At 38.2% G+C, this 121,896-nt stretch overlaps 7 protein-coding genes, 1 long non-coding RNA gene, 1 other non-coding gene and 3 pseudogenes across 11 annotated transcripts; 6 read left to right on the top strand and 6 right to left on the bottom strand.

The window, feature by feature from the left end:
• Window positions 1-40,777: 40,777 nt before the first annotated feature.
• LOC126795100 (serpin-ZX-like) lies at window positions 40,778-42,604 on the top strand (annotated as a pseudogene).
• An 816-nt stretch (window positions 42,605-43,420) lies between these two features.
• LOC126796253 (serine/threonine-protein kinase BSK2) lies at window positions 43,421-48,736 on the bottom strand. The gene is made up of 10 exons (XM_050523035.1): window positions 48,465-48,736; window positions 48,143-48,366; window positions 47,663-47,798; window positions 47,088-47,221; window positions 46,489-46,594; window positions 46,076-46,161; window positions 45,112-45,297; window positions 44,829-44,993; window positions 44,304-44,417; window positions 43,421-43,954 (listed from the first exon to the last, which is right to left on the bottom strand). The coding sequence occupies exons 1-10, from the start codon at window positions 48,547-48,549 to the stop codon at window positions 43,703-43,705; spliced, it is 1,488 nt and encodes a 495-aa protein (XP_050378992.1). The 5' UTR covers window positions 48,550-48,736; the 3' UTR covers window positions 43,421-43,702.
• A 5,750-nt stretch (window positions 48,737-54,486) lies between these two features.
• LOC126795527 (histone deacetylase 6-like) lies at window positions 54,487-56,450 on the bottom strand (annotated as a pseudogene).
• A 1,330-nt stretch (window positions 56,451-57,780) lies between these two features.
• Window positions 57,781-63,697, bottom strand: LOC126794467 (DExH-box ATP-dependent RNA helicase DExH7, chloroplastic). The gene is made up of 6 exons (XM_050521196.1): window positions 63,690-63,697; window positions 63,248-63,657; window positions 63,024-63,129; window positions 59,019-62,875; window positions 58,468-58,560; window positions 57,781-58,372 (listed from the first exon to the last, which is right to left on the bottom strand). The coding sequence occupies exons 2-5, from the start codon at window positions 63,566-63,568 to the stop codon at window positions 58,483-58,485; spliced, it is 4,362 nt and encodes a 1,453-aa protein (XP_050377153.1). The 5' UTR covers window positions 63,569-63,657; window positions 63,690-63,697; the 3' UTR covers window positions 57,781-58,372; window positions 58,468-58,482.
• A 7,128-nt stretch (window positions 63,698-70,825) lies between these two features.
• Window positions 70,826-72,258, top strand: LOC126795258 (uncharacterized). The gene is made up of 2 exons (XR_007672252.1): window positions 70,826-70,927; window positions 71,823-72,258. It is a non-coding gene; the product is annotated as an uncharacterized LOC126795258 (long non-coding RNA).
• A 599-nt stretch (window positions 72,259-72,857) lies between these two features.
• On the top strand, window positions 72,858-76,433 carry LOC126795528 (ent-kaurenoic acid oxidase 2-like; annotated as a pseudogene).
• An 86-nt stretch (window positions 76,434-76,519) lies between these two features.
• On the bottom strand, window positions 76,520-77,924 carry LOC126794197 (glycine cleavage system H protein, mitochondrial). The gene is made up of 4 exons (XM_050520855.1): window positions 77,740-77,924; window positions 77,343-77,431; window positions 77,013-77,183; window positions 76,520-76,813 (listed from the first exon to the last, which is right to left on the bottom strand). Exons 1-4 carry the CDS (start codon window positions 77,846-77,848, stop codon window positions 76,685-76,687), a joined length of 498 nt encoding a protein of 165 aa, XP_050376812.1. The 5' UTR covers window positions 77,849-77,924; the 3' UTR covers window positions 76,520-76,684.
• Window positions 77,925-80,319: 2,395 nt separating this feature from the next.
• LOC126794735 (uncharacterized) lies at window positions 80,320-86,890 on the top strand. Of its 2 annotated transcripts, XM_050521507.1 has the most exons (8): window positions 80,388-80,535; window positions 81,488-81,637; window positions 82,204-82,336; window positions 85,602-85,687; window positions 85,787-85,865; window positions 85,957-86,066; window positions 86,223-86,287; window positions 86,506-86,890. In XM_050521507.1, the coding sequence occupies exons 3-8, from the start codon at window positions 82,270-82,272 to the stop codon at window positions 86,597-86,599; spliced, it is 501 nt and encodes a 166-aa protein (XP_050377464.1). In that variant the 5' UTR covers window positions 80,388-80,535; window positions 81,488-81,637; window positions 82,204-82,269; the 3' UTR covers window positions 86,600-86,890. The 2 variants fall into 2 exon arrangements, with proteins under 2 accessions (XP_050377463.1, XP_050377464.1); XM_050521506.1 differs by lacking the exon at window positions 81,488-81,637 and having other exon boundaries at window positions 80,320-80,535.
• A 13,052-nt stretch (window positions 86,891-99,942) lies between these two features.
• LOC126793362 (protein phosphatase 2C 29) lies at window positions 99,943-105,512 on the top strand. The gene is made up of 4 exons (XM_050519859.1): window positions 99,943-101,911; window positions 103,052-103,165; window positions 103,409-103,673; window positions 104,823-105,512. The coding sequence occupies exons 1-4, from the start codon at window positions 100,040-100,042 to the stop codon at window positions 104,945-104,947; spliced, it is 2,376 nt and encodes a 791-aa protein (XP_050375816.1). The 5' UTR covers window positions 99,943-100,039; the 3' UTR covers window positions 104,948-105,512.
• A 152-nt stretch (window positions 105,513-105,664) lies between these two features.
• LOC126793363 (pentatricopeptide repeat-containing protein At5g46580, chloroplastic) lies at window positions 105,665-108,219 on the bottom strand. The gene has a single exon (XM_050519860.1). The coding sequence runs from the start codon at window positions 107,952-107,954 to the stop codon at window positions 105,813-105,815; it is 2,142 nt and encodes a 713-aa protein (XP_050375817.1). The 5' UTR covers window positions 107,955-108,219; the 3' UTR covers window positions 105,665-105,812.
• LOC126796571 (U6atac minor spliceosomal RNA) lies at window positions 108,091-108,215 on the bottom strand. Its single transcript, XR_007672411.1, has one exon. It is a non-coding gene; the product is annotated as a U6atac minor spliceosomal RNA (small nuclear RNA).
• A 7,295-nt stretch (window positions 108,220-115,514) lies between the features above and the next one.
• On the top strand, window positions 115,515-121,161 carry LOC126793357 (ribosome biogenesis protein BOP1 homolog). Of its 2 annotated transcripts, none has more exons than XM_050519853.1 (18): window positions 115,515-115,655; window positions 115,866-116,059; window positions 116,920-117,051; window positions 117,230-117,346; window positions 117,438-117,592; window positions 117,744-117,861; window positions 118,030-118,131; window positions 118,321-118,486; window positions 118,602-118,710; window positions 118,799-118,901; window positions 119,039-119,189; window positions 119,277-119,409; window positions 119,507-119,613; window positions 119,696-119,757; window positions 119,857-119,917; window positions 120,015-120,242; window positions 120,379-120,466; window positions 120,718-121,161. In XM_050519853.1, exons 2-18 carry the CDS (start codon window positions 115,874-115,876, stop codon window positions 120,980-120,982), a joined length of 2,283 nt encoding a protein of 760 aa, XP_050375810.1. In that variant the 5' UTR covers window positions 115,515-115,655; window positions 115,866-115,873; the 3' UTR covers window positions 120,983-121,161. The 2 variants fall into 2 exon arrangements, with proteins under 2 accessions (XP_050375810.1, XP_050375809.1); XM_050519852.1 differs by having other exon boundaries at window positions 115,567-115,655; window positions 115,873-116,059.
• Window positions 121,162-121,896: the final 735 nt, after the last annotated feature.

The following is a 121,896-nucleotide window of genomic DNA, read 5'->3' on the forward strand; positions in this document are numbered from 1 at the left end:
ATACGGGAGCATCACATTCATTCATTGCTAGTTCGGTAGTAGAGATGCTAGGATTGATTCCTACACCTCTTGGGGACGCCTTATGTGTCACTTCACCCCTTGGAGTGTCCCTTGAGTTAGAGACAATCTGCAAAGCTTGTCCGATTTTGATTGGAAGTAGAGAGTTCTCTGCTTCGTGATTCCGGACCACACTTATGATGTGATCTTGGGATTGATTGGTTGAGACCACAGCATGCTGTGATTGATTGTTTTGACATGGTGGTGTCATTTCATAGACCTGGGGAGCCTGCGTTTCGTTATCGTTGCCTCAAGTCTGATAACGCCATGAGATCAGGAGTTTTGGCACATGTGGAGTCGGTGGATCAGAAAGTAACTATCGCAGACATTGTGGTAGTATCTGAGTTTGGTGAAGTGTTCCAAGAGATACCGGGGCTACCTCCTCGAAGAGTGGTAGATTTCTGCATTGATGTAGTACCTGGTACAGCACCTGTGTCAAAGACGCCCTATAGAATGGGGCAGAATGAACTTAAGGAGTTGAATGTGCAGATCGATGAGATATTAGACCAAGGGTTCATTAGACCTAGTGTTTCACCTTGGGGAGCACCGGTTTTGTTCGTGAAGAAGAAAGATGGTTCTCTGCGGTTATGTGTGGACTACAGAGCGGAACAAGGTGACCATCAAGAATAGGTACCCCTTACCTAGGATTGATGACTTGTTCGATCAGCTTAAAGGTGCTACGGTGTTCTCTAAGATTGACTTGAGATCCGGTTATCATCAGCTCAGAGTGAAGGAAGAAGATATATCGAAGACAGCCTTCAGGACCCGGTATGGACATTATGAGTTCGTTGTCATGCCATTTGGTCTAGCGAATGCACCAGCTGTCTTTATGAGCTTGATGAACCAAGTATTTAGCCCGTACTTGGATGAGTTTGTGGTGGTGTTTGTGGATGACATTCTGATATACTCCAAGACACAAGAAGAACATGTGGTGCATCTGAGAACAGTGTTGCAGACCTTGAAGGAGGCGAGACTGTATGCCAAGCTAGAGAAGTGTGAGTTCTGGAAAGAAGAGGTCAAATTCCTTGGTCATGTTGTCTCAAAAGATGGAGTACTAGTGGACCCGTCAAAGGTAGAGGCAGTAAAGAATTGGTGTCGTCCAAAGAACCCTACAGAGATTCGTAGTTTCCTCGGTTTGGCAGGTTACTACCGGAGGTTTATCGAGGGGTTTTCTAGTATTGCATCTTCATTGACCAAGTTGACCAAGAAAGATACTCCGTTCGTGTGGACGGATGCATGTGAGGAAGCATTCAGCAAACTAAAGACCAGATTGACCACAGCCCTAGTGTTGACGATTCCTTCAAGTGGTGGTGGTTATGTCATTTACAGTGATGCTTCGCTCCAAGGTTTGGGTTGTGTGTTGATGCAACATGGAGGAGTTGTTGCTTATGGCTCGAGACAGTTGAAGATTCATGAGAAGAATTACCCGACGCACGACCTAGAGCTTGCGACAGTTGTGTTTGCCCTGAAGATTTGGAGACATTAATTGTATGGAGAGAAGTTTCAACTCTTTTCAGATCATAAGAGTTTGAAGTACTTGTTCTCTCAGAAAGAGCTGAATATGAGGCAGAGAAGATGGATGGAACTCCTCAAGGACTATGACTTCACATTAGAGTACCACCCGGGGAAGGCAAATGTGGTGGCCGATGCCTTGAGCAGGAAACTGAGAGGTGTGGTGGCCTCACTTATGGTACATGAATGGTTCATGCTCGAAACGGCATCAGAGTTTGATTTGGTACCATCGGGAGGAGAACCAAGGGTTTTTCTTGGTAGTGTCACGGTGCAACCCACATTGATCACGAGGATCATACAGGACCAGGCGCGGGATAGACTCTCTCAAGCTAAGTTGGCAGATCTTGTAGTTGATACACTTGAGGAGTGCCCTTCTGAGTGGAGAGTTGGACCCGATGGGGGGTTGAGGTTTGGGGCAAGATTGTGTGCCCCAGATTGTGATGATCTTCGGGAGGAGGTCCTTCGTACGGCACATCGATCACGTTATACCGTTCATCCAGGGAACACCAAGATGTACAAGGACTTATGCAGGCAATTCTGGTGGAACGGTATGAAGAAAGATGTAGCAGAGTTTGTATCGAAGTGCCTTACATGTCAGCAAGTGAAAGCAGAACATCAATGACCAGCTGGCATGTTGAAACCACTGACTATCCCTCTTTGGAAGTGGGAGCAGATATCTATGGATTTTGTGACCGGATTGCCTAGATCGAAGAAGGGTCACGATGCCATATGGGTGATTGTCGATCGGTTGACGAAGTCGGCTCACTTTCTTCCAGTGTCGATGAAGTACTCCGTGGACGTGCTTGGGAAACTATATGTGGATGAGGTAGTGAGACTTCATGGTGCTCCAGTTTCTATTGTTTCTGATCGAGATGCACGTTTCACTTCGAAGTTCTGGGGTGGTTTGCAGAAGGCGATGGGCACTACCCTGGATATGAGTACAGCTTTTCACCCTCAGACGGATGGGCAGACGGAAAGGGTGAATCAGGTGATGGAAGACATGTTGAGAGCATGTGTGCTGAGATTGATTGAGTTTGCCTACAACAACAGTTACCATTCTAGCATTGGCATGGCACCTTATGAGGCACTTTATGGTAGACCATGTCGATCTCCGATCTGTTGGGCCGAAGTTGGTGATAAGGCACTGATGGGTCCAGAGGTGGTTAAGGAAACCATGGAGAAGATCTCGATCATTCGGGATAGAATCCAGACAGCTCAGAGCAGACAGAAGAGCTATGCGGACTTGAAGAGGAGACATGTGGAATTTGAGATCGGTGATCATGTGTTCTTGAAAGTTTCACCTATGAGGGGTGTAGTGAGATTCGGCAAGAAGGGAAAGTTGACACCGAGGTACGTTGGGCCCTTTGAGATACTTGAGAAGGTGGGCGAACTAGCATATCGACTAGCCTTGCCTACTAGCATGTCGGGCGTTCACAACGTCTTCCACATTTCCATGCTGAGGAAGTATGTACCAGATGAGTCACATGTGATCGATCATAGCACCATTGAAGTGAAGGAAAATGCCACATTTGTTGCCGAGCCAGTTCGTATTCTGGATAGATCCACAAAGAAGCTTCGGAGTAGAGAAGTTGAGCTAGTCAAGGTGCTGTGGAGTCACCATGATGAGGGTGATGCATCTTGGGAGCTGGAGTCGGACATGATGACCAGATATCCACAGTTGTTTGTTGAGTGAGTTTGAATTTTGGGACGAAATTCCTTTAAGGGGGGTAGATTGTAATAACCCTAAAAATTTCGAACAATATTAGTTTGTTTTCAATTCTATAAAATTTACGAATTTTTATTAGAATGAATGTGATTGGTTGCGACGTTATGAAACGAGTAACGGATACGTTCTCGGAACGTTTAATTAGAAAAACGTTACGTTTCCGCAATTTATATATCAACTTTTATTCCGTCGCTCGGTTGTGACAACTTTCTTCACGAAAGTTGTAGAGCTCGTCGATACGAGTTCGTGAGTATGTGACACGTTCGAATCGGACGTTGGAGGTAAAAGTTATTAATGTCGGAAGTTCGTTTCCGATTTTGGAAACAAGTATAAATAGTAAATTTTAGGGATTAGGGTTTCCATTTCTGGAAACCCTTCACCCCGCCTCCCCTCTTCCATTTTCGTTTCTCTCTCCCCGAAACCTCACCCTCTCCCTTCAGAAATTTCTTCGATTCGATCCGGCAAACTCCGGCCTTCGTGTCTCTCACCGCCGGTCCAAGGAGCTTCGCATGGACGTTCGCAGCTACCCTCGAGCTCGCCGCATCGCGCCTCGCCGCCGTTAGCTTCCTCGAGACAACCCGAGGCTTGGAAGGAAGCTCCGTCGTTCCACGCGACGTCGCCGTCAGGGCTAGGGTTCAGTGACCTGCTTGTAGAGCAATCGAAGCTCAGACAAACGTTTGTTGCTCGCCCAACTCGATCCGACTCCGCCGCACCTACGCTCGTCTCCGGTGGTTTTCGAGCACAAATCGAGGTGAGGATAGCCTAGGTTGGTTGTTGTGATGTTGTTGTTGAATTATTGTGTGGATTTGTGATGTTTTGGTGGAGATCGGAGGTTGGAGATGATGGGGAGGTACTGCCGCCTTAGGCGGTGCGTGTGAAGGCGTGGGAGGGTCTAGGGGCGGTGTGAGGCCGTGGGGAGGAAGAGGAGGAAGAAAAGGAGAGAAATGGGGTGGCGGTGGCGTGATACGCGCTGTTGGGGGTGTCGGCGCGTGGGCCCCACGTGCAGCCTGCCGGAGATGGCGCGTGTACCGCACGCGCCGCCACGTGCGGCAGCGCGTGAACAGTGTTTCCGGAAGGGTAATTTTGTAATTTATTTACGTATGGTAAATGTAAATTTTATTTACGTACGGTAAATGTAAATTTTATTTACGTACGGTAATTGTAAATATAAATTACTTTTAGTAAAGGTAAAAAGTAAATTCAGAAGGGTAAATCAGTAATTATTATTTACTGAGACAGCACGTACATTTGAATAGTATTTATACGTACAGAAATACGCAAACAGTATGTACTCGTACAGAGATATGTATTGGATGTGTATTTGTACATTAACACATAAAAAGTAATTACGTGAACAATAACAGTGAACAGTAAATTCGTAAAACCGAAAATTGCTGAACAGTAACCAATTATTACTGTTTCGGCATCTAAAGGTTTGCGAAACGTTTCTAAATTCTTTTCTTATCTTTTCAAGGTGATCGATAAATCAAGGAAATGAATTATCTTCGGAAATTGTGGATTTACGCTCGAGTCGATAAGGTGAGTAAAATCTCACATATTTACGAATCTACCCTTGCGGTGATTCCAAGATTTTTGCAAGTGTTTTAAATATTGAAATACGACATGTATACAATATAGTGGATTATATATATATTGTATAAATGGTAATAAGTACATATATATATAGTTTGCTATAATATATACTGTTATGAATTCATTTGAAATAGGTCATTTCGATGACGAGCATGTCATTTTAATATGTATTCATTTGTTAAACGTTTTGTCTTCGGACGTGTTTATAAATTATGACATGTATATGATATAGTGGATTATATATATGTATTGTATAAATGGTATATAAATACATATATATATATATAGTTTGCTATATAATATACTGTTATGATTTTATTGTGATGATGTCATTTTGATGACAAAATTTTATCAAGCATGTGATTTTTGGTACAATATGATGTGTGATTATTGTACGTGATTTTAACATGGAGATTGTTGAAATGTGATTTGTCTTCGGACTTGATTTTTGGTACAATATGATGTGAGATTATTGTACGTGTTGGCAAGTCGGAACCTAGCTTTTGGCCGGGCGAAAGTTACGATACAGTTAGAGCTCTAGTCTGTCTGCCAGAGTCCTGCATGTGAGGTAACGGGTGGTTATCTGCTCATGAGTACTTATATTTTTGGATATTGGGTAGCGGGTGGTTGCCCTATATTGGCGGTGTATTACGAGAGGGGTAACATATGTGTACCAGCGTTCTTGGTACCCGTATTATAAATGCATTTGGGTAACCAGAAGGGTTACTTAATTTCTCATGAGCGTTTCATTTCATATTTCTTTGGGATAACCAGATGGGCCGTCCATTGACTCATGAGTGCATTTATATTTGTTTGATTTTTGGATTTTCGTATATATTTATATGCGAGTTATATTTTCGTTTTACTCATACGAGCTGTAAAGCTTACCGGGTTTGTGTTTACAATCCCGGTGCACCAATTCAATGGTGTAGGGGATACTTCCGCAGGTGTTGACTAGTGGGAATTGAGAGACGATTCCGGTGACTCGAATTTGTTCGTTACCCTGCTTGTGGTGAGATTTCTAGAGTGGATTGGTGAGTGAGAATTTGTGAGCATTTATTTGTGAGTTTGTGAGAGATTATGAGAATTATTACATTTCCATTTTTATGTATGGATTACAAATTTGGGTTGTAATAATTGGTTTGTCTGAGTTGTATTGATAACTCAGTAATGATCCGCTGTGACATTTTAAATGATTTCGATTTCATTGAGATTATTTTGTGTTTAACGACTTTAAAATTTTCAGTTTTTAAGCTCGAAATTTTGGGATCGTTACATTAATAGTCGGATACATGCTTCGTCTTCGTCTTCCTGCTTTCACCACTACCGACAGTTGAGTTTTATAGGTGCAGTACTCTCGTAAAGTCTCAATATTCGAATTCGAATTCGCTTATCAATTCAACCAACTTAAATATAAGCCATGCAATGTACTCGATCTATTTCGACAAGAGGCCACCTAAATTTGATCGGATGACTTGTTTCTAGTGATAGGTCGTGTCTTATGTGCTGTAACATCGATGAGATCATAAAGTACTCAATCATTAAGATCATGACCTGGGTAAATTAGGACGGAGCTTTGGTTTGCCACTAACAACAGTCCAACCTAAAAATTCTATCTTTTTTCGACAAGTAGCTAGCATCGTATTCGCATACGTGATTGATGAGGGTAATCTAACTTGAATACTTGATCCCTAGCTAGCTTGTGAAGATTTAGATATCGGAAAACTTAATTCTACGGATAATGAGATGGGGCAAATGCTAATTTCGCTCGTATTACATGGTCGCCATATTAATGAATTAGAAACTAATTAACTTGATCGATCCTGATTGAGCAATTTTGGCCTTACTCACCTCATTGTGTTTCATATCCTAATTGTATCCAAATTCATTTGATTGACACATGTAGCCACCAGTTTAACATCAAATCTCCTCGATCAATAGATAGTTGATTTCTAGCATGGTCCGGACCATATATAACTTAGGGGAATTCTAGCATGAATTGATCCGTACTCAACATATTCTACTCTCTAGTTTGCAATCCATTCTCTAACTATAATGAAAAAAAAAAATTAAGTTCTAAATTACTAAAATAGATATTAAATTATTAAATAACCTTAAAATGTAGAATGTAATATTAGGAGTGCGATCAAACCTTACTTTATTTAAATAAGTTGTAAAATGAATTGCTCGATCAATGTCTTGAAAATACAAAGAAATGAAAAGTGTTTTTTTTCCCAACTGGGTGATCTAACACGTCTGGGAAGCAGAAGTTGGGATAATTGGTTAACTATTTGCGCATGCTTAGACTAGATTAAGGAGATCCGGCTTTGATCGATACAGCTTTAAACAATCTGTAGAAGTAGACATGCATGTTGGCTATGTATAGACCTCACAGAATCACATAATACGCGTACGTACTCTGGTTGATTAAGATTCGCATAACCCTATCTTGAACCGCCGCCACCAGCACCTCAACATTTTCATCTTTAATTTAATTAACATGGTCAAGAATGATAGATGGATTTGCTTGGCATGAGTTTTCATCTATTTTATTGATGTAATGGATGATAGTGTGAGTCTAGTGGTCGACACAGACCTGTCTTAACCAAATGAAGGTGGATGAAGTTGAAAAATTATTAGCCAATTCATGAGCAATCATTTCAATTAGGTTATCCCACGAAGGAGAGGTCGAAATTCACATGTCTTGCTGTTTCCTTAATATTTGGCTTTTACTTTGTGCTACAGATACTGGTGGATTCCTGGCTTCTGTTGCAGCTACGATCTGAAATGACAAATACGAAACCAATTATTTGAAATATAATGGTGTATAAGCTTATATGAATTATGAAAAAGACTTGCATGTTTTAAATCTGATTTATATTCATCGTGGTGAAAGTTTGAGGGGGACATCTAGCAATTTTAACTGTTCCCCGGCCCTCTTTTGGTATCTATTCATATAAGCTTACGTTTCGTTGATAGTTGATAGTTCGTATGTATCTCGAAGCACCAATAAATCGGATAATTATGGCTTTAGGTTTTTGCATGAATCACATTCCACCGCCAACTCATTTACAATCTTAGGTCAGGAGTTGACAGTAAATGAAATTTGAAAGTAGCAGGGTTTTCCCTTGATATAGCAACCCCCAGCCCAGCCCATCTCTCTCTCTCTCTCTGGCATGTAGCTTTTCAACGAGTAGCATGCAACTCTCGGGAGAATTTACCCAGTTTGGAACGTTGAAAGTTGGAAACCATGCATGAATTGATCCGTACTCAACGTACATATTCTACTCTCTAGTTTGCAATCCATTCTCTAACTAATGAAAAAATTAAGTTCTAAATTACTATAATAGAATTTAAATTCTTAATAACCTTAAAATGTAGATTGTAAATTAGGAGTGTGATCAAACCTCACTTTATTTACATAAGTTTTAGAAAGAACTGCTCAAGGTCATGAAAATACAAAGAAATGAAATGTTTTTTTTTCCAACTGTGTGATCTAATACGTCTGGGAAGCTGAAGTTGGGAATAATTGGTTAACTATATGCGCATGCTTAGACTAGATTAAGGAGATCCGGCTTTGATCGATACAGCTTTAAAGCATCTGTAGAAGTAGACATGCATGTTGGCTATGTATAGACCTCACAGAATCACATAATACGCGTACGTACTCTGGTTGATTAAGATTCGCATAACCCTATCTTGAACCGCCGCCACCAGCACCTCAACATTTTCATCTTTAATTTAATTAACATGGTCAAGAATGATAGATGGATTTGCTTGGCATGAGTTTTCATCTATTTTATTGATGTAATAGATGATAGTGTGAGTCTAGTGGTCGACACAGACCTGTCTTAACCAAATGAAGGTGGATGAAGTTGAAAAATTATTAGCCAATTCATGAGCAATCATTTCAATTAGGTTATCCCACAAAGGAGAGGTCGAAACGTACATGTCTTGCTGTATCCTTAATATTTGGCTTTTACTTTGTGCTACAGCTACTGGTGGATTCCTGGCTTCTGTTGCTGCTATCTGGAATGACAATTACGAAACCAAGTATTTGAAATATAATGGTGTATAAGCTTATATGAATCATCAAAAAGACTTGCATGTTTTGCTTCTGTTGCAGCTACGATCTGGAATGACAAATACGAAACCAATTATTTGAAATATAATGGTGTATAAGCTTATATGAATTATGAAAAAGACTTGCATGTTTTAAATCTGATTTATATTCATCGTGGGGAAAGTTTGAGGGGGACATCTAGCAATTTTAACTGTTCCCCGGCCCTCTTTTGGTATCTATTCATATAAGCTTACGTTTCGTTGATAGTTGATAGTTCGTATGTATCCCGAAGCACCAATAAATCGGATAATTATGGCTTTAGGTTTTTGCATGAATCACATTCCACCGCCAACTCATTTACAATCTCAGGTTAGGAGTTGACAGTAAATGAAATTTGAAAGTAGCAGGGTTTTCCCTTGATATAGCAACCCCCAGCCCACTCCACCCCATCTCTCTCTCTCTCTCTGGAGAATTTACCCAGTTTGGATCGTTGAAAGTTGAAAACCATGCATGTCTGTTATGATCAGATCTTTAATTTTTATGGTAATTAATTAATTAAGTACGTTTTAGGTAATAAGTTATCCGTGTCCGGGTCATTGTTAACTGATTAAGATAAAATCCAATTAAGTTTATTTGTCTACGCTTGTCTAATAAACAATAAAGGCAACACGTACTTTATATATGGCACTATATATGGCACGAAAAATATTTTAATGTCATAATATGGCGCCAAATTCGGCGCCAAATTCGGCGCCACAATCCCACTGTAACGATCACAAAATTTCGAGCATAAAAACTCAAAATTTCAAAATCGTGAAACACCAAAACAATCTTAATGAGTCGAAATCATTTTAAATGTCACAGCAGATCATTACTGAGTTCACAATACAACTCAGACAAACCAATTATTACAAACCAAATTTATAATCCAACATTACATAAAAATGGAAATGTAATAATCCTCACAATCTCTCACAAAACCCACAAATAAATCCTCACAAGTTCTCACGCACAAATCCACAATAAAAACCTCACCACAAGTAGGATAATGAACAACTTCGAGTCTTCAGAGTTGTCCATCGATCTCCACTAATCAACACATGCGGAATTATTCCCTACACCATTGAATTGGTGCACCGGGATTGTAAACTTTACAGCTCGTATGAGTAAAATGAAAATATAAATCGCATATCAATATATACGAAAATTCACCAATCAACAAATATAAATGCACTCATGAGTCAATGGACGGCCCATCTGGTTGTCCCAAAAATATGAAATGAAGTGCTCATGAGAAATTGGGCAACCCTTCTGGTTACCCAAATGCATTTATAATACGGGTACTAATGAACGCTAGTACACATCTGTTACCCCTCACGTAGTACACCGCCGATATTGGGCAGCCTCCCGCTACCCAACGTCCAAAAATTATGAGTACTCATGAGCCGATAACCCATATGTTACCTCTCATGTAGTACTCCGGCAGACAGACTAGAGCTCTAACTGTATCGTAACTTTCGCCCGGCCAAAGGCTAGGTTTCCGACTTGCCAAACACGTCCGAAGACTGGTCCGAAGACATAAACACGTTTTAACAAACTCCATGTTAAAACCACATACAATAATCATCACCTCATATTGTACAGATCAAATCACATGCTCGACATATAAATCTCGTCATCAAAATGACATAATAAAGATAAAATCATAACAGTATATTATACAGCAAACTATATATATATGTACCTATTTACCATTTATACAATATATATATAATCCACTATATCATATACATGTCATATTTCATAACCACGTCAGAAGACAAAACGTTTTAACAAACTCCATGTTAAAACCACATACAATCATCACCCCATATTGTACGAATCAAATCACATGCTCGATATATAAATCTCGTCATCAAAATCATATTCACAATGAAATAATAACAGTATATAATATAGAAAACTATATATATATATGTACATATTTACCATTTATACAATTATATATATATATTCCACTATATCATATACGTGTAGTATTTCAATCTTTAACATTCTGCAAAATCTCGAATCTCCTCAAGGGTAGATTCGTAAATATGTGAGATTTTACTCACCTTATCAACTCGAGCGTAATTCCACAATTGCCGAAGGTAATTCATTTCCTTAATTTATAGATCACCTTGAAAAGATAAGAAAAGAATTTAGAATCGTTACGTAAACCTTTAAATGCCGAAACAGTAATAATCGGTTACTGTTCAACAATTTCTGGTTTTACGAATTTACTGTTCACTGAGTACTATTCACGTAATTACTATTCATGTATTACTGTACAAATACACATCCATTAGGTATTCTTGTACGAGTACATACTATTTACGTATTTTTGTACGTATAAATATTATTCAATGTAAATATTGTCTCAGTAAATATCAATTACTGATTTACCCTTCCGAAATTACTTTTTACATTTACTGAAAATAATTTACATTTATATTTACCGTACGTAAAATAAAATTTACATTTACCGTACGTAAATCACTTTTTACATTCACCGTACGTAAAAATAAATTACAAATTTACCCTTCGGAAACACTGTTCACGCGCCGCCGCACGTGGCGGCGCGTGGGGTACACGCCACCTCCGGCAGGCCGCGCCACTCACTGTGGCCGCGTGGGGCCCACGCGCCAAGCCCAAAACCGGCGTGTAGCACGCCACCGCCGCCTTATTTCTCTCATTTTCTTCCTCCTCTTCCTCTCCACGGCCTCACGCCGCCCCTAGACCCCTCCACGCTCGCACACACGCCGCCTAAGGCGGCGGTGTTCATAATCCTCTAATCCCCCTCCAATCTTCTTCAAACCAACCAAAAATCACAACAATCATATGAAACTAACCCTCACCTCAATCGATGTTTTGGACCGTCAGATTCACCGAAGGAATTCAGAAAATCATCGTGAAGGCTCGGGTTCGAGGGGAGATGATCGCTGGCGTCGCTGCTCGAGGTGAGTCTCACCGTGGGTCGATTCGTGTCGTGGAGGAGGAAGGTGAGCTCATGGTGGTGGCGCCGAGCTCCTGCGATGCCAGCCACGTCGAAATCAACGAACCCGAGGTCGAGCTCCGTCAGCGCTTCTCGATCCCCGCTCGGGGTGCGTCGCCGCTATCACTGGTCGCTGCGTCGTGGTCGCGCGGTCTCAATGACACCGGCGGTGTCAAGCACGGAGGCCGGTGGAGGGAGATCGCCGGCGTGGAAGGAGAGGGTCGGGGAGAGAGAGTCACGAGGGGGAGAGAGAAAGGAGGGAGGCGCGGGTGAAGGGTTTCCAGAAATGGAAACCCTAATCCCTAAATTTTTCTATTTATACTAGTTTCCAAAATCGGAAACGAACTTCCGACGTTAATAACTTTCACGTCCGATGTCCGATTCGAACGCGTCACGCATCCACGCACTCGTATCGACGAGCTCTACGACTTTCCTGAAGAAAGTTTTCACAAACGATCGACGGAGTAAAAGTCGATATATTCGTTGCGGAAACGTAACGTTTTTTCTAATCAAACGTTCCGAGAACGTTTCCGTTTTTGTTTCGTAAATTCGCAAACCACTAAATTCATTTTAATTGAATTTCACAACTTTATAGAATTCAAATCAAAACCAAATATTGTTCAGAAAAAATTAGGGTTATTACACCCACGTTACATGCTAAGTCATATTGTTATGTTAGCAATTACAATAATCACAAAATATCATTTTTAAATGAAAATACAATTTTATCCTTGTTAATCCAACGGTTCTAAATTATTATAAAAAATTATAATTCCTTTTTATATTATTTATTTTTTCAAAATAGTTTCAAAATATAATATAAAAAATACGATATATACAAAGTATGCTTGAAATATATAGATATATATATATATATATATATATCTCCGTGTGTGTGCGCGCGCGGGGGGGGGGCGATATATATACATATATATATATATATATGTGTGTGGTGCCTATATGGTAATTATATTATTTAATTATAAAAATAATTAATCATAAATATAAATTAATTAAATAAAAAAGTCATGAATCTTAACATATTTGTCACTAGACAGATTCTAATCGACATAATTGTATTAAATATGGTTTTAATTAAGATATGTATACTCTAGGAAAAATAATATTTGTTAACTTACATATCCTCTTAAATCGATTATGCACTAACAAAAGAATATTTCATTTCAGCAAAAAAAACCAAAATAATTTTATCAAAAGTTTTCATCTAAATATAAATATTGTAGTTAACTTACATCGTCTGAAATTTGAAAATAAACATATTTTGTGCATATATATATTTCACGCGTGCACACACATATTTCAAGTATATTTTCATAAATATCATTTTTTAAAATTATATTTTATTGTGATGAAAAATAAAAAATAATAAAAAGAAAAAATGTTTTTATAATAATTTAAAACCGTTAAATTAACAAATATATAATTGTCTTTTCATTTAAAATGATATTTTTATATAAGTTTAATTGTTAATGTGACAATGTAATGTGACATGCCACGTAGGATTTATATTATGCTCCTCATATGACACTTGTAACTGGCAGTACATTCTCCCAAGCAATAACTCCCATGTTTTATGTAAAGAAATTATCAAATTAGTATGAAAATTAGTTTCCCCTTAGCAGTGTATTATATATGTATATCAATCTTGGTGGGTCAGTCTGTCGCATTTGTTAGTGAATAGTATTTATCTCATAATTCGGATAAGAGTATAGTAGTTGCCACATGCAAAGACGGTTAATGACTATGTAAATTACCACCACATGGGATCCCTTTTGCCATTTTTGCTGACGAAACCCTAGGTTTGTGTCGATCTGCCTAAGAGCATATATAATAACCCTTAGTGGGAGTGCCGGCGCTTGTAATTCAAGTTGTCAAATTTGAACATATGAATACTTCAGCACAGAATTGAAACATCAAAAGCAATTCATCAAGACCCACCAGAAGCTATAAAATTAAAAACCTAACTAATATCATAAAATATAAAAGAACTTCTAGCTCCTCTTGTATAAAATCCTCCATTTTTCTCCTCCTTGCAAGTACCTTTCACCTTTGCAAGATTATATATATATATATATATATATATATATATATATATATATATATTGGCTGCGAAGGTCCGCACCAATACTTTTAGTACGAATTTCTATTTTTACCCTATTTTTCGATCGAATGTCCTCATCTATACCATCTAGTAGTTAAATAATATTGTGTAGATTATCTATCCAAAATTTCAGTTAATTTGGTGATCGTTAAGGTCCTCAAAATCGAAAACAAATGGACGGACTGAATTCTATCAAACATGAATCATTCATGTTTTTAACAGAAAAACTCAATTTTGAGAGACTTAACAATTACCAAATTGACATTTTATAGAGATGATCTACACAATATTATCTAGATACTAGACGGTGAAAATGAGAAAATTCGATTAAAAAAGTTGTGTAAAAATAAAAATCTGCACCAAAATCATTAATGCGGACCTCCGCACCTGAGAAAATATGTATATATATATATATGCCCCTATAATATTTGATGATTAGGAAGCCACAAAGAGAATCCGAACAAATAAGCATGTATTTTTGGCCAATCCAAAAGCTGGCCGGCCGGAAACCAAAGTGAGAAAAGTTGTTCAAGCTTTGTTAATGGATTACAGTTCCTTGAATTAATGTATTGCAAGTTCGGAAAGTACAGTACTATTATAGTATATATGAAAAGAAACTCGACTTTAGACTAAAATTCTTTTTAATTGGAAATTATCATCTAAAGATCTTCGTTAAAACTAAATGATTACAAATTGGTGTTATAAATAGGATTTTCTGTAATCTACAGTTGATACTTTACGTAGATTTCCAAGTTGCAACGACCCAGGCCTGTGTGTAAAAGAAGATTATATATAAGAATTGTCTATAAAATTAACGAGGGTTTGGTCTTATTTCTATCGGAAAATTAAAGATAATGAAAGTGCACATACGACTTTGTAGCTTTTTCAGGGACAATTCAAGATAGCAAGTATTACTGTATTAGGGTATTAACTTAAGAAAAAGAAGTTAGAAGTGGGATCATGAGCTTTGGAAAATGGCCATATATGTACCTCCACTACGTAGTACGTACTAATCTGGAACTATATATTTGCACATAAACATACAATATAAGATACTGTAATTTATAGTTTTATACAGTTATACCAGCAGAGCTAGCTAGGATGGGGCTTATGTGCAGGAACCTTGAGGACCGGCCGTCTAGAGCTCCCAACTCAAGTATGCCCCTGAAAAAAAATATGCCACGTATATTTTTTTAGTTAAAAATAATATTATTTATATATATAAAATTAAAGTTAAAGTGAAATAGAGAGTTTCATGTTTTTTAAATTTTCCTTTGCGGTTATGACTATACAAGTTCTAGTTAATTTTGATTAGTTTTATATAATCATATATTTGATCTTATTATTTCGTCAGTTATATTTTTAATTATTTTTATCTTATAGTAATTGTTCGTCATTTGCTCTTTCATAAAAGATCAATTTTTTTTCTTTTTTAGTTTCGAACATATTTGAGAATTGGGCAATAGAGAAAGAACATTTCTAATTCAACTATTCAACTTGATTTATCCCGTAACGAGGTCGTGTTATGGGGGTTCCTTTGTATTTCTTTTAAAAAAAAACTATTGAATTCAACTTGTGGGTAGTCTTGTATGCAAATTTCAATTTACAAACTATCTTGCGTTCGTAGAAAAATAATAATTTGTGACTAAATTAAAATGTAAGGAGCCCCCTCTTTTCATTTCGCCTATAGCTCCGAAAATCTCAAGACCGGCCCTAACCCTGAATGCACCGCTGCTTGGGACACAAGGAAGGCAAAGATCAGTCAAAGAGAAAACGAAGAGCAAAATATATATTTTGAAGAAAGAACACAAGCAGACGGAACAAAGGTCAGATATACAGATCTGTACGTGTGGGAACGAATGGAACTTGAGGTCAAATTTCCAATGAACAGCTTAATATTTTGTGATTTTTGTCCGAATAAACATTTGATCTGCAGGTAATTTCTAAAGATACTGAAAGGGACAACAATCTTACGTACGTACCTAGTACCTTTGAACTAAAATTCATATATACCTCTCTGGAAGCATACCTTGATGCAAGATTTTACTGATTTTTTAGCTGATTTCTCCTTAATAGTCCTTATCGTATAAGGTGGTTGTACGTCTATAATATTAGGCCACACATAGGCCTCATCATTTATTTCGCACATCTGATAAGTTTAAGGAGACCCGCAAGCCCGATAGGCTTTTACCCGGCACAGCCTGCGAGAAAGTATGCTTCCATGTGTAGAGGGCCGGACTTAGTTTAGAGGAGTGAAACCCAGTCTGCCCGTCAAAAACTTGCAAGGCCCCCCCCCCCCCCCCCCGCGTAAAAGTCCGCCAAGTAAGAAAATGTTATACATACATATTATATTCGGTTTAGAATAAAACTACCGTATTATGAAGCGACTATATAATGGAAACTTATTGGGATCGATCGACACAGCCGATATGATCGGTATATATATTTAGTAACCCGGTAAAAATTCATCAAATTCGGACCTCGTCTGAACGTTAGAATAAAACACCACTAATATGCCCTAAGGGAAAACCCATTACCAAGATGCGAACACCGAAAGCAGTTTGCATATATGAAATCACCTAATTTTTATCACCGATCGTGCATGGTCGCACCGAGGAAACACATTTGGCAAAGCTCTGGCCAATGAAAGTTTTAATATGTCAAAACGTCTCTTTTTTTATTAACCGTAAGTACGGACGGTCAAACCATGTCCAAAACAAACGAAATTTTAACGGGATCCCTAAAATATATACCGATCACATCAACTGGTGTCGATCGACCATATTTCGAATTAGGGTTGTTGATCGCCGAAGTGCCCACTAATGTATCATAACTTTAATATTAGGTTTAGAATACTATATGGAAGAAACTTATCGGGATCGATCGACACAGCCAATGTGATCGGTATATATATTTAGTGACCTTGTAAAAAATTTTCATCCAATTCGACCTCGTTTAACCGTCAAAAGTTTCGGTAAACCAAAAACACCACTAATATGTCCTAAGAGAATACTTATTACCAAGATGCGAACACCAAAAACCGTTTGCATATATCACCTAATTTTTGTCACCGATCTTGTGCGTTTGCACTGAGGAAACCCACTTAACAAAGTCCCGGTCAATGTGGTTTTAATATGTTAAAACACAACTTTTTTGGTTAACCGTAGGTATGGACAGTTAAACCATGTCCAAATGGACAAAATTTTTGCGGGATCCCTAAATATATATACCGATCATATCTGCTGGTGATCGACCATATTTCAAATTGAAATTGTCAATCGTCAAATTGTCCAATAATGTATTGTAACCTTTATATTAGGTTTAGAATAAACTATCACATTATGAAAAAACTATATGCAGAAAACTTCTCGGGATCAATTGACACCAGCCGATGTGATCGGTATATATATTTAGTGACCATGTAAAAAATTTCATCCAATTCGGACCTCGTTTGACCGTTGGAATTTCCGGTAAACCAAAAAACCACTAATATAACATAAGGGAAGACTCATTACCAAAATGCGAACATCGAAAACCGTTTGCATATCTTAAATCATCTAATTTTTTTCACTGGACGTGTGTGGTCGCACTAAGGAAACTCATTTGGCAAAACCCCGGTCAATGGGAGTTTTGATATATCAAAACACCTTTTTTTGGTTGACCGTAGGTACGAACGGTCAAACTATGTCCAAAAAGGGCGAAATTTTTACGGGGTCCCTATATATATATATATATCGGTCACATCTACTGGTGTCGATCGATAATATTTCGAAACTAGAATTTATTTGTGACTTATTTTTTAGAATGTTTTCCAAGAATTCGTTTATTGTTCCAACCTTTAAATAAGAGTATTTTGTTTTTTTTTCTAATACAACCCTGCAAAGCCCGCTTTAGATGGGCGAGCATGAATTTTCATATTTGTGAAAAATACCTGGTTCGTTACTTATCTAAATGTACTAAGGCCTGGCTCCTTGACGAGCCCTAGCCACACTATAGTTTCTACAGTCTCGTTCAAACTGTCAGTAGCTGACCATGAAATTCATGCTCAACTACCATTGTATTTAAATCTAAGGGTTGAAAACAAAATAACTTAATTTTAAAAAGATTATCCTCACCGTTGGATTTACATCTAAGGGTGGTTGAACATGAATTTCATAATCAACTACTGATCATGTGAACGGAATTTATAGTTTCTAAATAATAACCCAAGTACTCCATAAACCCCGATCCATATTCATTAGGAATTATCTATCCTTTTTTTTTAATATCCTTCTTTCTTTCTCTCTTTAATTTCGTAAGTTTTAAGGGTTTTTTTTTAAATAAAAAGTCGCGTTCTGCAAACTTAATTATAAAACAGTACGTCAACAACTGTTTCAAAATTATAAAAACAGTCAGTTTTAAGTTAGTCTTATACCGTTGCCCAGAAAGTTGGTGAAATTTACAAATCGTGCCAGCAAATTGAAACGCATCTACACCACCACCTCCTCTCTTTCACCACTCCTCTCTCCTCCTTCAAATCCCAACTATGCTCCTTCTCTTCTTTCTCCACTCCCCACCGCCATTTCCAAACCCAACCGACTCGCGGAGAAGGAAGAGATCATTAGCGTCGGAGTCATGGTGGTTGTGGTGGCGGCCATTGTAGAACGTTCTGTTGGAAAAATGGTTGGAAAAACCATTTAAAACCAAATTTTAATTGATTAATTAAATTAAGTTAAACTTATAATTAATCAAAGATGAACATAGATTTGAGTTCTCCATAATGAGGGCTACAAGATCATATGTTTCTTTGTGTAATTTGGTTTGTGGGTGAATAAGAAATTGTCACTCAAAGATGGCTACTTAGAATGAGGGAAAGGTATTTGTCCCACATTGGAAAAGAGAAGTGTTGAAAAGACTTTATATAGAATCCATTGTGTATGGATTGTAAAGTGTGTAAGCCCCCTTATACCCTCTCGCGCACGCGCAGGGGGGGTGCAAATCCTAGGTCGCAAGGGAAACTCGTGTATGCCCGTGCGACCTGCGGACACGAATGCAACACCGAATTGAGGGTCGGAACGCAAATTCTTTTTGCATTTCCGAAAATTCGGTTTTGACTTTTCAAATTCTCTTGACTGTTCAAATTCTTCTTTTGTAACAACTGAGTTATTGTGTGTTATGGAGAATTATAACAGAATTGAAATCAATGTTTGTAACATATGTAACTCATATATGTTATGATCTTTTGATTTCTATAACCGCCATCTTATTTATTGCTGATTGCAAATCCTCACAGTATAAATAGCCACCATCCTTTCATTGTAAAATAATCCCATTCGAAACACATTTCTCTCCCACTCTCAAAGTTCTTAGTTCTTCTCTAGTGATAGATAGAGGTACCTTTCGAGTTCGTTGAGGGTTATAGTTAGTAGTGCAACTTTCTAGAATTGTTTAGTCGTTATATCCTGGGAGACAAGCGCCAAGCATCCTTGCACCGGTAGAGGAGGCGTAAATGTCTTAAGGACAGTGTGGTATCACACACGTCTCGACTAGTTCTTCCATAACAAATCGTTCGGTATTTTGGTTGAATCTTTTTTCCTGTTCTTCATTTCTGATTTATAATTATTGATAATTCAGCTTATTAAATTATATATGCAATATATCACTGTTTCTTACAACAATCTGAAGACGTTTAATTTTGATATTGCTTATATAATTTGTATTCGATATTTATCTAAATTTTTCAAGTAAACTTACACCTTGTGTGTGTGTTTCAGTTTCTAAAAATGACTAAACGGAGAAAATTCTGGAAATGGCAAGGGACCTTTGGTGCCAACTGTGCCTACTGCTCCCGTTGTACCTGTCTCAGTATCCCATGGGGAAAAACCTGAGAAGTTCAACGGTTTGCATTTCAAGAGGTGGCAACAAAAGATGATGTTTTATCTGACCACTCTGAATCTTGTAAGATTTTTGACGGAGAATGCTCCTGAATTAAAGGAAGATGACCATGGCGATCAAGCAAAGATTGCTGCTGTGAATGCATGGAATAATTCTGACTACTTATGTAGGAATTATATCATGAATGGTCTAGCCGACTCATTGTACAATGTGTACATTAGCATGGGAACGGCAAAGGAGTTATGGGAATCCATGGAGAACAAATATAAAACCGAGGATGCTGCCGCCAAGAAGTTTATCGTGGGCCGCTTCCTTGATTATAAAATGGTGGATTCCAAAACTATAATGAGTCAATTCTCTGAGATTCAGCTAATCCTGCATGAGATTCACGCTGAAGGAATGCAACTAGGTGAAAGTTTTCAAGTGGCATGTGCTATTGAAAAGTTACCACATGCTTGGAAGGACTTCAAGAATTATTTGAAGCACAAGCGAAAGGAAATAACCATGGAGGATCTAGAGGTTAGACTTCGCATTGAGGAAGACAACCGAGGATCCGAAAAGAAATCATGGATCAATGATGTCTCTGCCAAGGCAAACATGATAGAACATGGTCAAGGTTCCAAAAACAAGAAAGGCAAGTATCATGGGTCCAAACTGGGGCCGAAAGGAGGCATCTCCAAGAAGCCAAGGTTTGAAGGCAAGTGCTACAACTGTGACAAGACTGGTCACAAGTCTGTGGACCGCAACAAACCAAAGAGGAACAAAAAGAGAGAGGCAAACCTGATTGAAGCCGTCACTCAGGAGGTTGCAGACATGAACCTCTGTTGTATGATATCAGATGATAGCATGGAAAAAGTCAGTGATTATGACTGGGGACTAAATGACTTAGAGCTATGGTATGACCAAGCCAAGGTTTTGGATTGATCTGTAGAACAGAACTGAAATTATCGAATAAATTGATGTATGTTCTTAAGGGTTTTATGAGTATAAAACTCCGTGTTGACAAATGTGTTTTGTCTGAAATTGACATAGAGCCATAAGTGGTGGATTGTTTATTGTCAAAAACTAGTTATTACACCTATATGAGTCTTCCTAATTAATGGTAGTGAATAATATAATATATGTCAATTAACATGCACAAGTGTGAACTTGTGTAGAGACAAAACTGATTAGATCATCTTCCAAAGTGTTGAAAGAAACAATGAACCCCTTGATCTGATTCATACATATGTGTGTGATTTAAAATCAACGGTATCTAGAGGGAATAATAAATACTTTATTACCTTCATAGATGATAACACGAAATATTGCTATGTGTATTTGCTAAAATGCAAAAGTGAGGCCATAAAATAAGGTTGAGAACCAACTCAACAAGAAAATTAAGGCACTAAGAAGTGACCGAGGGGTGAGTATAAATCGCCATTTGCTGAGACTTGTGCTCAGAATGGGATTATACATCAAAGGACTGCTCCATACTCACCACAATCAAATGGTGTAGCAAAACACAAAAATCATACTCTAAAGGATATGATGAATGTTATGCTACTCAGTTTTGGGATGCCACCCAACATGTGGGGAGACGCGATTCTCACGGCAAATTACCTTTTAAATAAGGTGCCCAAAAAGAAAGAAGAGAAAACTCCATATGAGTTATGGAAATGGAGAAAATCATCCTACAAATACTTAAAAGTATGGGGATGTTTGGCAAAAGTGAAAATTCCTAAACCTAAAAGGTGAAGAATTGGCCTAAAACAGTGATTGCATCTTTATTGGATATGCACATAACAGTTCGGCTTATCGATTCCTAGCTCACGATTCGAATATTCCTGAAATTTATAAGGATACGATAATTGAATCGAGAAATGCATCTTTCTTTGAAAATGTATTTCCACGGAAGTCTAGAGAGGAATTTAATTCTTCTAAACGGGCACGTGAAGACAACTGAGCCGAAACTGATGATGCTCAGGATCAAGAATCTGAGTCGAAGTCCGAATCTGAGTCTGAGGTTGAACCTAGACGAAGTAAAAGGGTAAGGACCGCAAAGTCCTATGGACCTGACTTCTTGTTATATATGGTTGAAGGTGATCCCCGTACCTTCAAAGAGACAGTTAGCTCTATTGATGGTCCTCTATGGAAAGAAGCAATCAAAAGTGAGGTTGACTCCATCATGCAAACTTGGGAATTAGTGGATTTGCCACCTGGATGTAAGCCTTTGACTTCCAAGTGGATTTTCAAAACGAAATTAAAAGTTGATGGGTCAATAGACAAGTACAAGGCTAGACTTGTTATTAAAGGCTATAGGCAAAATGAGGGTTTGGTTTATTTTGACATTTATTCTCCTGTGACAAGAATAACATCCATACGGATGGTACTTGCAAGTGCAGCGTTGCACAAACTTGAAGTACACCAACTGGATGTAAAGACGGCTTTCCTAAATGGAGATGTAGAATAAGAAATCTACATGGAACAGCCAGAAGGTTTTTCTGCTCCTTCTCAGAGTAAGAAGGTGTGCAGATTTGTTAAGTCATTATATGGCTTAAAACAAGCACAAAAACAATGGCATGAGAAATTTGATAATGCCATGATCACCAGTGGATTTAGAATAAATGAAGGTGATAAGTGTGTATATATCAAAGACACTGAAAATGGATACATCATTTTATGTCTATATGTGGATGATATGCTTATCGGTGGGAGCAACGATAAGATGATCAAGTCTACTAAAGACATGTTGAATTCTAAGTTTGACATGAAAGACTTGGGACTTGCTGATGTCATTTTAGGAATTAAAATTACGAGAACATCAGAAGGGCTAGTGTTGAGTCAAACACACTATGTGGACAATATTCTTGGGAATTTTGACAAGGAAGGTTCTGGAATTGTCAGAACTCCTGTAGATTTGAATCTACATTTGTCCAAGAATAAAGGTGAAAGTGTTTCTCAATTAGAGTATTCAAGAATAATTGGGATCTAATGTACTTAACAAGTTGTACAAGATCTAGCTTATGCGGTTCATAAGCTAAGTAGGTACACGAGTAATCCTGGAGCTATGCATTGGCAAGCGATTTGAAGAGTACTCAAATACCTAAGGTATACTCGTACCTACGGGTTGCACTACACATCATACCCAGCTGTTATAGAAGGGTTCACTGATGCAAACTGGATATCTGACATGAAAGACTCAAAGTCTACTAGCGAATATGTATTTACGCTAGGGGGTGCAGCCGTGTCCTAGAAGTCCTCAAAACAAACAGTTATAACTAGATCCACAATGGAGTCTGAGTTTGTTGCACTAGACAAATGTGGGGAGGAAGCAGAATGGCTACGCCAGTTCATAGAAGACATTCCTAGATGGACAAAACTTGTGCCTGCGATTAGTATACATTGTGATAGTCAATCTGCAATTAGCAGGGCACAGAGTAAGATGTATAATGGTAAGTCTAGACACATTCGTCGAAGACATAATACCATTGGACAACTACTCTCAACTGGAGTTATCTCTATAGACTATGTAAAGTCTAAGGATAATATTGCTGATCCTTTAACTAAAGGGTTAAACAGAGAGTTAGTTGAAAAATCATCGAAGGGAATGGGACTAAAGCCCATTGGAAATTAAAAATCACTACAGTGGATACCCAACCTAGCTGACTGGAGATCCCAAGATCTAGGTTCAAAAGGGAAAACCAAACTGTAGAGATTAGTTCGGATCACTGTGGGGAGTTCCCCAAGTCCATTCCTATGATAAAAACCAGTGATACCCGTAAAGGATGAGGTTAAGTTAAAACTTTTAATGATTCTTATGCGTCGAGAAATCGAGCAGAGTAATGCGGGTTACTCTTAAATAAGAGATCACCTATGCAAGAGAGAAGTGGGACCGCTTCTAGGGGAGTTAATGAGGGCATAACTCTTATCAAACTACTTGTAGAACCAGGCGTGTGTTCCATGGCCAAAATGGGCACAAAAATGAGAACCGAAGTGTACCAGGGAGACTCCTGTGTAAAGTATGTTATCATTTACACAAATGACGAATAGTTCAAAGACATCGCGTCTACTATTTAGTTAGTAAAGTAAGCATACTTTTATAAGGGAAGGTTCAAAGGGTCAAACCTACCTATCCTATGCAGGTTTCAACCGTAGAAATCTATCACCAAATTCTATCGAGTCTTTGGTGGCCAATTTCATTCAAGTGGGGAATTGTTGGAAAAATGGTTGGAAAAACCATTTAAAACCAAATTTTAATTGATTAATTAAATTAAGTTAAACTTATAATTAATCAAAGATGAACATAGATTTGAGTTCTCCATAATGAGGGCTACAAGATCATATGTTTCTTTGTGTAATTTGGTTTGTGGGTGAATAAGAAATTGTCACTCAAAGATGGCTACTTAGAATGAGAGAAAGGTATTTGTCCCACATTGGAAAAGAGAAGTGTTGAAAAGACTTTATATAGAATCCATTGTGTATGGATTGTAAAGTGTGTAAGCCCCCTTATACCCTCTCGCGCACGCGCAGGGGGGGTGCAAATCCTAGGTCGCAAGGGAAACTCGTGTATGCCCGTGCGACCTGCGGACACGAATGCAACACCGAATTGAGGGTCGGAACGCAAATTCTTTTTGCATTTCCGAAAATTCGGTTTTGACTTTTCAAATTCTCTTGACTGTTCAAATTCTTCTTTTGTAACAATTGAGTTATTGTGTGTTATGGAGAATTATAACAGAATTGAAATCAATGTTTGTAACATATGTAACTCATATATGTTATGATCTTTTGATTTCTATAACCGCCATCTTATTTATTGCTGATTGCAAATCCTCACAGTATAAATAACCACCATCCTTTCATTGTAAAATAATCTCATTCGAAACACATTTCTCTCCCACTCTCAAAGTTCTTAGTTCTTCTCTGGTGATAGATAGAGGTACCTTTCGAGTTCGTTGAGGGTTCTAGTTAGTAGTGCAACTTTCTAGAATTGTTTAGTCGTTATATCCTGGGAGACAAGCGCCAAGCATCCTTGCACCGGTAGAGGAGGCGTAAACGTCTTAAGGACAGTGTGGTATCACACACGTCTCGACTAGTTCTTCCATAACAAATCGTTCGGTATTTTGGTTGAATCTTTTTTCGTGTTTTTCATTTCTGATTTATAATTATTGATAATTCAGCTTATTAAATTATATATGCAATATATCACTGTTTCTTACAACACGTTCAAGGGCAGAGGGAGTCGAAATCGAGATCGTTATGGGTGGCTCGGCTCGGCTGTTGATAGGGTGCATCACGATACATGCAGCATAGGACTCTCATATTACAAACCATACAAGCATAAATGAAATGGAGATGGTGAACAGATCAGTGGAGTATGTTTTGCCTACGCCATTGGCTGCATCTACTGAAAATGTTTGACTGGCATTATCATTTTCTAATGTTCCAAATTTACTACCTCTTCTTCTATGATTGTTTGTGACTTGTCAGCTGCTTGAGTTCAGTTTTGGGTTGAACTTGTGCTTGATTTGTAACAGAATAGGACCTCTAACAGTAACATTTACTTAAAATATTTGATAGTTAGGAGTTTAATCCCATTACCACATATATGGTTATCTGTGTGGAAGTTTTCCAGTAAAATCTTAGGGAGTTTGTCTGTAATAACCCTAAATTTCAAACAACATTTGAGTGGATTTGAATTCTTTAAAATTGTGGAATTTAATTAGAATTGATGTGTTTGGTTACGACGATAGGAAACGAGTAACGGATATGTTATCGGAACGTTTAATTCGAAAAACATTACGTTTCCGAACGTTTATATCGACTTTTAATCCGTTGCTCGATTTCGAAAACTTCCTTCACGAAAGTTGTAGAGCTCGTCGATACGAGTGCGTGGACATGTGACGCGTCCTAATCGGACGACGTACGTGAAAGTTGTTAACGACGGAAGTTAGTTTCCGATTTTGGGAGGGGGTATAAAAGGGAATGTTATCAATTAGGGTTCCCATAAGTGGAAACCCCTTCATCCCTCTCTCTCACCCACCCCGCCGCACGCTCTCTCTCTCTCCCTCGGATCTCTCTCTTCTCTCTCTTTCTCCTTCTTTCCCGAGCATCCTTCTCTCTTCTCTTCCCTTTCTCTCTCGGTTCTCTCTTCTCTTCCCTCTCCCTCTCGACCCGAGTTCCTCCCTTTCCTCTTCTCTCTCCCTCTCTCGAGGTCCCCTCTCTTCATCTCAAACCCGAGTTCCTTCGTCGACGAGCTCGGGCGAGCACGCCACCGCCCACCTCACCCTCGCACTCGCGCCAAAGGGATGAGCCGCTAGCCTCCACTGCTGCTCGATCTCCTCCACCTTCATCGTCGATTCAAGAGCTCTACCGTGAGATTCAAGGTAAGGATTGATGATATTGATGTTGTGTGTGGATTTTGGATGATTTTGGGATGGTTGTGTGGAGATCGGAGGGGGTTGGAGGAGGTTTAGAGGAGATTGGGTACCGCCGCCTAAAGGCGGCGCGTGGGATGGTGTAGGGTAGCGTAGGAGGGAATTGAAGCCGTGGGAAGGTAGAGGAGGAGGAGGGGGAGAGTTTGGAGGCGACGGTGGCATCACACGCGCCTTGGTTGGCGTCGGCGCGTGGGCCCCACGCGCGGCCGGCCGGAGGTGGCGCGTGTGCCACACGCGCCGCCGGGTGAGGCGGTGTAGTAAGTTTTGACAGAAGGGTATTTTTGTAATTTACTGTGTACGGTAAAAGTAAATGTAATTTTTATTTACTGCGGTAAATGTAATTAAATTTTACCTTCGGTAAATGTAATTATAAATTACTTTCGGTAAATGTAAAAAGTAATTTGTAAAAGGTAATTAGTAAATTTTATTTACTGAGATTGTATTTACCATTAAACAGAAATACGTATATAATATTTATACGTACAGAAATACGTATTAATATTTATACGTACAGAAATATGTATTATTATTTATACGTACAGAAATACGTATTTAATATTTATACGTACAGAAATACGTATATAATATTTATACGTACAGAAATACGTATTAATAATTATACGTACAGAAATACGTACTAATATATATATACGTACAGAAATACGTATTAATATTTATACGTACAGGAATACGTATTAATATTTATACGTACAGAAATACGTATAAATCGTATATTTGTACAGTAACCGTGAATAGTGAACCGTGAACAGTAACTTCGTATAAACCAAAATTGCTGAACAGTAACCGTATATTACTGTTTTGGCATTTAAAGGTTTACGAAACGATTCTAAATGCTGGTTTTTATCTTTTTAAGGTGATCGCTAAATCGAGGAAAGGGAGTATTATCGGAAATTGAGGATTTACGCTCAAGTCAATAAGGTGAGTAAAATCTCACTGAATTACGAATCTACCCTCGCGGTGATTCAACATTTTTGCAAGTGTGTTTATTTAATGAATTACAACATGTATATAACTTAGTGGACTACGTATATATATAGTATAATGGTAATAAATACATATATATATATAGTTCATTAAATTACATACTGTTATTAATTCATTAAAAATAGTCATTTCGGTGACAGAAAAATTGTGCATGTGTGATTTTAATGGTACGATATGATGTGAGATTATCGTACGTAATTTTTCAGGTGTTTATGAAATATGACATGTATATGATATAGTGGACTATGTATATATTGTATAAATGGTAAATAAATACAAATATATATAGTTTGCTATATAATATACTGTTATGATTTTTATTATGATATATTGTGAAAGTTTTAAAACGTACAATATGATGAGTGATTATTGTACATGATTTTATCTCGGAAAATGTGAAATATTGTGATTTGTCTTCGGACGTGATGTGTGGTACAATATGATGTGAGATTATTGTACATGTGAGGCAAGTCGGAACCTAGCCTTTGGCCGGGCGAAAGTTACGATACAGTTAGAGCTCTAGTCTGTCTGCCATAGTACTGCATGAGGTAACGGGTGGTTATCTGATCATGGGTACTCAGCTTGTTTTGGATGTTGGGTGGCGGGTGGTTACCCAACATCAGCGGTATACTAAGTGAGGGGTAACAGATGTGTACCAGCGCTCATTAGTTACCATTTTGTGAAAGTATTAGAGTAACCAGATGGGTTGCTCGTTTTCTCATGATTTTCATTATACTGTGTTGATGTGGAGTTGTGTCTTTTATGAGACGAGAGTTATTTTCATATTTTACTCATACGAGCTGTAAAGCTTACCGGGTTTGTGTTGCAATCCCGGTGCACCAATTTCAATGGTGTAGGGGATACTTCCGCAGGTGCTGAGTAGTAGTGATTGAGTGACGACTCCGAAGACTCGAAGTCGATCGCATCCAGTCGTGGTGAGGTTCCAGCGTGGATTTTGTGTGAGAGTTGGTGTGATTTTATTTGTGAGGTTGTTGTGAGGATTATACAATTCCATTTGTTATATGTTGAATTATCATTTGGGTTTGTAATAATCGGCTTGACTGAGTTATATTTTAAACTCAGATGTGAACCGCTGCGACATTAAAATGATTTCGATTTCATTGAGATTATTTTTGTGTTTAACGATTTTAAGATTTTGAGTTTTGAAGCTCGAAATTTTAGGGTCGTTACAGTTGGTATCAGAGCCTAAGTGCGTATTTGGCGATTATCAATACCATCCAGGAGCGATGATCCGACTGCAGGCGGGCTCCCATCACATGCTCCTCGGTATAGATATGTTGTCGGGTACGCGAGAGTGTTAGGAGCCATACCTTATGGTTTGGTCCTGTAGAGAGTATTGTGACGATACTCCGATGATTCACCTTCTTCAGAAATTTCATGATTGATATTGGTTGGATCTATTTTGTCGAATTCGAGACTTCACATGTATGACTGAGCGTTAATTGTTAAATGGTGATGAATTTGGAAAATGGCCGTGGACAGGGCCGAGGACGGACAAGAGGTCGAGGCCGAGTTAGGGCTGCAGGCCGAGTCCGCAATGTGGAGAACCTTTATGAGGAGGCTGCTCCACTGGAAAGACAAGTTGATCTTGTTGCTATCGTTAGAGACGATAGTCATGTGTTGAGGTTGGTCAAGGACATGAGTGACCTGCTAGTGCTATCATTTCATGACGCTTGGATCATATGGTAGCGGACCATTGGATCAGAGTATTGGGACTTACTTGGTGATGATTGAGTACTATGAGTTAGAAAGAGGATGATAGCCATATTCATTATTGATAGTTGGCAGTGGAGGGGTTAGGATTGATTCCTACGCCTATGGGAACTCTTTATGTGTCACTTCACTTTTGGAGTGTTCCTCGAAATTGGAGACAATGAAAGGCTTATCCTCTTATGATTGGAAGTAAAGAGTCCTCTGCTTATTTGATAGTGATTCCGGACCACACTATGATGTGGTCTGAGGAATCGATTGGTTGAGGCCGCAGTACACAGTGATTGATTGTTTTGACATGGTGGGTTCTTTCGTAGACCCAGGAAACCAGAGTGTCGTATCTCTGACTCGAGTCGGATAATGCCATGAGAGCTTGAGTCATAGCATATGTTGAGTATGTGGATCTGAAGTAACTATCACAGATCGTTGTGATGTCTGAGTAAAGTGAGACGTTCCGGAGACACTGTGTTCTAGCACCTATAACGAAGACGCCGTATGGATGGGACAAATGAATTCCAAGACTAAATGACTGGTGCAATCAGTTTAGAGAGGCTACAATACTCTCTGAGTTGGACAAGCGATCCAGATACTGGAATGCTAACAGGTTTAAATATATAGTTTCCTATCAGGGCAGAGAACTGTCAAGGAGACTCGATGGAGAACGTTGACCCTATGTTGAGGGAGGTTCAGTGTTTAAATGTTGAGGACTAGATTTTAGTTATGCAACTAATCTAGAGATGTGTAGACCATAGGTTGGAGGTGGTTAACGAAAATTTTCGTGACTAGCATCTCTAACGCTGTTGGTAACAGAGTGGTAGGGCGTATGATACGTCCATAAAGTGGTAATACAATTATTGAATTGAGATCCACTTTTTGTCGACGTGACATTCCAAACTTGTTTTGGTTCGGCTATAGACAATTGATGTTACACATTGTTCTTGGCTGAGCAAGAAATATAAGGTGATGGAGAAATCTCAATGTGGTGATATGAATTAATTATTTGCTAGATGAGCATTTAAATAAGAACGCTGATCTTTCAGGATTAAATTATTTTGGTGTTGGGGATTGGAACTTCACAATGCCACAGGTCCAAATGAGACGCAATGGCGGTGAAGTGACTCTATTGAAGGTAAGGTATGAAATGACCTTAGCTTAGTGGTGTTTTAATGAATTTTTCGTGACAAGCACCTTCCAACCGGTAAAGAAATGGTTGAGAATCAGATTTTCTTTTCAAGTACAAGTGGCGTTAATGTTGGAGACTTAGAGGTTCTTTTCCTCTATGCATCAGATTGTTTATTGTTGGATAAGGAGAAGTTGACTGAAGTGTTCAACAAGGGATAAATTTTACAATAAAGAGTACCCAATTATATTACTGCTTGCAGAGAAATTATTTTGGCCGAATGCGTTGGCCAGGAGAGTTCTTAAGGAAAGTAAAGAAACAACTGTTTAGAGTGGTGGTATAGCGATCATTTTGGATTAGTTTTGAGGGGATGGTGTACCTAATATCGGGTTCTGTTGAAGTAATTTCTAAATTTATTAGTACTGCAACGGTGGGAGGAACCAATATCTTAGATGATGCACGGGGGCATTTGTGTGGACCATATGTCTTGCATTTGAGGCATGTATGAACCAGGGGGTAAAGTATGTCTCAGTTGTGGTCGTGTTGGATTTCGCGCTGTAAAGTTCGCTTGATTTTCATGTTCCACCGATGTGAGATAATCACCTTCTTGTCTGAACCCCAAATTGTGGCATACCACTCATGGAAGCAAGAAGTTGTAATTAATTTTCGACGGTAAGTTTGGTGAGTATGATGGGATGCGTGATGTGTCGCTCTTGTGGTGGCGGTAGAGGTTCTCTACTGCCTTGTGCGTATATTAGTCGATTCTCTGGTGAAACTTTTGGAGAGTAATTCTTAATCCAAGGTGGTGTGCTGTGGTGGTTGTGAACTCGATGAGCTAAGATTTCCTTATCGTGTTGCCGATACAAATATGGTACTTGAGTGGGTATCATGCACGACAACTTTTTATGGTTATAATAAGATGATCATGAAAGGGGATTATTTTGTTGATTGGAAGGAATGGTAGGTTCGTTATTCTAACGATGATTTGTGGTGAAGTCATGAAGGTATTGTCTTGATAAAGCACGTTTATTTGAAAACCACTATGTGTGATGTAAGTAGTAGGCATGTGTTAATCATTGATTTGACTCATGTTAGATGTTGAGAGTTTTGACCATGCTTAGTGGTATGAGCTAACTCATGACGTGAGGATAGTCTGTCAAATCGCAAGAGAGTGGTGAACTAGACAAAAGAGGGCGTAGACGCCTCCATGTTGAAAAACATCATTATGTTTCGGGAGGATGATTATATTTTGAGTAGCTCACATGCGACTATTATTGTTAGGAGATGTGACAGATTGTCTGATGGGGGAAGTTTGAGGTAACGGAAGATAGGTTGAGAGTTTGTATGCTGGATTTTAAGGTAGATGTGAAATCATTTGAGATTGATTGAGTTCGCCTACAACGACAGTTACCATTCCAGCATCGGCATGGTACCCTATGAGGCACTTAAGGTAGACCATGTCGATCACCTATCTGTTGGGCCAAAGTTGGGTGTAGTGAGATTTGACAAGAAAGAAAAGTTGGCAGAGGTATGTTGGGCCTTTTGAGATACTTGAGAAAGTGGGCGAACTAGCATATCGACTAGCCTTGCCTACTAGCATGTCGGGCGTTCACAACGTCTTCCACATTTCCATGCTGAGGAAGTATGTACCAGATGAGTCACATGTGATCGATCATAGCACCATTGAAGTGAAGGAAAATGCCACTTTTGTTGTCGAGCCAGTTCGTATCCTGGATAGATCCACTAAGAAGCTACGGAGGAGAGAAGTTGGGCTAGTCAAGGTGTTGTGGAGTCACCATGTTGAGGGTGATGCATCTTGGGAGCTAGAGTCAGACATGATGACTAGATATCCACAGTTGTTTGTTGAGTGAGCTTGAATTTCGGGGCGAAATTCCTTTAAGGGGGGTAGATTGTAATAACCCTAAATTTCAAACAACATTTGAGTGGATTTGAATTCTTTAAAATTGAGGAATTTAATTAGAATTGATGTGTTTGGTTACGACGATAGGAAACGAGTAACGGATATGTTATCGGAACGTTTAATTCGAAAAACATTACGTTTCCGAACGTTTATATCGACTTTTAATCCGTTGCTCGATTTCGAAAACTTCCTTCACGAAAGTTGTAGAGCTCGTCGATACGAGTGCGTGGACATGTGACGCGTCCTAATCGGACGACGTACGTGAAAGTTGTTAACGACGGAAGTTAGTTTCCGATTTTGGGAGGGGGTATAAAAGGGAATGTTATCAATTAGGGTTCCCATAAGTGGAAACCCCTTCATCCCTCTCTCTCACCCACCCCGCCGCACGCTCTCTCTCTCTCCCTCGGATCTCTCTCTTCTCTCTCTTTCTCCTTCTTTCCCGAGCATCCTTCTCTCTTCTCTTCCCTTTCTCTCTCGGTTCTCTCTTCTCTTCCCTCTCCCTCTCGACCCGAGTTCCTCCCTTTCCTCTTCTCTCTCCCTCTCTCGAGGTCCCCTCTCTTCATCTCAAACCCGAGTTCCTTCGTCGACGAGCTCGGGCGAGCACGCCACCGCCCACCTCACCCTCGCACTCGCGCCAAAGGGATGAGCCGCTAGCCTCCACTGCTGCTCGATCTCCTCCACCTTCATCGTCGATTCAAGAGCTCTACCGTGAGATTCAAGGTAAGGATTGATGATATTGATGTTGTGTGTGGATTTTGGATGATTTTGGGATGGTTGTGTGGAGATCGGAGGGGGTTGGAGGAGGTTTAGAGGAGATTGGGTACCGCCGCCTAAAGGCGGCGCGTGGGATGGTGTAGGGTAGCGTAGGAGGGAATTGAAGCCGTGGGAAGGTAGAGGAGGAGGAGGGGGAGAGTTTGGAGGCGACGGTGGCATCACACGCGCCTTGGTTGGCGTCGGCGCGTGGGCCCCACGCGCGGCCGGCCGGAGGTGGCGCGTGTGCCACACGCGCCGCCGGGTGAGGCGGTGTAGTAAGTTTTGACAGAAGGGTATTTTTGTAATTTACTGTGTACGGTAAAAGTAAATGTAATTTTTATTTACTGCGGTAAATGTAATTAAATTTTACCTTCGGTAAATGTAATTATAAATTACTTTCGGTAAATGTAAAAAGTAATTTGTAAAAGGTAATTAGTAAATTTTATTTACTGAGATTGTATTTACCATTAAACAGAAATACGTATATAATATTTATACGTACAGAAATACGTATTAATATTTATACGTACAGAAATATGTATTATTATTTATACGTACAGAAATACGTATTTAATATTTATACGTACAGAAATACGTATATAATATTTATACGTACAGAAATACGTATTAATAATTATACGTACAGAAATACGTACTAATATATATATACGTACAGAAATACGTATTAATATTTATACGTACAGGAATACGTATTAATATTTATACGTACAGAAATACGTATAAATCGTATATTTGTACAGTAACCGTGAATAGTGAACCGTGAACAGTAACTTCGTATAAACCAAAATTGCTGAACAGTAACCGTATATTACTGTTTTGGCATTTAAAGGTTTACGAAACGATTCTAAATGCTGGTTTTTATCTTTTTAAGGTGATCGCTAAATCGAGGAAAGGGAGTATTATCGGAAATTGAGGATTTACGCTCAAGTCAATAAGGTGAGTAAAATCTCACTGAATTACGAATCTACCCTCGCGGTGATTCAACATTTTTGCAAGTGTGTTTATTTAATGAATTACAACATGTATATAACTTAGTGGACTACGTATATATATAGTATAATGGTAATAAATACATATATATATATAGTTCATTAAATTACATACTGTTATTAATTCATTAAAAATAGTCATTTCGGTGACAGAAAAATTGTGCATGTGTGATTTTAATGGTACGATATGATGTGAGATTATCGTACGTAATTTTTCAGGTGTTTATGAAATATGACATGTATATGATATAGTGGACTATGTATATATTGTATAAATGGTAAATAAATACAAATATATATAGTTTGCTATATAATATACTGTTATGATTTTTATTATGATATATTGTGAAAGTTTTAAAACGTACAATATGATGAGTGATTATTGTACATGATTTTATCTCGGAAAATGTGAAATATTGTGATTTGTCTTCGGACGTGATGTGTGGTACAATATGATGTGAGATTATTGTACATGTGAGGCAAGTCGGAACCTAGCCTTTGGCCGGGCGAAAGTTACGATACAGTTAGAGCTCTAGTCTGTCTGCCATAGTACTGCATGAGGTAACGGGTGGTTATCTGATCATGGGTACTCAGCTTGTTTTGGATGTTGGGTGGCGGGTGGTTACCCAACATCAGCGGTATACTAAGTGAGGGGTAACAGATGTGTACCAGCGCTCATTAGTTACCATTTTGTGAAAGTATTAGAGTAACCAGATGGGTTGCTCGTTTTCTCATGATTTTCATTATACTGTGTTGATGTGGAGTTGTGTCTTTTATGAGACGAGAGTTATTTTCATATTTTACTCATACGAGCTGTAAAGCTTACCGGGTTTGTGTTGCAATCCCGGTGCACCAATTTCAATGGTGTAGGGGATACTTCCGCAGGTGCTGAGTAGTAGTGATTGAGTGACGACTCCGAAGACTCGAAGTCGATCGCATCCAGTCGTGGTGAGGTTCCAGCGTGGATTTTGTGTGAGAGTTGGTGTGATTTTATTTGTGAGGTTGTTGTGAGGATTATACAATTCCATTTGTTATATGTTGAATTATCATTTGGGTTTGTAATAATCGGCTTGACTGAGTTATATTTTAAACTCAGATGTGAACCGCTGCGACATTAAAATGATTTCGATTTCATTGAGATTATTTTTGTGTTTAACGATTTTAAGATTTTAAGTTTTGAAGCTCGAAATTTTAGGGTCGTTACATTGTCAATGTCTGGTGAAGTTAATGTTTTTATTTTAATGAATTTAAATGGTTGTGTTTCAATATGATGATTTCATCATGCTTCCAGCTCTTTACATAACCAAATTTCATAGCCGAATGAGCTTATAGGATGTTGTTGGCTTGAAATTTTGCATTATTCTTATATTGGAGATATGAACATATCAATAAAAGAGGCATCAGCAGTGCTCCTAACTTGCATGACTGTCTTGTTTTTTTTGTGTTGAGTTGACTCTCTTTTACTCTTATATATGATTAGGTAGTTTTGGAGTAGCAAATGATAGAAAGGTGCCTACATTAGATGATCCTCCGGTTGCATTTAGTTTCTTAAATTTGGATTTCGTACAAGTGATACAACATGTATTGTTTTTTTTTTTATAAAAGTTTGTTTTTATAGTTTTATAACAATCATTTTTAATTTACAGGGTTTTGGTTTTATGTCCATTCCCTATTGTATTTTTGAATTTTAATAGTAAATGCATGAGGATGAGCCTCCCATTGTGTTCCAAACCTCAAACAAATTTTTTTATGCATGTGAAAAATAGCTATACCCATCTTGAATTACTGGTTCCGCCACTGGTAATTGATAGTGTAACTGATAGTGTGGCTGGTACTGCTTAACTTAATTTGCGGAGGAGAAGATGATAGAGATCCAGAACTAGATTACTTTCTTTGAGCAAGCCGGTAGTTCTAGTTACACCTGTGCCAGGAGTGCACCTGCCGGTAAGTTTGGGTGAATAAGAAATTGTCACTGTAAACGTGAAAACTATTTGAATTTCAGAATGTATGACGACTTAACCATTTTGATTTTGTAACGTCAGATTCAATACAATTAATTTTTTTAATGACAGATTTAATGAGATTGAATTCTTTAACTGTCAAATTCATTGTGTAACAGTCGTAACAGATGAAATGAAATTCATTGAGGTAACAGTCGTAACGTTTGAGAATTCATTACGTAACGTCTGTAACGATCGTAACGTATAGAAATTCATTTCGTAACTGTTGTAACTTATGATAAGAAATTCATTAAGTGATCCAAGTTTCCCTCTATAAATAGTGATCCATTATTCCATTCTTTTAAGACTGATTCAAAACTTGATTCGGAAACACATTCAGATTGAGAAACTTGTTTCTTCCCTCTCTAAAGTTTCATTCTTAGCTCTCTTGTTCTGGTGATAGAAATGGTTCATTCCAGTTCGCTAGTATTCTTGTAGTAGTGTAGTTTGAAGGATTTGTAAGTCCTTGTATCCTGGGAGACTAGCGCCATTGAGTCCTTGCACCGGTAGAGGGGGCGTAATTGTCTTAAGGACAATGTGATATCACACACGACTCAACTTTTCCTTCTATTCATTCGATATTGGTTGAGTTATCGTTTCCAGTTTTCTTAATCCTGAATTTTTTGTTTCCGCATAGTTATTTTCTTATTTATCTTTATTTCAATATTTCATTTATTATTTATATATTTACAATATCACCCTATTTTTGTATTTAGAATCTTAAGACAGTTAATGATATTGCTTATATAATGCGAGGAACCTCGAGCAGGATATCGATTGGCCTAAAGGATTGACGTTTCTATCGAAATTTGTTGACGTACAGAATATTTACGAGATGGAATTGGTTGCCTACACGGATATTGCTTCCTACACGGATATTGATGCTTACGATATTAAATTGTTGCCGATGCATATATTGCATTCGGAAAATAAGTGGTTATAGTAATTAACACTTGTGAGTTATTTTTCAGAATTAATAACCGAAAGTGGTTATGTGAAAAATTGTTGAAATAAACAAAGAATCGACTTGAGTGTCGACCATGCATAAACATGCTATTGTACCTATCTCAATCTCAAACAGAGAAAAATATGAGAAGTTCAATGAGCGCTTAGCTGGTGACTTCTCTTCCAAAATGAAAAATCTTTCTTCTGTTCTCTCTATTTGGAACAAAGATGTTTTTTTGGCATATTTTTCACAGGAAAAAGGAAATCCTTGCTAGAATTAGGGGCATTCAGAGAGCTTGTGATATATTCAGTAATCATTTTTCCATTAAGCTGGAAACAGAAGTCTAGGGACAAATGGCTTGTTGATTGTGACAGAAATACTAGATTCTTTCACATGACCACCTTGGTTAGAAGGAGGAGGAACAAAATTGAGGCTTGTTTGATGCTAATGAAAATTGGTGCACTGATACTATTTCTATGAAACGAATTGTTGTTGACTTTTGTCAATCTTTTTTCTGTGCATGAGTTTATTGATCACATGTTTATTATACCTTGGCCTTTTCCTCCAATTGATTCTAAAACAATGGATCGTCTCTGTAGACCGATATATCTGGAGGATTAATAAGGCTCTTTTTGGGATTGGCGGACTTAAAGCTCTTGGTTGTGATGGATTTCTAGCTATTTTTTTCCAACATCATTGGAGCACTTACTGTAATGACATTTTCAAGGTGGTGAATGATGCTTTTAGCTCTAAATCAGTCCCTCCTGGTTTGAATCACACCATTATTATCCTCATTCCTAAAGTTGATGGTCCTCATCACATGGCTAACTTCAGACCTATCAGCCTATGCACCGCTATGTACAAAATCATTTCCAAGCTGATTGTGGTTAAAATCAGGCCTTTGATGCGGAAGCTCATCAGTCCTAATCAGGTTAGTTATGTCCCTGATAGGCATATCTCTGATAATGCTATTGTTGCTCAGGAAATGCTTTTTAAGTTTAAGAAATCTAGTGGTAAACTTGGCTTCTTTGCTTGGAAAGTTGACTTGTCTAAAGTTTATGATAGACTTAGCTGGTCTTTTATTGAACAAGTTCTCTATGAAACTAAAATTCATGTTGGCTTGGTTAAATTGATTATGAGTTGCATCACCTCTACTAGCTTTCAAATTTATTTTAAAGGTGAGCTTACAGATTCCTTCAATGCTCAAAGGGGTATTAGACAAGGGGACCATATTTCTCCTTATATATTTGTTTTATGCATGGAAAAGCTCTCCCAACTGATTAATTCTACGGTGGATATGGGGGATTGGAAATCTGTTAGAGCATCTCAGTCTGGCCCTAAGTCTCTCACCTTTTCTTTGCTGATGACCTAATGCTTTTTGCTGAAGCCTCTTCTCAGCAAGCTAAGATGCTTAAGGTATCAATGCCTTTTGTTCTTTATCTGGCCAAGCTATTAGTTTTGAGAAGTCTCTATTACTTTGCTCTCCTAATACTAGCAAGAGGCTTGCTATTGAGATTAGTAAAATTTGTGATTCCCCTCTCACTGATGATCTCGGGTTCTACCTAGGTATGCCTTTGATTCACACTAGGGTCAATAAACATACTTATGATGCGATTTTTGATAGAATTCAAAGCAGGCTTTCTAGTTGGAAGAGTAATATGCTGAGTATGGCAGGCAGATTAACTCTTGTGCAATCAGTGACTTCTTCAATTCCAATCTATGCTATGAAAACTGCCAAGTTTCCAGTCAGCTTATGTGATAAAATTGATCAGCTCAACAAAAACTTCATTTGAGGTGAGAAAAAAAAAAGGTGCATCTTGTTAATTGGGAAACTGTTTGTCAGCCTAAATGTCTTGGAGGCTTGGGAATTAAGAAAACTGCAGTCATGAACCAAGCTATATTAGCTAAGGCTAGTTGGAGGCTGTTTCAACATGATTTTGGTCTTTGGGCTTCTATTTATGCCAAAAAAAAATACATGAATCATTGTTCTCTTATTAATAAAGCTTATGTGCCTCCCTCTGATTGTTCCAATACCTGGAGAGGAATTGTGCATGGTGTTGTGCTTATGAGAAGAAATCTTAAATGGCGCATTGGGGATGGCAAGAAATTCAAGTTCTGGTATGATCTCTGGGTCATGCCTACTCCTTTTATTAATGTTGCTTTGCCTGGTTCTACTATTAATATGAATGCCGCCATATGTGATTTTTGGTGTGAGTCTGGTTGGGATATTGATCTTTATAAAGCTTATGTACCTTTAGAAGTTGTGAATCAAATTATTTGTGTGCCTACTGGTTTTATGGATTGTGGCAGTGACAAGCTGATCTGGAATGCAACATCTAATGGTTTTTTTTATGTTAAGTCTGCTTACATGTCCACTTTTGATAACATTGAAGTTCCTAACCCTTTTGATAACATTCTGTTTGGAAGCTGAATTATCACCCTAAGATCAAAACTTTCATGTGGACTGTTTTGCATAAGAAAATTCTTACTAATGTGCAAAGGATGAAAAGAGGGTTTACTGATAATGCTAGATGTCCTATTTGCAATGCTAATGATGAGAGCCTGCTTCAATTGTTTAAAGACTGCAGAAGAACCAAATTGATTTGGAAAGATCTTGTCCATTCTAATTCCATTTGTAACTCTTTCTCCTTGGATTGGAATGGATGGATTGCTGCTCAAATTCATTGCCAGTCTAGAGTTAAGAATGATATTAAATGATGCAATCTATTTGTCTTTGCTTGTTGGTTTATTTAGAAATGGAGGAACAAGACTTTTTTATCCCAGTTTTGTTATGCCTGCTTGCCCCTCTCTGACAATCTGGAATTATGTTGAAGAGTGGACTGGTGCTCAAGCCAAGGCCAAATTGTCTAACATGTTCAGTTATTCCATGCTCTCCTAGAACAAGCCTCCTGTCAATTCTTTGGAATTGAACATTGATGGTACTAGATTTAGTTGTTCTAGGAATATTGGTGCTGGTGGTATTATAAGAGATCATCATGGTCATTGGTTGAAGGGTTTTCAAATGAATTTGGGAGTTGGTGATTTTCTTGACGCTGAAACTTGGGCCCTCTACTTTGGTCTTAAACTTATTGCCAAGCATTTTAATGCTGCTGTGGAAATTGAAACTAATTTCAGCTGTTCTGGTTCAGCTTATGCAGATTGACAAGTTTGATTTGCACCCCCTTGGCTCTTTACTTGATGGTTGTTCCTCTCTCATGTCTAAAATGCAGAATGTCAAGATCTCCCATATCTTAAAGGAATGTAACATGGTGGCAGACTCTCTGGCCAAAATCAGTATCTCTCATGGCTTAGGTCTGATCATCTTTGATGACCCTCCCGTGCATGCTACTCAAGCTTATCTTGATGATTTAGCTGGTTTGTCTAGAGTCAGGAGATCTGGAGTGTGTTCCAACATATAAGCTCTCTTTGATTCTTTTTACTTGGGCCTTTTAGGTCCCCATTGTAACCAAAAATAAATAAATAGTTTGAGCTGAATGTCGGAGGCTTGTTTTGCTGGAAAGGCGTCAAAATCTACCTCTCTTCATTCTGCATTTTAGTTGTACAGCCTAATTCTTGTTTCTTTGTTAGCAAGTAATGATTTGGATACTGAAATTTCACTCTTATTTAGTTTTTATCATGTCGAGAGTATCAAACTAGCTGCACTAAATTGGTGACAACTGTAATCGCAGAATATCATAGTGTTGTACATCAAGAAAAAAAAACTAAATATAATGGGAGTTTTCAGGGTTGAATTTGGAGACCTGTCGACTTGTTATTGGCTACAGTTAGTCATATTTACTGGCATTTTAATTGTTTGGAATATAATTACTTGTTTCTTTTATGTAAATGAATACACGTCTTGTTGCTAGCTGAGAGTACCAGCCATGGCAGACAGAGAGGGTCTCCTTGGCCGTTCCCGGCATGCCTCTTCCGGCCACCGTTTTCCGAGTATCTTTGCCGTTCTCTTTATTTTTGTCTCAATTCTCTCCATTTCTCTCATCTTTCTCCCAAAGTCTGATCACCCGGAGACTTTCAACGACGACGAGGAACACATGATTCGCATCATTGAACCAGAGTCCGACAACCGGTGGAGTTCACTGAACCAGAGCCAGCAGAATAGGTACATTCATAGTTAGTGTCTTTGTTGTTACGCTGTTTAGAGTTTTGTCAGAATAATCCACCCAACGTGTTCGATCATATGCCTCTTTGGATTTTCGTTCATCGATTTCGTATGTGAATCAGTGCGTAGATTATTAATGTGGTTGGTAAAATATTATTAGATATTGGTTGTTTGTTGATCCTACAGAAGTGTTTCTTTATTTGAGCGTATAGTGAGATTAATTGCAATGTTTAACTGTTTGAATCATGAGTTTTTCAGGGTTCGGAGTTACATTAGCAACCAAACGGAGGTTGGTTTTACCATCATGAAGGAGCTGCTTCTGGATACTGAAGCCAAGAAGAAGAATATGGTGTTCTCGCCGCTGTCGATTCACATGCTTCTCAGCCTTGTAGTGGCCGGATCAAACGGCGCTACGCAAGATCAGTTGCTCGACTTTGTTAAGTCCAAGTCCACTAATGAGCTCAACAAGCTAGCCTCCACCCTTGTGCCTCTGTTCTATGCGAATGGATCTCCAAATGGCGGGCCTAGCTTGTCGTTCACCAATGGTGTTTGGCTAGACAAGTCTCTCCAGATCAAGCCTTCTTTCAAACGGGTAGTGGATGTGGCTTACGGGCTGCCTTGAAGCAAGTCGATTTCAAGGGAAAGCCGGATGAAGTTAGAAAAGAAGTAAATTCATGGGCCGAGAAGGAGACTAGTGGCCGGATCAAACATATTCTTGCTCCTGGCTCAGTTGACAGCCAAACTAGGCTGATTCTCGCCAATGCACTATACTTCAAAGGTAATTGGGAGGTTGAGTTTTATACATCAGAAACAAAGGAGTATGATTTCCACCTTCTCAATGGAGACTCAGTTAGGACTCCTTTCATGAAAAATTCTAAACGACAGTATGTAAGTGCTTTCGACACTTTCAAAGTCTTGAAACTCACTTACAAACAAGGTCAGGATCGTGAGAAGCAATTCTCCATGTATGTGTTTCTTCCAAATGAAAGAGATGGGTTGCCAGATTTAGTTGAGAGACTTTCATCCGAGGCTGGGTTCTTAGATCGCCATGTTCCCCCTAGACAAGTTAAGGTTGGTAACTTCAGAATACCAAAGTTCAAATTTTCTTCTGAATTTGAAGCTTCGGAGGTCCTGAAAGCTTTGGGATTAAATTTACCTTTTGTTGCTGGAGGTTTGACAGAGATGGTGACCTCTCCTTTGGGTGGCGACCTATCTGTTTCCAACATAAAACAGAAATCATTCATTGATGTTAATGAGGATGGTACAGAAGCTGCTGCTGTTACAGTTGCTCTTATGGTTGGTTCAAGTTGGAGTGGTCATGTGGAGAAGCCGATAGACTTTGTGGCAGATCATCCCTTCCTTTTTCTTATCAGAGAAGAAACAACCGGGTCAGTGTTGTTCGTTAGACATATCCTCAATCCCTTTGCAGATTGATAAATGAAATTACTATCTCTCCTAGACCTTTTATATCATTAAGCTGATATTAAACTAGACAGGTTCAGCTCAATGTAAATTAGATCTTCTGGTATTAAAGTATTGTTATAAGGTAAAGCTTTACAGAGTACCATGTTATTTCTCCTGGTCAATTGATAATTTTCTCAACCTTGTTCTGTTTATTGTATTTCGACGGTGTATTAGGTTTTCAATTTTATTGTTTATAGCACAACCAAGGGTTGCGAAAAAGTATTCCGGTTATATTGTTAACCTGATCAGTACTATAAGTTGTTATCTCACGCCCATAATTCATGTCTTGGGGAAATAGCTCTGCACTAAAGCCTAATGATGACAATTCGGCCAGCAGTTTTTTTTTTTTTTTTTGGAGAATGATCTGGTCCCTAACTCTTTGTGATCATCAATTTTAGAAATGAGTTATATCAAGATCTTAAACTTTTAATAGGCAAATTTGATAAACCAAATGTAAAACACCATGTATGGAAGTCATCTCCTACTGAAGATAAGGATACTCCTAGATCAGATAGGATTAATAATTGGATAGGGTTTTACATTGTGTGGGGGGGTTTGTTCTTGAATTGTAGGATTCGACTCAATAATTCTGTGTTTTGGTAACGTTTTGGGAAGTACGAATTTGTTGAAGTCAGGTAATAGTCCGAAAGCTGTTTGGGATTTTGTTTGTTTGTTATTGATGGAGACACTGTTAGCAGTCTGTGGTCCTCTCCTATTTCATCTGGTATGAATTTCAGTGATAAGAGAAGGTACAAATCCACAAGGTACAATTCATTCTTAAAAAAAAATCACAAGGTACAAATTATTCACAAATAACGGAATAACTGAAACTAGAGCCTCCAGTTGATTTCATGTATATATCTTATTATTACTCGTGATGGAATGTTACATGTTCATGTATGTTATACGAATGTGACATGGTTATATTGGGGACCTCATAATTGGCTTGTAATTCTGTGAGTTCTCACTGGAAGTGGTTACTGTCAATGTGTCCCATTACCAGATGATCAACTAAATAAAATGTTGAAATATAACAGCTAAATATCTGGCACCCTTATTTCTTATGGAACTGCAGTATAAAGAAGAAAGCTTATGGATACAATCAGAATGTAGAATTCTATCAACCACATTACACATTTGCCTAGTACCTTCTAGTCTAGTCATTTTTTTCCAGCAGTAGCTATGATGAAGGGGGCCAATTGATTTTTGAGTATATAACAATACACCTTATAATTTCAGCCCCGCCAGATGCTGTGTCTCTTTGCTTCAAAGGCTGCTCCATCATTAAGCATGTCCTGAGCATCAGTCTCCATTCCAAGCTTTGAGAGCGCCAGGGCCTGCAAGTAGAATGCAGTTGGCCACTCTGGTATGCAAACCTGGGCCTGCATGGCATCTCTCAAAGCGAGTTCTGCTTGGCCATTCATTAAGTAGGAGAAGGCTCTTCTTGCAAACACAGTTGCAGAAGGAACAGACATCATACCAATCAACTGTTTGTCAGAAAAGTAAGGTTATCCTTGAATACTCAGGTAATTTTAAAAAAAAAACTTTAAAATGTTGACTTCACCCGGATGCACATAATGTGATGAGGAGATCATAACTCAGATATCTGAGAAAAAAATGGCAAGGTTCCTTAAAAAAAAAAACGCAATGTTATTCTGCTTACTAGGCACCAACCATTTACATGTACCAGTGCATGGTGCATATATATTATATATATTCTGGTGTTAATAATTGAAAAGTCATTAAAACAGCAGGAAAAGTATGTAGATTGAGCACATGCAATCATTCTAATCTTAATATAAAACTTGGACAGATAAGAGAAAACAATGCATGTACCTTGGAATAATACTCTATTGCATTCTTGAAATCCTTGTCTCTAAATGCAATATCTCCAAATTTTTTTGTGTTCAACATGTCTTGGACCTGCTGTGTCCATTCTTGAAATGAAAGCTGCAAAAACAATCACTGTAAGAGACGAAATGAAGTGAAACTAGACAACTTAAAACTCAAGATGAAAACAACAATTATGCATATGGGAACGTTTGATGGGGCGACTATAGCATTGGGAACCTGAAGCCTAAATAGACCTCCCAAACAATGCATTCATGGATTTTGGTTGGATACTAACGATATATAAATGGAGATTGATACTACATAATGTACCCACATTTTCAATAGATAAAAGTCTTAAACTAGAGATCAATAACTTGAATTCACTACTCATGTATATGTTGCCAAAAACAGAAATTCCAATACGTGTGAATTGCAAGGTTTGTTGATATTGAGATAAAAAGACCTGCAGACTATTCGAGAACTTGCTCTTAGACAGTCATGCTATACGTTCCAAGTTAATAAATGTACCTCATTTTCTGCACCTTCTTCATCTCTATAACCTGTTTTTAGCAGAATATCATGGACATCACTAAAATCCATCCTTGCACAAGCCTTGCCCAGAGGAGAAAGCATGGTTGGCACCACAACTGTATTTTTGTTATTTGGGAGGCCCATTAAAACATGAGATGCCACCTTAAAAACCAATATGACAATTAGAACAAGTAAAGGAAACAAAGGAGAAGACAGTATGAAGCAAAGTAGAGGGTTTCCACATCACACACAAATATTTGAAGATAACAGAATTGATCACCTCTTTCTTTTGGAGAGGTGCTACAGCTGTGAGAAGACACTTAATATCTCCCCTATCCCTAGCCTCAGACTGAAGACATTTGGAAGCAAGTTCAACCAATTTGGTAGCATCATCATTCTCATACTTTCCTTCCAACGATGAATCCATCAACAACAATACATTCTGTCCCCTTATGAGATCTAGTGCCTGAAAGATATAGTGATCCCTCATCATTTATTTGAGAAATAAAAAATAAACCAAAACTGCGTATCCATGTCGATGTCTGTCTCGGCCACAGATTATATCCAAAAATGTACCAAATAATTGAGTAATCTATTGTGATACCCTACTGAAAAAATGTAAGGGAGGTAATGAACCAGAAACCCAAAATTCTATTATAAAAAAAAGTAAAATAAATATTAAAAAAAACAATGCATTTGAATCTCTTAACCAAAGGGGTATCACTGAGAGCCAGATTATTAATTTTAAAATAAACTTAATGAGCCTAAACGGTTTGTGGAATTCAATTCTTTCTTTCCTTTTTCCACGAAAGAAAGTATCTTGTCGTGAAAATAAAAAACAAATAGTATCACTGAAACCAAAACATATCAAAATTATAAACCGTGCTTATGTAAAAAGTAGAAACAAATGTGAATAAATTTCGTGACAATGACACTTTAATCATCATAGTTGTATGGAGTGCTAATGAAAATTCAAGCAGTAGCAACCCAAAGAAGCAGTAGATTCCAAAAACAAAAAAACATAGTATAAAGAGCTAGATATATAAACCTGAGATCGTGCGGTAAAAAAACATAAATAAAGAGAACATCTCTCACATAAACTATGCACCTGAGCTGTACACAGCATAGGAACTATGCACGGAAAATGTCAGTGAATTCACATAAGATAAAAATAACAAAAGCCTACACTACACAACAAGAACAACGTAAAGGATTATGGATTGATGAAATGGAATTCCACATACATGGAGCGGAGGAATATGTTTTCCACTCAAAAGGTCCAATAGGACAGTTCCATAACTGTAGATAACACTCTCTGGGATGACCCTGCCTGCAAAAAAATTTAACACTAGTCAAATATACTAAAAATCATCTTCTTACCTATACAATGTCTATACCATTTCCTAAATTTCAAGTTTTAAAACAAGATAACAAACTAAAAATTGATATTTATTACTGTAACAAAAAATTTCCTTGCACCAAGAGAAGATAATTTCCATATATCAAGGTGTACTTTATCTCATGGTAACTGTAAGACCCTTTTATTGTTTATCACATGTGAATTACAAAATTATAATCATGTACTTTAACCTTCAACAGAATCTTGTGTTCATCTCTACAAAAACATTTCTGATCTCCGTAACAACAGTAATTTTACCTGTCCGTAAAAACTCAGGCGGAGTGTAAGCTAAATTAGTACTGTAGCTTTTTCCATCGCGGCTGTTTTTCATGAGGCCAAAACTAGACAAGCGAGGGTCACCATCCTGACAAAAAATTGTACGTCAGTTATAATCTGGAAAGAGTTGATACATTTAACGTAGAAATATTTAATATTTTGACATTAAAGTGCCTGTCTAAGCAAAGGGAAAGACTAGCACTGATCCATTTTGGTGATAATCTAACATTGAATGCAATAGGAAGCATTAAATGTTATAATAAAGACTACAAACCGATAAACTCATCAGAGCTCAAATTTGAGATAAGTTTACCCTGCATCCCCTTATATGTTGGGAAGATCGAGCAAACGTTGGCCCAGAACAACTATTTTAGCAGAATTTGAATAGTTGTTTAAAGGCATGGTTATTTTGTCCTTTTCCCATTTAAATTGTGCCAAACTTCTTCGTGCAGTTTATAAGAAAAATGAACACTGGCATGCAAAATGTAGAGTCTAGTGCATTAATTTGAAGGCAAAAGAATGGCATTCATAATCAACTCAACAAAATAACTGAGTTCTTCATTACAAATTCACAAGCATACCTCGTCAAATAGAACTCTATATGCATTCAAATCATGATAGATCTTCCGATTTTCTGTGTTACAATGATCAAGTGCCTGGACAATATAATGCGCAACTCTGACACGCATTTCCCATGGCAATGGCTGCTTATCCCCTAAAAGAAATCAAAAGTAACCATTATGAGATTGAGAAGAAACCATAATACCATGAGCAGGGGCATCTGCAGCATTTCAATTATTGACCACTAAAAAAGTGTTATCAGCGTAGTCATATACACTAAGATTGGTTACAAAAGATTTTATTTTGGGGATCTAAAATAATGAGATTTTTCAGAAGCTTCTACCTGCTACATTTGTGTCAAAGGAGGGGCTTTATCTTATGGGTGCAGAAAAGTGCTGGGTTAAAGCAAAAAGAAAAAGAGGAAAGAAAGGTTTACCCTGCTGAGGCACATAAAGTGTTTGGAAAAAAGACCAAAGCAAAAAGAAGATGGATTACAAAGTTTTGTATAGCATAAGAATTTAGCAAATCCATGATGTGCACTGAAAGTAATGAGAGAGAGAGAGAGAGAGAGAGAGAGAGAGAAGAGTGGCAATACAATGAAAGAGATGCTTGGAAAGAGTATCATTGGGCATGTACTGAGCCACCAAGAGGCGTTCTTCTCCTTCAGCACAGCAACCAATCAGATTCACTAATCTCTTATGCCTCAACTTCCCAACTCCCGCAGCCTCAGCCTGCCCAATCATAGGCAATAACATCAGACTCAATGCCAAATTAATCCAATATTGCTATAAGCCTACAGGGTTGTTTGTTTTTGGAAACAAAAAGAAAAATCACGGAAAAATAGAATATCCAATGCAGTTGGCTTTAAATCTTAGTCTTCTGCCATCATTACCAGATCAATACAGAACAAACGAAAACCCAAAAAGGAACATAAACATTGAATGTTCTGTTACAAAAGTATTCATCATTTCTATCTAAAAAAACTTCCTTTTTGGTTACTAAAAGTCTAAAACTATCCTTTTCCCTAATTTCCTCGCAAATCAAAAACTAAAGAAACGAATTTTGGTGCTTTTACCACAAACTGCTGAGCGTCAGGCCAAGACTGCTTGGAGAAGCGTTTAACAGCAACAAGGCGATTGTTTTCAAGCTTCCCTTTGTAAACTACATTTGGGGCTTTCTCGCCACTCTCGGAAACTATGAACTCTGAGATGAACCCATTCGTGGCCTTCCTCAGCTCGTTTAAACTGTACTCCTTAAACGCCGGGACTTGGTCCCCAACTTCAGCTTGATCCCCATCAGCTTCAAAAAGATCAAAAACCACAAAGCCATCAGCTTCAAAAATCCAAATCAAGAAACAATAAGAAAATGAAGCAAAAACCCATCAAGGAGACAAGTACCCGGGTCGGGTTTGAGAGGCTCGGGAAGAGGAGAGGGGTCGTCGGGGGAGTGGAGGTGGGCGGTTTTGGACTGTAAGCAACCCATTTTTCAGTGGTGCTGGAGTTGAAAGTGAGTCAAGGTTACATAGAAGAAGAAGAGGAAGAGGAAGAAGGAAGGAAGAGAGAAATGGAAGGTGGTGTTGGGTTTTGGAAGGTGAGAGGGACAGAGAAAGGACAGGGGAGTGTTGATAGGGAAAGTACTGCAGTGTTTTGAGGTGCAGAGAGAGAAGGGGAAAAAGGTGAGAGTGACCGAGTGAGTTGAGTTGAGACTAGTTTGAAGTGAATCTGTGGAAAAAGAGACGAGTGTGGGTGATGTACGTGATGGATCTGTCGTGACTCACATGCTTGGTTAGACTGGGAGAGAAGTTTCAGTTTCTGACTCTGTGGGTGGCTGGGGTCACTTGCCCTTACATTATGTGCATTTTTATTCTTGATCATTAATTCATTATATGAGTTAATGAATAATAAAATTAGAATATTTCACCTCAAAACGGTTATTTTTAGTGAGGGCTGATTTTGGCACATCCAAAATTACAAACTACACATCATCTTTATATTTTAATAATAATTGTTCCACCATCTCTTCTCACTTCCCATTAAACCTTTGAATCAGACCAATTTTTTCTTTCTTTTCCCCAGAGGCCAAAACACCCAACTCAAAAATAAGAACCGGAAGGGTCACCATAGATGTGACGTCAGCACCTGCATGCTTTTGCATAAGTTCATACCATCACACCTATAAAATGATTTTGCTCAAGCAAAAAGTGGTTCTAGAAGTAAATTTTACTTCAAGTAAATCGATTTCATATTTTGCTCAATCAAATCGATTTTTTCACATACACATTCACAATTTGCTTGAACAATTCAATTTTGTCTTGTTGTGAAATGATTAAATTTTTTTACCAGATATATTTACAACTAATAATAATGTGCCACGTGTCGTTATCGACTCGATATTATCCAAAATTTCTGATAAGATTTTCGACTAATAGAGAATTGACAGGTGTCACTGCCACGTGTCATTGTCGGTAAAATAATTAGAGCAGATTTCCGATAAGATTTTTGACTAGTAGAGAATTGACACGTGTTACTGCCACGTGTCAGTGTAGGCAAAATAATTGGACTAGATTTCTGGTAAGATTTTCGACCAATTTGCTATAAAACGTCTAATATCACTCATTCTATACTCACACCATTATGAAGAATCCGAGCATATAACTCATCTTTCAATCTAAATACTTAGCAACATTTCCTTGTTCATCACTCTGATGAATCCTTTCAGCTTCCACAATTTTTTCAGACGGAGACAACATCAACAAGAAGATGATGACGATATGGAGCAATCATTCGTGAATCAGGTGGTCATGGCGGAAGTATAACACGATGATGAATCAACACGACCAATCGGTTCACGTTGCGGTAAAAAACCGAATAAGCCATGTCAGAGGCTATCTAGGGGACGCAATCTCATGGAAGATTACTTCATCGAACGTCCAATCTTCAACGCTCAAGACTTTCACCGGAGGTACAGGATGAGCAGAGACCGATTCAACATTATCATGACGGACCTCTGCAACTACGACATGTCTTGGCATCAAAGAGAAGACGCCACTGGTTTGCTAGGGCTACTTCCCCAACAAAAGATGATCGGGGCTCTACGAATGCTAGCGTACGGGTCAGCCGCAGATCAGTGTACTAAAATTACAAGGATGGGGGAATCGACTACCCGAGAATGTATGAAGGAGGTTTGCAGCCAAGTGGTTCATTTATATGGTCCAAGATACCTCCGCAGTCCAACACCAGCAGACCTCACGTGACTACTAGCTAAAGGCGAACGCCGAGGTTTTCCAGGTATGATTGGAAGCATCGACTGCATGCACTGGGAGTGGAAGAACTGCCCAACCGCCTATCAAGGGGCATACTCGAGGCGAAAGGGTCACCCAACGGTTATCCTAAAGGCAATGGCCTCGTATGATATATGGATATGGCACAGTTTTTTTAGGTGTCATAAAGCTAAAAATGACATTAATGTGCTCCACCTATCGATTGTGTTCTCAGAGATCTTTGCCGGAAGAGGCCCAACTGTCGTCTACGAAGTCCACGGATAGAGGTACACCACAACTTATTATCTGGCTGACGAAATATATCCAAGGTACTCTACATTTGTCAAAAAAATTTCCAATCCCCAACGCCGCAAGATAAGCTCTTCGCAAAGAAACAAGAGGCATACCGGAAAGATGTGGAAAGCGCATTTGGCATCTTGCAATCTCGATGGACAATTATACGTCATAGTTGTACATTGCACCACAAATCGGTAATGACTATTATCATGTTAGCTTGCATTATATTGCATAACATGATTGTTGAGGAAGAGTATATGGATGATGAGGATGAGGAAGAAGAAGAAGACTTGCAAAACCCATCGAGGGCTTTTCGGGTTTATGATGGGCCGGTGAATGCACAAGGGAATCGAGTTCTTTTTGAGCCAATCAGTAGAGATGGAGCTAATATACAACGGTTTCACGACCGTGTTGCCGATCTCGAATCCGCTTACATCAATCGAGAGCTCAAGAGAGACTTGGTGAAGCACATTTGGACGGTGGAAACCGGTGAAATACTTTAAATATGTTTTATTATGTGTTTTCATGATGCTTGTGTTTAATTATTAAGGTTGTGTTTAATTTCAGTTAGTGTTTTAATTTAATGTGTATTTCAATTTCAACTTAATAAATAAATTGCATTTTATTTCTCGAAAATTTAAATTACATAAAATGACGAGCCAAACCCAGATTTATTCTTAGTACAATATTATAACTACTATGGAAATAGCACGCGACTTAAGTGATAACAATCCGAATATGTTTCATCGGTAGGTTGATCTTGACTAGCTTCTCCTTCATTAAGGATTGCTAGTTTCCTCTTGGTAAAATACCTTTTCGAGATTGGGGTCATAGCCTCCAAATCCATTGTCATGATCTTTGTGTCATTCTCTTGTTTCTTCAATCGTAACTCTTCTTTCGCCCTTGTTTCTTTCCACTTTTGAATGTCTATGTACTCCGCATAATAATTAAGCTCACTTTCATTATGGGCTAGCCTCTTGGTATGCCATGATGTTTGGTCACTTGCAATGGTATACAAAACATCCACTCGTTACTCAATAGGAGTCTTACCCTGTTTCTTTTGGCGCCTATCTTCCTTTGCCACCTTGGTTCCCATTGGTCTAGGTGGACTCGATAGAGCTGTCATGTTGCTTTGAGGTGTCTCATTCAATTGGTCGTCAACTCGTCATCCAAATTGATTATTGGAGATGATTCAGTTGCGGAAAGAGTACCATGGTAACTACTTTGATATGAAGAAGGAGTAGTAGGTAGCACCTCAACGAAAGATGGATGATTTTTAACCACTTCCCAACATTTAAAGTGTGTAAATTTTTTCTTCTTGGCATTATAGTAACATGATTGAGCTTGTCGTTCCTGATGTGAAAAACTTATATTAGGTACATATTTAATTACATAATTTAAATAAATTAGATAAAATAAATAATGTAAACAAATTAGATATATTAAAACAAATAATGTAAACAATGCTACATATTTAAACAAATTAGATATAAATTACATAATTTAATTCATATAATCAAATAAAAATTATAATATATGATAAAACAATGTACTTACTTCGTCCATTAGCGAAGTGCCGCTAGCTATATGTTGCCGTGACGCCGCCAAACATTCGCCCCATTTTTGCAAGAGTAGCTTGAACTTGTTGTAGTGAGAAGCGAGCGCAATTCGGGTCCTCGGCTCATTCGGAGTTTTCTCACCCGGTGCTAGCACCCAATTTTGCATATAATCGGCATCAATTGTCTCCCACAATTTGTCCCTCTTTTGTTTGTTACCGTCATATTCATCAATGTTATGACGGACAAAAGAGATGCACATTTGTAAATCTTCGGAAGGAAGCCAATGGGTGCCCATTATTTTGGAAAAAAAATGCTAAACCAAAATTAGAGAGGAGATGGAGGAAGATGTGAAATTTGTTGTGAACAAATTGGTGAGAGTTGATCAAATATTGAATTAGTATTTATAGGCAAATTTTTGGGAGAGTTATGAAAATTTTGGGTTTTTTTATATCCGTTCTGATCAAATAGTAACCGTTGTCTATTAATTCTGACCGTTAGATCGAAATTTCTGATTCAAAATGGAAGGCCCAGATGTATTAAACCGTTAGCCCATTCGGTAAGCCACGTGTCAGCCATTCATTGGCTCGTTAATTTTTTTTATGCACGCACCTAACAGAAGAAAAAAAATTTAACCCACGCCTGACGTCACCCACGTGTTGTGGGCTCCGCCAGGCGGTCGAGCAATCGCCGGAGAAAACTTTGCTCGAGCGGAGGGGCGAGCAAACCTTCCCGGTTGACTGGGTGAACACCTCTCATCCGGTGCGAGATTGAAAATTGGTTTGCTCGAGCAAACCTCCCGATCACCGTCGGTGCTCGAGCACCACCTCCTCCTTTGCTCGCCGGTGCGGAGGCTCTCATAACCTTCCAATATCCATCCCTATCCTCCTGCTTCCATCTTCCTTCACCAGCTTCCTTGCGAACATGATCTGGATTAATAACCTCCAAACCCTCTTATCCCACTAATCCATCGACGGATTTGGTGCCGGCGTTGAAAGTGGATGCGATGGAGGCAAAGAAGCCACCTCCTCCACCGACTTGCTTGGGATCATTAGGTGCCATCTCCGATTCCAAAACCCTCAGTCCGACTCCAAGTCTTCACATAACCAAATTCACCTCAAGACAAAAAATTATTTCTCTTCTCGTCCGTCACTTCTCTGTTGCAACTCTTTATTTGTATCTACCCTAGTCCATAATCTTGAACATTCCCTATACTCTCACACAATATCTAATCGACTTTGATACTGTTCTTCTCAAAATTTTGGTACTATTTACTCAATATTCCAATCTTCAATTTCCCAAAAGATTTTCTATTTCGGATTTTTGGATAATATTGAGAAATTCGGGTTCATGTGTCTTACAATATTTTTTAATAGCTTATATAGAACAAATTAATTTTTAAACCTAAAATCAAGAGTTTCGGGCGTTGGTGTAATTGAAGATCGAAGAGAAGAGCATACTGTAATTTCTGGGTTGGAAATGTATGTCCTGTCGTCCGGGTATTGAAGAGGGAGAGAGAAAGGTGTTTTAGGAAGTGAGAAGAGATAATGGACAAAATTTCATTAAAAGAATAAAAAGGGAGTGCAGTTTGTAATTTTGGGTGAGCCAAAATCAGCACCCTATTTTTATTGTTACTAAACTCTTAAGTTTGGTAAAGTCGCTCATATTTTCCGGAGCTAAGCATACTATGCCTTAGGGTTCAAGTAAGGGTGACGACTGCTGGTTCACCCAAGCCAGGATAAAAGTAGGGTCGGGTCGGGTCGTGCTGATCTTTGGAGTGGCTTCACTTCCAAACTAGCTAGCAGTAGATTGGTGCATACATGTAGGTTAAAGGTGAGCGTCCGGTCGAGATCTGAGACTACATCTTTGATCTCTGAGTAGCGCTGCTCCCTGTTCCAAGTTCTACGAGGCGAAGGCCAGTGACTCGATTTGCGTTGCCATGGTTTTTTGTTGGATTACAGATTTCGTCAATATTTTTGCTCTTTTATCATGGTGGTAGGGTGCATTAATGTCCGAGTGCGTGACTTAGTTTTATGTAGGTTATTACGCTTTTTAAGCTCAATAAGTTCATATTACGTAGTTTTTCTTTTACACCCTGTATCATTTGATTTATTAGCATAAGTCTCTCCTCGTATATATGTGAGAGGTTGTTAGTTCAACTTATAATAGTCATATTGTTAATATCTTGGTTCATATATCTTTATGTTTCCCTTATACTATACAGGTTGTGATTATTTGCAAATACGTGATACAAGGGAATAGGATGAGAAGCTACATATATATATATATATATATATATATCAAATGCTAACAACACACAGGATAATCTTCATCTTCTTCCATCTCGACAAGATCATCTCTCATTCCCATACACTACCCAAACCAGAAGGATTAGAGAACTTCCAAGGTTTCACAACATCATCATCGATCAAGATCAGAATCATAGTCCATGCAGTGGCGGAGCCATATGCAGGCCCACCGAGCCTGGATCCACCCTAGTTTTTTTTTTTTTTACAATTCTTATATAATAAATATTACTTGTTAAGTAGAATATATATATATTGTAATTATTTTGACTAGACCCCTTCTAAGAGTATTTTTACAATTAATATTACCTCTCACTATCTTACAAATGAGTCAAATCACATATATTCCCACATGACTATGATCAAATCTCCACTATTTATGTTTTATCTTAAATTGATTTTTAATTTTTTTAAGCTATTGAAAAAGAGTTTTAAATTAGTATTATATTTGTGTTTTTTATTTTTCAACTCATGATCGATGATTCCTTAGTTAATATTGAACCCCCAGCCCTAAGATCAAATCATGACTCTGCCATCCCAAATACGACGCTTTGGTCTGCGGTCCATGTGCTCTTCTACCTCCTCTACAACTTCTGGTATTAGTGGTGTTGTCTGAAACGGGACACTTGGTACATGAGGTAACCTAGAAAGTTGCTTAAGTATTATATTCCTTGTCTTCTCCATTTCTTTGGGTGAGTTCAAGTTCTCCATATCGCATGTGTCAATATGAAGAGTGTAATCTGGGCCAAAATACTCATAATATTCTTTGTATGGCAATTCATTCTCTAGATCCACTCCTATAGCAATGGTTGTCACATTGCACCAACAACAAGCGACATTTCTGATCGTATATCCTCCACTGCCCAAAACCATCAAAGGGACATTGAAAGATCGAAGGTAGCGGAGACAATCACCATGACCTTTGATAGATAAGTTGAAGATCCCCAACCGGTCACCAGATAGTGAGTCTGCTCCACATTGAAGAACAACTGCATCTGGCCGATACATTTCCATAATCTTTCCGATGATAGGTCTGAAAAGACTACGAAAACTCTCATTGTCCATGTCATCATTCAATGGAATATTCAAGGCATATTTTTCCCCATGAACCCTAGATCCTTGATATTCCCAATTCCATGAAAGAAATCGCCAAATTTATGAAACGACATGGTCATTACCCTATCAGTAGTGTAAAATGCTTCCTCAACTCCATCTCAGTGGTGAATATCAATATCTATATAAAGAACACGTCTGTAAACCTTGAGTAGCTCAAGAATACTGAGAAACAATGTCGTTTGCGTAACAAAACCCTAAGGCCTCGGCTTTCTATGCATGGTGGAGTCCACCGGCCCAGTTGATAGCAATATCGTAGTCCTTCCTATTCAACTTGACGGCGGCGCCGATAGAGCCGCTAGATGAGGCTTGGCAGAAGTCAAAGAGGCTGTCGAAGATGGGACAATCGTTGCCGATGTTAAATCGCTTGGGGTGGTGGGCATGTCCGAACCCTTTGAAGCTTGTCTTGCCTATTCAACGTTGCCGGATCAACTCGGACAAACTCCCATCTCATTCCTAATACAGATTAGGGTTTTTTTGTCCCTCATCACCATCCGCAACCCCGACACAGCAACCTAAACCTCATGATGGTGCAAGGACACCTCTTCCAGGAGAAAGGAGACCATCATATCCCTCTAGAATCATCATGGAACCACCATAGTACCATGGGCCACTGGAAAGAATACGATCTCTTTCCCCTCGATCTTTGAAAATGAAGATGAACAATCCATACTCCTCTTCCTGAATCACAATTCTCTCCTTAAGAATCCAAATCCCAGAAATCACTGCAGTGAGCACTGGGATCATAATAGAATTCTTCAGAGAGAGGAATCTTCCACACATGTAGAATAAAGGAACTTCGTCCCCACGTTCCACCTCAGGCTCTGATGATCGATGAGTAGCCGCCGCCATGAAGATCTCGGTAAAAAACTCAACACTAGGAGGAAACCCTAACAAAGAGCACAAGACGACTTACTTTAGGAATGAGTAAGCGCACACAAATTAGAAATCCCACAAAAAATAAAAACATTATGTTGAGATATGGTTATTACTTTGTGGTCTCAGTTATAATCCTTGCATTAATGACAACATTAATTGCAGACTGATCTAGACGACGTTCTGCTCTTCTTGATTCTAGTCATTCTGCTTTGCAGGCCGAGTTCAGCTTTTGCTTGTTCTGCAAGTAAGCTTCACTTCCTCTTAATTGCTCGGATTAGTGACTAGTCGTATTGTGCATCTCAAGGCTTAGTTTCTCAGTTTTGTTAGCTGTCTGTATATTAGATAGTTAGTCTACTGGGTATCAACCAGTTTGTATAGCTCCTTAAATAGCTTGTTGGTGCTTCGTTTTGTCATCAAGCAATACAGTTTATTCAAACCTTTTCATTCTCTTTGTTTCATCTGATTTCTTTCTTCAATACATTACTTGTTTCATCGATTATATAGAATTCTGAGAACAATTTCATAGCTGACAAAAGCCTAAGGTCTTAACAGATGCCGATGTTGAGTCATGTATGTTCTTTTCCATGAATCGCTTATGATGGAACCAAAATCTAACCGAATCAACAATTTACCAAAGACTCTTAACTTGAGATGCCAACTTCCCACATAATTGATCTTTGGTAAATCGTCAACCGGCTAGAGTTCATCTCCAACTCTGCTACTTCAAAGGCAGAAGTACCTTCATGCAAACTCTATACTGTATATGCACGAACAAATAAGCATAGTATACATAGGGGCTAAATGTCTCCATACACAAAATCTACACCACATGATTCATATTTTCATATCTAAATTTAATATACTATATAAGCAAACCACATTAATAGTTTAATACTATTGCACATATGGAATGAAATCCACAAAATGAATCAAATATTCCGTGTACAGAAAACAAACTGAGCAATCAGTTTAGGCATTGTTGCTAGAAATATGAAGCCTACTTGGGAAATTTCAAGCATCAGTAAAACCACAATATTTTTTCTTGTGGCCAGCATCCCCCGAATTATTTTTTCTTCTTTTTATTGTTAAATTTTCCATTTTGTTTTTCTTGTGGGTCGAAAAACTGGGACATATCCCCTTGCTGGCTTACTGCTCCAAGTACGTCACTTAAGTCCCACATTCAGAGACCAATGCGATTTTAATCTTAAAATAAAGAGATTATAGTGAATTTAGACCCAAGTTTATATTAAAGTTTTCTTGCTAGAATGATAGGTAATCTCTTGTAGAACAACACAGTAGAATTACATATCAATCTAATTGTTATACATATCATAAGAATTTGAATTCTCATTATTAAGTCTTTCATAATCAATATATTGATTCTCACATGTATTATGATCATAATTTCCGGAATCCTGATCTACGGAATCCATCTCTTTTCGTATAAGTTTGATACAAAATGCAATGGAGTCTTCTTGTATATCTCAAAATATAGATGCCTTTGCTTTCCCCCTAATTGAGGTCAGAGTTGCTACTATTGCCACAAACATCACAACAATAAATCCCGTATAGCTCAGGTCAGAAGAGAAAAGCCTATAACGCCCAAATGCCTTGGGGAATACAGTATCCGATCCATATGACAGATAAGCACCGTGTGAACCAGACGTGAAAGTGAAGATTACCCTATATTTTACCCTTGGTGTTTCTTCCCTTGAAATGAAGTCATTGTACAGAAATTTTACCAATTGCAACATGAATCAAGAAAGGCAGTACAGCAGTAAAGAGACGAGAACAGTTTTCAAGTATGTAGTATGAAGTTTTCACCAGAGTTAGCTTCATTTCAGTCGTTGGAAATCACCAACAGACATAAGTTTGGCTGAGCCCCCCATGAGAATCTAGAAAGAATGAACACACAATCATGAAGAGAAAAATATGTATACCACCAGTCTATAGTCAAGCTATACGTTGAAGCAACGACATGGAACCTTACCTCGAGGTTGATAGATTATTGAGGAGGCTTGTCTTCTTCCAACAACAAATGGATAATAGACCTTAAAACCTCATTATGACCAACGGTGCAGTTCTGAAAACAAAGTTCAGAAATTAATCATAATATTGAAAATTGAAAGACATGCCATCACATGCAAAAATGGTATGAGCTTAGAGAAGCTAACAGCATTCTAGTTCATATGTAAAGCACTCCAAAGTAGCAGCTATTTAAGATATAAATAAATAAGCTACAGCCTACAGCATTCTAGTTCATAGATTAAGCACTCCAAAGTAGCATCTATTTAAGATATAAATAAATAAGCTAATTAGGTATTATGAGCTTAAAGAAATGCATCTTCAAGGAAAAAAAAATAGATGTGAATAAACTAAACCATTTAGATAGTATGAGCCTAGGGAAATAAGAAATGCATCTTTGGATCATTATTCAGGGACATTGAAGTTTCAGGGTCAAGTTAGTGATGTATGAACCGTGACGCCAAAACAAGAAATAAAAAACCAAGTAACAAATCTTAAAAGCACAAAGAATGGTACCTCTGGTTTTCTTATCAATTCCTTTAGAACAGAATGAAGAGTTAAACGGAGTTCCTTGAACAGGACAGCAGTTTGTGCTGGGGCTGTCAGTTTTAACCATCCATCAACAATAACAAGTCCGGTCTGATGCTGGATGTTAATGGAGCCACCAAACAGCAAAATAGAGTTGGGAGAAATGATCGTAGAGTCCCGCAAGAACACTTTATTGGTTTCAACCTTTTCAAGGAAGACAAGGAAAGGATACCGAAATTCATTTACATTATGGTTGATAGACGAAGGGTGTATATTGACTTTTCTTCTTCCATCATACCAGGTTGGACAATGGCTAGTTGCGTGACCAGGAGCCTGTTTAAGGTTATTGAGAACTGTTCCAGCAATTCCTTTCTCAGTGGCTGCAACATTGGGGTATAAACCTGCACATATGATAGCTTTGACAATTGGTGAATGGTTTGAATACATATTGAAGGGTTGCGATGGATCCAAAAACCAAGCATCAAGATTCTCTTTCCTTCTTCCATCAACCTGATATTTCTTTGGAAGATCAATGAGTCCAATATCAGCAAGCAGTGTTCCAAACTGTATTCTCATGTCTCTTATCATGTACATCACTGAACTGCTCAAAAAATATGAATTGCAAAACTGTTGAGCAGCTCTAACCCCTCTGTCACGTAGAATCTTTTCCCACTTTCTGTATGCAGTTATCATTATGAGATGATCGGATTGCTTGTCAACATCGTTTGATTCACTTGGACCATCTAGCTTGTCAGTCAACAGTGCCAATTTTGCTCTTTTCGCACTTTCCTTCTCATCTTTTGGATGGACAAATGGAGATTTGTAACTTAAGAATGCTGAAATTGATAAAATCGGTGATAGGCAACCAAATATTCCACCATATATCATCATTTTCCCAATCAATACGTCAACAGGAAGTTTCGCCAAATGATGCCCAAGAGGCGTCAACTCTTCATTTGTTTCAAGAGCACCAACCTCATACAATATCTTAATTGCGGAAGACATAGCCTCTTCCCTTGGGGGTTCTAAAGCCTGGGACAAAAATGGCTTTATGTGGCCCAAAGAAAGTAGTTTAATTTGTAAACACAGCTCCACTAATGGCATCCGAAGCATCTCTGGAACCTGAAAGGGGCGCATGAGCTTTTCAAATCGATAACCAGTATACATGCAAAAGCAAATTCCAGGTTTCACACGTCCAGCTCTTCCTTGACGTTGCCTTGCATTTGCTTTAGATATCCAATCCTCAACCATACTCGACAATTTCTTTTGAGGATTATAACGATTCTCCTTGTGCTTTCCACAGTCAATAACATATACCACATCATCTATTGTTATGCTGGTCTCAGCAATATTAGTGGCTACAATAATCTTTCGTATATTATCAGGAGCCTGCAAAAATACCTTCTTTTGATCAACTGATGCAACAGATGAATGTAGTGGGAGGATCCAATCAGAAGCTGCTCCACTAAACCGGTAAGAAGCAGCTAATTTATCAACTAAGGTGTATATTTCAGACACTCCAGGCAAGAAGACAAGAATAGCACCTTCAGCGCAAGTTTCATCAACATGGCACACCAAGTCTTCAAGAAGATCATAATCAATGACATCTTCATTCAATCTTTTCAAATTTTGTCGAGTTTGCTCACTGTAAGATTGATACATATCATGAAAATAATTTGGATTAATATATTCTTCAGAGAGTACAGAATCATCACCCCAGCCAGATAAAACAAGATTCTTCTTTCCTCTGCTGTTGTTTACAGGACCGGTCTTCCCTTCCGTTGAAGTTCCATAGACCATGGAAGCCAGAGAATCTGATGCAAGCCGATAATCAATGCGCTCATAAATATCCTCAAGAAAATAAGTTGTCACTGGATGTGTTCTACCTTCTGCAGTAATCACAGGACAACCACCAAAGTAATTTGAAAACAAATTGGAATCAACAGTTGCTGACATTAGAATAACTTTCAGTTTTGGTGTAATAAGAGCTGATTGCTTTTCGATCAGATTCTTCAAAACTATGAGCAGGAAATCACCCAAAAGAGAACGCTCATGTACTTCATCAACTATGACATGAGTAATTCCAGTCAAGTCTCTGTCTCCCACGAATTTTCTCAGAAGAATACCTGTCGTGCAAAACAGAAGCTTAGTCTTTTCATTACTTGCATTATCAAGGCGCACTTGATAACCAACCAAAGAACCATTTGAACCAGGTGAGGGTTCACAACGTTCATCAGCAACTCTGTCAGCCACAGAAATAGCAGCTATTCTCCTTGGTTGTGTGCATATAATGTTACAATGTCCACCACATCCTGACTGGATCATGTCATCCAATATAAACTGTGGAACCTGAGTTGTTTTTCCAGATCCCGTTTCACCACAAACTACTAAAACATTATTGTCCTGCAGCAGTTGCAATATATCATCTTTCAAACCAGAAATGGGCAGTGCAGCTCTAGCTTTCAGCATTTCCTTGTATTTCTGTTTTTTCTGTTTATTCTCCAGTTCTTTTCTCAGATAAGAGTTCTCTGCATCTTTGCGAAGATTTAGTCCTGATTTTCTAGGTTCTTGAACCTGGAGTTGTGGAACCACTTCAGGAAGAAAATCAGAATCATACGCAACATTAGCAGCAGAAGTTGATGTAGAACCATCAGTTTTCAATAGCGAATCCACGAAATTAGCTCTTCGGTCCTTAACACTATCATCAACATTGGTCATAGTTTCCCCTTCCTTCCAATGAATGACAAGAGAAGCATAAGGCTCGGTAATAACAAGATGGATTGGGAGATCAGAGAACAGTTGACAAAGAGCATATGCTGCAACTCTATTCTGTGCATCCTCAGCTGAATCAAAAGTTACATCGTGATCAGGAAGCTGAAGAGTGACCAAGCCCCCAGCCTTTCTGCTCTTACCCCTTCCACTAGCTTTACGCAAAACACTGATAGTATAAGTGAAACTATTATCCTTGCCCCACACTTTATTAAACTTTGGGGCTTCCCATCCTGACTTTTGACACAATTGATGAAATACAGCCTTGGGAATCTTTTGAGAGTCCCCCTTCTTCCAAATACCATCTAATTTCTCCAAATTTTTCTCATTGAGCATCTCTTTCAACTTTTCTTTCTTCTGTAATTCCAAAATAGTAGAAGTTACGATTTCGTTCGACGGTGCATCTTCCGAGAAAAAGTTACCAATCTCCATATCAGTTGTGTCTTCTTCTGCAACAACTTTTTCCTGAACAGGTAAATCTGAAGGAGTAGAATTGGTTGGGAGCTCAACGGAGCTGCACTGTACTATATCATTTCCACCTGATTTTAACTCATCAGAATGGAGTCCTTCACTCTGCTTGTAAGGCTCTGAACTAGCTTCTGTTTCCTGAAAAGCAGAATAAGCTCGTTCTATTGACTGTTCCTGCTCAAATTCTGATGCCAATACATCATCCGATAAGCCTAGAGCAGACAACTCCTGCTTGAGATCACGTATCATTTTGCCCGCCCTTTCCTGGCTTTTCTTGTCCTTGTTCTGCTTGGCTTCCGCAGCCTCCAATCGCGCAGCACGATACTCCTCGGCTATAACATCATAAGACCTCGGTTTCCTGACCTTCGCACCCGAACCCTCATCATCAACATCATCCTCCCACGTACTCAAATCATCCTCCTCCTGCTGCTCCACATACCGTTTGATCCAATCCGCCTGAGACGGCTGACACAAATCAAGAGTCTTATCCTCCCACTGCCCCTTGGTCCTAATAGCAATCCCCGGCATATCCTCGTCAATCCTAGCAGACATATCCACCGAGGGAGTCCAGTCGTCGCGAGAAGTCAGTACAACACCAACAGAGCCACCTAAACACACAGCACGCTCATACAAACTCACAATCACATCCAACATATCAATACTCATCTCACACAACACAATTACGACCGATTTCCATACGCAACGTAATGCTTTTAAATGATACTTATGCACTCTATACGCAATTAGACAATGTACCTTCATTTGCAGCCATCGAAACTCCACTGGAAAACTTCAATGGAAGCTCATTTCCAGGCATATTTAAGCACAGCCAGTCCAGAGCAGCCTCATATGTGGCCCCCTCCTACTCATCAAAACCACAATCACAATTCCAATTAGGTTTTCAGTCAATTACTGCAAGAACCTAACATAGAAAAAGTTACCGCAGCCGAAATCGGAGGTTAAAGTAAAGAAAAAGTTACCTTGACAGCGGAGAGAGCGAGCTCAATCTGATCATTGGTGAATCCCTCGCAGGAGAGCTGCTCGTAGACGGCCCTGAGCCTCTTGGCCTTCTGAGCCTTGGAGAGGGACTCGTCGACGGGGACGGCGGGGGAGCGACCAGAGTTGATGAGGAGGCGGCGGAGGCGGTTCTCGTTCTCGGCGGAAATCTGGAGGCGGGGGCCGGACGACGTCGTTTGGGGTTTGGCGGTGGTGTTGGGCTGGGGCGTTTTCTGGCCAGAGGAGGAGGATTGGGGTTTACTGGTGGACTTCTTGGACTGCGGCTGCTTCTTCTTTGGCGCCATTTGTGTGATCGGATGGAGGTTAAAACGGCAGTGGAGGTCTGAGTTAGGATTCCGGGAAGCGGGAGCAGAGTAGATACCTGGAAAGAAACCTTCTTTTTTTGTAAAGGGGTTTGGAAGAAACCTTTTTCTTTGTTACCGAAAACACACACTTATTGTATATTTTTGGAGTTTTCTTTCAAACTTTTTTTTATATAAACTAGCAATAAAGCGCACACACTGTGTGCACTAACTCTTTTTTTTTTTAATTTACTAGAGAACAACGTAAATGGGTCTCAGAAAGTTGCGAAGAGATTTTAGGAAGCACATATAAACATATTCCGGAACTAACTTTTTTTTAGAGTGGAGCTTTTCCACCGATTCAGACCAAAAAGCAAATTTGGTGGTGAGTGGAGCTTTTCCACCGATCCAGACCAGGCGGAGTTTTTCCAAATGCAAGGAGAATTCCAGTCAAATTGAGGAAGAGGCAGAGCATTTCCTTCAATAAATTTCAACTATTTTTCAAGGTTCAAGGACTCTTTGATCTCTTGTTCGGTTTGAACAAGCAACCCTTTCTCGACCCGGTAGGAGGTCGGACATTCTTCATCAAATTCTGACAAAACTTTTTAGCGCCATGAGAGTGGAAGCTCTGTAGTTGTTGATCCAACTCTGGTGAAAGCAATCTCCTAAGGTAGGAGGTGATATTTTATATTGAGGTCTTCAAATATTTTCTTCAGCTCTAAGATTATATCTGTTAGCTTATTCGATTGGACTTGATTTCTTCCCGTTTTCCTTGATTTCTCTTGCTCCTTGCACCGATTTGGTGGCGAGTCAAGTCTTTAGCTTCTCCGCCCTTCCTAAGGGAAGTAGCGGAGCGTCGACAATGACTGAATAATCGTAAAAGATGTAAAACTGAGTTTGATCTCTGTGATGACCTTGAAACCTTTCCAATGGTAGATTCAGACAACATTGTTCGCCCTTCTCCTTTGGGTGAGAATTTAATGTCGTATGCTAACACTCTGACTGGGGTTATTGGCATGATGGCTCTATGGGTAAGAATTTTGATCTTCCTGTTAAGTTTTTCAGAGACTTTATGGTGGATAAGATTGGTAAAATTCTTGGAGATGTTGTAAGAATTGATCTTGTTACTGTTGGTCAAGCTAGGGGTAAATCTGCTCGTATTTGCATTGATATTGATTTGAATAAGCCTCTAAAACCTTTTGTGGAAGTGGAAGAAATTGCGTATCATGTGGTTTATGAGGGTATTTCTATGATTTGTTTTGAGTGCGGTTGTTTTGGGCACTTGAAGGATAAATGCACAAGTATTGTGAGGCCTAGTTCTTCCAATGTCCAACAAGCTGATGTTCCTAAATCTGTTGTGGTAACTGATGATAGTTCTGCTTTTGTTTCTGAAAATACTGATGCTATGGAGATTATGGCTCAAACTGAAGTGATTAAGGATGATATGGGTCCCTGGATACTCTATAGGAATAAGAAGAAAAATGGTTCTAATGCTAATGTGAGGAAATCTTAGGAATCTGGGTCTAGATTTGACATCTTTTAGGGTGGAGATGAAACTGGTAATGATGATGTGGTTCTAGACAAGCCTTCTGCTGATGCTCTGAAGATTGTTAAGCTATGGACTAGTTTCTAAGAGAATAAGAAGAAATGTCAGAAGTCTCCCCAGCACAAGAATGCTCCTAGCTCTAAGAACCTTGTGAACTTTGCTAATACTACCTCTCCTACATCTTTTAAGGTAAAATCTATTCCCATGAATAATTATAATTCTAGAACTGCTTTGACATATGTGTCTAATGTTGCTAGTTCAAGTGGCAAGGGGATCTCCCATTCTCTGATGAAACCCAAGAGTCTTAGCTCGTCTAGTTCTAAACCTTTGTCCCATGGTTTTAAGAAACTTTCTTTTGAAAATATGGGAACTAATGTGTTTGGAACTAGCACCTCAAATCTTTTTGGACACAGCCCGCCTAAGGAGAATATGATTGTGCAGAATGATATGGTCATTGTTGATGATTGTTCTGAATCTTTTGTTGATGAGACTTTTGCTTCTAATAGCATGTTGCAATATGATGGAACCTTGCCTTCCTATAATGGTGAAGGTATGGATGATGATAATTAGGGTGCTAACCCTCTTTTCCCATGCATTTCCAATGTTAAAGGTAATTTTTTGGAATGTCAGAGGTGCTGGCAGTAAGAGTTTTCGTTCTGCTATTGCAGATCTAGTGAAACTGCATAATGTTGATGTTTTAGCTATATGTGAACCTAGGGTTAAACTCCACAAGGCTTCTGACACTCTTAGGAACGTTGGTTTCAATGACTTCAGGATTGAGGAAAAATCTGGTTTTTTTGGTGTTATTTGGCTTTGTTAGAACAATCTCAGAACTAATGTTACTTTTCTTGCTAGGAATTTTCAATCTATTTCTGCTAAGATTTATATTCCTTCTAAAACTGCTTGGATGCTATCTGTGGTTTATGCCAGCCCTACTCACACTTCTAGAGCTGGTTTGTGGAGGTACTTTGAGAGCTTGGCTAATCAGTTTAAGCTCCCTACTATGTTTATTGGTGACTTCAATGAGCTTGTTTCAGTTGCTGACAATAATTCTAGACCTTTGACTGGGAGATTTGGTGGTCTGAGGGATTGGATTAACAGAGCTGCTTTGATTGATATGGGTTTTTCTGGTTCTTGTTATACATGGAGCAACAATAGAGTTAAGAAAAAACTTGATAGGGCTTTATGTGATATTAATTGGCGATCTACTTACCCTGATGCCTTCATCCAGCACTTGCCGAAAACAAGGTCTGATCATTGTCCTATTCTTATGCAATTAACTTCTAATAATTTTGTGAATGGTAGAGTTAGTCCCTTCAAGTTCCATGCTATGTGGTTTTCTCATGGTGATTACTCTGATTTTATTTCAACCACTTGGAATTCTCTTAATGGTGATTTTTCTTCAAAAATTAAGGATTTATCTTCTGCTCTCTCTACATGGAATAAGGAGATTTTTGGTCATCTTTTTCATAGGAAGAAAAAGATTCTTGCAAGGATTGGACGTATTCAGAAGGAAAGGGATAAGCATGAGAACTCTTTCTTAACTAACCTTAAAGATGATCTTATTAAGGAGTATCAAACCATTAGGGACCAGGAATACTTCTTTTGGAAGCAGAAATCAAGAACAAATTTCTCAAAGGTGGGGACATGTATACAAATTTGTTTCATATCACCACTCTTGTTAGAAGAAGAAGGAACAAAATTGAGGGGTTCTTTAATGCTAATGGCAGATGGACCTCTGATTCTACTTAGATGAAAGATATTGCTGTCAAATTATTTTCTAATCTCTTTTCTGCTAGTGATTATGAAGGTACAAGATTTATCATCCATTGGTTGTTTTCTGTTGTTGATAAGCATTGTATGGAGAGAACTTGTAGGGTTGTGACTCTTGATGAAGTTATGAATTCTCTCTTTTCCATTGGTGGTCTCAAGGCTCATAGGCATGATGGTTTTCTTTCCATTTTCTATCAGAATCATTGTTCTTTATATTCTGATGATATTTTTAAGATTGTGCAAAATGTTTTTGCAAATTTTGTTTTCTCTGCAGGTTTAAATCACACCATTATTCCCCTTATTCCAAAGATTGAAGGTCCTAAGTATATGGTTTAACTTCAGGCTTATCAGTCTATGCACTACTATATATAAAATTATCTCTAAAATCATTGTTGCTAAAATTAGGCCTTTTATGGAACAATTGATTAGTCTCAATCAAGTGAGTTATATTCCACGCAGGCTCATCTCTGATAATATTATGATTGCTCAAGAGTTACTTTTCAAATTCAAGAAATATGCAGGCAAATGTGGGTTTTTTGCTTGGAAGGTGGATATGTCTAAAGCCTATGACAGGTTAAGTTGGAATTTCATTGAAATGGTTCTTTATGAAGCTAAGTTCCCCAGATCTCTTGTCAAGTTAATCATGCATTGTGTGACATCCACAAGTTTTCAGATCTCTTTTAATGGTGAGTTGAGTTCATCTTTTCATGCCAAGAGAGGGATTAGGCAAGGAGATCCCCTTTCTCCTTACTTGTTTGTCCTCTGTATGGAGAAATTAAGTCATTTAATTCATTTTAATGTTGATCTGGGTCTTTGGAATGCTGTTAGACCTTCACAATCTGGTCTGAAAATGTCTCATTTATTCTTTGTTGATGACTTTATGCTCTTTGCTGAAGCCTCATCTACTCAGGTTAATATCTTCAAAACTTGTCTTGATCAGTTTCTCTCTCTCTCTCTCTCTCTCTCTCTCTCTCTCTCTCTGGCCAAGTAGTGAGCTACGAAAAGTCCCTCATCTATTGTTCACCTAACACTTGTAAGAATCTTTCTTCTAGAATTAGTTTTATTTGTGGCTCTCCTTTGACTAATGATCTTGGTAGGTATCTTGGTATGCTATTACTTCATGAGAGAGTTAATAAACATACTTACGCTGGAATTTTGGACAAGGTCTAATCTAGACTTGCTAGTTGGAAGAGTAAGACCCTAAGTATGGCTGGGAGGCTTACTCTTTTGCAATCTGTTACCTCTTCTATTCCTATATATGCAATGCAAACTGCTAGACTTTCTGAAAGCCTCTGCTCTAGACTTGATAAGGTAAATAAAGACTTTCTTTGACGTGATTCTATTGAGAATAATAAAATCCATTTTGTTAATTGGGATACTGTATGTAAACCTAAACCTCTTGGTGGTCTGGGGATTAAAAAGACTGCTGACATGAACCTTGCCATGTTTGCTAAAGCCAGTTTGAGAATCTTACAAAATGACAATGGGTTATGACATTCCATTTATTCTAAAAAGTATCTCCAAGACTCTTGTCTTTTGGATCATCAATTCAAACCTCCTTCAGATTGCTCTAGTACTTGGAGGAGTATTGCTTATGGCTCGGCTGTGATCAAAAAATGTATTAAATGGCGCATTGGTGATGGTAAAAAGGTTCATTTTTGCACTGATATTTGGGTGGGTTCTAGTCCTCTAATTAATCATGCTTTGCCTTCTACTGATGTTAATATTCATGCCCATGTTTGTGAGTTTTGGAATACTCATGGGGTGGAATATTGATCTTATTTCTTCTCTTGTGTCTGACCTGGTGGTTAACCAAATTATTAATACTCCTACTGGCTTTTTTGGTTGTGGAGAAGACTCTATTATCTGGAGATGTACTTCTAATGATAATTTTTCTGTTAGCTCTGCCTATTTACTGAATTTTGATGTTTCTAATGATCTGAATCCTTTGTGGAAAATAATATGGAAACTGAACATCCCTCCCAAGTTAATTAAAAACTTTTGTTTGGACCATGATTCACAAAAAGCTTCTGTGTAATGTTCAAAGAGCCTGGAGAAATTTTACTAATATCAAGACTTGTCCTCTTTGCAATTTGGCTGATGAGACCATTCTGCACATGCTTAGAGATTATCCCAAGGTGAAGCACATATGGGGTTTGTTTCTCACTCCTAGATCCCTTTTAAATTCATTTTCCTTAGAGTGGGATAGCCGGTTGAGAGCTCAACTTAATTGTCACTTATTAGTTAAGAATAATATCAATTGGTCTTGTTGCTTTGTGTTCATTTGTTGGTATATTTGGAAGTGGAGAAATAAGCAGGTGTTTGATATTGGATTTCAGTTTACTCTGTCCCCTAAAGTCATTATATGGAATGCAATTAAGGAATGGACTAGTGCAAATATGAAGTAAAATGTTGATTTTATTTACATCTATAAGTTCTTTTCCTGGAAAAAGCCTTCTTCTGATTTTCATAAGTTGAACATTGATGGCACTAGAAGTTCCTCTTCTGGTATGATCAGAGTTGGTGGTGTTATCGGAGATGAAAATGGATGTTGGCTATATGGTTTTCAGATTAATCTTAGTAAAGAGGAAATTCTTGATGTTGAAGCTTGGGGCCTCTTCTATGGCGTTAAAATGACTTCTACTCTTCAGATTTCTAAATTTGAAATTGAGTCTGACTCTATAGTTCTTATTCATCATCTTGGTTCTTTGATACAAGGCTGTCACAATTTTATGAGCAACATAATTCTTCCTCTCTGTGTTATATTTTTAGAAAATCCAACATGACAGCTGATTTCTTGCCAAGAATAGTATTCTGCATGACAAAAGTCTGGTGCAATTTGACTTTCCCCCAATCCATGCTTCTCAATTCTATTTGGATGATCTTGTGGATGTGACTAAAGCTAGAAGAGTTTGTTCTTCTAGCATTTCTTAGTTTCTTTTTGTTTTGGTTCTTTTGAGCATCGTTTGTAACAAAAAAAACGTTGCGAAGAGATTTTAGGGAAATAAAAATTTGTTTTTATTGTATTTTGTTTATTACTCATTTGTCCTTTATTTATTTAAATATATTTCAACATACATAATTTATGGTATAAGGGTTGAGTCGTATTTTCACATGTGTTTTGATTGACAAAGTCTATTTATGGTTATTAGAGTATAGATATAAATAATTTTCAGAGAATATTACAGTCGTATTACTATTATTTTCAATGTAAAAGAAAGTGATAATCATTTTTTACTGTTTACTATTTACTATTGCATTTAGCCGATTAATGTGTACTCGGTTATGCACAATTGATGTTCAAATTAGGGCATGCTTGAATCTAGTTGTAATGAGTTGCAACGCCTAAATGAGGGTTTGGTTGTTCACTAATCAATATTCCTTACATAGTGTAGTTTGATTCTTGCCTAAATTCTGGCAGTTTGATTTAATGAAAATTTAAAAAGAGGTTTGGTGTTCAAATTGAATCGTAAACTGTGTTGCAAGCGGGTGTACTTCTCTCGATCAACAAGTATGTTGATGAGCTAAGTGTCGAATGAGTCAAAACTCAATTACTATTTAAGAAACTAGCAGATTCTAGAAACAAATGCACCTTCCCATTTTGGATAAACAACCAAGACCAAATTTATTGGTCCAACGAACTAGTAATGTGACATCTCTAAAATGTGGGTATTGAAAATTTTAAATGAGTCAAATTTCAGTGACTATATATGATCTTTTGGCTAGAAAATGAGAAAAAAAAAACACGCATTCCCTGTTATATATGAAAATGCCAACTAGCTGAGACCAATCTGTTGGTCTAATGAAAAGTCGAAAACAAACATAGGTGAGTTAGGTGTCAAATGAGTCAAAACGCGGTCACTATATATAATTTTTTCCTTAAAATGAGGAACAAATTCAGGAAACAAAAATGCACATTCCCGTTTTAGATAAGAAGGCAACTAAATTCATTGGCCCAAGGGAAACAATATAAAAACCAAGTACCATTAGCCTCTGAGGCTAAAGAGGAAGACATGGCAGATAGACGCAGGGCGCCCACACAGGTACGACTTAAGATTACCCCGATTGCTTTCTTTGATTTAATTTTCAATACTCAGCTTCTCTGTTTCATTTTCATTCGTTGATCATCGTTATTTCACTGTATACCATTGTCTGAGTCGTCTATTTCATAATTTTCATTAGTCCTGAATCTCTTTCATGTCTGGTTACAAATATAACTGGAGTAGCTGAAAAGGTCCTTTATATTTCGCTCCTCTAAACATATTCATGTCTGGATCTGATTGCAATTGCTGAAATTCTTGACAAATTACTTATTTCATAAATCCATACTTCTATATTACCAATTTACCATGTTTGGTTTCGGAAATTGAATTGTTCACCATTTAAGTATTGGTAGTAATACAAATCATACAATCACGATTTATGCGACTGTCATGTGTTATAACTACAGTTATGTTTGATCACCCATGACATGGGCATAAAAGTGTGGTAATTTTACTAGCAACACTTCGGTGATAAGTAAATTTATTTTGTTTCATCTATGGTTGACGAAAATTGTTCTTTGATTATGTTTATATCATTGTGTGTTACGTTGTTAAACTGTGAATGAATCAGACAGATACCCAAAACCCGTTTAAAATACCTGAAAATAACCAAATTTTTATATTTTCAAAACCCAAATGCTAGTGTTCAATTTTCACAAAGAAAAATGCTAGTGTTCAAATGTCCTCACAATTTGGTCTTGATTCATCTGTCACTTGGCTAGTTTGATTGAAATGGCAGTATTAATAGCTCTAAAGTCTTGCTAGATGGCCCTGTATTTTTTTGTTGTTCTAAACGGGATGTATGGTCTGTTAACTAGTTCCTTATCTTCTAGCTGAGAAGGCTTTAGCTATAGCAACTTGATGAAGTTTTGAAGAATTTTGGATTAAAATGCAGCTACTGTAGAAATTTTATGGATATCGGAGCAGCTTACATCGACGGTTCTGAGCAGCTGGCAGCTACAAGGGAGTTGCTCATTGCAATTTCTAACCTGGTTGGTGATCAGGTCTGTGATCTGAGTTTCGTGCCTGTAGATGGTGTTGTAGTTTCAAATGCTGATGTATCTGATGAGCAGTACCGGTCTGAACTGATTTCTATTTCCAATGTGGAGTCCCATGATATATAAATACAAGTGTACAACTCATGAGCTTCCCCTGGGAAGCCATAAAGATTACCAAAGCCAGGTTTCCCTCCAGTTTTATCAACTACATTCATAGATTTAGTTATTTCAGTCATTTCTCATATCAAATGTAACTTAATAGACACCTGGTGTCATTAGTGTGATAAACCGTATAAGGATAATGATGAATGGTAATGGTTCTTGGTTTCTCCATGCTGAGTTATTTTTTCTATTTTATGCTATATATGTGAGAAGTCAAAATATCTATTAAGCTGGGAGACTAGCTAGCTAGCACATATACAGAACAGAAAACTTTTTATTACCTATGCGAGACAGGTCAAACTTGAAACAACAATTTCTAGGGTATGGAAGAGGAGGAACCAAAAGGAGTCTGTAAACAAATTAAAGATCAAATTTCACCAAAACCAAGATCACCAAGTGCACTGCCAGTACTGGTAGCAACCTTTTGCATCTTCTGCAAATGAACTTCTGCAAAAGGTTTGGCATCACACATATATACATATATAGGATCATATTGCTTGTTATCAGTTGATTCTTTCAGGTTTTGTGATTATACTGGTGCAGTGGTGTATCCATTAAACAAATATGCAAATTTTATTTTTGGTAGTGTTAGCTGGTTAGATCATGTCAGGTACTCTGGGCAGAGAAATTAAGAGTAGGTAACCACTCCAAACAAACAACTAAAAAAATCGTATATGCATGAATGCATAATTGGCTTGATATTCAACATGTCTTCCCAGTAACCTTCAGATGTTCATATATTTAGGCACACTGTCACTTTCCAGTAGCAGATGCAGCTGTACGCTAATTTATTGTTTATTTCGTTTAATCAATGCTGCCGATGGCTTTAGATCGAGGAGCCAATTGAGACCCAGCTTATTGTTTTTGTTTATTTATAAGTAAATAAAAAAAAGGGTATTGCACGGCTGATATTTTAATCAAGCGTTTATTTATTTGGCCTTAGAGGAATCCCCATGAGACCCCCGCTTAGTGCTATAAGATTGTCAACACTTGCCTAAACTTGTAACAAAGAACCCAGAGAAGTCGAAGATGGAGGAGTTGGCCGGGTTTCTGGTGTTTGGTTTGCACAACTGCAGTTGGTGGTTTTGTTGTTCTAGTTTTGATTCTAAGGAGAGCAAATGAGTGGTACTTAGTGAGCAGCTTGGGGGAAAACCAGTCTAGTCTGCCTCCAGGTGATATGGGGTGGCCTTTCATTGAAAAACCATGTCCTTCCTCTACTCTCTAAAATATGGCCATCCTGATTCATTCGTCTCCAACTATGTCAAAAGGTCTGTCTCTCCTTTCTCTCCTCACTTTAAATCCAAACTGTTTGATCATGTTCATTGTAACCATGTAGTGAATGTCTGGAAGTGCTAAAAACACAGTTGGTAGCATATATTTGGCAGAAACAGCAAGGACTTTTTAATGCTAGTACTTCCACATTTCATTCCTGGAAGGACTTTTATTTTCCAACAAAATACAGCTGCTACAAGCTCTCTTGCTCTCCCGCTCTTTCGTTAGAGAGCTTGTAGCAGAAATGTTATGGAGAAAAATCACTTCCTTTATATGAGAGCAGAAGCTACTAATGTGCTGATTGTGTATTTACGTAATTGCTTGGATAATGGATACTTCAACACCCAGTTTGGGGTAGTTAACTTGAAACATAAGCAGCTGTAGCTTGAGCTTAGCTGCTTTTTAGCAAATTATAAGTTATATTATATGTTGTGCGACATTTTTGACTCGAGTCATGGCAAATGTAGAAGGATGTGTAATGTGTTGATATATTCCGAAGGGACTTGAAAGGTTTAAGCTCCAAATTGAAGGGCATGTGATGATCATCAAAACTCTATTATGCTTAATGTTTAATGCTGGGAGTTTCTGATGTTAATACATCTAACTTCTCTATTGGTACACCAGATATGGTCAGACAGGAATTTACAAGACCTATTTGTTTGGAAAACCAACTATCATTGCTACCGCACCTGAAATATGTAGAAAGATCTTAACTGATGATACACAATTTAAGGCTGGCTGGCCAAAATCCACTACAGAACTATTGGGAAAGTCGGCATTTATGGGTAGTTCTGTGGAAGAACACAAGCAGCTTCGCAAGCTGACCGCAGCTCCAATTAGCGGTCACAAGGCACTGTCTATGTACCATGAATACATAAAGGATGTTGTAAGAACTTCATTGGATGAGGAACCAATTGAGTTCTTGACAGAGATCAGGAAGTTAACTTTCAAAATAGTCATGCACATATTTCTGAGCTCTGATATTGGTCCCATGTTGCAGAACTTAGAAAAAGATTATACTACTCTCAATCATGGACAAAGATCCATGGCCATTAATCTTCCTGGCTTTGCTTATCATAATGCACTCAAGGTCAGATTCCTTTGTTTCACTTCATATTTTTACTTTCTCGATACTGTTGTGAAACGTTTATTCAGTTCAACAAGATAAGAGTTTATTGCAAAGTAGAAAAACACTGCATTACATCATTAACAGAGAATCTAGATACCCTAGCCTTATTATATATGTATCTGATTATGTCCACTGAAAACGTTTGACTAGTTTCATTGATATTCTTGCATGAATCAGGCTAGGAAAAGGTTGGTTAAGGCTCTTCAAGTGATTGTTAATCGAAGAAGGGATAGAAAGGAGGGTAGTCGATCAAGGGAAACAAAAGATTTGCTGGAGTTGTTACTGGAAGCCGAAGATGAGAGTAGAAAGCTATATGATGAGGAGATCATAGACATAATCCTTATGTACTTAAATGCTGGTCATGAATCTTCAGCTCATGCCACAATGTGGGCTACTCTCTTCTTACACCAAAATCCAGAATTCTACCAAAAAGCGAAGGTGGGTAGGTGCCGATTGTCTGTACAGAAATTGTTAGTGAGGAGACCAATTGCTTGGAAACCAAGTTAATCTGAAGTGTGTTATAAGTTTTTATACAGTCGCTAGATCCTTCCTTCCAGTAATGAACCACGGTTATCTTTCTCAATGAGACTTTGTTTAATGTTGTTCTAAATTACCTAACTTTCAGGCAGAGCAAGAGGAGATCTTTAAAAGCTTATCAGCAGAAAATGGATTGAGCTTTAAAGAGACTAAACAGATGGAGTACCTTTCTAAAGTAAGTACTCTGTGCCAAATATAGCATCCTATGTTTTAGCAATTGCCTCTGATTTCAACTTCAACAATTAACACTTATCAATGCCTGGCGAAAAGGTAATTGATGAAACTATGTGCTTGGTTAATATCTTGCTGTATACTTACCGAGGCTGCAGCTGATGTTAAAATCTCAGGTGAAGCAATTAATCTCTCTTACTTTCTCCATTTCTTGTTCTATCTGTTTCTTGTATGGAAAACTAGAAACTGTTGTGTCTTCAAGGTAACTCAATACCAAAGGGATGGAAAGTGATGATCTGGTTCAGAGGAATTCTTGAACTCAGAAATTTATCAAGATCCAAAGAAGTTCAATCCCTCAAGATGGAATGTAAGCGAGATAATTCACAGAATTAGGTATCTTTGTATAGCATATTCATGAATTTATGCATTAAAAGTATGACTGAGCAACGTTCTCCATCTCACAAATGAAAATGTCTCGCCTTTTATTGGTTTCTATCTGTAGGAAAGTAAAGCAAAGGCAGGGACGTACATTCCCTTTGGAATAGGAAGTAGGCAATGCCCTGGAAGTGATTTGACAAAGCTTGAAATCACTACATTTCTTCACTATTTTCTCCTAAATTATGAGTAAGTTCCCTTGCTTCTCATTTCTCAAAGGTTATCAATTTAAGTTGAATTATTAGATTCAAATTACTGATTTAAATCAATACATCCAAATGGAAAATGCAATGGTCCATTTGGAGGGTGAGAGCATGAGACTATTAACCTTATGCTTGATACTTATCCATGAACTTTCAAATGATTCATTATACCTAATCGCTAATTGAAGTAATTTGAAATTCAGTGTATCGAATATCTTGTAATCCTTTTCCTAGCTCCAACCAATTCTTCCATCCAAATGTACTTGTCATACTATTATTTAAATCTGTATGACTCTGAAAAAGCAACCAGAAAAACGATAAATAATAGTCTCTGACACAGAACTGCTTGAGTGCAGGCTCGAACGACTTAATCCGGGATGTGTAGTGAGCTACTTACCTCATACAAGACCCAAAGACAATTGTCTTGCAAACATTAAGAGGGTTCGATCATCATCATCATCTATATAATTTCTCCTCCTTTTGTATCACGAACATGTAGTTATGTAACTAGCTACTGCTTCCCTTGATTCGATGTTTGTCTAGTGAAAACAATACTAACAGTACAAGACATTTAAATAAAATAGTTGGGGGTAGACTTCTTCAAGTACGATTTCCCTTGTTTTGTTAAGCGAAATCTCAGTACCAAGCATAGTCCAAGATAAGCAATGCAATCAAGAGATAGACAGATGATACATAGTACACTTGAAAAGGAAATGAGGGAAAACACATTTAACTTGAAAACCTGCAATTTCGTTATTATATTTTGACAAGAACTTATCAAACAAGATTCTTAAACATATGAAAATCAGTCGGTTCAAGATTACTTGACCTGCAAGATTTTGATTACATTCTAGTGAGCTGCATCTTCTTCCTCACAGAATTTCGTGTATTCTTTAGGACCCAGCAAGGATTCTAGTTCTGAAGGATTGCTGGGTTTCACCTTGATCATCCATCCATCTTCATATGGACTTGTGTTGATCTTCATCAGAATATACAATGAATGAGGGTTAACACAGCAAATTTCAAATTCAAACATAACCTATATTATGTCGTCAAAATGTCAATCCGAAAATATGCACTTTTTTGGTTGGTAGTTCAGATCGACAGTCGAACAACTTAACATGTCATGTTTCGTGGTTACTGAAAGTATATGTCCGAAGTTAAGGGAAAGCAATTACCAAGCCAGGTGTTTCACTAAGCTTCGGGTTAACCTCAACAACCTCACCAGAGATTGGAGAATTTACATCACTGGTTGCTTTCACACTTTCAACATTCCCAAAACTGGTGCTTTGGGAGACTGCTGTACCCTTTTCTGGCAGCTCCACAAACACCACTTCACCAAGATGGTCCTGAAACAAAAAAGCTTCAACTAGTTAATCTATATGCTACTTCAAACCTCACATCACAGATTGGTTAACGAAAAAAGTTTGTTCATCAAATAAGATTTGCAGTTCTGCATCATTTGCCCATATACAGTATACCATTTATTTGTAAAACATAGCACTAACCTGAGCATGGTCAGTGATACCAATAGTGGCAACTGAGCCTTCATGCTTCACCCATTCATGTGAAGATGCATACTTCAACCCTTCCAGAACTGCAAATCCAACATAAACCGAGAAAGAACATACAATTCTTTCAAAGCATACCAAATAATACAAATCCAAACCCTGAGTTTATTCTGTTTTAATATGCCAAAAAAAAAGTTCATTCTGTTTTAAAACCTATAATAAATTTACATAACCAACACTTCAGAGAGACTAATCACACATGCATTAGCAACATTGATACCAGTTGAAAAGCAAGGAACTTTATAATCTAGACCACACTTCTAGCTGACCCTTGGCACTAGAAGTAAAAAAAGACAAAAAAAAAAAGAGCCATTGAGAAAGTGGGAGGTAGTACCAGTGGAAAAGCACCTAGAGATGGAGAATGCAGGGGAGAGTTGAGCTCTGGAGGCACCAGAGATTCTGAGAGCATTGGCTGTAGAAGAAGCCCACATTCTCAGTGCCATTGTTTTGCTGCGTTCTCTCTCTCTCTCTCTCTCTGCGTCTGTGTGAGGTTTGCTTGGGATATCTGAAACCTCAAAGGTGTCTGTTATGAAAGAAAAGAGTAAGGGCACACACAATTAGGATATGTCGTTTTATCTTGGATGAATGGTTGGAATCTAGAGCCTCATCCCAAGATGCAACACACAAAGACCTCACTTATTTGGTCTCTTGTTTTTGGGGCTACATTAGACCTTTTTTTCACTTGTTTGAGAATGTATAAATGAGAGTTTAGTGCCTCATTGTCGGTGTAAGTAGTCGGTCAAAAAATTCTCAAAAGGACAAAATAATCAGTGAAAATAAGTTTTTTGAAATAAAGAGAAAAGAAGTAACAAGAGAGTTGCTCAACAGTATTCGGTTGTTACCATGGAGGTTTGTATCTAGACTTTGTAGCGATGTTCTTGTTTTGAACCAATGGTGATTTCTTAGAGAAGACTCATGTTGGCATCCGATTTGGTTTTCAAGGCTATTGGTCAACTAAGAGTCCGATGAGATTTGATTCGATGACTTGTTTTTTCATTTGGTGATAATTTATTACTATTATTTTCTGGTTAATCCAGCTTTACATTTAACACGTTTATTAGGTCTTGGTATAGGAATTTAAGATCTAGATGTATCTTATTTTGTATGTGCATTGTAGGCTCAAACCAGATGTGAAGTTGATCTCAATGTATCTGGTTTCTCAAAAAATGACCAATTTTTCAACTCCAGATCTAAATATATTTGGCAAGCGGATGGATGATCAATAGTTGAATCTATTTGAATATCTAGCTCACAATCGCATTATTTGCAACCTTTAAGTCCTCAACTCTCTGTGCATTTTTACACACACTAGTCGGATTAACTTCCCTCTCGAAGAAATTCTAGAGGGCCAATTAGGGTAGAAGGTTGGAGATTAAAAGGCACTTGTATAGAAGCTTTCCTTTTTCCTTTTTCTTTTTCAGAATGATTGTATTTGAAGCTTTCTAAAAAAGAGCTTCTATTCATACCTTCAAAAATGTTATTTGGACCTCCTTACTTAATAGATCTTTATTTTACTTTTACAAATACTTAAAATGTTGTTTAGACCTCCCTATATTTCTGAAAATGTCCATAATCAATATATCATTATCAGATATCAAATCAATTTACTATCCATTAATATCTTTCTAATTATACTTTTATTCAATTATTATAAACAATTGAAAAAATTCTTATTAATTATATAATCTATCTTGTCAAATTTATTTTCATAACTAATAATATTGTTTTTTTTTCATTTATTGATTTGAAACTCACCAAATAGTCAAATCAACACGAAAGATTCATACGTATTAAACAATTTTTTTTCTCTCATATCCTAACCGAAATTTATCGAAAATTCTATGTAGATTTTCAATTGATACATGAATATTAATAATGTTATTTATTGTATTTTTTAAAAATAAAAAATGAAAATAATTAAATCATCTTATTCAATTTATTATTCTGAATTAAGGTCTTTCTGAAATAAATACATAAATAAAAGATTGACGAGAAAGGGAAAAATCATTTATATTCACTATTTAAAAATAGACAGGTTGAGAATTTTTTTTTCTTTTTTTTCACTCTTATATGTTTTTTTGGTAATTTCATATGAGTTGAAAAAATGGTAAATTCCTCCTATGGTACTTGATGTTTAGCTACTTGGACAATTTGGTACCTAATGTATGAAAGCGGACAATTTGATACCTAAAGTTCTCAAATTTAGGCCATTTTGGTACCTCTATCAATTTTGACCATATTTTCAGGGTTATTTCCGTCATTCTAGTCCTAAACTCATTAAATTCACATTTTTCTTCATTTCTTCCTATAATTGCCTCTCTTTGGAGATAATTAAATTGATATATCTACTCCACTTAGCATCTACTTCGCATATACCGAAAATAATTTTTTTCTTAATATACTTATTGTATCCTAATTATTTTCTGCAAAGGAAATAAATTGCCTTTATGCAATTGTAATTTTTATCAAAATTTTTTATTACTTATAATTAAAATTCATTTAGATTGATAGCTACATTATGAAAACTTATATACGTAAATCATCATAGATACTAAGTGGATGAGTTATCAAATTTTTAGTGATAACTTAGAGGCAATTTAGAGGTATTATAAAAAAATGAAGTAAAGTTGAGATAAGATGACGGAAATAACCCTAAAAATATGGTCAAAATTGACATAAGTACCAAAATGGCCTAAATTTAAGAACTTTAGGTACCAAATTGTCCGCTTTCATACATCAGGTACCAAATTGTCCAAGTAGCCAAACATCAGGTACCATAGGAGGAATTTACCCGTTGAAAAATCAAAACAAATTTGGGCTAAGTGTTGTTTAGGGAGATATAAATAGAAGCTCTATTTCTGATGGCATAAAAACGTGACAATGTGACACACGGTTTAATACCCAGACACCCACAACGAAAACCCGGCGACCAAAACCCACCCTAAATCCTGTGCAGCAACTCAAGAAAACCCATTCATATAAAAAAAACTCAAAGAACCAATTCTGGTGGTGATTGATTATTTGATATGGTATGGCTGAGATCGTAGAGCATCACACCAAGGTTGAGATCCTTGTACGCACCATCGGTCCAGCTCGCCCTTCTCGTCTCCAAGTCTCCTCTTCCATCAGAGTACGTTTGTTCATATATATGAATGCTTTTGATGATGACCCAGATGCTTTGATTGCTAAATTTGAATTGGGTTTTGTGTTTCATGTGTAAATTGATTGAAATTGTTAATTACTTGAAGCCTTTGTTGGGGAAAGTTGCGTACTTTGAAACAATGAGTCAATGACTAAGTCTGGAGATTCAGACATTGTCTCAATTAGTGTAGACATAGCCAATGCTGGGTTTGTTTGCTTAAGTTGTACCCTCTAGTGTTACCAGGTAGCATTAAGATAGTGAATTGGATCTGATGTAATGAGACATAAACCGGCCCGGAGAACTTCAGTGTGGAAAAGATTAAGAATTGAGAAGGGTGTATAAGAATTTATTGATGTGATACGAAACCTTAGGGACCACAAGGATGTGGGTTATTCCTTACAATGAGGCTGAGCTCTCTTGCTCTGGGTGAATGTTTGTGTGTACAATGGGATAATGCCTGTTATCTGTTGAGTTGAACCATTGAGCTTGCCTACCGCAGTTTCCTGTCTTCTTTGGTGGTTTGAATATTTCACAACAGAAAGTGTTGGTCAGTTAGGTCTAGGTCAGAACATTGTGCGTGAGTTTTGCTATGTGTTTGTGGCAACTCAAATTGGCCCCATCAGGTGCTACATCTGATGGTTTCTTATAGACAATTTCTTCTTTTATATGCCCAATGATGGAAACTCATTCTTTGAGGCAGTGTTTTGTATTTATTTTAAGCCTCCATTTGTTACACCACTATGACTATCACCAATGCCTGCTGCTGCTGCTTCTTCTTCTTCTTCTTCTTCTTCTTATTTTAAGCCTCCATTGTCATTGTCATTGTTACTATTATTGGTGATGCTCTGGTGGTGTTCTCAAATGTTGAATGGCTTTCAATGAAGCTTCGCTGTCTTTGACTTGTTACATATGAGGTCTGAGGGCTCAAAACTTAATGCAGGTTCTTAAATTTAGTTGACGCAATGGATGAGCTATGTTACAAGATATGCTCTTTTTTTATATGACCAGTATCAAGTGAGTCAAGTCTCTGTTTTGACTTTAGTGACCTGCTCGAGTTTCCTTTCCTTATTCCAATAATCTATCTCAGCAGGTACTTGCTAAAGTATGAATTATTTCAATGTGTTATGTATTGTATATGTAGTTATTCTATATATAAGCAAACTGATAGGCAGTCTCAGTATGATATTACTCATTCTTATTATTTCCAGGATAGAAAACTTAGTGGGTGGTTCTGTGGTTCAATTTTGGATTTTTTTTTCCATTTAATGTTGTCTTTTTAATGTTAGGTCTGTTACTTGGGTTTGTGTGTTTGTGAGTTCTTGTATCCTGTTTTCAATGGATAAGGTTAGTTTCTTATGTTTCTATCAATAAACATATAATGCCTCAGTTTTATTTCTTTCAACACACTATCGAGTTTTTGTGTGTAATCTGGGGTTTCGACTTATTCTCTCATGTTTTTTGAAAGATCTGTAGCAGTGCTGTAATGTGTGAGGGAGCTATTGTCAGAATTTTAATGCTTATTAAGGGTTTACTGTTTATTGTTATTTCTTTGCATGTAGTTATTTGGACAATACATGTCAAATCTGTCCCAAATATAAAGGGGTGTGTCATTGCATAGTGCATACCATAATAATCTGGTTGCTTTGTCTTTAATAGGTGCTTGACTTGAGAAAATTGATAGCTGAAAATTATCAGTTACCATTAGAGAAGTTGAGGCTTATTATGCGAGGCAATGTCTTGCATGACAGCAAAAGCGGGCAGGATGTGAATCTCCAACTCAAGGATGGCGGTACTGGTCTTCATTGTCTTGTTACTCTCTTGATTTCAATTTATTTCATTTAACCACTATTTTTCTCAAAAATCAATATAAGATTTTGTTGCCTCTATTGGTTGTGGAAATCCCTCAGAGTTTCACAGTAGTTTTGTCCTGCTCTGTTAGACGTCTAGATGGATTTTGTGGTGGCTTCAGTCCATTTTACTTTTATGAAACTACTGACAATTTTTAACTTACTTTAATACTTGGGTCCGATAATTATATGTGCAGTACTTCCTGGATTCCTTTAAGACGCCAAGTTCCAGCTTGCTTGGAACATAATAGTAAATTACCTCCAGTTACTCCCTTTCATTGCTCCCCTATTTTTACTTCTCAGAGGAAGTACATATTACAGATTTTGGGGAAAAAAAGTTAAATAGGTCTTGGGTTTTAATAAGGATTGAGGATTGTATCACTTGAAAATATATATACATTTATATAATGATTTCGGTGACCGCATGCCGCAACGGTGGGGCAGACCACGACAACAGCACTCCCCACCTTCCCGCAGACTCATCTGTGCCGGTCGGAGCACCATCGGCGACCCACGGCGGCCGGAATCGAGAAATTGTCGGAATATGTCCAGAAACTTGATTTTTGCAGATTTCGGCCGCCGTGGGTCGTCGATAGAGCTCCGGCCGACACAGACGGTGATGCAGGACAAGGATGGGGTAAATTAAATCAGAAAAATATAAGGCAAGGAAGCGGCAAGCAATTAAGAAAAATTATTTGAAAATAGGTAATTCACGCGCTCTAAGGCAACTAGTTGTTGGAATATTTAAGAAAATTATCTTTTAGATTTTTCGGGTTGCTCGTACGAAATTGCATATTTTAATTTGTGAATCAGATTTCAGCATATTTTGGCCAGAATGTCCATTTGTGACGCATAATACCTTTCTGAAATGAGAACGATGAGATCTATAAGACTCATTTTAGTGAGTCCCGTCAGATTTAAGCCAAATAATGATGTTTCACTGTTCCGATTCGGCTTTTAGTATTTAGGCTAGTTTTATTTTCCTTTTAAAACTCTATTATTTAAGTTTCTTTGTTTCTTTTTTAATTTGGATTCTTTAGGTTACAATGTTAGATTATGACTTTGATTTTGTTTAGGTTATTGATGCATATATAAACGTCATCTTTCTTTGTATTGGGATAACTTTTATATCAATAAATTTTTGAGTTTTCTCAATTATCCTGATGGATTACAGAATTTCTTGTGGGTTCGAGAAACCCTAGTCTTGTGGATTCAAGGCTGCCATTGGTGGATTCCAACGGGTTAGTTCCGCTGCATCAAGTGGTATCAGAGCAGGTCTAACCTGTCTCTTTTATCTAATTTGATTATCTATGGGTGACGAACAACATGGTAACAATCTGGTTACCATAGCAGTCAGATGTTACTACATATTTTTCTACATCAATGACTGTTTTACCTAATCAGCTCAAAGAAATTCGTGAGTTGTTGGAAGAACAGAATAACAACCATAGCAGAGACAAGGAATGAGGATTAAATGGGCGAAAGAATATTTTGAGTCAAAATTTTAGAAGCATGACAAGTTTTTGCCAGTTTTTCGGTCACATGCACGAGGAGAATTTTCTGAATTGGCTAGATGAGGTTGAAACATTCTTTGAGATTAGAATGGTTCCAAATTATAAGGTCAAGATGGTTGCTTCCCATCTCAAGGGCACTGCCGCTGATTGGCGGGATGGATTACAAAAAGGCCAGAAAGATGCAAGATAAAAATCATGTTAGAACTTGGAGAAAAATGAAATGTCTTCTTAAAGAAAAGTTTCTATCAAGAGATTTTTCAATTAGGAAGTACCCTTCTAAGGTGAGAGAAGAAAATAAAGCTTGAGGAGTTCAGTTTGCCTACTGTGAATAATAATTTTCTTGAGGAAAAAGAGGAATATATTACAGTTGAGGAAGCCTCCCAAGATTTTGTCCATGAATTTTTAATGGAAGACACTCCATCTGAATTTATCAATGAACAGGTAAGAGAAGAAATTTCATTTGTTGACATGGTTATTACTGTTGAAGAAAATTTGCAACCTCAGTTTAATTATTCAAAAGAGGTTATTCAACATTGTAATTTTGGGATGCAAGAAGAATTTGTTCAAGATGCGTTTGACAAACTTGTCTTTGGAGTTGGCTTCATGGTGGTGCCTTCAGAGTTTGATAATGATCGTGTCTACAAGCCATATGTTCAGTTGTCTAATTTATTATGGAGATTGTTATCTACATATTCTTGTTCTTTATTTAAGAGGAACTCGAGGTCGAGTTCTTTTTAAGTGAAAAAGACTAATACAGGACAAAGATGAGGTAAATTAAATCAGAAAAATATAAAAGCAAAGAAGCGGCGAGCAATTAAGAAGAATGATTTGAAGATAGGTAATTCGCGCGTTCTAAAGTATTTAGTTGCTGAAATATTTAAGAAGATGATATTTTAGATTTTTCAGCTTGCTCGTAGGAAATTGCAGATTTTAATTTGTGAATTAGATTTCAGCATATTTTGGCCAGAATGTCCATTTGAGACGCATAATACCTTTCTGGAATGGGAACGATGAGATCTATAAGACTTATTTTAGTGAGTCTCGTCAGATTTAAGCCAAATAATGACGTTTTACTGTTCCGATTCGGCTTTTAGTATTTTGGCTAGTTTTATTTTCTTTTTAAAACTCTATTATTTAAGTTTCTTTGTTTCCTTTTTAATTTGGATTCTTTAGGTTTCAATGTTAGATTATGACTTTGATTTTGTTTAAGTTATTGATGCATATATAAGGATCATTTTCCTTTGTATTTTTTGGTCAACTTTTATATCAATAAACTTTTGAGTTTTCTCAATTATCCTTGTGGATTCCAGAACTTCTCGTGGATTCGAGAAACCCTAGTCTTGTGGATTCAAAGCTGCCGTTGGTGGATTCCAACGGGTTAGTTCCGCTGCATCAAACGGGATCGCCGGGAGGTGGAGAATGCGGCTGCTGGTCCGCCAGGCCGTTGCGGCCTGCCGTCGCCGGAATCGGAACGTCCACACCGCGCGGTCGTCCGCACCTGATATATATATATATTCATATTTATAGTGACCTCCCTTTTTCCTCTGGAACCACGGTTATTATTCGCAACAGTTTGTCAATAGGTGTCGAATTGTGTAGGCCAATGAAGAGGCATCAATTTCTTGGTCAAGACTCCGGTTTTGGCTCAGTAGTAATAGCAGTGAATTTATCATCATATTTTGTTCTTTGCTAGATTCTCTTATTGTTGCTGTCAAACCAAAGCCACCAGCTAAGCATCTTAGGGATGGATTAGAGGATGACGACGATGAAGATGATCTGGTACTAATCAAATTTAATTAGTAGTTATCCAACCGAAAAGAGTTAATGCCATGTCCAAGTATGGTATTTGATAGTCTTTCCTTGATATTTATTTTTTAGAAGTTTCAGCTTCCCCAATCATCAAGCCGGTGGAAGAGGAGAGTTTACGCTGTTCTACATGATAAGTTGAAGCTTCCTGGTAGGCAACTAGGCATCAAATTGAACAGTGTGTAAAACTAAGCAGCAAAAGTCCACGTTACTGACTTAACCTCTTATGTTTTCATATATAGATATTCTCTTGATGGCCATTTTCTCTCTCAGTTTGAAGATGTGGGTAATTATCATCATGTGGTTTGTATTGGCACCTGTGGCCCATAGATGGGACATTGGCCCTTTATATGTAAGTTCTCTTTTCTTTTAGTTGCTATTGTTTATCAGTGCTGCACCTCTTTGTATTCACTACAGAGACTCCTAAACTTGAACTGAATGCCTGCCACTAAGGGATTCTTTTAATGTCTTATTATTGAGCCGCTGTTTGTCACTGGTGTATGTTCAGATACTTGGCACCGGTTTTGGTATCATTCTTTTGAATCTAGGACAGCGGAAGCCTGGTGATGTCAGGTATGTACTCTATTTCCCTCATTCCATTAATCTGTTCCCCTCTTTTATGTTGTGTGTTTATGTAATCTCTGTAATATCTTTTGTGTCTGTCACATATATGAGGTTCCTTTTGCATTATTTTACGTTTCAATAGATATAGGATCCATAAATATTTAAGTGAACAATGTCAACTGCTCATTTAATTTATTTGTTTCTTATACTGTTGATTTATTATGCAGTGCATATTCGATTTTCAATGAAGATTTTAGAGAGCTTCCAGGGACCCTTAATGCAGAACGTCTTGATGGGGACATACGAACAGGTCAGATTTGAGCCTGGTATAGACCACTTGGAATCTCATCTATATGATTGCCGTGTTTGTCCACCCACAGTATTGAAGTTTATGTATCAAACCACGAACATGTGCAAGTATGTTCTTTTATGCTCTATAGTGTTTCTGGATAGATTGTAAGGTTAGAAGCCTCTCTGTTTACTTACTCCACTGGTAAACTAACAGCAGTAACAACATTGTATATACAAATTCAAAGTGGAAATATCTTCTGTAGATGACTGAAGAGGTTGGATCCATTTTTTGGAAATAACATTTAGCTGCTATAGACCTCTATGAAATATTCTGTGTATAGATTGTTGGAGATATCCTAAAGTTGACTCCAGATATGCTGGATGCATAATGTAGCAGTGGCACATTGGCCACTAGTCCCTTCATGACATAGTCAGAATCACCTTTGCATTTTCCTGTGCTATGTTGGTAGAAAACTGGTCGATCGGAACCTTAAACTTAGATACAGGGTTGCAAGCGTTGCAACAAAATACGATGGTGTCTCTTGCCCCATTGACATCATACTTGGCTTAGCCACAAGAGTCACCAGAAATATGTAGAAATCGTCTGTGTTTAAGGTCTACTTGAAAGCTCTGTATCTAGTGCTCAGTCTTAGACGTGAAACAGTTGTTTGCCAAAATGGGGAGGCCTACCGGTTGATAGGTCTACAGACTAGAGATTAGTTTTACCAGAAGAACGTGTGGTCATGTACCACATAGAGTTGCAGGATCACTATAGCTGCTTCAAAATAAAGGCTATGAATCATGAAGAAATGTGTTGCTTGACAAGTCCCATTTCTTGTTTGTTATAGTGAAAAGGCCTCAAATAATCTATATGGGACCAAGATTTGGTTGGGTCCGTCTATTAATTTTAGCCTGTAGTAGACGGCAATGGCAATCGCCATAATCATTGAAAGGTCTCTGCACATATTGTCTATTGTTATTATATACTCATAGCTACAGTGTGTTTTCTTGATGAACATTCTACGGTGCGTCGATGTATCAATACATGAAGCAGACTAATATGACTTGATCTCAAATTAGGCTGTCTATGTATCGAGCTATCTTACTTCGATATCAAACTATTACGTAGTCTATTTGATGTATCGGTACATCAAGTGTTTGAAATGGTATTGACCTTTTGATTTCAAACTAAAGAAGTTTGAGATTTCTTTTCTTTTTCTTTTCTTTGCCTTTGAAATTTTCGTCGTTACTACAGTGTAGCTTTGGACAAATTGAGCCTTTTGATACTGGAAGGTCCCCCCCCCCCTCAAAAAAAAAAAAGAACAAAGACAAATCAGTGAAAAAAAAATTGCCGTCAACCCAGAAAAATCAAACCTCTCACTCTCATCAAAATTTAAACAAAACACATCGATTGGAATCTGGACTCCCCCATTTGTTGTTGGTAATCTTTTCTTGTCCAGCAGTTGACGTATGGTTTTGAATTCTTCTTTTTCTTGGTGAAAAACCTATTATCATGTCGTTAAACCGTCGACGTCTGCTGACTATTTTTTAGTTAAAATTGGAAGCCTAATGGAAAACCCAATTTGTCACCCTTTCTTGTTACTTAGTTAACCTCAAGGATTTGTCACTCTCGAAACTACGTAATCTATATGCAGTACATCTGAATGTAATGTAGCGAAATCGCATTGTTAGGGTTGACGAAACACTTCATCATGAGCTCTTATTTAAAAGATGACAAATTGGTGTCGCCAGACCAAACAGTTTTGAGTAAAAATTTAATTCTAGTAAAAATTCATATTCCAGAGACAAGATTTTATTTTCCAAGAACAATAAAATCCAAAAATGTGTGGTCTTTTCTAGGTACGTAGTATGAGCATGACTAGACATTATACATGTTCAAACTTTCAATTTGTTGTAAGAAAAAGAAAATTGAAAAACGTAGGTGGTTCGATCGATTTCAAGATTCTCAAAGTGGGTTTTGAGTGGTGGTTGCACTGCCGATCCTTGACGACACGTAACAACATGGCTGATCTTAAGTCAACTTTCTGCCCATCACAGAATCACACCTCTTATTTCTTTTCCCTCCTAAAATCGATGCACTAAATCCATCATATCCTTCCCGATCACTCCACATTAACATATATATTGTATGTATAAGCACCTTAATTTAATTAAAATCATTGAATTTGTTTTGTTTTCCATTAATTTGTATATATATTTCACTAATCACTCGTAGGTTTGGTTCTTATGGTTTTCCGGATCGTATGTATCTTTGAGAGTTGTTAACTATTATGTTGGGATGGTGAGTCATACCAGAAGTAGTTGTAGCAATCGATCACATTTTTGGTGGAATGATATATTTAATTGATTGCACCAAGGGCCGAGCTAGAATTTTATAATGGATTAGACTAGAAAAAAATATTATGATTATTTATGGGCTATATATTGAAATTTAATGTAAGTTAATATTTAAAAATTTAATTTTTTACACTAAAATTTAACTAAAAAGATAAAATTTTAATAATTTAAAGTGGGTTCGTAACCCGTGTGTAGCTACGGCTGCTACACACTTGGATGGCAGGGAATTATGATGTGAGCTTTTGTGATAAAGAGCAGCTCATATTGGTAAAATTAGAATCTTACGATGACAATACCGTCCATTTACCACAAACATGTTATATCGGGGTTAGAGATTTGGCACCAGATAACCAAAATAGTATACAGTCAAAGACAATGAGAGTTGTTAAGGTAGATTAACTGACTGAGTGATCAAGACTCGACAAAATTTGATGACCGTAACTCACAAAAGAGAAGACAAAATTTAAATAATTTGTAATCAAGAGTCGTATAGGTAAATTTAGAGTGTCACATACATGACAGTGGACTTAGCACAAAGAAGGTAATAGACTAAGAAGCACGGACACGGACACAAGTGTCCGTATTAGACACGATTTGATACGTGGACATGACAAATAAATTTTTTTTCAGACACGGACACGTGACGGACACGTTAATTAAATATTATTTTAAATATATATACCTGATTAGAAAAAAAATATAGTTTACATGCTATATATAATTTCTTAAATTAGAACATCAAATTTCAAATAGAAGTTTAATAGAAAGTTACATGTTATCCCAAAATAACAACTACTCTGAATCCTTTCTAAGGTTCCTTCTGGAACCAACCTTCACCATTCACCATTTAGCAAATACAGTAATTGTTTAGCATGATCTGCAGCATTTCAAGAGTGTAAATATGTACACAATGTTGTGTATACTCATTGACACACATAGCTTCCAATGTGTCAGTTATATGAATGTAATTATGAATGATCGAAGAACAATGAACAACTTCGAGCACTCAAAACTTGGTGACCAAGAACTTGAATGAGTGAAGTACTGCAATTCTGCAAAAGATGAGAAGAAAAAAACAGAAATTCAAAGAAAAAAGTCTCATAAGCATTTCATCAAACACTTGGTGGGCAACATTTTAGGATTTTTATGCAATCATCGCATTCATATATGTTGAGGAACTAAGTCACTATCATTCAAAGTCATAGTAGGGAACAAAATTGCTTGATCCCAAAACTCAAAGAACTCAAACTCCAAATTTATCAAGTCCCCATAGCATTCTCTTCTCTCACAACTCAAAACGTCCATGGGTACTTAAACAGTTAAACACCAGTTCAACCCTGTAATCTTGTATGAACAGGCACGGATGCAGAGGTGGGCTGGGGTTTGCTGCAGCCCACCCCATTTTTTCAAAGGAAACCCAAATTTTACATGTTAGAGAATAAGAAAAAAAAGGCTGAAAGTCGAGACTCTTTCTCTCATCCACCACTCCACGACTCCACTCTCTCTCCTCTCAGTCCTCTACAGTTCTTTATCTCTCTAAAACTCTAATCACTCATCTTTAATCCCATTGATTAAGTAATCTCATGTATATATCGATTGATTTATATCTATTTCTTATATTAGTTTTTTGGGTTTACTTGGTATGTTTTTTCTAGGTTTCTTTATCAACACAAAGTACATATGATAATTCACTTGAATCTCAGTCTTCTATCTTGTTCCAATAGGTGTAAGCTATCATTTCCATGTTGAAATTATCATTGCTCTACTACGAAGTCCTTAAAAAAATTTTGGCCTTCGCCCAAACTTAGCACACCCTATTCTTAAATCCTGGATCCGTCTCTGCGTATGAACTAATTTCTACAACCCATAACTAGAGTTCAATTAAACTCATGCCACAACCCAATTCAATTAAACCCAAAACGTCAATTCTTCTGACAATTAAGTTCACAAATTTATAACAGTTCTAAGCTCTGTCAAAGAAGAAGAAGAAGACGAGTAGATTCTGATGCCAAATCTCCAACCCGCCCGGTTGCTTTTTTGCTTGAGAGAGAGATTTGTGAACTCTGGTAGACTACACACAACCGAAGAGAAGATCAGAGAAAGATATCGATCTCTTGGAGAGAGACAGATCTCCACCGATTCTGTAAAAGTAATTGACAAAACTAACCCCTCGTGTCTTAACTAATTGCGTCTCTTGAAAGGACACTCGCGTGTCTGATCTGTATGTAAACTAAATACGCGTGTCCTAGCGTATTTCCACATATTTGCACGTGTCCGTATCCGTGTCAGACACGTGATACGACACCTAAAGGACGTGTCCGTGCAACTTAGGTAATAGAACATGTTTTGTAGAGGCTTGAACTAGTGCGGCACAAAACCAAACATAGAATGTAACCAAAGACAATTACTAATCAGGTAGACTGATCAAAACTAGACAAACGATGAGGGGTATATATCTCACAACCGTACCAAAGTCTAGCTACATCAATCCTTAGATATATGACATGAATTGCATAATAACTTGCAACCCAACTATGGGTTAAAAGTTAAAATGTATGAAGACATATTGATAAATTTTTATCCCAAACCAAAGGACATAGTCGAGGTTGTGCAGAATGCCATAGTAGTCATTGCTTGGTTCTATCACAGTTTCACTTCTATCTAGTTTGAGATTGGCTCATATATGATGTTTTTACTTCTTTTGAAATTAGTCGTTAATTTAAGCCCTAAAGGAGGGTCGTGCATCATCAATCACGGGTATCACGTAATGTTTAAGTTGAGCATTTCATCGAGAAATTTATCACGTAATGTTTAAGTTTAGCATTTCATCGAGAAATTTTTGACAGTTCTATAATTGAATAATTGAGTGCGTTTTGGTTCCACAGTTGATTGAGTACGTTGGGATTGAAATTTCATTTTCATTGTCTCTCTTTGTACTTGTACGGTACAACTTTTTTTAATCCCTATTATAATATCATATTATAATTCAAAATGTGAATGTCACGTTTACTAAAGTGGAATGAAATTGAGAATAGAGAAATTGATTACGAGATTAAAGAATTTCGTCGTTTATTAATACATATGAGAATTATAATGAATGTGGATCTCAACTACTCATCAAGAATCGATTTATGCAAAAGTTATGAGTTTAATACACAAGGGGAGAGGTGGGTGTCAAAATCAATTCTTCAATCAGTTTGAATATCAATTTTTGTTATCTAAACTACCCTAATTTAATTAAGAATATTTCTAAATTGTCCAACTCAAAATATATATATATATATATACTATTGTTAAAACCTACAAATAAACAACCACATATATTATACGGGAGTATTTAAGGTTAGTTATTCTTTTTCTCTAATAATTGTAATACCCCGAAATTTAGTATTTACTATTTAGTACACTAAGATTATATTAACTTAGGGATTAATTCAAATTTTCTTCTAATATTTCTCTTTAAAAACCAATGATGATAAGGTTCATACTTTCAAAGATAGAAAATTTCTTTTTGCAAGTATTATACCACGATTTGAATACGTTAGCTCATATTCTTGCGTATACTCGATACTTTGTAATCGAGTTTAAGACTAATACTAATAGTATTATCTTTTATACATTATATTAGTGTTGGATAGTGCAAATATATTGAAAACCTTATGAAAGGAATATACTAAATTCATTTACTTTTCATAATAACACATATAAATGTGTTTGTTATATCAACATATATATATAATCCTTATGCTAATATGTTTTGAACCTAACTGATTTATTTTTCTGTTTTACCCCATCACACTATTTTTTTCTTTGCCAACAACTATACTAACTAGTTAGGTCATCACTCAACATTAATTATTGAGAAGGGTATGTGAGAATTGAACTTTTGTGTTCCTTCTTGGCCTATTTATAGTTTTGAGTTGCCTCAAGTTTTCTTCACACTTCAAAATTATAAATTATGCAAGTCTAGAGTTCCCTTAGTTGATAGAAAATTAAACCATCTAATGTTTCTCAAGCTAAAATTCTAGCGTCCACTCTTTCTCTCTTAAACAAGTTTCTCTTTTACTAAAGTAATCCAACTTTGGATCCACATCAAAATCTTCAAGGTAAGTACATCTTACATCCTTATAATCTTTTGTCTTTTAAGATTTATCAAAGTGCATAGCTAAAGATAAAATGAAAAATACCATGTTTTGGTAAGAATTATATTTTCGTATTTTATAATATCTGAGTTTCTCCAAGGTAACAATAGCATTAAATTTCTCATGAAAATGCTTCAATTTAGGCTTTTGAATCACTTAAAAATGTTTAGAAATGTAGAAGTTATGACTAATCAAAATTAGAGTTAATAAACTCACTAAAAATCTTTTGTAGCACTCACAACTTTAAAAACTCATATCTCACTCATTTCTTAACCATTTTCCACAAACTTTATATTAAATTAAAGTATAAGACCTCTAATTTTAATCTGAAAAGTTTCAGAAGAAATGATAAAAATTTGTTACAAATAGAATATGTAGACATCTAAGATGATAACTTGATGATCAGTTTCTGCACTTCTACTGTGTTTTAACTTTTTGGACTCAATGACTTTGAACTGGATTGTATGACTTATCCTATTGTATTCCTTACGAAAAATCCTTGAATATAGACTTCTCATTTGCCTAATTTAGACGTTTATTGATTGAGTTATCGATACAGAAAGTTGACGGACTTTGACACTATTAGTTGAATGAAAATTGCTACATTGGACAAAGACTTTCCTTATTATGGGAGAAATGACTACTAATCCTTTGACTACTAACTAATATTATCTAATTACTTTTAATTTAAAGTACATTTACTTTATTTGAACATTTACTTTCAAGTCTATTAACTTGTTTATTTCATGCATACATTGAATTATTGATAAGTATTTATATATTGGTGTAAGATTATATATTTTTTTAGCATTTAAATATTGTCTTAATTACTAAACTTTGTGATATTCTATTGACGTTATTGAGTTGGAGGTGTGAAGACGGATGATTAGTAATACCCCGTGCTTAAGTGAATTGCTGGTAAAATTGTTTTGTGATTTGTGAGTTAGCCTTGGGCCCTAGTCCCTACAGATAGTGCACTATTATACTCATAGGAGAATTGACCTTGAGTATACATACTTTGGTGATGTCCTCGGTATGCTGAGATTTATCCGTGTTTTGGGTAAATATGAACCCTAACATATGACTTTGTAATTAATTACCAGTTTTCTTGAAAATTCACACAATTGATTGAATATATTGATGCTGATATGTATATCTATATGCATAAAGAAGAATTCGTGTGACCAAATACACCTGGTTCTTGGTACATTTTACTTGGTTGTTCATATTTGAATTTCTCATTAGCCAAATTATTATAAGAATGTATTATGTACTTACTGAGTCTGTGTTACTCATGATGCTACACAATCTTATTTTCAAGTAATGAGTAGATGCTTGGGGAATGTGATGAATCTACTAAATAAAATGATAGTTTTTCTTCAATTATTATATCAAGACAATAAATGCGAGACTCATGTATCTTTGCTAAATTTCAGTATTTCTAAATCCGTTGTATTGTAAAATAACTCTGATTATATTTTCTAATAAAAGTATTATTTAGACATATATTTCTATCATTTTTATTGAGAAAATTTTATTAGTTTTAAGGTCACACCTCTAATTCGGGAACCATATTTCCATATAATAGTGGTCTCGGATTTGGGGGCGTGACAATAATATTCTCCAATTTTTTTTGTTTTATTTACATAATTTATTATCGATAAGTGAAATTTAGTTCTTATTGGGTGTTAAAGGAAAATAAATTGGCAAAAATGTCAATTTGCACCCCAAACTTGGCCATAATTAGGGGTGGGCATAAAAAACAGAAATCTCGATCTCATCCCGATCTCGTCCTGAAATTCATAGGGACGGGATGGGATGAGACGGAGGTCTAAAAACGTTCGTCCTGTCCCGATTTCGTCCCGTTTCATAATAGTGGGATGAGACGTGAGACGAATAATTTCTATCCCACTTCGTCCCGTCCCGTCCCACTTTTAATGAAAACTTAAAAATTCTTATATATTTGTATCAAAATGAAACTAATTTATGTTTTTATTAACTCCAAAATTATATCAACTCAAATAATAATAGTATATTATAATATTTTGAACATAATATGCATTTTTTTGTTAAAAATTCATTATTGAATGTTACTTTGTTAATGAAAAAGTAAAAATATATGTTTTTATTTAACTTCATAGAAAGGTGGGATATGTCCCGTCCCGTCCCAACCGGGATTAGTCCTGAGTGGGATGCATTATTAAAAACCCTCGTCCCGTCCCGATTCAAAAGAGTGGGACGGGACGTGGGATGAGCCCCGTCCCGTCCAATCCCGTCCCGTACCCACCCCTAGCCATAATTGTCATTTTGCACCCTGAACTTGCATTTGAGTCAATTTACCTCATAAACTTGGTAAAAATTACTCATTTTCACCACATCCGTTAAATTTAATATTTTACATCCAATTTTAAGTCACATGTCATGCATTTGAGGGACAATGTTGTAATTATATATTTATTCATATTTAATAATGAAATAAATTAATAAAATTACTTAAGAGGAACACTTGCTACTATGTTTTTTTATTTTTTTGAAAATATGTTATTGATTTATATACTTATTATTTTACATGATATAGTATGTTAAAAGATATTAGAAAATATAAATAAATACATTGAATATTAAAAATAAATGTGTACATATAAATATATATATATATATATATATATATACACAACACACTATATTTGAATGGGTGGGTATGTTGGATATATAATTTGAAGTATGGTTAAGTATGTATAAAAAAGATCTAAATAAATAATTTGATAAAAAAATAATCCTCCTTTAAAAGAATATTTTATTTGTTTTAAAGAAAAATATAAATAAAAAATGACAACATTACCCCTCATGTGCATGACATGTGACGTAAAATTGGATATAAACAGTTAAATTTAATGGATGAGGTGCAAATCGGTAATTTTTACCAAATTTATGAGGTAAATTGACTCAAATGCAAGTTCATGGTGCAAATTAACAATTTTCAGCCAAATTTATGGTATATTTTGACAATTTTGCCAAAATGTTTTCGTAAAGTGACATTTGTATGTCATTCTGTTGGTAAAAATTGGTTTAGCACAATAGCATTATTGATAAGTAGAGGAAATAAGTGAATTTATAGATATATAGGGGTATTTCAGTAATTAAATTAATTTTTAATTCTAATTCTGATTGTAAGTAAATAACATCAATCGTAATTAATATTGTTTATGTTCTAATCTCATATTATAAGTAAACAGTTCAATACAATTAAAATCTCCACATCTAAATTCATTTCGTCTCTTATTCCTATTGAATTACAATCGTGATGAATTATATTCCAAGTTAGTATGCGTGCTAGAAAAAAATTTGCATCGATCTTTCATATGCATGGTTTGAGAATGTTATTGCATTAATTTTTCATGGTTCCATTGTTTGAGAACTTTGGTCCAAACCCTAATCAAACTAGTCATTAATGAAACCCCCAAAAAATAACACTTAGTTAAGAAGGGATCTATCTTGGACGAATCCAACAATGTGACATCGGTCGTTGACCAACTGTTCTGCCGTCGACCGAACGTCTTTCTTTTCTCCTATTATTCCTGGGTAGCTGAGGTTGAATCTTACTCCATCTTTTAAAAATATAACACCGGAACTAGTGGGAATTGCAGTAACTATGTTCAACCCTGTCTTCCAGATTCTTATTTAAAGCCAAACCTAGCTCCCACCCAAAAACAAGCTAGAACCCCTTAAACTACTTATCTAATTAGTTTTCTTTATTCTTAATCTAATTACATGTCATGTTCATCCAGCTAGTTCTTTATTGACTATCAGTTTTGCATCATCTATATGTTTTATGTCTGATTTTTCTGTTTTTTTTTTTGAGATCTCTCCAGATCCATATTTTATGTCAAGTGACTTGAATATGTGCTCTCAATTGATAATATATAAGATATGAGTCGTGTTTTGCTTTTCCTTCTTATTGACTTGCTCTCAGAACACTAATATAATATTATGGCATACGACTATATGATAGCTTTGGTTTGGTATATATGGTAAATTCATTTTCAGCTACTGAACTAGTTGGAGTTTGAGATCAGATAATATATATAAAGATTTTAACCAAACGACAAAAACTATGATAACATCTTTGATAGTATTGTAAGTATAATACTATCTTGGAGAAAGTGAGTAGCTAGGGAGGGATTAACTACTTGTAAATACTGACCACTTTAACAGTTAATATTTTAGATAACTCGTATAATATTGGAGATGATATGATCTCTAATTAAGTATAATTTAGGAGTCCAATTGTCATGAAGTGACAGAAAAATGAGTTTATTTTAAGGACTATGGCTAAGATATGGAATAATGTGTATTAATATTTGGATTTCTCACAAACAAAATAAGGCTCAAATACTTTATGATTGAATGCGTAAAACATAATTCAAGTTTATTCAAAGTCAATCCATTTACACCACAAAGAGAAAATAGCAAGAACGATAGAATGTTCACAAATATGGTAAAATAATGTGTGACAACTAATTTGTTGGATAAAATATGCATTTGTGTGAAACAAACAGTTACTACGCATATGACATTATGCGACATTTGACTCTTCGCAAAATGTCAATTAGATTACAATATCTTCTCATTATCAGTAATGTTTATGTAATAACGCCAACTTTCTCATAGAAAATTAATTAGGTGACAAATTATGCAATTTTTATGCGGGTTGTCGCCTAATGTTTATTTACAAGTAAAATGGAGAGTCACTTTGGGAGTCTTGTGCAAGTGCAACTACTAAAATTAATGAACAACTAAAGCTTGTTCCACCCCTTCGGCAAATTCTTCTGCAGCACCTTGAACCGAATTGGATTTAGCAACGTGAACGAGATAAAAACAAACAAACCTCGTTAATTCATTCAAAATCTCAAGTCTCAACTGCAAAACTACATGTGGAAAGAATCACTCCTCCTTACTCTTACCCGCGGAGTTCGGGTAAAAAAATAGGGGATTTTAATTTAAACTTAGTGAATATTTCGGGGAATAGCCCAAACATCCTTCGGGCAAAGCTCAAGTGCTTCGACGTTCTTGAGGAGAATAATGAAACTTCAGTGCTTCGACGTTCTTGAGGAGAATAATGAAACTTCAGTGCTCTCCAAAATAGCGAATAAGCCAAGATAGAGAATATGATAAAAGATGCTCCTATTTTGTACATGAATGGTTCTTAGTGATTGAGTAATATGATTCTACGAGCTCACAAAAAGAAATGTTTTTTGAACACAAAACCATAATGCTATTAGATATACATCAAACCATTTGGACGAATAAATAAGTCAGTAAATTAGAATTCGTGACAGTTAAAACACTGTAAAAGTTGCATTGAATAGCTTAGAAAGATTTGAAATCATCATCTTCATGTTTGGTGTATTTCACATACCTTTTCTAGTTGGTAATGTTACATCTTGATTTAAATGAGATTATATTTGGACGATTCAGAAAAATAATCACGTTTTGTCTCTGAACTCACACTACTTCAGTTTTGTCCGTCTCAAAACACTCAATGAAAAGACTCAAAACTTGTGATGTATAATAAGATACATCATACATGCAATAAGTTCTAAGTTAACCAGCAACACATGTATACAACTAATTCTTCAATTATTTGAAAGATAAGTTTTGAAGATATCTCTTCACGCTCTTCTAATTTATTAGTTATACTAGTTGGTCCAATATAAACCCATTAATGACCAAAATTGAATGGGATTACCATAACAAGTACCCACATATACAAATGCACCCTGACCACTACCCATAAATTTAGTCCATAGAATTTCAAAACGTGAATGATAACTTGAATGAAGTGACCTTCATGCTTGTTCTCCAGGTTTGCTTGGCTTATAGATTGCTTCCATTAAAAATTTAAAACCGTGGCTTGGCTTATAGATTGCCGATCCCTCTTTTTAATAATTTGCATTAGGACCAAGAAGGGCCAGAATAGTAATTTAACATGAAAGAGAAAAGTGGTGGTCAACCCAGATTGGGCCTCGGGCTGGGTGTCCCAGTCATCCCAAAAACAACAAAAAGGACAAAAGCACCCCTAAAGGACAACCCTTTTTCTCCCGCCTCCGTTTTCACATTGACCCTACAGTTACAGCCTCTCTTTCCCTAAACAGTAGGGGGGAGAGAGAGAAGAAAACAGTCGGGGTCAAAATAGTCACACCCGCTTTCCTTCCCGACCCCACTCCTCACCGTGTCATCCTATCTGGCAGCCTCAACTCGCCAGGTGTAACCGTCAAAACAACCTCAAATATCAAAACCTTCCAAATTTTTACCATCTGACGAGGTAAAATTATTTGAGTCCAAACTTCCACTATTTTCTAGTCAGCAAATTTTGGAGGGATTCGAATTCGTGCAGTTGTCATGAGAAATTAGTCTAATTATACTCTTCTGAATATCAATTTTAAACAAATCGTAAACTTTTGAAATCTAACCAATTAACGTATTGAAAATTAGTTTGGTCGTCTAATCCGGCCTTTGAGTTTGAACTTCAAGTAGTTTCAAGTTCGATTGCGGTAAGAAAATAGTCTGATTCTATTTCGATAATGTCAAAGTGTATACAAAGTATCCAGTAAACGTAACCGAGATAAATTACTTATTGGAAAGAAAAAATAAAATAAAAAGTTTACATTTTACTCTCTCTCTATGTATCAAAAGCGAGGGCAGTGAGTCTAAAATATAAAAGAAACACTGGCACTGCCTCTCTCTCTCTCTCACAGTTCCTTCTTTCTTTTTCAATTCCTCGATTTAAAAAAAAAATGAAAAATGACCTTTGGTGTTATTTGGGTTGTTGAGCGGTGCCGGAAAATCGCGTAGGCCAGAAGAGAGAGAGAGAGAGAGAGCTTATTTTTCTCCCCGGTGTTCTTTTCTTTCCCGGCGAGAGAGGTCAAAGAAATAGCTGAAGGCGGTTGGGCCGAGTCAAATGTGAGAGATGGGAAGTGGAGTCTCCACCCTCTCCTCTTGCTTCAGATCGGCGACTCCGACTCCCGACCAAAACGACGTCGTCTTCTCCGCCTCGGAGCCCTTAGACGAAACCCTAGGCCATTCTTTCTGCTATGTAAGGTCCTCCGCCCGCTTCCTCTCTCCCACGCAGTCGGATCGCTTTCTTTCCCCTTCCAACTCCCTCCGCTTCTCGCCGCCGCACGACTCTACCTCCGCCGCCCGCTCGGGTCGGGTCGGGTGGCACGAGACCGGGTTCAAGGCCATATCCGGAGCCTCGGTGAGTGCCAACAGCTCGACGCCGAGGACTGTGCTCCAGCTCGACAATATTTACGACGATGCCACTGAGACTGTCCTCGGCGGCGGAGGCGGAGTCAGGGGCAGCATAGTCAATGGCTTCGAGAGCACGTCGTCGTTCAGCTCCTTGCCGCTGCAGCCGGTGCCGAGGGGCGGCGAGCCGTCGGGGCCGATGGAGCGGGGCGGCTTCTTTCTCTCCGGTCCGATAGAGCGCGGCGCTCTCTCCGGCCCGCTCGAGTCCAACCCTCCCGGACCGGACGGCGGCGTCCACTTCTCGGCGCCGCTCGGCGGTCTTTACCCGAAGAAGCGGCGGAAGAAGGGCATTTCCGCGATCCGGAAGGCGTTTTACCGCAACTTCGAGAAGAAGCAGCGGCCGTGGGTGGTGCCGGTGCTGAATAACTTCGCCGGAAGGAAGGAGGGGCCGACGGCGAACGGGGAGGAGCACGAACAAGGGAGGAGCAATGAGGCCAATGTGCAGTGGGCGCTCGGCAAAGCCGGAGAGGATCGTGTACATGTGGTGGTCTCGGAGGAGCAAGGGTGGCTGTTTGTTGGGATTTACGATGGGTTTAACGGCCCCGATGCGCCGGAGTTCTTGATGGGGAATCTTTACCGTGCTTTCTACATTGAGCTTCAGGGCTTGTTTTGGGAGGTTGATGATGCTGAGGCCCAAGAAGGTAGTCACATTAATCAGCCAAATGCGTGTCAAGAAGTTAATGCTACTAACTCCGCTTCGGACGCTGGAAATGAGGAGGTGAAAATTGATGGGGAAGTAGTTTTAGAAGGTGGAAATGGGTCAAATTTGAGTCCTTCTCCGGCGGGGGATAGGACAAAGAGAGTGACATTTCAGCCGGAGGGGAGGAGGAGGCGGTTGTGGGAGTTACTCCGTGAGGCTGAGGCTGAAGAAGGGCTGGACCTTTCGGGTTCAGAGAGGTTTGCGTTTTCTGTGGACGATGCTCTTACTGTCAGCAATGCTGGCACGGCTGGTTCTGCGGAGAGTAGGAGGTGGCTTTTGTTGTCGAAGTTGAAACAGGGATTGTCAAAGCATAGGGAAGGGCAGGGTAATGGTAAAAAGTTGTTTCCGTGGAGGTTTGGTTTGGAGGATAAAGAGAAGGTGGAGGTTGAGAATAGAGTAGAGGAGGAGGAGGAGGAGGAGGAGAGGTCTGCTCCACCTGGTAGGAGAAGGAAGGAGGGTCCGGTTGATCATGAGTTGGTGTTGAGGGCATTGTCAAGGGCGTTACATGTGACCGAGCTTGCTTATTTGGATATGACCGATAAGGTCATCGATACCAATCCAGAGCTTGCTTTGATGGGGTCGTGCTTGTTGGTTGTGCTAATGAGGGATGAGGATGTGTATGTAATGAATGTCGGGGATAGTAGAGCAATTGTTGCGCATTATGAGCCGGAGGAAGTTGGTTCAAGCAAAAAGTCAGGTGAGCAGAAGGACAATGGGTTGAGTGCTGAGGACATAACTGAGGCGTCCTCAGCTGTGGGCGATGAGGCTCCTACGCAAGCAATGAGATTGACTGCATTGCAGCTGTCCACTGATCACAGCACGAGCATTGAAGAAGTAAGTTATGTGGTCCTCATATGATGTGCCTTTAATATCTCATGCTACTATGGTTTCGATCTGTCATCTACCTATGTGACATATGGTTTGTTTAGTTTTTTATCTGGGGATTATTTTGCTCTACAAGCTAAGCTTTGTTATCATATATCTTTCTATGGAAAAATTCCACACTACTATAAGCAACTATTTCAAGTGCTTAAGCCAAATACATGATTGTTTAAGTCACCTCTTGGTTCTTTAGTTCCTCTTCCCTACATTTTAAGGCAGCATGCTTGGCAGTTTCATCTCCTGCTTATGCTTTCATGCATTTCGGTCTAAGATTCTGTTGAGAGTTTTACTGGCTGAAGTGCACAATTTGGTGATGTGCTTAGTGTAGACAGCTACCCTAGATGTTACTCTTGATTATTCGTGGGCTAAACTCCTTAGGTAACCTTGCTTTCCGTTTCTTCATATCATGTTGAGAATAAAGTATTGACATCCTACTACTAAGTTGTCTTCCACATTCTCGCATCCTATTATCGACTTCCAATCTAGATATCATCTCTTGGTCATAGAAAATGTCAGAATTGCATGATACAACTTGTGTTTGTACCTGAACTGTTTGACTACCCCATTGTATCATCTGTTGGTTAAATTTGATCCTGTTCAATTCACATCAGCACCTTGATTGCCTTTGGTGGGACATGGTAGGCTGAAAGAATTGAGGAATCTTCCCTTTTTCCGTTTTTTGTGTTCCATCTTTATTTCTGTCCTGCCATATTCTTTTTGCATCAACATTTTCCCAAATGGACATGAATGATGTATGGAAGCTTCCTTCCAATGTCCTTTTCCTTTTGGATGTTAATGTCTCCATGGGACTGTATAGTTTGTCTACATTTTTTTTTTATTATGCAGTCTTTTCTGTTAGGTTCTCCAGCGGTACATTGTACATCATCGCAATTACTGAATAACATGCAGTGGCACAATCTTTATGTCATTTCATTCACGATGATTATTGTGTTTCTTCTTTGAACCATACTATTCTTATTGTTTATCCAGCCCATACTTCCTTTTGCCGCTATTGATGGCATCATATTTGATTAGTTTCCTGGCCATATTGTGGATGCACTTTTCTTTAACAATTATCTTTTCAATTTGCAGGAAGTGATAAGAATAAAGAACGAACACCCAGATGACAAAAACTGTATTCTCAATGATAGAGTGAAAGGTCGTCTTAAGGTTACCAGGGCATTTGGGGCAGGCTTCCTGAAACAGGTCCTACGGATGTACTTTTTAATTGTCCTAATATAATATAATTTTTGCATAGTTTACAGTTAACTCTTGATCTTGCTACATATCAAAATGCTACTACTATTTCTTATAACAGTCTAAATCTTGTCATGGACTCATGGTTGGCCAAAATTGATTTAGGGTTTGGTGTTTGAATGCTGCATGAAGTATACCATATAAGAAACATATTTACAGTTGGTAATGATGTGATCTGCATTGTTTGTGCAGCCCAAGTTCAATGCTCCACTATTGGAAATGTTTCGGAATGAGTATATTGGTACCGCACCATACATCTCATGTTTGCCTTCTCTTTGCCACCACAGAATCTGCCCTAGTGATCAGTTTTTGATTCTCTCATCTGACGGTCTTTATCAGTATCTAACCAATCAGGAAGTTGTTTCTCATGTGGAAACTTTTATGGAAAAGTTTCCCGAGGGAGATCCTGCACAACACCTGATAGAGGAGCTTCTTTTCCGTGCTGCAAAGAAAGCCGGTAAGTTTTGTCATTTCTTCTTTTATATGTTTTTGTAAAAATTCTTAAGGGCCTTTTAAAAAAAAAATTGGATTGGTAGTTTAGTAGCAAGGGGTTAAAATACATACACGTCTTCAATATGGGAATACTTTATTTAATAATAAGATCATGTGTCAAAGAATGGAAGTGCACGAACCTGCATATCTCTTTTGCATTTTCCCTTATTTGATGGTTGTGTGCTTTTGAAGAACTTCAATCCACGGTAGGATTAAATGATTAGTTAATATCAGACTTAATCTTTGCCAAAGGTCTATGCTCTAATGCGGTACACTATTTGCACTCCTTTGTCGGAATGTTAAGAGTGTGAGAGTACGAAAGAGATATTCCTTGTTGGAAAACTTTTGGTCAAAAACTGAACGTGTATGGGTTTTTGTATTATTTATATTTCCCTGTATGACTCATGATACTTCAAGGTCCTCAAGGACAAAGATGAAATTGCTGAGTTTTGGGCTCCTTCTTTAAAAGATTTACATATTCTTGCTGTGGATTTTGAGGCTGCTGGATCTTGTGTCAACTGTGAAATCTTGATGTTTTTTCTTGTAGTAAAATGTAATGCTGATAATTGGACGAGATGTAGATGTTTGTTATGGCACTACTTGTAAATATTTCTTCTGAAGAAAACTAAAGGTGTCTGAAAGATCTTGACTATACAGTCTAATTTTTGGTTATTAATGGCGCTCAAGGAGTGAGACTTTGTATGCACCTAAGATTTAGGTCATTTTGGCTTGCCCAAGGCATACATAGACTTTTTTATTTATTTTTTATTTTTTATGAGAAGGCATATATAGACTTTTTATTTATTTTTAAATTTTTTTATGAGAAGGCATACATAGACTTGTACAACTAGTTAAAATTGAAATTGCTTTAGATAATAATTTCATCATTGGCTTCGAACTTTAGGAGTGAATGTCAATTGTGTTCGAATCTTTGCACTAGTGTAGAACTTTTTACATGTTGTCTTTCTAAATAGAGAGGAGTTTGTTCTTTACGCTTATCTTAGGATTCATGTCATTGTCAGAGATAGAGTTGGATTCTGGAATGGGAGTCTGCAATATGTTAATTAGCTATTGTGCATATTTTGATGGGAGTCTTAACTCTTTTGGTTTGCAGGAATGGATTTCCATGAATTGCTGGACATCCCACAAGGAGATCGCAGGAAGTATCACGATGATGTTACTGTAATGGTCATATCACTTGAAGGAAGAATATGGAAGTCATCAGGAAAGTACCTTTGACAACATTATACACAAGCAAGCAATGTTCTCTGTACAAGCTATATTGCAATTCAAATTTCAGCTAGAGATAGTTTGCAAGCAGTATGGAAAGCTTTGCTGCTGACCGTAGTCCATGGGGGTCCATAAGGTTTTGTTTTCTGTCTCACAGCATAAGCATACAACTAGTAGGGGGTGGTAATGGCAAAAGGCTGATGTTAGATATCGTCATCAAAATAGATGCAAGATATTGGGTTCAGTGATGAAAATGAGAATTTGCAGATGGAGTAGTTGGGAAATGCTCTTTAGGGGGAAAAATGTTTTATTTTTGTCCCTTTTCAGTTAGACTTAAAAAGAACCAGAAACAAAAAATTGCAAATAGGTGCAGGCTCTTTCCATTTCATCTGTGCCTTTCTCCTTTGTATCTTTTTCCGGAGCCGAAAATGTGTTTTGTAAATTGGTGGGGGTACAGAATTTACTTACTGAACTTGAGCATTCCCTTGTCAATACCTGAGCTGCTGTAATTTTGAAGGTGGGTTTTCCCACCCATTGCGGATACGAAGAGTTCAAAATTTACCAACACCTGTGTATCGACTTGTTGATTTTGTGTGTGGCATTAGGTAACCCTGGCCTGATCCTTTTGAAATTGGTTCTCGTTTGGAAGACTGGGATTCTAAACCGCTCAGTTGCAACATGCAGGTACCAGTTTGGGCATGAGCTAACACAAAAACTGTATGAAATTGAAAACATCAGTTTTGGCATAAGCTAACAGCAGAGTTCTGACATTTGTAATATGGAAGGAGCTAACTGGCTAACTTCGTGTTCCTTCAGAATTCAGATCATACATTTCACATTTGTGCCTCAAAATAGTCTGATATAGAAATTTATATTAAGCAGCGACTGATTGCGCCTGTGACTGCACCCACGACACTAAATCCTCCCTAGTTGCCACAAAACAACCAGCTTTCTCTTCACTCTGCCTAAATGGGGCGGCCAGCTTCTTCACATGAGAACCGAATGACTGGGCCAGTCCTTGAGAGAATTTGTGAGTTCCAGCACCGGTCTGAGCAGAAAACAACTTCGGCAGCGCCTCTTCACGCTGAACAATTTTGTACAGAGTTCCCATCCACTCTTCCAGTGCAGTGTGAGCTGCACCAATGGATAGTGACCTAACATCTAAACACCACTCGTTCGCGGTTTTGTTGTGTAAACCTGGATACAACCCATATAGGGTTCCCAAATAGAGCAGCTCATGAGCTCTCTCATGGTTGTTTTTGTTTCTGCAAATATCAATCAAGCAATTGCAGAAGGGTCTTCTAGATTCAACTGCAGTGCCACCAATAACATCCCTGAAATCGTCTTTAATTGCTTCATACCCTACTTTCTCATCTTGCAGCGCTTTCACGAGGGTAACCAACTTCGGATTAGCCTGCTGCAAGCATGAAAAGACCATATCCTCATCCTCAGTCTTTTCACACAACGACACAACAGACAGTAAACACCCACAAAGCCTATCATCTGGATTAACCCCCTTTTCAACTGCAACATTGAAGACTCGAACCATATCACCAAACCTTTTAGCTCTCCCCAAGCACTGTACCAAACAAGTACATCCCATGACATTGAGATGCACACCCTTATTGGACATTTCTTCAAACAACGCCATGGCTTCATCAGTATTCCCTCCACTCCCAAAGATGTTCAACATTGCCGTGTAACTATAACTATCCGGCCTACAGTGCTCCGACTGCTTCATATCCTCAAAAAGCCTCTTAGCCTCTTCCTCCAAACCAAGATCAGCACACATATTCAACAATGTGTTATACAAAATAAAGTCCATAGGCCACTTATTCGACCTCATCCGCTCCCACAATTCCAACGCGTCTCTCGCCCACCTCGCCTTGCCATAGATCTTAACTAGCGCAGTCAATGTCTTCTCATTCGGGGCTAGCCCTGATCCAACCATTTCCTCAAACAAACTCCTAGCCAAACCAGGCTTCCCAGCCTTCCCCATTGCCTCTAACAAAGTATTGTACACAACCAAATTCGGCTTCACACCAACAGCAGCCATTTCCTGCAAGACATACCTAATACCATCATAGTCCCCAGCCTCACCAAACATCTTACCCAACACAGAAAACGCAATAGGGTCAGGTGTCCACCCACTAGCCCTCCCTCTCTCATACAAACTAAGCACCTCCTCAACCTTCCCCAATTTAGCATAAACATCCAATATAGCAGAGTAAGTCACCTCATCAGGCATCAAACCAGTCTTGTACATCCTCTCAAACCACTCCACGGCCTTGTCGAAAAGCTTGGACCTTTTGGCACAAGTAATGATAGTGGAGTAAGTAATGTTGTCCAGCTCAACCCCATTGCTCACCATCTCCTCAGCAAGCTCCTCAATGAGGTGAAACTGCTTCCCAAACCTCATGGACTTCATGGTCACATTGTAGAAGATAGTCTCCATGGGAAACAGGTTCTGAGTTTTTAGCCAGTTGAAGAACATGTGGGTCTTCTGCCATGGCTTCAGGCTATTGAGAATCAAGAGTGCGTTTTCTCTGGTGGGTGGGTGTGGGATTTCTTCTAGAGCAGCCAAGAAGGCTTCTTGGGAGGAGCCAGAGTCGTTAAGCTTCTGGGCAAAGAGCCTGAGATCTCTGACTTGAGGGTTGTAGGAGTAGAGAGAGCGCTTCTGTCTTTGGAGGGATAGGACTGAGCGTTTGGGTTTGGCTGGATTGACCCAGATGGACTTGGGTTTGGAGAGGACTTGGGGTTGGTCTTTGGGAGGGGTGGAGAGTGTGGTGGTGGCTAGGGGCTTGAGTTGGTCAGACAAAGAAGGTGTCGTGGTTTTGGTGTTGTTGTTGGAGTTGGGTTGGGATAAGTCTGGGGGAGATTTAGGAGGGGACTTGGTGGACCTGCAAGAAATGGGGAATCTTTTGGGTGGGATTGGTTTGAGTGGCGAAGTGAAGAAGAAGGGCCTCTTGGCTTCTGAGGAGTTCAGAGTGAAGTGAATGCTACTGGTTGTAGCCATAAGAGACAGTAGAGGTGTTTCTGTTTGTTGCTCGTCACCCTTATCCAAAACCCCCACAGAAGAATCTGAACAGAACCCTAAACATAAAATGAATCACAGAGAGCGGAGCAGCTAGATATTTGAGTTTTGAGAAGAAAAAAAATTGGGGTAAGATCCACCACAAGGGTGGGTAGCCTTAACCGATGTGATAACAGGTAAGTCCGAAGACTGTTCCCGTCCCTGTCAGGGGAGATGCCAACCATCTCTCCTTTCTACGAACACAATGGTACTTGTGATCCAAGCCAATATAAAAGCCTCTGCTTCTATAATAGTTTCGATGTGGGAGTCTTGTGAGTAATAACAAAGGCGGGGCGTTACTCCGATTTGTGATTTGGAGATCAAAATGTGCGAGATATCTCTTGAGAAAAGTGAATATCTGATCAGAGCTAAGCAATTTCCATCTTCTTGGTTTCGGTTTTGGTATTCCAGGCCATATTTATCTTATTTAAGTGACAATTTATAAGCCCCGAAGGTACTTTCATGGCACTCCATTCAAGAGCAGCCATATAACAATGAGGATTCAAGCTCTTTGTGCATTCATGGTACTTTCATGTCGTCTGTTAAAGTTTGAAGAGAGTCAAGGAAACCTATTCACACTAACTTGAAGAAACCAGATAAACAGAGAAACAAGCACCAAGAAAACAATTGAACTTCCTTATCCCTTTGGTTCCGTGATTGTTCACCAAAGAAGCATACGTAGTGTCACGAGCTATACGTAGTGTCACGAGCTTACTCTTTTGCTATGCAATTCGTGCGGCCTTAGCAACTCCATTATGCTAAGTCAGTCTTAAACTCGCAAACGCCAAGTATGCTCCTTGCTTAATTGCTTGCTTACTTACTTGATTGATGAAATGAGAGGGGTGCCTTGCTATTTATAGGCATCCTCATCCTACCTCACTAGTTCTAGAGAATTCTAGGACTATGTACAATGTAGATGAATCTAGAGAGTTCTATACAATTCTACACAAGTCTAAGATGAACCTTGAGTGTTCTAGAGAATTCTTGAGTGGTCTAGTTCTCCTAGCCTCTCAAAGGTTCTAGAGATGTCCGGAAATATCCCAAGGCTTCTTGAAGCTTCTTGAGACTTCTAACGCCTTCTAGAATCTTCCAAAGAGTTCCGCCATATTCTGGATTCGTCTAGAATGCTCAAGGTAAAATTTGGCTAAGTTTGGCGGGATGTGACATTCTCCCCCACCAAATCCTGCGATGCCCTCATCGCGCTTCGTTGTATTACTGGATCTTGTCCTTGAACTGCCAAAGCGTATCCTCGGACTCCCAACTTGCTTCCGTATCGGGCAGGCCTCTCCACTTGATGAGGTACTCTTTGTAACTTGGCACGCCTCGACGTCGAATGACCCGATCTGTGAGTACTTCATCTACTTCCTTATCGAAGTTGGTGATCACCGCCGTAGGTGCCCGATGCGATATTCCGCCTGATGGGTCTTCCTTGTCCTCATTGTATGGCTTCAACATGCTCACGTGGAAGACCGGGTGTATCTTTAACTTGGGCGGGAGGTTGAGCTTGTATGAAACTTTGCCTATGCGCTTGATAACTTCAAACGGTCCTTCATACATGCGGATCAAGCCCTTGTGCACCTTCCTAAAGGCCTTGAACTACTGCGGCAAGAGTTTTATAAGTACAAGGTCGCATTCCTTGAACTCGACATGTCTTCTCTTTTTGTCCGCCTACTTCTTCATCCTCTTGGCATCCTTGTGCAACGCCGCTCGAGCTAACTCTGCTTGCTCATGCCAAGACTTGGCAAACTTGAATGCGGCTGGACTCTTCCCTTCATAGCGAGTGGCAAGGGATATAGGTGTTGTAGGCTGCTGTCCCAATACGATTTCAAAAGGACTTTTGTTGGTGGCCTCACTTTGCTAAGCCAGCTATGACATCTTCAATTGTAAGTTAATTCAATTCTCAATCTATTCAAAACAAACAGAACTTATCAAAGCTGCAGCTTCCTATTTATTACCCACAATAGAATGATTGATTCGATATCCAATGAAACAAGACTTGAGCAGAACCAATTTATACAGGAATTGAAGTTCTGTAGACAGTAGAACCCTACAGGTTGGTTGGATGCTCAGGACATGTGGGCAACCATGTGCACTCTCAAAGGTATAGTTTTGTAGTACTTATGCATTCAACACCCAATATAAGGATATGAGATATGCATTCACAGTTGGGTAATATGGGACAGCAGAAATGAACTGAATGCTACCTCCATGAGTCGGGGACTGAAAACTGACGCTCTCATCTCCGGTTTTAGACTTTCCTCAGCAAACCTTATGATTGAGCTGTGCTCAAATGATAAAAAAAATAATAAAAATAATAATAATAAAGAACTAAAGAAAGACATTAAGCAGTATCAACAAGTTGCCTAAAATTGCAGTTTTCAGTACGACTGATTCTATCATTCGCTGCAGCTTGTAGGAAAACTGCGCCACATCTAGAAGCTTGGCCCAATCCTTTTGATTGGCACTCACGTAGTGCCGTAAGTATAGCTCCAAAAGTGCATTGACGTGTTCTGTTTGGCCGTCGCTTTATGGATGGAAACTTGTTGAAAAGTTCAAGTTTGACCCCAACATCTTGAACAGCTCCGTCCAAAATTTCCATGTGAAGCGCGGGTCTCTATCGTTAACAATATTCCTTGGAACTCCCCAAAGCTTGACTACATTACGTAGGAATAACGTTGATGTCTCCTCCGTTGTGCAGTCGGCTGATACGGCCATGAAAGTTGCATACTTGCTAAATCTGTCCACCACCACAATGATGCTCCCAAACTGCTTGGACTTCGGCAGGCAAGTGATGAAGTCCATAGAGACACTCTCCCATGGTCTCTCTGGTATGGGTAAGGGGTCTAGCAAGCCTCCCGGCTACTGCTAGACTACCTTGTCTTGTTGGCAAACTAGACATGTCCGCACATACTCCTCGACCCCATCTCGCATCCTAGGCCAATAATACATGGATTTTAACAAAGCAAGTGTGCGTTTCATACCTGGGTGGCCGGCCCATTTGGAATCATGGCATTCCTTAGTTAACTCCCTTCGTAAGCTGCCCCACTTTGGTACATAGATGCGGCGGCCTCTCGTGTAGAGAAGGTCATCGTCTAGCCAAAACCTCCGAGTTTTGCCTTCCTTCACTAAGGTAATGAGGCTTTGTGCTTGAGGGTCTACCCTTAGTCCCTCCTTGATCTTACTTATCAGCGGGCTAGTGACTTGCGAAATACTTGCAAACTCCGCCTTGCGGCTTAGTGCATCCACTACCACATTCGCCTTCCCGGGCTTGTACTCCATGGTGTAGTCAAACTCCGCTAAGAAGTCTTTCCACCTCGCTTGCTTTGGACTTAACTTCTTTTGAGTTTGGAAGTAGCTTGTTGCTACGTTGTCGGTCATGATCACGAACTTTGTCCCAAGCAAGTAATGTCGCCATACTCGAAGGCAATGGATGACGACAGTCATCTCCTTCTGTTGTATGGTGTAGCGCCGCTCCGTGTTATTAAGCTTCCGACTCTCATAAGCAATTGGATGTCCCTTTTGCATTAGTACTCCGCCAATGACAAAGTCGGAAGCATCGGTGTGCCCTCATATGGCTTGGCATGGTCCGGTAGGCTAAGTACGGGCTCCTCGCATATCGCATTTTTCAAGTTTTCAAAGGCTTCTTGACACTCCGATGTCCATTCCCATGCCTTGTACTTCTTGAGAATGTCGGTTAATAGTGCAGCCCTCGCCGAGTATCCATTGATAAAGCGGCGGTAATAGTTAACTAGCTCAAGAAAAGATCTTAAGTCATGTACCTTGATGGGTGGCTCCTATTCTTGGATGGGATGCACCTTGCAATCCTCCATCATAAGCTTGCCGTCCTTGATCTTGTGCCCAAGAACGACACCTCCGGCTTGGCGAATGAGCATTTCTCCATCTTGATGTATAGCTGGTTTTCCCTCAATACCTTAAGCACTTCCCGCAAGTGCTCCACATGCTCCTGCATGGTCTTGCTATACACCACTATGTCGTCCAAATAGACGACTACAAACCGATCAAGGTAGGGGTGGAATAACTTGTTCATCAAGGTGCAAAAGGTTGTCGGTGCATTAGTTAGACCAAATGGCATGACCAAGAATTCATAAGAACCATACCTTGTGATGCATGCGGTCTTCGGCTCATCTCCTTCCGCGATGCGGACTTGGTAGTACCCCGAACAAAGGTCTAACTTGGAAAAATATCGTGCATGGCCCAATTGATCAAATGGATCGGCAATGAGAGGGATATGGTACTTGTTCTTTACCTTGATCTTGTTGAGTGCCCTATAGTCGATGCACATGCGTAGAGATCCGTCCTTCTTCTTTTGGAACAACACCGGTGCACCGAACGGGCATTCGAAGGTCTAATGAACTCCGCGTCCAAGAGCTTCTTCAATTGCCTCCTTAGCTCCGCTAACTCCGGTGGTGCCATCCGGTATGCGTCCATGGCGGGTGGTTTTGTCCCTGGTTCCAACTCGATCTCGTGGTCGATCTCTCTCCTTGGGGGTAGTCTCTTGGGCAGCTCCGTGGGTGATACATCCTTGAACTCTTTAAGAACTGCTGCTACCTCCTTGGGCATGTCATCTTGTGGCCTTGGCTCCTCATCATCAAACTCACTAAGGATGGCCAAGTAGCTTTCCTCTTCCCTCTTGATGCCTTTCTTGAATTGCAATGCCGACAAGACCTTGATGTCTTGCTTTTCCCCTCGGGTTGTTGGCACCACACACGACTACTCGCCATCCATAATACATAAGCTATTGGCGAATGGCACCGGGAATGCCTTGACTTGATCCTGGAACTCCAACCCTAAGACTACCTTATAGTCATCCATCGGTACTATCGAGAAGTCTAGGCTCCCACACCAAGCTCTCACGCTTGTCTTGACTCCTCGAGCTACTCCTTGTATGGGGCGGGCAGGTGAATTAACCGCCTTGATGGAGCCCCCTCCATTGCTTGCCTTTAGTCCTAACCTGTGTGCCTCCTCAATGGAAATGAAGTTGTGGGTTTCCCCCGTGTCGAGCATGGCCGTTGTTGGCTTCCCACTTATGCTGATATCCGTGAAGAGCAAACCTTTGGTTTGGACCTTAGGTGTAGAGCGGATTGCATTAAGCACCTGTAAAGACCCCAAGTGTGCACCTCCATTGCCACCCTCGGCTTGACTCTCGCTTTGATGACTTCCTAAGAGTGCGATTAGTGCTCTCCTTTGTGGGCAATGCCTAGCCCAATGCAGACCATTGCATAGGAAGCACTTGTTGTCATTTGGCCTGTTCGAGCTCCGCATGTCCATTGACTTGCCTTTATCCTTGAATCTTGCCGAGTAGCTCTCACAGCGGGGCTCTTCCTTGCGTTGGATTTTGTCTCCCCCACCTTTGGCATAGCTGCTCTTCTTCTCTTTGGACTTGGTGGACTCTCTTGGACTTGAGAAGTCTACTAAGCCTTTGGCCACGACAATGGCGGAAGCAAGGCCTTGCACTCCTCGTCGCCTTAGCTCCGTCTTCGCCCATGATTGGAGACCATCCATGAAATTGAAGAGAGCATCCTTGTCGGATAAGTTGGGGATCTCAAGCACCAAGTTAGTGAATTCTCTAATGTAATCACTAATAGACCCCATGTGCTTGAGCCTTCGCAAGCGAGCTCTTGCCTCATCCTCGGCATTCTCGGGATAAAATTGCTTCTTGAGTTCTTTAACAAAGTCATCAAAGGTAGAGATGGTGCACATACCTCTTTCGACATCTCCTCGCCTTCTCCTCCACCATAGCATGGCGGTGTCGGTGAGATAAAGAGTCACGGTCTTTATCTTGGCATCCTCCTCCATTGATCTAGCCCCCATAAGAAGTTGTCTACTTCTCGAGCGTTGCGCATGCCTCCGAAGCTCTTTGGCTTTGGTACCTCGATCCGCTTGGCCTCTACGCCGTTGTTGGTGCTAGCCCCCACGGCTAGTGCGCGCTTGCATAGGGAAAGATCTGCCTGCATTGCCTCTATGCATGCAGATCTGCCTGCATCTCTTCCATGCGTTCAAGCATGCTATTGTGCTCCCTTTCTTGCACTTCACGCATCCGGGCGAGTTCCCCCATGAACTCCTCGCGAACTTTGTCTATCTCACCCTGTAAGGACTCCTCTAGCTTGAGCATCATGCCCTTGATCGCAGTGTTGATTGCGGCATCCTCCGCCTCCAAGTCTTCCACCTGGGCTCCCATGCCACTCACGCTCTCTTCCACTTGAGTTAGTCGTGAGTCGATTGCAGCTAACATGTACTTCACTCGTTCCTTCTTTGGAACCGTCGGGTTGACAAGTTCTTCATGACCCTTCTCTTGCGTGTCGTCGGAACCACTACCAACAAGATTGCCATTCTTTGCCATTGTGTCGAGCTAGCCTCTTGATCGAACTTCGGCTCTGATACCAACTGTCACGAGCTTACTCTTTCGCTATGCAACTCGTGCGGCCTTAGCAACTCCCTTATGCTAAGTCAGCCTTAAACTTGCAAACGCCAAGTATGCTCCTTGCTTGATTGCTTGCTTACTTACTTGATTGATGAAATGAGAGGGGTGCCTTGCTATTTATAGGCATCCTCATCCTACCTCACTAGTTCTAGAGAATTCTAGGACTATGTACAATGTAGATGACTCTAGAGAGTTCTATACAATTCTACACAAGTCTAAGATAAACCTTGAGTATTCTAGAGAATTCTTGAGTGGTCTAGTTCTCCTAGCCTCTCCAAGGTTCTAGAGATGTCCGGAAATATCCCAAGGCTTCTTGAGACTTCTAACGCCTTCTAGGATCTTCCAAAGAGTTCCGCCATATTCTGGATTCGTTTAGAATGCTCAAGGTAAAATTTGGCTAAATTTGGCGGGATGTGACAGTAGGCTCACACAACTCAACTAATTTGTAAAAAGATGACATAACGCATTTGCGAATTCCACTTCCCATGATTGACAATTGTATACCACACCAAAAAATGTTTGAATTTCAATGATATTTACAGTTCATGACTAAACTTAGTAAAGTATGAGGATCTTTCCAACTGTTCTTTCTTCATAGTAATGCTTTGATCACCTATGCATAGTAGGAGTAACATAGTAGATGAACACAACAAAGCAAGACAAAGATTGCAAGATGAAGCCCGATTCGCATATTGTATACATTCTCGAAGAGATTTCACTTTTACTTATAAGAAAATTTTACAAATACATGCAAGTTACACAGTTTAAATTCAAGTGTCAGATTATGAAAATTAAAAATAGTAACAAACCCACCACTACAAAATTCGGTTGTTTTACAATCTGAGTGAACTTTTAAGCAAAGACTGCAAGAAATTCATCCCAACTTTCGCTTAGTATTTTTTTTTTGTCGAGAAAAACATTCATGATTCATGTAGTAATTCCCTCGAGTGAAATAATAATAGATGGGGCCTTTTACCAAAAATAACCGACTAACCCGGGTCGGGTCCAATAAAAAACCCGCCAAGAAAGATAACAGACCAAAACCCTAAACCTTCATATTCCCCGCTTCCTCCTCCTCCTCCTATCCCTCTCTCTCTCTCACCTCCAACACCGTCGCCGGCCCTGAGCTTCACTCTTCGCCGCCGACGCCTCCCCCCTCCAACTCTCCCGGACGCCCCTGCCTCCCTCGTTCTTCATCTCAGGTGAGTTCTGTAGCTTCTTGCCTTTTCAATTTCTCAACATCATTCTCTCTCAGCTTGATTCCACCATACTCTAATCGAGAGATATTACTATTAGAACCAAAAATCTCAGCTCTTGAGCTCATTCTGTGTTCTTCTGAGTTTTACTGTTTTGATGGTTAGGGTTCTACTGTTGATTATTAGGTTAAGTTGATTTTCTAAATTTATGTGAAGGAGAAAGAATGAAGTCTAAGAACAAGAGCTCTATGCCAATTGACTCGGCGAAAGAGGAACAGAAGAAGCAGAAGGGGAAGGGGAAGATGAAGGTTCCCGAGGGGAAACCGGAGCGGCCGCAACCAGTGGAGGAGGAAGTAGACTCCGATTCTGTTTACGACTCTGGTGCTGAAGATGAGTGGACTCAATCAGAGGTAGTTTTCGAACTGGATGTAGCTATTGAAATTAGGAGAAATAAGTATGAGTGAAGGTTTAGCGGTGCACCAAAGTTTTAAGAAGTTAATGTAGATTGATAGGACTAGGATCACAATGTCGTCACAAGTTGAGGTTTTCAGTTATCTACATAGGATCTTGCAATTCGTACAACTTTAATGTCGCGCATTGTTTCTAGTTTGAGTTAGGTGGATAAGGACTTAATGTTGGAAGGGATGGGAGCTTTTTTACTGTTCTGGTTTATGTCGGAATTGATGTTGATTCAAATACTTGACAACTCTTTAAGCTTAGTTTATAAATGTATATCATTTTTTCTCTGATAAATGTGTAAATAGCTTAGGACCGGAGTTCAGTTTTCATTAAAACAATCCTCAACAAGCAGGAATGTATTGTCAGTACGCACAGTGCTTATTGCTCAAGTTTCATTTTAGTTGCGAACTGGATATGACTTGGTTGAATTAATTAGGTTCTTAGTTGCTGCAAAACTTTACGTAACTTTAACAAAAGATTAAAGTGGGAGCTTCCAGTTTCAAAAAAAAATAGGGGTAATTGCATAAATACTTTTAGACAAGTACTACTATATAGTTTTTAAAGTGGTTAAAGTCTATTGAGAAATATTTAGTAGTTTATCAGAGTATTAAAATATATGGATCTAGCCGACGCTGTGTAAATTCAAAGTTTAATTAATTTATGTTTGAAAATACATACTAATGCTAATGATAATTTATTTGTTTTTTTTAACAAAGTGCACAGACACAATGAACAGCTTGAGTTTTTGTTCTTTCTTAAGTATCAGTATTTTATTTTAAAGAAAATAAATGTGCAACTTTTATAATTATAGGAAATGTCTGGTAGTGAACGATCTGATTCAGAGGATTCTCCATCAATCAGAGACACAGACTCAGAAGATGAAGAGAGGGGTTCCTCCAAAAATGAGATTGCAGATATATGGAAAGAAAATGAGATTAAAGATGTAAGGATATGGATTTTTTTTTGTACCCCTTGTGATATCTAATCTTATTATAAAACTCCATGTGGTCTAAAGTTAAGCGTTATAAAGCTTTTATGTTTTGAAACAAAATGTGCCAGTCTGCATCAACGAAATTCTCTGTTTTGTTGGCTGTTAACATTTTAAGTATAAAACATGGCAGGGTGAGCTCAACACCAGCAGAAATGATGGCTTGGCTATTGATCATGGTAAAGAGGAGGAAAGTGATAGTTATGAACTTCATGAACAAGTCGAGGAAAGTGATTCATCTGAAGATGAGGTCTGTTGTTTTCTCTTGTTAGTTAATTTTTTATAGTATAGGCACTTTAATGCATTTGAGTACAATTCCCTTCGTTTTCTGTTTTCAACAGGTTGCTCCCCGGAATACAATTGGTGCTGTTCCTTTAGAGTGGTATCAGGATGAGAAACATATTGGTTATGATAACAGGGGGAAGAAGATAAAAAAGATGGGAAGAGAAGATAAATTGCAATCCTATCTTGCTAGCGCTGATGATTCCAAAAGTTGGTGGGTTTCACTTTCTCAGACTATCAATGAAAGTGTTGATGTTTTCATCGAAGTTTATGTGAAGAATTTTGGTGATATTTTGTAATATGTTACAGTTCCTGTCGGCATCTATTAGTTGTTTATGTGACATACTACATTTGTTACTTTTCAGGCGCAAATTTATTGATGATTACAATGCTGAGGAAGTAGAAGTGACAAAAGAAGATATAAAAACTCTAAATAGGTTGCTTGAAGGAAAGGCGCCACATGGGGACTTTGATCCTTGCTTGGTTCGTAGATCATACCCATAAAATTCTAAATAATAACATTCTCTTCTTTCAAAAGAATTTCAAAATAAAAATGTGGTAGCTATATATTTATGGTAAGACTCCTGATATATTTAATCTGTTTTCAATCATTTGTAAGTTGAATTGAAACTTCTAATATGTCATGTGCAGCCTTATGTTGATTGGTTTAAATGGGATGACTCCTTACATCCATTGTCAAATGCCCCTGAACCCAAGAGACGATTTATTCCTTCAAAATCTGAAAGTAAACTGGTAAGGCATATATTCAGTTATTGATTCTTTCGGGTGCTTTTTTCCTCTTTAATATGTCAGCTTCTGTGATAAACAAGTGCACTTGATTTAAGCAATTTAAGAGATTGATTGTTACTTTTATGTTTATACATCTTGTTTGTGATATGACATGGTTTCTTGTCTCATCTTGACTTATTTTGTGGTCTACAGGTGAAGAGGTTAGTATTAGCAATTCGGAAGGGTTTAATTAAGCCTAGAAAGGACGAAGAAGAGGAAGAAGAAACTGTTTATCCCTTGTGGGGAGATGACTCTAATTCAATGGAAAAGGATGGTAGCCATTTATCTTATATTCCAGCGCCAAAGCCAAAATTGCCAGGTATGTAATTCTTATTCATATCCCTAGAAGTGTAGAAATTTGATATATAGATCAATTCTTTTTTGTCTGTCCATGTATTGTGTGAGAGCTTAAAATAGCTCTCAACTCTCTTTAGGGTATGAGGAGTCCTTCAATCCTCCCCCAGAATTCATCCCAACAAAAGAAGAGATTGATGCTTATCAGCTGATGTATGAGGAAGACCGCCCTAAGTTCATACCGAAAAGGTAACACTAATGTGGTAACTGGGACTTTATGTTAATTTGTTACTCATAGTTCAGCCTCTAATATTTGTGCCGCTGTCATTTTGTTCAGGTTTACATCTATGAGAAGCATCCCTGCATATGAGAATGCTATTAAGGAGTGCTTTGAAAGATGTTTGGATCTATACTTGTGCCCCAGAGTTCGTAAGAAACGTGTAAGTGAGAAATTCATATAGCAGATATAGTAGTGCTAATTTGTTTATGCTTTCACGTTATAAATCTTTGGATCTACTTTTTATCAAATGAAGACAAGAATGATTATTATTCTTAACACTATCTTTTCATACGTCAGATCAATATCAATCCCGAATCTCTGAAGCCCAAGCTACCAAGCCGAAAGGATCTGAAGCCTTATCCTGTGAAATGTTATCTACAGTTCAGAGGTCACAAAGATAGAGTTACTTCAGTCTCCACAGAAGTTTCAGGACAGTGGATTGCATCAGGTGTGCTTGTCATTCTTAATTGTTTTTTGGAATTCAGACAGGTATTATAATCATATGTCAATATCTTTAGTTTATATGGTTTTACAGGTTCATTGGATGGAACTGTGCGTATCTGGGAGGTTCAAACTGGTAGATGCCTCAAAATCTGGAAGATTGGAGAAGCTGTCACATATGTAGCTTGGAATCCCAATCCTGAGTATTCCGTACTGGCTGTCTCTGTGTAAGGCCGCATTTATTTTTGGATTAATTTCAACCTTCAAATTTGTTTGACTAAATCTTTTTACTTGACCAAAAATGACCTATTGATGATTTTTTAGGGGACACGATGTACTTATTATCAATACCGGCTTTGGGAATGAAGAAGTACAGGAAAAGACTAAAGAACTTCTTTCTGCTGAATCACCTACCACACCAGATGACACGGGTGAGTGTGATTTTGCTGTTGTTCTGAATATATTCAGATAGTGGGTTCTAACTGTTACTATAAACGTATATTGGCCAAATAGCTACCTTTGTGAGCTGGATTCAAGATGAAACACATGAGGGCACCAGATTAAGACATTTTAAGGTACATTATTGATATATGGGTTTGTAAACTGAAGTCAAGATTGGAAGAAAGGTCCGTCAAAAAAGAATTTAAACTGGTTGCTATGTTGAGATCTTGCAGACTGTGTCTTCAGTGGAATGGCATCGTAGAGGAGACTACTTTTCAACTGTGGTGCCAACAGATATCCTTTTGAGTGTCGAGATAGCTCTCTGACTCTTATTCACTTTGTTTGTATGAACCCATTATTTTCTCCTTGTATTTTCTTGACTTAGGTTTACGCCAATCAAAATCAATTTTTCTGCATAAGCTCTCTCAGAAGTCTAGCCAGCCACTTTCGATCAAGTTGGGTGGGTTTGCAGTTACTTCTGTTTTCCATCCTGTTCGCTCGCATATCTTTATTTCTACAAAGAAAACTGTTCGTCAATATGATTTGGTAAAGGGAAAGCAAATCAGAAAGCTTGACACAGGATTGAAAGAAATTTCCTCCATAGCAGTTCATCCTTCTGGTAAATTTTCATTTTAGTTCACTACTTTTCTTTGTATTCCTTCACTTATATGCCACTGAGATCGCCAAATCAGTTCTTTACTGGTCTGTGCGTCATTTGTACTCTGTTTATCATCCGATGTGAACTGTTATTGCAGGTGATCATGTAATTGTGGGGAGCAGAGAAGGGAAGTTTTGTTGGTTTGACATGGACCTTTCAACTAAAAAACCTTACCTCATTCGCCAGTAAGTCCCACATTTAGATAAAGAGGCCGGATATAAAAATGAAATGTATATTTTGTTTTATTGGTCTATCATATTTCTTCACTCTAAATCTGCAGATTTACAGATTTTCATTGTTGATTCTCTTTTGTATTGGCAGATTAGCTGTTCAATTTTAGAAACACCGATTTATGCATACACGCGAGTTTTCCTTTGCTATAAGTTGATTAATTTGTGCGTTCTTATTCCTTCACTGATCTTTCACAATTTATCAGGTGGCATAAAAAGGACATCAACAGTGTGGCTTCACATCGTCTGTACCCGTTGTTTGCAACATGCTCTGATGATTGCACCGTACAAGTTTCTCATGGCATGGTTTATTCAGATCTTAATCAGGACCCTCTTATAGTTCCATTGGAAATACTCCGAGGTCATGCAAGCTCAGATGGGCGAGGTGTAATGGATTGTAAATTCCACCCAAGGCAGCCCTGGTTGTTCACAGCAGGTGCCGACTCAGTGATCAGACTTTACTGCGATTAAGAAAAGAGAGATGAAACTACTTTTGTATACACTAGTTGATCTAGCATCATTACTTGGGGCACTTTCTCTGCTCTATAAATTTTCCATCGCAATTTTGAAATCATACAACTGATCGTCATTAAATCAGTTTCCCTTTGTTATTTATTATTTCTTTGGTGTTACGGTGGGCATTATACAGGTTTACAGGGGGTATTATTCTAGCCTTCTGAGATTATGATGTTCGAGCCTTAGCACTGAAAGCGTATGGTTTAACCCTTCTTTACGAATGTGGTGTAGGGTTTTATGTATCTCGGTTATGGCAAACATACAATTATTTTAAATCAGGTCTTTGCCATTTTTCCTTCTCCCTGCAAAAGGAATTTTTCATTCCAATGAGGATTCAACGAAATTATTCTTCCACAGTACTGTCAAATAAGGAAAAATCAATTGGGAAGATTTGTTGGTCAGTTTCTTCATTTGTGATACATTTGATTTCGGTAGCCAAACTACGAACGAGTCGAAGTTTACATGAAAAAAATTTAGACTGCCACACTTAATCTAGGATAGTCCGTGTAATGAGATTCACCTGGCTTGGCGACACCAATTTTTACCAATGGTAGAGTAGTTTTCCCCAAGTAGTTATCTACCTAGTTCATAATTTGCTCTCCAGGTAATAATTGGGGTGGTTATACTTACCAACTTTCTTCCATGATCGATGGAGAACATGTTTGATTTGGTCTCTTTGATTTGAGGACTAGCATTTGTACTTGCTTTCTAGCCAAATTAGCTAGCCTTTTGGTGGATATTTGCAGCTTAATTTCTTCGATTGTATAAAATGATATACCCCAGCATACATTCATGTTTCACATGTATTCAAACAAACACGGAATGTGAATCTAAACTAGTTCGAATTGCCAATATGACTTTGTGCCGTA

Source organism: Argentina anserina, chromosome 5, assembly GCF_933775445.1.
Source record: "Argentina anserina chromosome 5, drPotAnse1.1, whole genome shotgun sequence".
Taxonomy (NCBI): domain Eukaryota; kingdom Viridiplantae; phylum Streptophyta; class Magnoliopsida; order Rosales; family Rosaceae; genus Argentina; species Argentina anserina.

What these genes read in the sequence shown, in the direction of transcription:
- LOC126793357 (XM_050519853.1), top strand. Translation starts at nt 115,874, where the DNA reads ATGAAGTCTAAGAACAAGAGCTCTATGCCAATTGACTCGGCGAAAGAG. An exon ending in CCTAAGTTCATACCGAAAAG is followed by an intron (nt 118,711 to 118,798) that starts GTAACACTAATG and finishes CATTTTGTTCAG; the next exon opens with GTTTACATCTATGAGAAGCA. An exon ending in CATAGCAGTTCATCCTTCTG is followed by an intron (nt 120,243 to 120,378) that starts GTAAATTTTCAT and finishes CTGTTATTGCAG; the next exon opens with GTGATCATGTAATTGTGGGG.
- LOC126793363 (XM_050519860.1), bottom strand. Translation starts at nt 107,954, where the DNA reads ATGGCTACAACCAGTAGCATTCACTTCACTCTGAACTCCTCAGAAGCC.
- LOC126793362 (XM_050519859.1), top strand. Translation starts at nt 100,040, where the DNA reads ATGGGAAGTGGAGTCTCCACCCTCTCCTCTTGCTTCAGATCGGCGACT. An exon ending in ACAGCACGAGCATTGAAGAA is followed by an intron (nt 101,912 to 103,051) that starts GTAAGTTATGTG and finishes TTCAATTTGCAG; the next exon opens with GAAGTGATAAGAATAAAGAA. An exon ending in CCGTGCTGCAAAGAAAGCCG is followed by an intron (nt 103,674 to 104,822) that starts GTAAGTTTTGTC and finishes TTTGGTTTGCAG; the next exon opens with GAATGGATTTCCATGAATTG.
- LOC126796253 (XM_050523035.1), bottom strand. Translation starts at nt 48,549, where the DNA reads ATGGGTTGCTTACAGTCCAAAACCGCCCACCTCCACTCCCCCGACGAC. An exon ending in GCCTCTCAAACCCGACCCGG is followed by an intron (nt 48,367 to 48,464) that starts GTACTTGTCTCC and finishes ATCTTTTTGAAG; the next exon opens with CTGATGGGGATCAAGCTGAA. An exon ending in GCCTGAGTTTTTACGGACAG is followed by an intron (nt 46,162 to 46,488) that starts GTAAAATTACTG and finishes ATTTTTTTGCAG; the next exon opens with GCAGGGTCATCCCAGAGAGT.
- LOC126794197 (XM_050520855.1), bottom strand. Translation starts at nt 77,848, where the DNA reads ATGGCACTGAGAATGTGGGCTTCTTCTACAGCCAATGCTCTCAGAATC. An exon ending in CTCTAGGTGCTTTTCCACTG is followed by an intron (nt 77,432 to 77,739) that starts GTACTACCTCCC and finishes TTGGATTTGCAG; the next exon opens with TTCTGGAAGGGTTGAAGTAT. An exon ending in TTAGTGAAACACCTGGCTTG is followed by an intron (nt 76,814 to 77,012) that starts GTAATTGCTTTC and finishes ATTCTGATGAAG; the next exon opens with ATCAACACAAGTCCATATGA.
- LOC126794735 (XM_050521506.1), top strand. Translation starts at nt 80,437, where the DNA reads ATGGCTGAGATCGTAGAGCATCACACCAAGGTTGAGATCCTTGTACGC. An exon ending in TCTCCAACTCAAGGATGGCG is followed by an intron (nt 82,337 to 85,601) that starts GTACTGGTCTTC and finishes GTTCTTTGCTAG; the next exon opens with ATTCTCTTATTGTTGCTGTC. An exon ending in ACGACGATGAAGATGATCTG is followed by an intron (nt 85,688 to 85,786) that starts GTACTAATCAAA and finishes TTTATTTTTTAG; the next exon opens with AAGTTTCAGCTTCCCCAATC.
- LOC126794467 (XM_050521196.1), bottom strand. Translation starts at nt 63,568, where the DNA reads ATGGCGCCAAAGAAGAAGCAGCCGCAGTCCAAGAAGTCCACCAGTAAA. An exon ending in TTCGATGGCTGCAAATGAAG is followed by an intron (nt 62,876 to 63,023) that starts GTACATTGTCTA and finishes CTGTGTGTTTAG; the next exon opens with GTGGCTCTGTTGGTGTTGTA. An exon ending in AATTGATAAGAAAACCAGAG is followed by an intron (nt 58,561 to 59,018) that starts GTACCATTCTTT and finishes CTTTGTTTTCAG; the next exon opens with AACTGCACCGTTGGTCATAA.